Source organism: Phragmites australis, chromosome 11, assembly GCF_958298935.1.
Source record: "Phragmites australis chromosome 11, lpPhrAust1.1, whole genome shotgun sequence".
NCBI lineage: Eukaryota > Viridiplantae > Streptophyta > Magnoliopsida > Poales > Poaceae > Phragmites > Phragmites australis.
Window position 1 is genome coordinate 26,479,587 of NC_084931.1, and position 144,179 is coordinate 26,623,765.

Genomic DNA, 144,179 nt, shown 5'->3' on the forward strand with positions numbered 1-144,179 from the left:
GCAAAGTCTGTATCCGAATAACCAACAACTTCAAGGTTATCAGTTTTTCTAAATATGAGCATGTAGTTCTTAGTGCCTTACAGATAATGAAGGACTTTCTTAACGACTTTCTAGTGATCTGATCCTACATTTGGCTGATATCTGTCAAGCATCCCGGTCATGAAAGCTAAGTCAGGGCGCGTGCATACTTTAGCATACGTAATACTTCTGACAGCTGAAACATGAGGAACCGACTTCATTTGATCAATTTCAAATTGATTCCTCGGATATTGAAATGTCCCAAACTTATCGCCCTTAACAATAGGAGCAGACATAGTAGAGTACTTATACATATTGTATTTCTTCAGCACTCTGTCAATGTATGCCTTTTGAGACAAACCTAATACTCATTTGGACCGATATCGGTGAATTTCAATGCCAATAACATAAGAGGCTTCACCAAGATCCTTCATATCAAAATTAGATGAAAGAAAGCTCTTGGTCTCAAACATATTATTATCGCTGCTGGCCAATAAGATATCATCTTCATAAAGAACTAAGATGGTTAATTTCCCCACTTTAAACTTTACATAAATGCAGTTATCAGCTTTATTTTCTTTAGCCAAAATTTCTAATGACTCTATCAAACTTGAGATACCACTACCTAGACGCTTGCTTTAGACCATAAATTGATTTCTTAAGGCAACATCCCAAATGTTCCTTACCTTCCATGACATAACCTTCTGACTGAGCCATGTAAACACTTTCTTTCAAGTCACCATTAAGGAATGCCGTCTTTACATCCATCTGATGTAGCTCTAAATCATAATGCGCTGTAAGCGCCATAATTATTCTGAATAAATCTTTACTTAATACTGGAGAGAAAGTTTCATTATAATCCATTCATTCTCTATACGAGAAGCCTTTAGCTACGAGCCTTGCTTTAAACCTTTCGATGTTCCCCTTAGAGTCATGCTTGGTTTTGTAGACCCATTTACAACCTACTGTTTTGGCTCTATCAAAGATTTCTACCAGATCCCATACATCATTATCGTTAATAGATTTTAATCCGTCCTTCATGGCATTAAGCCACTCAGGCGAATACTCACTCATCATAACCTTTTTATATGAGTAGTGATCTTCTGCCTTCCATATGTCATTAACATCATCATTCATATAGGCAACGTAATCGTTCGAGATTGCATGTCTTCTATCACACTGTGATCTTCTGATCGTTTCGTTAGGTACTGCAGGACCAGGACTGGGTACTGCAGGGGACTGCTGAGACTCATCTTTATGTGCATCGTTGGGAATTTCAGAGACCTCAACAGGAGGTGCACTGATGTTAGTTTCTACTAAAGGTGCAACCACCTAGGGCACATAGATGTAAGGCTCTTGGATCAGCGGTGTAGGAACATAAACCCGCTTTTTCTCAAGATCAACCTCCCTAGGCTCCAGATCTCCGTTATCAAGAAATACAACGTGTCTTGTTTCAACAAACTTAGTGATCCTATCTAGACAGTAAAAACGATACCCCTTCGATCTCTCGGGATACCCGATAAAGTGACAACTTATTGTCTTAGGATCTAATTTCTCAATATGTAGATTAAATACTTTAGCTTCAGCTGCACAGCCCCACACGCGTAAATACTTTAAAGAGGGTTTTCTCCTAACTGATAATTCGTAAGGTGTTTTTGGAACTGATTTACTGGGAACCCAATTAAAAATGTGCGTGACTATCTTAAGTGTCTCCATCCACAGTCTAACTGGTAAACTAGAATAGCTGAGCATATTTCGCACCATGTTTATAAGCGTGCGGTTGTGTCGCTTAGATACCCCGTTCTGTTGAGGTTCACCAAGTGTAAAATATTGGGCTATTATGCCAACTTTGTGTGTCGACATATACATATTTTTATAAATATCGGATTTTAGCTATTATTTTTATAATTTTTAATAAAATAATATTATTTAAAAAAGCTCAAAAATCAAATGCTGAGCACTCGAGAAACACTAAATGACCAGTAGATAGACCCTTGATAAAAGCTTCCACTGGTGTGCTTGCTACGCTGAAAATTTGTACTGAAAAGTTGTAGTGAGGGCTCGGCTCACTCTATTGCACAAAAATCAGTGTTTCTGCTAGGGTCCCATAGCAGCCTAAATCGATATAAAAAAAATTTGCAGGTCCATTTAATTCTTAGACTAGGACGGTTTTGAGAAGATTCTATCCTAGCGGTAAAGCTCTTCACTTCCTTCATAAAAGTTATGTGCTGCTCTACTTTTGCTGTATTGACATATGGATCCTACCATTAAACTGTCCAACACGTAGTGGGCAGGTTCAATTTACCGTTTTTCAAACTCTCGAGCGGTAAATAAAAATGTGCGGTTATCGTGATAATTGCTCAGAATTTGACTGAAATTTGTATAAAATTTATTTGCTAAAATTTGTAATTTAGATAAAAAAATATCAGATTCTTCGTTCGGTAACCGGTCCGATTTTCTCGATTTATCAAGCAGTTTTCTCGAATTTTTTTCATCGTAAGTAACCGCTCGGTTTTGTCGATAACCACTCGGTTTTCTCGATTTTAAGTGAAATTAAAAAAAAACTTAAAAATTGGCTCAATCTTGTAAAATCAATAACTAATTCATATGAGCTTCAAATCAAGTGAAACAAATTTTGTTAGTTTCCTTGTAACATGATCTACATGATAAAAGTATTTATACTCATAAAAAAGTTGAAAATTTTCTGTGAGAAAATATATTTGTTAAACCAAGTTAAATGCATAGTTTACTCTTTGCTAATCCAAAAATCATAAAAATAATTTTCTTAGTCTTCTTACATGATCCTATGTCTTTTAAAAATGCATAAACTCATGAATTAGTTATTGTAGCAGGCAGGATTGTGTAAATGTGTTGCGACTAGATTAATTCATAACTGACCCATCACACCTCCAAAATTAGTGAAACCACTTTTATTAGTTTATTTATACTATTCGTTATGTAGGAAAAATAATGGTAGATATGAAAAGGTTAATTACAGTGATGTTTCTTAACATATTCACTTTATGCTTGTGAACTTTGTAAAAATCATGAAGAAATTAATAAAAACTCTAAATGAAGTGAAATCAATTTTAAGGATACTCTTAAGATACGTTTAAAAAAAGTATGTGTTTACATGTTAAGCTTTTTCTTAACATGAGTTAATAACTGAGCAGCACGCTTCAATTTTTTTTTTCAAACTTCCTCCCTATAGAATATGATGCAAACGACATTATTTTTTAAAAAAAATTGCAGAAGGTCTTAGAATTGTCTCTAGTTGTTTTGGGGATTTTTTTTTGAATTTTTTTAAATTGTTTTAATTTTTTCAAATTTTTTGGATTTAAATTCGGTTACTGTTCGATTTCTGAAATCGAACCAGAGCAGTAAGCTCAGTAACCACGAATTTCGACCGGTTACAGTCGGTAACCGTAACCTTTATAGTCACCAACAGGTAGCACCCCCACCATCAGGCTAACTATGTGCCTATTTGCCACACTATGGATTGTTATTTATTTTATATAGTACTTAAAGATTAATTTTGAAGCTCATTTCAAAGTTTTTATCTGAAAATTGACCAATAGTCGTAGGTAGCCGGACTCACCAGCCTTATCAGCGCTCAGCGGTCCGGTAAAAATTTAAAACCGGTAGTGCTAACCGCCTTAAGGTCTATTTGTTTCAGATTATAAAAGCTGGATTGTGATCAAAATCCAAAAGTTAAAACAAACAGCTAGATTGTAAAAGCTGGATTCTGATCATAATCCAAAAGCTGAAACAAACAGCTGGTTGAAAAAGCTGGATTGTTACAATCCAACACACAGATTGTAACAATCCAGCAATCTGCTTTCCACCAGATTGTAACAATTCACAATCCAGATTTTTACAATCCAGATTTTACAATCCAGCTTCTTACAATCCACAATCTATAAGCTGCTTTTCACAATCTACAGCTGAAACAAACAGGACCTTAGCTGTAGCATGTGGTAGCTTACATAGGTAGACCATGGAACACCGCTCCTAGACCATGGATGTGGTGTGGCCACAAATGCCTTGAATCCCTGTTACTTGAACGTTGATTATGTTCCTGCTAGCCTACTACGGCAAAATCTCCAAAAATGACATCTGCTAAGGGCCTGTTTGTTTCAGCTGGAGATTCTGAAAAGCAGCTTATAGAAGCTGAATTGTGAAAAGCTGGATTGTAAAAAGCTGGATTGTGAAAAGCTTTTAGACTGTAAATTCTAAAAATATTTGGTGGACAGTTTAGTAAAATGGACTTTTACAATCTATCAAAAACTGAGAAAAATCAGCTTCTCAGATTCTCACAATCCAACCAGCAGATTTTAAAAACCTATAAATAAAAGCTATCTATTTATTTCAGCTTCAAATTATAAAAGCTGAAAACCCCAATCCAAAGATGAAACAAACGCATCCTAAGCCGACTACGACATCACGAGGGGACCTGCAGTACAGCATCTCTACATGGTCACCCCAGTAACTGACAAGCACTTGATATCTTTTGGAAGGGCACAAATCCAGTAACTGGTGCTGCGCGGGGCGCGGCAGCATGCCACAATCAGATGCTTCACACTCTGTCACGGTGCAGGGGAGGACACGTACTGCAAGAACTCGTCGTCGCGGAGGAGGCAAGCCATGGTGTCCGGCGCGAGGCACACCTCGACGTCCACGCTGCCGTCGCCAGCCTGGCCGGGGAACGCCGACATCTTGCCGTCGAACTTGTTCGCGCGGCCGCTCCGCACGGCGAGCGGTCGGCCCCACCCGAAGTCGTTCCCGTCGTACATCGGGAACCGGGGCGAGCTCCCCATCGTGAGCGCCGCGCCGTCGGGGTTGCCCAGCGGGAAGCACCGGGGCGCGGCCTCCCACTCCGCCACGGCGCGCCGAATCGCGCCGTCCTCGTACGCCGCCACGGTCGGGTGCAGCCTGGCGGCCGCCCAGCTCAGGTCGTTGGACGCCAGCTCGGCTACAGTCGCCGTCGTCGCCACGATCTGGATGGCGTTACCGAAGTAGAGCGGGGAGATCGCCGGGCGCAGACGGTGCCGGCAGTTCACCGCCATGCGGAACGTCGCCGTCGAGTTGGCAGCCAACAGCCGCCGCGTGCGCGTCACGGCCCTCCAGATGTGCGCGCACAGTGATTGGAATGACGAGACTTCAGCGCGACCTCCCTGAACCTTGGAGTCATGCACGAGCTTGCCGTTAACCTCGGGGTCTTGACCTGTTCTTTTCCAGCGGTTGGCCGTTGCCTTCAGCTCGCGAATTGCGGCCGCACTGAAGTGGAGGATTCGCTCGCGGAGGGGCGCCTCAGCGTCGAACGTCACGGCAGGGCCCACGCCACCGGGGAAGCGGAGGACGGCGGTGGAGTCGCCGAAGTAGTTGCGGCGGAAGTCCGGCTCCCGGACAGGCGCACCGCGGCACAGCTCCGCCCACGTGTTGAAGAAGTGCCAAAAGGAGGTGCCATCCACGACGGCGTGATTAGCGACGAAGCCGACAAACACGGCGCCGTCGCCGAGCACGGTGAGCTGGAAGGACGTGAGCGGCCGGTTGTGTCCGTTATAGCTCACCGTTCGGTCCATGGGGAACAAGCCATTTGTGAGCTTGGACGGCACGTCGGCGTCAGGCACGAGGAAATCGTCGAGGCGCAGAGCAGGCGCGACCGCGTGGTAGAAATCGACGGCCGCATCGTCGCACCGGATCACGATGCTGTTGTCACGGAGCGTGACAAACCGGCCAGCGAGGGCAGGGAAGACGTCGAGCGCGCGGGAGAGCGACGCCGCGAGCGATGACACAAGCGAGGCCATCGGCACGCCGGGAGGCGGGAAGAACAGCCCCTTCTGGATATAGTGGCACGACAGCATCGGCATGTCGGACACCGAGAGCTTGAGGTCTCCAACCGCCGACGCGCCGTCCGGCCGAACGGTCTGCTTTGAAAAGACATAGATGGCCGGCGCTGGCACGTCCGTGCGAACCATTCCGTTTGGTACAATGACAGAGGCAGCGGCGGCCGAGGCAGCCTCGGCATCGGCAAGGATCGGCGGAGCCATCAGCCGAACACCTATCTGGAGCGATAATGGTGTGTGACTGTGTGGTGATGCACCGCCAGAAAAGAATGCGTTGGACATAGCTTGCTGCCGGACACATTTTATAGGCATGGATATGGCTTGGATTCATGCCCCTGCACTTCTGCAGCAGTACATCACTATTTCTGTTCACGTCCTGTTTATTGAAACTTTATATGCCGATGTGGCTCTAAGATATAGGAATGTATCCAGATAACACTGGAGCCGAACCTATCATAATCCAACGACGACGACGGTTGCACGCACGTGCGTGACGCGACCGTCCCTTGTGCGCCCTGTCCCGTGGTCCGCCGCGCCGCCGCAGCGCGCCAAGCCTTCGAAAATTCGTATCCCCGCGGTGGTGCGGCGTTGCTGTCAGCCTGTCACGAGCTGGCCGTGCCGGCCGAATAGCACCGGATAGTAGTTAGACAGCGCGGCCCGGGCGGGGCCAGCGCCGACGCGCGGCTGAGGTTCGCGGTGGCCGCTGCAGGGTTGCAGTGCACATGGCACCCAGCGCCTCGCGCGCGTCGTGGTGCCTCGCCAGCCACAGCTTTGCGGGGAGGGGCGGTGGTGGCTCGTGAACGGTACGCTGTACAAGGCATGGGCGCTGCACGCTGCACTGCCTGCCGCACGGTAGCGACAGAGGAGAAAGGTGCGTCGGCCTCGACCCGCGAGAGCAAACACTGACGTCATGCTAAGGGTTGTTTTTCATAGCTCTGGCTCTAAAACTTAGCAAGATATTTATAGTTTTAAAATTTATAAGTTGGAGCTGAATGCATATTAGAATATTTGAGTGAGCCATTTTATTAACATTTTAGATTAAAATTATATATTTAAATCACTTTATATTCACTTAAAAAATAAGATCTGAGTGAATCTGGAAGTTGTAGCTATCCCAAACAAGGTCTAAATAGGGGCGAACGAAAAACTCGATGCTCGCGAGTTAGCTCTCTCCTTGCTGGCCCAACTCAGCTCAGCTCGGCTCGATGTGTTTTATAGCGAGTTGAGCCAACGCATTAGCTCATTTAGTTAACGAGCCAGCTCGAGATGGCTTATGAGCCGCTCACAAGCCTTACGAGCTAAGGCGCCACAATATCAACCCATCCAGTTGAGCAGTGCATGGTCTATGTTCCCACCGGCCTCTTCTCAGTTGCAACCTATGTTTCTAGTCTCCTAGGTCATAAATCCTACGCACACATGAGGTCCTATTGCCCTGGCCGTTGTCAGCCATCAGTGACCTTGATGTGAAGCTGCCTAACGACTCACTATACCCACTTGCGCCAACAAGGCTCACCGCCTCGGCTACAAGGCCAAGCATGTAGATCTCCCCCCAAATGATAGATAAGTCTTCTTGATATATGTGTGTAGTTTCTTGTGCCAAAAGAATAATTTACCCACGCAAGCAGTTAATAATTAAGTGAGGTTTGAAGCTTTAGATCTAGGCGGTTCGAACAACCCTAATATATTAGGCAAGACCTATTTTTATAATAACATATAAATTGTAAAGAAACGGTGAATTTCTGATGCATCTTCTTTTGAGAAAGAAGCTCCCAGACCCACAATTTCTCTTGGCGGACAAAATTAACTGAGTGGTGTTGAGTAATTTTAAGTCGCATTTGGATAGTAGTTTTTTTCTATTTGTGCTGAAAATTATGCAACAAACTTCTTAGAAATCCTAAAATTTCTTGCAATTCAAAGAAACACATAGCTTCTCTATTAGTAGCATAGTAGAGCTTAACGAATTGAGCCAAACAACTTTCTAGCCCATTAACATACAAAGCTGAGCTGAGCGAGCTATCATAACGAGCTAGAACAAGCCAAGCCGAACCGGCTCGGTATCCATGCCTAGGTCTAAGTCACGGCGGATTAAGGAGTTAGGGGTTTCGCAGAAGGACCTCCCACGACATGTGTCCTCCGATCGACCATGTCCAACCGGGAATATTTTTAAAAAATAATATTAATTTAATGGAAAATTGTAAAAGTAATATATGTTTTCGAAAGGTTACTAAAATAGTACCCTGTGGGCAGGTGAAATGATGATAAGGGACCTGTCAGCAAGGGAGATGTCGATAGACCTCTTATCGGTTAATTTTTAACAGTTTTGAAAAACTTTTTTATTTTTAGGAGAAAACAATTTTGAAACATCAATTTGTTTAGACATAGAGTTTTCAGAAATATATTTTTTAGACAAAGCTCTTTCAGACATATGCCATCGTATTTGTTCGTTGTTCAAAAAGGTTATGATTGTTGTGTGGAACCTGTTGTGCGTGCAAAAAAAAAGAAGAAGAGTAGCGTGCAAATAATATAATATTAGTACATATTACAAGATCTAAACTACAGCGATACAAATATATGCCTAAATACAAGGACATCAATGGGCACCTCCTCTGGCCCTCCTCTAACCCAGCGATGTATCTAGTCTGTTGAATGCGCCAAGTGGTCTGGTGGCTGTCTAGGGCAAGCCGCAGCTGTCGAGGTGGTTATATCCTCCTTATTAGGCTGCAGGGCTTTAGGCATCTAAGAGAAGCCCTGAGTGACGGGAGGTTTCGCAAGCCAGTCATCCGGACTGTGGCCATAGGTACCTAACGAAGGAGAAGTAGCAGGTAAGAAGGTCCCCGACTGCCACTATGAATATGTCATTAGAAACACTATTTTTAAGATCCGAAAACACAAATACAAAGAAAGCAATTTTGTTAAAACAATATAACATACCCGATAAGGATTCCATCCAGCATGGTGTCAACACGAAAGTTAGCCCAACCTATGCCACCTAGGATGATGTCCCCTCCTGCCTGAGCGAGGAGCTCGGTGCAGTATGTGTTGGTGGAGACCTCCTCCTAGATGGCTCAGCCACGCCGTCACGTCTTGCGCGGCAGGAAGCATGACGTATGGCATCGTGACTACGACATAGACTACTGACCACTTAGGCTGGTCCACTCTCGGTGGATCCCAGCTCACCCAGTCTGCGAGGGCAAGGAGGACATCTCCCACCTACTCATAGATGCCCATCTGTAGCCCAGTTAAAATTCAAAGTTATAGAATATTATTCAATTGACGAGTAGATGTTCGGTATACTAACCAACTCGTATATGACAAGAGAACGCATGGCGAACGTGTTGCTGACGCTGGTCTGGTGGGGAAGCCCACTCTGCTGCTCTAGGAAGCATCTCCACTGCGTGACACTATGAAACCAATGGAGGTATGCCGAGTACGTCGAGGGGTCATAAGGCCCTACAAGCTCGTAGATGTCTATGTCATCCTATAGCCAATCATCCACCCACTCTTGCAGCTTCGTGGTGAACATGGCCTCATGCTGCAGACCGAACCCCTTCCTCAATGGCCTAAAAACAAAAATATTGTGTAGCCATATTTAAGTAAAGAAATACTAATCGAACTATAGTGCAAAATGCAATTTACTTGTGAATGGCATATGGAAAACAGTGCATCCTTGGCAAAGGAAACTCTTAGGACACCCTGAACTACCAGAAAACACGGTCCGAGCTATGTGGCTCAACATGGATGTAAAACACAAGATTCCTCCTTATCACCCAAAAGCCACTATCAATGCTACAAAGTGAGCTAAGGCTGAACGAGACACGAGCCCTGACATCGACCATTGTGCATGGTGTCCACTGTATGCGGTCTTCTATCAACTAGTCGATGCACATGACAAAGTTGGGGTAGACGCTACGTGTTGTACCAATAGTCCATGGTGGCTAAAAAACGCATCAGCATAATTATCTAAATAGTAGCATAATATGTTTTTTTAAAAAACATATTTTGAATTACTTACATCACACCGTCACCAAAGCGAACACATTGTGAGTCCATCCATAGGGCCAGGCACGCCGTACTCGGTGAAATTGTAGAACTCTGGTGCATACGCCTCATATGACAATAGGTGTGGTCGATCGATGTCAAACCACTTGAATGACCAAAACATCAGCAGCAGTGGGCACCCCATGATGGAACCCACAGTTGTGGTCCATACACACGCGTCACAGAGGCCAGAGTACAGTGAAGCCGAAACCCGTTATTTGCCTCACATAATGGACCAAGTACCTCCTCCTCCCCTCCTCCTCTCCTTCCCTCTCCTCGTCCTCTCCTCATGTCCTCTCTTCTCTCATGCGTGCACCTCTACTCTGCTCACTAGAAAGCGAAACGATCAAATGGGGGTGACTCCCCCCCTGGCTAGTGACACGCCCATTATACAGAGTACATTTTGGCACCTGAAGTACTGACAACACCTACCTGCATGCCACCTGCTAACAGGTATCATGTCGCGCTGCCAACAACAATAAAAGCAGTGGCCCACCACCAATCGGAGGTCCAAATGATGATACATGCATGTCTGTATATCGCCTGTCGTAAGGTACTATTTAAGCAATTTTTCAAAATGTATATTATTTTTTCAATTTTCTATTAAATTAAGATTATTTAAAAAATCTTGAACGGACTATAATTGATATGACAGACTAGAAGGTTGTAAACATACTAGCCCGGTGTGGAGTACAAGTTTGAACTAAGATGGGTCCAAAATATAAGGCCACAATTTGAAGTGGCTGCACCACATTTTTGAAAAGTAGGCTGGCCTTCTAGCTGATAAACGTTGAAGTAGTCGAGGCTCCAAGCATGATATTTATTACTTTTTTTAATCTAGATATTGCAAATATATGCCCCCATTTTGAAATTTTGTAATTCTATACTCCTGTCACCTGTTAGAAGGCTGGGCGACATGTACATGTCGTCCAATGAAAGGGCGACTAGTACATGTTGTCCTTCCAATGGATGACATCTAGTTGTATTTATTTAATTTTTAAATGAATTTAGGAATGATTACAAAACAGAATTTTTTTATTTTTTTAAATTGTTGTGAATCCATTTCAGATATATTTTTAAAAGTGGATTGATCAAATGGGAAGAATATTAGCATAGTAAAATAAGATGTCAACAATATCTAATAGAAGCAACATAGTCACTAAAGTACTCTAAACCCTAAACTCGCCTCCGCTTTGGCACGATCCCCTATGCTCATATAGTCTCGGTGCCCTGCGGCCCCATGCTATTACATGGTCCACTGAGTAGATGAGCTGGTCTGGCAGGACTACTATCCATGAAGGTTGGCCGCTAGGAGCTGATGTCATGTACTCCTTCTAGGTTTGTTGCGCCTACGGGAGTTGTGTCACCTAAATTGGAGGCCCTGATCTTGTCTTGCGTACGACCTAGGTCGACGAAGGTGTCAAAGTCAGCCGCATAGTACGTGGTACCCTCCCTGATGACTTGCTCCAGGTACTCTATCGTCGTTTGTATGTCATCAAAATCATTGAGCTCTACATGTTGCTTACGGAGCAAAACATGTTAACACTAATTGCGAATTTAAAATTTATGAAGTACATAATGTATTTTTGACAGAGCTCCCTGGCTATCTAGTAGGGACGAGGGATGAGGACTCACTTATATTTGTGTAAGATGGCATAGAGGAGCTACCGTCATAGTGCTCACTGACACCAGTGTAAGAGGGTCTGGAAGAGTTGCTGTCGCAGTGCTTTGTGTATGTCGGACGTAGGGGCGGGTGAGGTCACGTCGTGAATGTCACGGGAGGGGGGGGGAGGCGAGAGGCTGAACGAGAGGCGTCTAAGTCAGCCAAGCAGCAGGGGTCGATGAGCAACGTTCAAAGTGGACCTATAAGTGAACACCTTCATGATCTTTTGCACCTTCTCATAGATCTTGTAGAGCACTCTACGTATCTCAGTAGCAGGGACATATATCATATGGTCTAGCTGCTGGATATTAGTAACGGCCTCCACCTCTATATGTTGCATGAGGTCCCTCTGCTAACAAATGTCACGTAGGTTGACACATGTGTTTTGTAAGTTAAATATAGGGTAAAACTATTGTTGGTGTTGAAGAAACGTACCACCAACGACCGTGTATGGTCCATGTGCATCGGGTATGTGTCCCGCACGTGCGTTGTGTGAGTTGGCACCTCGGATGGTGTGTGCGTGAACCATGTCCACATTCGAGGTAGAAACAAGGCTAGATACTCCACAAATGCCTTGCCAGAGTGCAGCTGGTCCTCGTCAACGACGTCCTCCAGTGCATTATCCTAACGCTATATCCACGGTTGAATATATGGTGCCCACAGGGTAGTTGCCGACACACCCTTCCGTGAGAACTTGCAAAATGAATTATTACTTGAGGTATTATCTGTGAAAGAAGATTGAAAACTATGAATGAATTTTTTTACCTATGGATGTGAGCAAGCATGATCCGGAGAGGGTAGAGGGAATTGCTGGTACCGACCAAATTGGTGCATCACTCAATGTAGCGCGTAATCGATGAAGATGTCGAAGATGACAACCTTTCTCATCAACCATTAGTCCTTGTCCCACATGCGCAACGAAGACAGTCCCAAGGGGGCACATCTGTGTACGTCCTCGTAGGAGTGGCGATAGGTGGGTTGCATCCTATATGGATACTATCGTGGCCTCGTCGTCCAGTCCGAGGCCGCTGGCAGCATTGTTGTCCATTGCAAGGGTGACATGCCGCTGATACGACTTATCGCAACGGACGACGAGGGTATAGAATTAAAAAAATTGGATTTAAAAAATATAGAAATAAAAAAGTCCTCCAAGCACATCGACTAGTATAAGCCAGTATGGGCCGCAGGCTTGATATTCGACTGTTTCTCTACCCACGCCACGAGCCCATTCCACTGGTCCAACCCATGCTAATTTTGAGTCGCTGCCGGCTCCGGCCGAAACTCTCAGTCGATCGGTAGCGCTCATTGTCGAATGTCGCTGCTGCAGCTTTCGAGTAGGAGCAGCATATGCATGGCCTCCGTACCTATGCAATCCACCCAGCTCCTACCACGTTGCAGGAGCGCCCCAGGGGGCCAGGGCGCAGAGGCTGCCCCACCATATGTACCGTACCCGACAAAGCTGCGAAACGACCAGGCCGCCGCCCGGAGCAATGGACCGGCCAAGCACAAGCAACAGCCAGCGAGCAGATACTGAGAACCTGGAAACGGGAAGCCTTTGAACAAATTTTGCCTTTTGAGTGTTACGTACCACTCGATCAGGTCAAGTTCAGCCCTCTTGCTTGTTTCGAAAAATCTTCTGCCCTCTTGCGAAGGCGAAGAAATATCTTCGAGCGTAGGTGCCAGGAAAACCACTCAAACTGCGTACTGCAAGCAGTCAGAAATATCTGCGATCGTCTGAGTCGCTGTCGTTCAGTCACTGTGTCATCGTTCCGTTCTAGAAGACGAGAAAGTCAGAGCTCGATGAGTGGATAACCTCGACGTCGCAGGTGGCTGGTCACGTCTCGTGTACCCTCCAATGGTTGCGTCGTTAATGCTCTGGTTGGGTTGTTCTTCAGTCGACAGGACAAACGCAGGTGTGTACTTTGCCCGATTTGGGGTCATCTCGCAGTCGCAGATCAGCAGATGGTAACAGTTCAACGCGGAAATATTAGTGCTCCAATCAGATATCAAGTAATAAACTTTTTACAGATTCATTCAACAGTACAAATAATTTTGACACGAGGGCATATGCCAACTAACAGGAGAGGGACATTTGTTTGTACGTGAGAATTTGCGGTTTTGCTCCCATATCATGTCAAACTCGTTGTTTGTGTGCATGTCACTGTGATTCTTGTATGTATCATTTTAAGGTGGCACACACACAAATTCCAAGTCTAAGGCAGCAGCGCAGACACAAGTTCGAGTGACATATACATAAATAACGAGTTCGATGAAACACGAATAAAACAACGAACTCCGAATTGCATACAAACAAATTTCTCCTAATTGTAGTATCAGATAGAATAGTACACTAGCTCAACCTTCGCTTCAGCATGGTTAAAATTGTGAATAGCTAGTGCGCCACCTCCGGTACCTTCAGCATTGTCATTTCCCTTTCGTACGTCTCCCAAAGTAGATGTAAAAATACTTTCACATATCATTGTGTTTTTTAATAATTTCTACTGCATAAATCAGAAAAATAATCTCTTGAGTGATTTTTATCAGCCCCGCAAGGACCATTTAAACAAAAAATACCAAGAGGAAGTGACACCGTTTGAGTTGTCGCTCGAAACATGCATGGATAATCACTAGTTCTAACTCTCGAGGAAACACATCTGTGCTTGTTTTGGCAGTCTTACATTACAGGCGTATTAAAACTGAACGTGCACCGTTCAGATACGTTGCCAGGTTCAGTAGTCGACATCAATATTCCCAATATTTATACGACGGCAAGTGGGCATTTTCTTTGCCTGTGCCACCGTCAGTAATGCAGAAAAACAGCGAGAGAAGGGAGAGTGGTCGTTTTTCAAACAACGAAAACGGACGTGACGCTCGACGTACTCAAGATATACAGTGAATCACTTGACTGACCGACCATATCTCGAGCTTGGCCATGCAAAATTTGGATGCCATGATATATGAAAGAGGCCAAAAGAACTCCAAAGGTGATCGATCGAGACCTCTGGGACCCATGAGAGAGAGATGCGTTTATCATATGCCATGATCGAAGAGATAGATCTCTCTTCGAGATCCAGCGAAAGGATAAGGAGATAAAATATTGCATGACGAGAAGAAAACTGTACAGAGGCTGCGGCTGAAACCCTCCATTAATTGTCGTTTTCGTCTTCTTGATGGGGTGCGAAGCTAGTTTACGCGCCACTTGCAGACATGAGTGCTTATGTTAATGCTCGCGAAGTACAAGTAGAGGATGGAGTGATTATCAGCAACCGTGTTGGGTCTGCGCACCGGCGCCCGCGCGCAAGTTGCCACTGGATTTCACTTTGGCCGACAGCTACCCGCGAACTTAGGCCGTGTTTGTTTTTATTCCAACTTGCCACCCATAACCTTAGTTATATATATCCTAGTTTTTAGATAACTATTTAGTTATTTATCATAATTATGACAAGATATCATTTGTTAGCTCATTAGTCTATATGTCATACACCTAGTTTTTAACTAACTTTACTACATATATAGCTAAGAATTTATTAGCTACATTTTTTAGTAAATTACACTTAACTAAGGTTAATTTTTGAAAGGTCGGCAAAAGTATTGCTGGTTTTTTTAATAGAAGAAGAGAATTTAACTAGTTTATAAGAAAAATTAAGTCCGAAAATCTCACAACCCGTGACGATAAAACGACTAGGACTCCACAAATGATGTAAACCCGACAACAGCTCGGACCAACCTAACCTAACTCAACATCGTGGTGTTGTTCTGGGCTCTTCTTGCGCGAGGGACTTAACTAAGGTTAGTTGTAACAATATTATGCATGAACCAAGGATGCCCTAAATTCGCGCTGCAGGTTCATCCACTAGCCAGCTTATCAAATGGTAATTTAGATCTACGATTACAACCCCAAAGTCCCTGGGCCTTAGAAAAGAATTACGCAAATCCTTTCGTCACGGCCGGCACTACCACGCATTCACGCCTCCTACCGAGCGCGGCGCTGGTGTTTGGTTCGGGCGGAGAAGCTGCGCCGCGTGCGGCCCCGCCGTCCAGCGGCGTGCTCGGCGTAGTACGCTGAGAGAGCGACGGCGGCCGGTGCTGTACTGTACGGCGGCTGCGTGACGCCTGCGCGGAGTCCGATGGGGGACAGAAGGGCGTGACCGCCGCGCCGTCCAGGTGCCCCTGTGATGAGTGCAGGTCGGACGGGTAGGGAGATTCTCTCGAGGCCCGACTCCGGCACGCTGCAACTGCCTGATCACTCCATCCTGCGCCTCGCTCGGATGCGTCCGCCAGTTTTCAGCGCCGCCGCAGCATCACCGCTTATCCGGATCCGTGCTACGTCACCACAGCAGGACACCAGGTATATATATGACCGTACGAGCACGAGCCATGTGTGATTCGTGAACTGTGTACGTACTACTTTTTAGAGGCAGTGGCTTGCATTGCATGGCAGGCAAGGAAAAAAAGTGCAAGCAACTGAATTGTGTTTTTTTAGGGGAATTGGTAATTCCATTACTCAATGGCTATAGTGAAGTCGCTTGCCAACAAAGTTTCGATCCAGAGAGGTGCCGTTTCCGCCATGCGAAGCAAGTTCACAATCCACTTTGTTACATGCCCGAGGGCGGTACACAACTTGAAATTCAATAAAATTGCATAAAAGCAAGAACTTAGCCTCCCTAAACAGTACTCTGCTGCAGGAGTTGTCATAATCGTAAGATAATAAAGCTTTGTTGAGGTTGATTGCATCTGTTTCAATCACAATTTGCCCCATGCCTGACTCACTAGCAAAGTGCAAAGCTTGTAAACATGCTTCCACTTCAGTACGTAGTGCATCACTTGCCGATTGAATGCACCCGGCACCTGCCCCCATATCATCCCCATCATGATCACGAATGATGAAACCCCAGCCGCCAGTATTTGATTCATGATGAAATGCCCCGTCAATGTTAATTTTCAGCATGTCAGTATTTGGCTTCCTCCAAATCATTTGCGCGTTGTTACTAATTTCCTTTTCAGAGCTTAGATGTAAAATGAATTCCTGGGCATGCACATGAGCTTTCCTACAGATTTCTTGGAATGCATTCATTGTAGCTCCCTTGTTCACCGAATTCACCACATGCATCAATGTGACAACACGGATCTGCATATCTTTTGGGAGGTTCAAAATTTTACCCAAGAAATCTCTCACTGTACGTTGAGACTGCAGTAATTTCCTAATCTCTTCCCATTGCATAGATTGCCAGCAAGCTCTTGCCATTTTACATTTGAGCAGGAGGTGTCCGCCATCCTCATCAAAACGGTAGCACATCGGGCAACGAGTGTCAAGTTCCACTCCTCTTCTGTTGTGGGCTGTTGTGAGGGAGTTGCCAAGTGAACATTTTAACCTTATGCGGTATTTGCATTTGCCAGATATACTCCCAGTTGAAAGTATCTGCTGTTGTCGGAACAGCTGCAGTACTGCACTGCATATTGTGGCTCTAAGAATGCATTAAGTTGAAAGCAACCCAATACGCTGACTTCACTGAGAAAAGACCTTTCTGATCAAAATGCCAAGCTAAGAATCTTCAAAATTCTCCTTTATAGGAATACAAAGGATGATTGCAGCATCTTCAGGGTCAAATATATCCCGTACAAGTTGGACATCCCATCCATTAGTCACAGGGTCAATTAAATCACTGACTTGTTGCAGTAAGTTTTGGCCTCTATGCACCCTTAGCCTTGTTGTACTTCTTGGGATCCGTGGATCATCCCAAATGTTAATTGTGCTCCCGTCGCCTACCCTGCAAATCATGCCTTCTTTCATGTGAGCGTAAAGGGGGGAAGTGCGGCAAATCGGTGAGCTAATATGTTACAAACATTTAATCAAACACTTTGTGGGTATGAACAATAACAAGACCCTAAGCTTCAAATTTCTTCACCACAAGCTATCAATGAATCAACAAGCATACACTTGCAACTGTTAACTCGCTACAATGTCAATCCCTATAATCCCAACATCAACATGTCAAAAAACACTACCATGTCTCATACGCCAATCAACCATATACCATAAAACTTAAGAGATGGCACCAATAGCAAGTAAGATGATGTACAATCAACACATATGACAAGTGAAATACCAAATCAACAGTTGACACAAGGATTTACGTGGAAAACCCCTTGCGGGAAAAAAAAACACGGGCGACGGCGAGCAAGCAATCCACTATGAAGATGAAGTACACGAGATGAGAGCCAACAAGAGAGGAGAGGCTCCAAATCCCTCACTAATCTCACACTTTTGTGGTTGGATTTGATGGATCTAACTCTCTCCCTCAAGTCTCCTAACCCTAGCTCTCTCTCACAAGAACTCACTCCTTTTTACTAATGAGCACCCACTCAACGGGAGAATACCCCTTCGAGCTTAAGTATGGAGATCACAGGTTCCAGCGGTCAGACTGCCAGAGTCCCGGTCAGACCGCCAAAGGCATTTCACCTTTGCGCTCGAGTGGTCCAACCGCCCAACACACCGACCATACTGCCAGAAGGTTTCGACCATGTCTGAACCATCGATGGCCTCCAGGAGTCTGACCACCACACGCACTTCAGTCTGACCGTTGGCATTTTTTTGCCTGGACCGAAGCAACACGTGAAAGAGGAGCTGGTCACATCACATTTCACAATAGAAACTCCCTTCAGGATGCTTCGCCAAGTGAAAGAGATACCATCTGATGGAGTAGCGTGGAGTATATTACCATTTGGGAAGTACTTTGCTTGTAGGATCCTTGCACATAGTTTTGTAGGAGCCTCCATGCCTGTCGTGCCAACATTGCAAGATTAAAGGCGTGTAGATTTTTATATACCAAACCTCCTTCACTCTTTGGTTTCAGTAACTTACCCTAGGAAACCCAAGGCATTTTGTGTTCATCTTGTTGGTCCAAAAGAACCTACATATCATTGTACTCAGCTGATCACAGAAACTCTGAGTAAGATCAAAACATGACATGACAAATGTCAGAATAGCCCGCGCCACTGCTTTTATAAGAATTTCTTTGTCCTCTTTAGATAGCAATGTTTCCTTCCATCCTTGTATTCTTTTCTATATCTTCTCCTTTTAGATAGGTAAGGTCCATCTTCTTTGATCGCCCAATATACACAGGAAGGCCCAAGTACTTTTCATTTCTTGCTTCCATGCTGAAATTCAGAGATTGCATGCATTTCTTGCTTGGCAATAGCATAAGTGTTCTTGCTAAACACTGCTGATGATTTTTTTCTTTATTTATTACCTGGTCAGAACACTCCTCATACAAATCAAGGATGGCTTGTAGATGATTAGCATTGGCTGCATCAGCTTTCATTAAAATGAGAGAATCATCCGCAAATAACAAATGTGTCAGGCTCGGTGCATTGTTACAAATCTGAATACCAGTGATCGTCTTTGATACTTCCGCATGATGAAGCGAGGAAGAAAATCCTTCTGCACACAAAAGAAACAAATACGGGGACAATAGGTCTCCTTATCGAAGACCTCTTTGTGGCTTAATTTCCTCCATCAGATCACCATTAACTCTTATGCGATATGTCACTAACCGTACACATGGAATAATTAGATGCACCCATTGTTGATTCAACCCAATTTTGCTCGTAATAGCTTCCAAGAAATCCCATTCTACATGATCATAAGCCTTGATCATATCTAATTTAAGCGCCACGTAGACATCTTTCCCAAGTCTTTTATTCTGCAAAAAATGAGTCATCTCATAGGTTAGAAGGACATTATCTGTGATTAATCTTCCCGGCACAAAAGCAGATTGGTTTGGTGATATGATGTCATTAAGAAAAACTTTGAGCTGATTAGTTGGGACCTTTGATACGATCTTGTACAACACATTGCACATGCTGATTGGCCTTAGATCATTTAAGGAGGATGGATTTTTCACTATCAGGATGAGCACTATAGTTGTCACATTCTAGCCTTGTGGCATATCAACACCATTAAGGACATGCAGCACTTCTCGCTTGATATTGCCTCCTATCATTTCCCAAAAACACTTATAAAAGATAGCCGGCATCCCATCTGGACCAGGTGCTTTTAGGTCATCAATCCCATCTAAAGCTTCTTTTATCTCCTCCTCAGTATAAGGGGATAAGAGTGAGGCATTCATATCATCTGTGATCCTGGGCATCACTCTGTCCAGTAGCTTAGCAGTACGTGTACCACCACCTGAGGTGAACAATGCACGATAGTATGATGCAATATGCTCCTTGAGCTATTGATCACCCTGTACCTAGTTGCCATTTTCCTTCTTTAGCCATGTCAACTGATTAGTTCTTCTTCATTCTTTCACACAAGCATGATAGTACCTGGTATTCCTATCATCTTTCTTCAGCCACTCAATATGTGCTCTTTGCTTCCAGCAAGTATGAAGTTGTTCCTCAAGTTTTTGTAGACGATACCGTATTATATGCTCCTCTTGTACTTGGGCATTTGAAAGTGGCCTTCTTAGACATTGTTCAAGGTTTCTCTTCATTATCTTAATTCTTTTTTCCACATTGCCCAAAACATTTGTACTCCAATCAGACAAGTCAGTAGAAACTCTCAGCAACCATTCGCTCATAGTGTTGCATCCCATTTCAAAGGCACTATTCCATGCATTTTGCACGACATCCATGCAATGTTCCTCCAGTAGCCATTTGGCTTCAAATTTAAAAGAGAGCATCTGAACATAGTGTACAATTTGCACTACATCTCCACCCCTGACAACCACGACCGGCTTGTGATCTGAGTGTCGAGGCTCACTATTTATCACCCCGACCTAGTGGGAAGCGCATGCGCCATTGCTCATTGGCCACCGCCTATCAAGTCTCTCCCTTATATAGTTGCGACAATTATGGATATGGTTTCGCTACATGAAAGTATCTCCGAGTATCCCAAATCGGTAAGATGACAGTCTTCAAGTGCCTCTCGAAAGGTCCATACAAGATTGGGGCCGAGCCGCCCCTCGCTTCTCTCATGGCTAAACAAATTTTCATTGAAATCCCCCACACAAAGCCATGACTTATTTGCTTGATTGTTCAATGTAGTAGATCTTGCCATGTAACGTCTTTTTTATCAGATCAGGGTTCACCATAAATCCCTGAAAACCTCCACTGAAATCCATCCTCTTCGGTAATGTCCATATCAATGTATCGATTGGACATAGTCCGAAGACTCAAGAGCAACTAGATTGTATTGACTATGGCAGATTATTGTAAGGTTACTAGAGAAGTAGGATACCAATATATATCTATATTTCTATACAATGCACGAGTTATAGTAGAACCAAACGATCTCCACCATCCATTTGAGTTAATCAAATGGTCACCGTGCAAAGATTCTTACCGTTCCTCCTTCCAAAAACACATTTAATCTCATATTAATTGTCTTCCATATCTTAAACCCAATATTTGCCTTCTATATATTCTAAAAATACATTCAATTTGTCATTATTTGTCTTTCATACCAAACGTCTAATATTTACCTTTCATACATTATTATATCATAGATTAATTTTACACGTATGAAACACGTGTACAATTATTGGTTACCACACAGAGCTAAGATTATTGTGATCTAATGCTCCTACTTTCTTCTATATCAACTCATCATTGGTCTATATATGGTAGGAGTAATCAGGTAGCAACACTTCAATTTGCTATGTCTGGTAAAAACTGAGTGTTTTTTTTACTGCAGAATTGGGACTATACATTAACATTAACAGAAACCGGAACATTAATTCCATTCTCAGCATCCGCATATGCATCATATCACAGTCCTCGCTTAAAACTGATGAGGGTAGAAAGTACCATCTTTTTAGGTAATGGAGGTCACACTTCCCATTTCTGGCGCTAGCCACACGGGACCTTTATGCTAGTTGATGGTTGCCTTCTACGTGCTGGCATTTTTAATGGAAGACGGACTTATGTTCTCCATGTTTAGCTGTGACCTTCCGTTGATGCCTACAAAAGTTGCCCTCCCGTTTGGCCCTTCTTGTCACTTATCGCCAAGAAAATAAGTACTATAAGCTCAGCCAAGTACATGCAGCATCAAGGAAAATCTCGCCGACCCCTCGAACAATAAAAGAGAGAATCCGCTTCTCTAGGTGATTAAAGGTCTATTTATTTTAGTTGAGGATTATAAAAAATTGTTTGTAGATTATAGATTGTAAATAGTTGATGGTTAAAAAGCTGATATCAATTTGACAACTTGATTCTACAGGAGTTGGATTGCTGCTTTTGAATATTAAAAGTTTGTAATGTCCTTAACTGTTTTGATACCCTATTTATCCTTTATGATACGTTTCACATTTGGTTGAATATATAGAATATTTATGAAAAAACAAAAATGCATAAATAAATAGCACGACCTCCATCCTTTCCCCGACGAGCACAACCTTGATTCGCCCCATGAACCACCTACCCTCAGCGTAAGTCTTAAGGTTGGTCCTGGCCACCTTTGCGCCAAGGAACTCCCTGACGAACTCCCTCACCATCACAGCAAGGGACGCGGTGATCACAACCTGGTGCTCGAAGCATCTGTGGAGCACAACCCACATGTTAGCTCGCACACCCGTGACATAGTGCTTGGGGAGCATTCCCCGCACGACAGCCTCAACATCGCGCACCTGGAGCCTTGCGAAGGTGATGAAGATGAGGAGCATGTTGGCGGCGGCCTCAGAGAAGGTCGTGTAGAGCAGCAGTAGCAGTGATGTCGTGAGCAAGAGCGCCAACGTGTAGAGGTTGGAGCCTGCCTCGAGCGCCATGAGGAAGTAGTAGGGGAACGTCGAGGATGACGCCAGCAGCGTGTCGTCCAAGTTCGCCACAACAGTGCACCGCGCTCACCCCGACGCGTTTTAGGCCGACATCAGTGGGAACCTCGCCGCAGCCACGACCATGGTGGTCGCTGCTCTTGTTGTCGACGGCGGCCGGAGGTGAGGGAACGAGTCTAGAGAGAGTGACAGGGGTAGGGGTTGGGTCTTGGGTGGGATCGATGGGCAATGGCAGGGGCGGGTAAGTTTGGGTCAATTTTATGGACAATTCAGTAAAATGAAGTTTCACAATTTATGAAAATTGGAGGAGATCAGTTTATTGGATTGCAACAATCTAAGAATATTGATTGTTATAATCTATGGTAAAAAATTGATTGCTTGTTTCAGCTTGAAATTATAAAAGTAAGAATCATTTATCCCCAGCTGAAATAAATAGGACTAGTTTTATATTATTTCCTCCTGTTATAAATAAATAACGCTTTAGATTACGTGCAGTCAACTATTTTAAACTTTAGCTATAAATTATTTTTTATGTATTTACTTTGGATATTTAAAAAATAACACATGTATATCTGTCATTAAAAGTATTTTTATAATAATATATTTTTATTATATTTTATTAATATATTATAATAAAAAATAGTAGTAAAAATTATATTTTAAAAATCGTATCAATTTTTAAAATAGTATTTATTTATGACCAGAGCGAGTACTAATACTATAGTAATACTATTCCTATTGGCCATCGGAGGGTTATTTATGTTATTTGGCTGCTAATATTTTTGCGCGGCGAGCGGGGGTCTGGACAATCTCACCACGTCAGGGTAAAGAAGGATAAGAAAGGCCATTGGCGTACGGCGAACGAGAAGCATTTTTATATGGACTAATGGCGTACGATGTGTCCAGATGCCCACTAACGAGAGCTGCGGCTCAGATCAGACGCATCCCACCGGTCCCGCTTGTTACGTACCCTCACCCAATCGCCGACCTGCTTTCCCGGCCGCAAGAAAAACTTAAGAAAAGAACGTTGCTAATTTTTTATTGTTGGTGATCCCGTGATATGCTACGTGCACCCCATGGAGCGACGGATGTACCAGGACGAAAATAGATGTACCACTGTATCAGGATCTAGCTTAATAAGGATTTGTTTGGTAGAGTTTTTTTTAATCATAAATTCTTTATGAGGAATGATTGTCTGAATAAAGTGATTGTGTGGCTGAAAGTGATTCTCTAAAATAAAATATATGAAAGAAATAATTCTGTATGGAAAGTGAATCAGAAGAAGCTATTTTCTTCAGCTCTCCAGTTTTTAGTTTGTTTCAGAGAATCACTCACATGGATTCTACTTAGAAAGTTAAAAGCTAAAAAATATTGTTTAGCAGAGCTCCCCTTGATTCTAACCGGAAAGCTGCTCTGAGAGCTCTGCCAAACAGACTATTAGATGCACGGCTTTCTCCTTTAGTTTTGAGGGGTAAAACTATAATAAAATCACTATATATATATAGAGAAGATTGGCTCATAACAATAACTAACATTGTAAACTGATACAACAAATGTGGCTGATCTTAAGTGGTATGGGCTTTGAAGTAGCCTAATGCATGTTACCTAATTACATGCCATTTTAATAGAAAAAAAACAACCTAATCAATTACCATTTAATCAAGAAAAGAATACAACCAAATACTAGATTAGCTTTGTACTCAAAATAAACCAATATAACAATGAACGCCAACTAATAAGCCCCACAAATTCAACTCTATCTTGAAATGATAAAGACATCTAAATAGGTGTCTTGAACTCTTGAAGTGTAGAGTTTAATTTTAGTGCATCATTTGTCAAATATGTTTTTCATATGCATGGATATAATGCATGCAAATAAAGTTGCCAAACTAATAAACTAACATATTGTAATTATTTCTACTATGCGAACACGCTAAATAAAAATACTCTAAATTATAAAATCTAGTTCCCGAAGTATTTATGGTGTTAGCAGATAATTACAAGCAACGTAACACATATTGTAATTAATTATACTATCTGGTGCTGTAAACAAAATAGATCTCTCCCGATTGTAAAAATCTAATTACATTAAATCATGCCATTGTCTAAGATTTTTTTTTGTGTTAGCAGATACTCCGATTACAAGCACTTTTCTCACAAGTGTATGATCCACTTCCTCTCAAGAAAATGTGCCAACTAATCATGCTGTTGCGTACTCAAAATGTACAAGCCATCTTTTATATCTAGTGTACTGATCGCCATTTCTCCAAAAAGTAGTTTGCACTGGACAATGTCCACGCATTGTAATTGTAGCATGCAACATGAGTTGGAAAATAAATACCGCATAAGCAATTTACAGTTGTGTATCCATGTGATAGAGTGTGCATACCCTTATATAATGATGCATCCACTAAAACCAATGACCTCATTAGCTTTTGTTGTGAAATGTTTTTAAGCACCATGTAAATGCATGTTGTGAGATTTGTTTTGTACTATAAAATAAATACCACATAAACAAATTATAGTTTTGTATCCGTATGATAGAGCATACATATCCTAAAATCATGGTGCATCCAGTAAAACCATATTGCAAGATGGTTAGGCTGAAAAATAAATACTATGAAAGAAACTTAGATTATGCATTCATGTCATAGATTATGCATAACCTAAATCATGACATGCTAAATAAAACCACTAACATCACTAAACTTTTTGTTGCTTAATGCTTCTACGAGTGTAAATGCATGTTGCAAGATTTGATCAAACTAGAAAACAAATACTTATATAAGAAATTACAGTTGTTAGAGAATGTACCACACTGTTTTCTACAAGAAAGTGTATCAATCGGACAATTGTACACTACAGATGCGCCAACCACTCCTCTCAAGGAAGCTTACTAATTGCAAATTCTTTAAAAGGTGCTTATACCAGAGTATACAATTCAAGCGTAGAAGGTATTTAGGTGGTGTTTGGTTTAAAAGAATGAAAACTATACCGCAAATGCAAGTGTGTTCATAACACACTTGGAAGTTCAAAGGGAATGAGAAAGAGTTGAAATTATTTGGCCTATGTATGTATGCAACAGTATAGAAATATATTACAATCTTTGGCTTAAATTGCATCTTACATTGAGTCAAGAGCCTAGAAAGTGTGGAGCTAAAGTTCAAAAGTAAATACAATTACATATTGGATAGAAGATTCAAGACTATAAAAGATAAAAAAGAGAAAACTGTTGGAAAGAACATATCAAAATTAAAAGACGTACATATTGGCATGATGAAGTGGTAGATATTGTTGTAGGTGCCTTTGGCGAGGAAGTGGTTCTAGGTGACCACCTTCGGTCCTACCGTACCGAGCCTATGTATGAGTAATAAGGCTTGACATAGTGTGTAGATGTTGCTGTGACGACTTGGTCATTTTCGCTTAAAATGAAGCAACAACAGACAAAATTATATTTTCAACATACATAACTACTAACAACTAAAGTCGCCAAACAGATGACAAGACACCTACGTAACCAACTTGACTATGTAAACACTAGTAAACACAAACAAATCTATCCAAAGTACAAATCAAATTATGTTACATCATGTTGTCTATGAATTTTTGGTGCTTGCAGTTAATTGCAATCGGCTAGAGTTACTAAACTCTAAACTAAAAAATGTATCAGACGGTTCCACTAAGAAAAATGTAACAGCACAATTTCTAAGAAAGGGAGCACTACATGATGATGAACAACTTCAACTAGAGTGTCACATGGTACAACTGTTGTTGCATCCTAGCCCCGGTTCAAATGGAAATTGCTACATATATGATTGGCTTGTATGGCCGAGCTACGATCTAGATTGATCCCTCGTGCAGCTGCTGTGTAAACCTCTAAATTCTTTGGCCTTCCCACTGTATGATACCAGGATCGTAATATGTCCTGCATATATTAGAGGTTCAAATATTACATCATATTTATCACCAATTCACTTACCTCTTCCACCACCACGTAGGGGCACATACATATACATACACTTACACTAGGAGCGCAGATAAGGGGCAACCGACTCCAGCCCGCGACAGGGCCGTGTGTCGTGCGAGTGTGCGCGGAGCAAAATTCCCACCCGGCCGGAGCCGACGTGGCTCGGCTTCCCCAGCTGGATCGCGCAGAAGTAAACGACCCCTCCGAATCCCCACCCCCCTCGTCCTCCTCTCCACTCTCTCCCTTCAATAATTCCCTCCTCTGCTCGCTCCAGCTCCAAGCACCACCACCCCATCGGGGGAGAGAGGGTAGAGGATAGGATCCCCATGTATCCAACCTCGCCGGAGCAGATCCCAGGCGAGACGGCGCGGAGCTGCGGGCGTAAAAGGCCAGCTGGGCTGAGCCTGAGCGCGCCCTGATCCGCCCGCCGCCCGATCGGGATCGATGGGCGGGGAGGCGCCGGAGCCGCAGCGACTCAGCCGCGCGATGAGCTTCTGCGGCGGGATTCCCGAGGAGGCGCTGCACCTGGTGATGGGGTTCGTGGACGACCCGCGCGACCGGGAGGCCGCGTCGCTGGTGTGCCGCCGGTGGCACCACATCGACGCGCTCACGCGGAAGCACGTCACCGTGCCCTTCTGCTACGCTGTATCCCCGGCGCGCCTGCTGACGCGGTTCCCGCGGCTCGAGTCGCTCGCGGTCAAGGGGAAGCCGCGCGCATCCATGTACGGGCTTATCCCCGACGACTGGGGCGCGTACGCGCGGCCGTGGGTCGCCGAGCTCGCCGCGCCGCTCGAGTGCCTCAAGGCGTTCCATCTGCGCCGCATGGTCGTCACAGACGACGACCTAGTCGAGCTCGTCCGCGCCCGAGGCCACATGCTGCAGGAGCTCAAGCTCGACAAGTGCACCGGCTTCTCCACGGACGGCCTCCGCCTTGTCGCTCGCTCCTGCAGGTACGCGTACTCCTCGATTCTCTAGCTCCCCTTACCTCCGATCTGAGAGCGAGAGAAGCAATCTGGACTTCTGGAGTCAGGGTTACGGAGCCAGTGACTGGGCGAATATTCGAGCTGATGTTTAGTTGATGCCTCGAAGTGGTATAATGGATAAGACCGAGCTAAGCACAGTGGCGGAGCTAGGATTTTTGGCGTTGGGTAGGCACTCCAACTTTTCATAAGACTACGAAATCAATATATAAGTAAAAAAATTCTTTAAAACACAATACAAATGTATTAAAAAATATCATAATATTAAGTTCAACAAATAAGTTTAAATTTTGGAAGAATTACAACATAAATTGTTCAAATATGAAATAAGGTCTTACATAAACAAACAGGAGATTACAATACTACTCTAGATTCTTCGATTTGCGCTTTCTTATGATCACGAAAGTCTCAATTATATCATCCTCGCTTGCTTTGAAGAAAATATCCAACTCAATAAATGTAATTAAGCCATATAATGGTTCAAAGTTTGGCACAAACCACACAATTTAATTTTTAAAATTTGCTAATTAAGTATCGTGTGAGTAATCTGAATAATAAACAAAAGTAATAACATTGATATCTGTTAAACAAATATAGAAACAACTAACAAGACCAATCAATCCCAACTAGTACTCTATCGTGCAACGCATCTGCTCCAGCTGCCAGCTAGTGCTACTTTCCTCTCTTTTCACTTTTTCTAGACAAGGATCAAAGCTAGTACTTGATTTTCTAGGCAAGGATAAAGCAATTAGTAACTTACTTGTTAAGCTCTTGCTAAATTTTATTAATGACACCAAGATATATTCTCTTCTATAATAATCATCAACTGTTTGTACCAGATAAATTGAAGCTCACGGCATTGCAATATTAAACCTCAAACATCTGTGCTAGCTGAGTGACTATACTCTGTGCTCACAGTCTCACGTTCCTTGGCCCCTACACATACTTGCACAAAAATGGGCTGTATCCCTGAGTAGTCCTAAGCCCACCTGAACTACCCACTGGGTCCGCCTATGGCTAAGCAGTAGTTTCTGCAAGTAGAAGCTTGTTCTAACTAGGGACGATTTTTGCGAAAAGGTTGCTCGAGATCTGGATGCCCAGAGTTGGGCATACTCTCCTCACATCATTAGAAATTGTACAATCCTAGCATAGAAGACGTGCAAAAGCTTTAGGAGTCCATCTGCATTTCTGCATGGTTACGATTCATGGCTTTACTTGTAGGTTTCTTCATTTTTTATGGGAAACTAAGTTTGATGTAATGGTGTTAATTTTGCGTAATTTGATCATTCTGATGACTTAATATCGGATATGTTTGATATATAATTATTTTTAAGTTACTGAGCAAACAGCTGGAAACAGTGAATCAAATAAGGGAGTTATTGAAGATTTGGTTGTTATTTTGAGCTTCTTAGGTGGATCCATCAGGAAAAGAGTCTTCAAATTACCCCAAATTTAGTAAGCTATAAATGCTCAGTATTGTTTTAGCTGCTATTTTTGTTCAATGCATTTGATTATTCGAAATATTCTATATGATACAACTTGAACCACAGAGCAAACTCTACTGGCTTGTGTTGACTTCTGTGATTATCCTGCTTCACGAACTCCTTACAAAAAGCTTAAGCAACAATGTGGACACTACCATATATCTATTGTTTTATGTATTCTTTACCTTTGTAACCTGATTACCCCTGTGTCATATTGTTTTTGGTGTCAGGCCAGCGAATGTTATTTGTGGAGTGCTACTGCAGCCATTAGTTACATTTGTTTGTCTGTACTGCACCCATTTATTTTATGATTTTCTATTTAACATACTTATAATGCACTGCTAATATTGTGACGAAATCATTGCACTAACTTGTTGCGCTAAATTCAGTAGGTCATTGAGGATTTTATTTCTGGAAGAATGTCAAATTGATGATAAAGGCAGTGAATGGATTCACGATCTTGCGGCCAGCAATTCTGTTCTGGTAACATTGAATTTCCACATGACTGACCTCAGAGTGTCGCCAGCTGACCTAGAGCTTCTTGCAGAGAACTGCAAGTCACTGTTTTCATTGAAGATTAGCGACTGTGATCTTTCAGACTTAATAGGTTTCTTCCGAGTTGCCACAGCTTTGGAAGAATTTGCTGGAGGGACATTGTATGAGCAGGGGGAACTCACCAAGTATGGCAATGTTAAATTTCCATCAAGACTCTGCTCCTTGGGACTTACTTTCATGGGAACAAACGATATGCCTGTTATATTTCCTTTTTCCGTGGTGCTCAAGAAGCTGGATTTACAGTACACTATCCTCACCACCGAAGATCATTGCCAGCTCATTGCAAAATGCCCGAACTTATTAGTTCTTGCAGTAAGGTCTCCTGCCTGTGTAAATTATGAAGATACTCAATTGGTGGTCTTTTTCGTCGTAACTAACCTTGTAAATGTGTTTGATAGGTGAGGAATGTGATTGGAGATAGAGGATTAGGGGTTGTTGCGGATACATGCAAGAAGCTCCAAAGGCTCAGAATTGAGCGAGGAGATGATGATCCAGGTTTGCAAGAAGAGCAGGGAGGTGTTTCTCAAGTAGGCTTGACGGCTATAGCCGTAGGTTGCCGTGAACTGGAATACATAGCTGCCTATGTCTCTGATATAACCAACGGGGCCCTGGAATCTATTGGGACTTTCTGCAAGAAACTTTATGATTTCCGGCTTGTTCTGCTGGATAGAGAAGAGAGGATAACAGAACTGCCACTGGACAATGGCGTCCGAGCTCTGCTGAGGGGCTGCACCAAACTTCGGAGGTTTGCTCTGTACTTGAGACCAGGGGGGCTCTCAGATGCAGGTCTCGGCTACGTTGGACAGTACAGCGGAAATATCCAATACATGCTTCTGGGTAATGTTGGGGAAACAGATGATGGATTGATCCGTTTCGCATTGGGAAGTGTGAACCTGAGAAAGCTTGAACTCAGGAGTTGTTGCTTCAGCGAGCGAGCTCTGGCCCTCGCAATACTACATATGCCTTCCCTGAGGTACGTTTGGGTGCAGGGCTACAAAGCCTCTCAAACTGGCCGTGACCTCATGTTCATGGCGAGACCCTTCTGGAACATTGAATTCACGCCTCCCAGTCCCGAGAACGCAGATCGGTCGACGGAGGATGGGGAGCCTTGTGTAGAGAGTCAAGCTCAGATACTTGCATACTACTCCCTTGCCGGAAAGAGATTGGACTGCCCACAATACGTGGTCCCATTGTATCCTGCGTGACTGTAAATACGCTAGCAATGATGTTGGTAACTTGATATGTGGTTATTGTACGGATCTAGATGGCTAGCTGATATGCACCGTAATAAGCCACTGGTAGCTGAGATGTACCGGAATAAGCTCCCACTATTCTCGCCTGTAGTTCTATCTAATCCTAGGGAGATGTATACTAAGTAACGATGCGAGTCGGTGCTTGCTTCCCTGATTTATTCCTTTGGAGGGTATAAGATCGAATACCTGGTTTTTGGCAGCCTACTTTGAGATGCTCTCTATTGCATGTAACTGCTCCAAAGTGCTGAGACAAACTCAAAACTGGGTTGTATGTTGCATGATATGTACTGAGTATGATGTTATGCCCATGAGTCGCGGAACTCCTTCCTGCTGGAAACATATCTGATCTGTTGTTTTCCTCTCTTTATGATAACGATATTTCGCAATGGAGATGCTACATGCATACGAGGACAGGACGTATGGGAATGTCACAAACGGCATCAGCGCGACAAGGAAAGGATTAAAGGTGACGCTGCGATGCTTGGCATCCTCGCAGGTGTGGCTCCAGCTCTCGGCGTCAAGGGTACTATCGCAGACGTGGATCCAAGAACGCGACGGACGGCGTGTTATCAAGACCAAGAGCCGGGTGAAAGAACCAACCGCACAATGCCATGACGCCACAGCTCGATGATTTGGGGCACTTGTTTGGCTAGCGTACAGAGATGCGTAGGATGGTGTCTGCATCTAGCTTGACAAGTGGGGGAGGCCGACCTGACCGACACAAGGACGTCCGCGTCAGCGATGCAGAAACGCCAAGGGAGAAGCGGCTGATTCTGCGATCCATGCACAGTCGGTGTCTTCGACTCTTCGCGCGCTCAAAACGTTACGAAGATATTTTATTCTGTCCACTGGGAGTCAATAGAAATACCGTTGCAACTGCATCTTGGTCGCTGGCAGCTGGGGCATGCTGCTGATTTTACTCACCGGCGCAAGGCGTGTCGTGGAGCAGGGCGCTGGATCCACTGACTTCCGGGAAGTCAGAGGATAGAATGTGACGCTACATAATTTGACAAACAGTGTATTTGCTGCCGTAACTCGTACGCAGTAGAATTGCTACATTATCTTACTGTAAATTACTGTACTACTCACAAAATGCTATTTCTCTTTGACTTCACCTGTGTGAAGTAAGATGATTTAGATCCTCACGATCAGGGCCCATGTGCAGCATCAGCATCAGTAGTTGATCCGAGGATAAGCGTGATTCGGGAGAGATGGCCAATTTATATTTATACTTCTATAAAATAAATAATAAATAAGTTTACGGTAGATTCGAGCGATCTTCATCGCATATGATCAAACAATTCACAATTAAAATTAATCACGTACGTGATTGCTAGTATCCACAAGTTCATAACTTCACATGGTTGGGACGGGAAAAAATGCTATAAACCATGGCATTTGTTGGTTTGAGTTATGAAGTACATTGATACTCAATCTCCAATATAAAGTTTCTGTCGTTCATATTCACAGATCTCCATTACGGTCATGCTAGGACAGCCAATTACGACTTGTGATATGATATGTGTGGTCTAGAGAGAACCGAGCGCTGTTCCGTTGGTTGAGTATCACTGCATTTCATATGAAACTAGTAGAAAAGTAAAGAAGTATACCATTCTAGCACATGAAACTACAACCTCTTTGATTGAGTTTTGCAGGAATTTTGAAGTATCACAATAATTTGGAAAAATATCTATGTACATTCAGAGTTATTCAGAAGTAGTGTCAACTATGCAACTCTATCTATTAATCCACCATAGTTACAATTTAGTGCTTAGTATAAAAGGAACTCCACGGGCAACGCCTCGAGTAATTGACTAGTGCGGTTTAGCATCTAAATAGACAAATAAAATTCAAAATGCTAATTTTGGTTTGCGAATCTTAAATTTTCAACTGTCTTAAAGATAATTTTTTTTGTGCCAAAAAACATATAACAGAATGTTCACCTTGTGTAATTGCTAGGCTGGTTTAAATCCTATTTGTTTTTATTCTAATTATAAATTCTAGACCAAAAGCAAAAAGAAATGGTCAATCTGAAAGTTGATTTTGACAATTCACATTATAATATGAAATTCTATAATCCATAACCTAATGGAAAGTGGTTTTTACGAATTCTAAAGACTAGACTGAAACAAACAAACCCTTGGTCTATTAGAGGACTCTTGTTTCAGAAAGAAAAACGTATGCTAAATATACTCCTAAAGAAGACAATGAATCCTTTTCTCGAACAATCATTTAGAACAAGAAAAGCTGCAGAAAGATAGTCCATGTCGTGAACAGTTTTCACCTTTTTTCACAAAGAAATTTTATCGAGGCTAATCATATTAAGAAGATATGCCATAAGGATTTTTATTATGTTCCAAACATTAAATCAAGTTTTCACCATAATATAGTATTTCTACTTTTTTCATCCCTGTATCTTTTTCGTGAGTGGTGCCTGGACGTCTGATGTGCCAGGAGCCTAAAGTTTTTACAAATAATATAATTGATTAGGTGGAACTAATACAAAATAACGCGACACATCCTTGCAACTTGTCCATACATATTAAGATAACAAAAAATTAGCAATATTAGTGACAAATAAAATTCATAAGGACATGTCAAATTGTCAAAGATTTGTTTACGACAATATGTTCGTAATTGACTGAGGTACCATTGAGATCAGAAATTGAATACGAATCGAGATACGTGATGTAGACAGGTTCGAGCATTCGGAAGGAGTAATCCTCTAGTTCTGTTTGGATGTTATTATAGTATTGATCAACTCAAATACAAACAATGTGACCAGACCTATTACAGAGAGTAGATCAGACCTATTACAGGGACTAGTCCTATGCTAGGGTCTTGGTGCTTGCGTTGAGATGTATATGTCTTGATGTGCCTTGAGTTTTTTCTCTCGGGGGTTTGGGTTCCCGCTTTATATAAGACTGATATGCCGCGTCCTATCCAAACATAGTCAATATGAAGTCCTTCATCTTGTCCACCATAACAAAGCAGATGAATCCAACTTGGATACTAGTCGTTCTAGAGTTTGGGCAACCAATCGAGATATTTTTAGTATCCAAGTCAAATTCATCTGCTTTGTCATGGTGGACAAAATGGACTCCATATCGACTATTACTAGTTGTTCTAGAGTTGGGCATCCAATCGAGACATTCCTAGTATATGTCTTCTAGATTTCTGGATGTATCAAATACCGTAGATTCGGTTCCGTAGTATCTAAAGTTATTATAAATGTTCAGGGTATACCCTGTCTATATATAGTGTATTCTTTATACGTATATACCTCATAGTTAGATATTCGATAGTAGCCCTCTAACTTTGCTCAGGAGGAAAAGTTTATACAAGTGCCCACTCGAGTACTACCAAGTCTAAGTCTAGTCGAGTAAGGTGGAGCAGGCTTGCAGTCAAAAGAATCTAGCAGAAAACGGATCATGTTCCGAGTATCGAGTGGAAACGCACTTGAGTCGAGCACCCTAGTGTTAACCGCACTTGAGATTCAAAAGGAGGACTAAAACCTCGATGATCGACACTAGACTCCGAGTAGAGTTAAAAAAAACCTTCGAAATTTGAACCGTTGGGTACAGGAGCATTTAATGCACGCAAACGGGTGTGCGGAGACTCACAATGCCATCATCTTGTCTTTCACACCGATCAAAGCACCATAGAGACATGAGTGGTTACCAAAAAGGCGATAAATTTTGGGTTATTTATCTGTACAAATCTGAACTATAGCAATTCTTTCTCACTCTTGCCCTCAACCTTCTCGCACAAGCTTTCATATTTCTCTACCCAAACACGCACCGCTGTCGAAAGACTTGGACTCGTGGATTCCGGCTCCCCTGCGAAGACCTCGCTCCTTCTTCACTGGAGAAACAGCCCGACATGAAGACCGACGGTGCCTCCCTTGAGCAGATAGACGAGATGAAGCACCTGACTGAAGTTGGTGTGATTTCATTGATGCAAGAATCAAGGGTAAAGGAGCTTCAAGTTGAAGGGATAGTACCTCATCACGATCTGGTCGACTAGAGGCTTGCATCTGGTGAGGAATTCCCATCTTGCCGATTTGATTATGAGATCATGGTTTTTGAATCCTTCTTCCGATGTGGATTCAACGTTCCCCCTTCTAAGTTTCTTCTCAATGTACTTGACTGGTACCAAATCGAGCTCCACCACTTAAATCCAAACTCCATCACTATGCTTAGTGTCTTTGTTCATCTTTGCGAAGCCTTCCTCGACATCGAGTCGAGTCTGAATCTGTTCCAATATTTTTATCATCTAAAGAGGAACAAGGAGAACAAATGTGTTAGAGGTTGTGGTTTCTAGCTGCGATCTGGAATGAAAAACTCCTATATCCCAGTTACTTTAATCTCCTCTTGGCAAAAGGATTGGAAAAAACATTAGTTTTATGTTTTCAACTCCGACCCAGTCCACTCCTCCTTAGTCTATAGAGGCATTTTTCCCTTACAAAATCCATCCTGGACGAAGAAGCGCCGCAAATTCAAACACACCGCCTACTGCGTCATGACGATTGGTGAACTTAGGCAAAATAGCTTAACCGGGTGGCACATAGCCAAAGACTTGATTAGTCGAATGCTTAAGCCCCTTGAAAGCGATAACTCCAAGGACGGGATCCCTCGCTTGGGAATATGCTGGAGACAACGATAACTCCAAGGACGGGATCAGAGGTAAGATTTATATAGCAATATGCTGCTTCTGTTATCACAATCAAGCTCTTTCGAGTGGCCTTTTCTTTTTATAGATATGTCTCCTTCATATATTGTTGTTCGATTGAGCAAACTCTTCTCTAAAGAAGCATAAGAATGCTCCGTGCAGCCCTACTCCCTCGCGAATCCTCGACAGAGATGGGGATTTCTCAAGTAAGAGAGCAGTGCTAATTACTACTTATTCAACCTGATTCGACTTTTTGATTTAAGGCCCTAGTCTTTCATCAAAAGCACATCCTCACAACTGAGATCATTAACCTTGATGACACTTCCTCTTATGAAACTAGCGATAAGGGGAAAACACCAGTTGATCGAGGGGCTGTAGGGTCTTTTCGATCCGAGAGATTGTCTCCGCTATATGATCTAGTGCCCCTCAAGCACTCGCAGAAAACAAACCAACCGGTACTATCATCAAGTTGTCAGATGATTATTTAGTCACTACTCTGGCAATCGAGCACTTACATACTAAGGCTTGTTTGTATGGGTGGCCTTTCTACACGAGATAGCCAAAGCCACTCCTCAATCGCCTCCTTGAGTAACTGACGTCTGATGACTCGGTAAGAAAGGTGAACTTTATCGAGTTACCCCCCTCATATTGGTCATTTTTCTAAGCATTGGCTCGGTGAATCTAGAATAATGATGAATCATTGTAGACTGGCTTCTTGCAGGCAATGATAGCTTTGGCTTCATCTGTCCCCCAGGTGGCCCCTCGAATACAACCGATACCAGCTGCCGGTATGATGAAGAAGAAATTTACCATCAAAAGGCAAAAGTTGAGTATTTTTGCGCGCATCCTAGTCGCCACAAGGTTAGATCTGACTATTTGTTTTGGTTTATGGTCTTCCTTCCTATTTTTTAGCTAGTTGATGGCAAGTTGCCAGGCCCAGAGATATCAAAGGAAAAGGAAATAAGTGATCCAGCTAGCCAGCCAGTTTCAACTTCTTGTGATGCGCCACTTCCACCTCTTCAAGTAGAGCAAACTTCAGCATATGCTCCTGAACCAAGCTTGAGACTCGATGCACTCGAGGCTCCTGCAAGCCCACCGCTAATTGATCCATGGGTGGCAATGAAATCTTAGCTCGGGGCTATTTGCACCCAAGCAGAAGCTGTCAAGGCCCACTTCTGGCGATAGACCCCACGAGCTATCAAAAAACTCTCGAGAAGAAGGATGGTGAGCTAGCCGTTCAACAAAAGAGGATTGAAGGTTAGTTTTACCTGCAGATCACTAGTATGTGATTCGAACAACGAGCAACTAATGATAATTACCCTTGCTTGCCTTCTCAAATCTGTATTCTTCCTTAGAAAACAAGGTAACCCTTCTTGATGATGTGATGAAAACCATCAATGGAAAGGATAAATATCTTGCAAGACTCAAAGAAACTTCAAAGAAAGCAAAAGCTGATTGAAAAACTATGGCTGAGGCTTTGAAGAAAGCAAAACCTAAGCAGGGTGCAAAGGCTGATGCTCTGAAGAAAGCAAAAAGTGATCAGGATGCCATGGCTGCTGAGTAGGACACTACGGTTTCAACGCTTCAAAAACTGAGAGAACAGACCCTCGATCGCATGAACCAGTTGGCCTCCATAAGCGCCGAGACAATGCTTGGTCTCCTCAAGAGCTACAACCCCGACCTCGACACATCAGTAGTGACGGAGGGATTCGGGTGTTCAACAGAGGAAGCAACAGACATTATTTAGAGTCTCAAATCCCCACCTTCGCGGAGTCTTTAGCACTTAGCTTGCCAGACAACAAGAACAAGGGTAGCCCTTCTAATTGACTTGACTCAAAACATTTGAAACTTGTCCTGTGACTTGAGAATGTCTGTAAATATTACTGATATTTTGCCTGTCTATTACGCTACTGTCTGCTATTTCCTTATCGATTAAATAGAGTTAGCACAAGTAGATGCAAATACTGATTAGTAAATGTTGTAACCATCATCGCGCTTAGTTGACTGATTATCCGTTAACACCTAAAAACTCAACTATATAAATGACTAGATGTGTTGGCCTTTGAGTAACAACTCAAAGCAACCATAATAACGAGAAAAAACTAGTATAAAACTAGAAAAAGGGATAGCACGATAATCTTTTGTAAATTTTCACCAGCTAGCGCTTTGACTAAGGCACGAACATGAACTCGATAGAGATACACATAGATTGACTAGAACTTCAGAACCTTGTTAGTCGTTAGGTGCGAGATGACTGACAATCTCTTCTGCTGTTATGTCTTATTAGGTATAGTTGTCTGTCATCAATCCAACACATGCCTCTGTTGGTTCTATCCAACACAATCGACGCAAAGCCAGATAAACTTTTGCAAAAGTATATCCTTACTGAATACATATGGTATTACTGTGTAGCCCTTGACTCTCTGGTCGAGGAGAAAAACATACTTGATCGGAGAGTAAGAAAGAACATACTTATACTATCAAAAATATATGATGTAGCCCTCGACTCTCTGCTCGATGATTGGATCAAGTGAACAGTAAAGTTGTAGCATCGAAAGGATGTGATGTAGCCCCCATCTCTCTGTTTGATGTGATAATCAAAATAGAGAGTAGAGCTATAACATCATAAGATATCTGACATTAAATAATGTAATGCATGGCTCTCTGGTTAACACGATAGTTAAATAGAGAGTGAAGTATAAGGATAAAAAAATACATGATGTAGCCCCTGACTCTCTACTTGATGACCGGATCGAGCAGAGAGTAGAGCATAAGCATCGACTCATTCTTCTTGACCACATGATCGAGGGTATAAGCCCCCAGGCGTACATCAACAATTACATTATGGTCATCGAGTATAAATCGAACAGTCGGGTAGGTGAGCATTAAAAACCCACTCCCGCTCATGCTCGTTTTCACCGCAACCTTTGATTTAACATGTCACAATGACACCACCCGTCTTTGCAGAGATTAGACAAGTTATAATGCCCCAGTAGTGCCTCGACTTCCGCTCAACGCACTGCGTGGTCGAGGCGCCCTCATCATCACGCATGGTTCTATCGGATCTTGCTGGCACCATTTCCGCAGCATGACCCATTTCCATGGCTATAAATAGGTACATCCAGGGCTACCAATTTTCACCTCGTCTCCCTCCTTTCTCCCTACCCATTGCCTAGTAGAAACACATAGACCTTGAAACTATGGCTTCCACTCCATCATCATCTCCTGAGCCATGTCCAGAAATAGGAGTAGGACCTATGTCCCCAAAGCCTCTCGCTATGGTTCCACTTGGTGTCATCGTCATTTCCTCCGACGAGGAGGAATGGATCGAAAGGCATAAGAGGAAAAGGAACAGAATATCCATCAGAGGTTATCGACCCTTCACCCGCCACCTCCGGTGTTTCCTTGACGCCGATGCTGCAGAACGAGCGGCACAGGAGTCTGCGACACGAGTCATGCGGGAGGGAAATAAAGTAGTGGTGACCTTGATAAGATCATTAACTAGGTTACCAACGAGGCCTTCAGCGATGAAGCCCCCGAGCCTCCGGTGGTGTGTGGTTGTCTTCTCCGTCGACAACAACCATATCACCTCCGCATCCTGCGGAGGGCCACTCGGCATCGTCGATGCTGGCCAGTAGCTCCAGCAGGGTCTTCGCCTCGACCACCTTCCCTGACCCTTATGCTGGTTGACAGTCGATCCCCGAGACAATAAATTGCTGCTCCATGGAGGAACGAAAGAGATTCCTTGACTCGTTTGAGGGCAAGTAGGGATCCACATACTTCTGAACTCTTGGAGGTGATGGATCTTCACTATTTGCATGAGCTAGGTGAATCCTTTCAGTTAAGGATATGTAATAGGATAGTCAGTCTGATCAAAATATAGTCAACTTAGCTTTGACTTACCTTATCTATGAATAGAACTGTCGGAGTTAGTCGATGTGCCACAAGTTTTTGAGTATCTTACTGTTTGGAGTAGATAGCCGTACTAATCCAGGTCGAGTTACTTCGACTACTATATAGAGCCCTTCCCACTTAGGTGATAAGTTATGGCGATGAGCCTGTTTATGCACCTTCGTAAAACCAGGTCCCCAGTAGCGAGTGTTCTGGGTTGAACTTTTTGACTATGATATCTACGCAATGCTTGTTGATACTTAACCATTCGAATGGATGCTCGATCACGATACTCCTCAAATGACCGCTTATGATTACTCTTGCCCTTCTCCTGAGTAACTTTCCACTCGAGGAGATCCATACTTCAACTCGGTTGGGAGCACTACTTCTGCTTTGTAGACAAAGAAGAAAGGAGTTTCACTGGTAGCCCTAGTAGTCGAAGTACGAACGGTCCATAACACCGGGGGAAGCTCTTTCACCCATCGTTTCGAGTAAGCCTTTAGCCTGTCGAAAATCTAATGATACCCTGTAAGATTATACCATTGATGCGCTTGACTTGACCGTTAGGTTGAGGGTGAGCTACTAAAGCGAAATAAGTTTTGATGCTAAATTCTTTACAGAACGCAGTAAAGATCCCGCTCTTGAACTGGCTACCATTATCTGTAATTATCTGATGCGAAGTGCCGAATTGACTAATTATACTCCTCATGAACTTTTGGCCACTTCTATGATTATCTTACCCACGGGTTCTGTCGGTGTGTCAGGAATCGGGGGTCCCTGAGTCCCGAGGCCAGGCCAGCCGTCCGCCACGTGTCACCATCCTGCGAGGTCCCTCCTACGGGATGAGGAAAATCTAAGTTCCGAGAGAAGGTGCTCGGGGCCACAGCCTCTGGTCCCCGAGCACCCCAGTTCCCTGATGACCCGCAGAATCTAAGTACCGGGAAGAAAGTGCTCGGGGAGGTGCCCGCTCGCCCCCGAGTACCCTAGTCCCCCGATGGTCAGAAGAGCTAAGTACCGGGAGAGAGCGCTCGGGGGGCTACGTACGGCATCCCCCGAGCGCCCGGTTCCCCGAGGGTCAGTACAAAAATGCTCGGGAGAGAGTGCTCGGGGCTGCACATGGCAGCCCCCGAGCACTCGGTTCCCCGAAGGTTCGTGCAGAGGTGCTCGGGAGAGGGTGCTCGGGGTTGCACGTGGCAGCCCCCGAGCACTCGGTTCCCCGAAGGTTCGAGCAAAGGTGCTCGGGAGAGGGTGCTCGAGGTTGCACGTGGCAGCCCCCGAGCACTCGGTTCCCCGAAGGTTCGTGCGAGAGCACCCGGTGCCCCGACGACCCAGAAGGGCCCCCGAGGGGCCCGCCGACGAGGTGTCAGCCATTCAGAGGTCCAAGGCCATATTTAATGGGCATACGCGGCCTTACATCCTGACATCCCAACTGCTCCCACCGCAGTGTCAGTCCCTGCCATGCTTTGGCAGAGAGGCGTGGGGCCATTAATTGCACGGGTTCCGTCCCGTACCATCCGGTGTATCTCGGGATAACGTTGCCAGGATCAAGGCGTTCCGCCTGCCACCCTGCCCTGGCAGAGGAACAAGACAGGGTGGGCGCACCGGGCGCCTCTGTGGCTGCTCGGTGGGCCCTCTCAATGGCGCCCGGCACCAGGGCGTCCACAGTGACAGGTGGTCGGACGCGCGCCGCGTTTTTCCACCGCCCCTGTCACTTCGCCCAGAGGAAATGATGACGCCTTTCTCAGTCGTGGCGTCTTGGAACTCGTGCCCCTTCTTTCCCGTTTGAGGTATGTCGTGGCCGGCGAGTGCATAAAAGGATGGGCGTACAGAAAGAAGAAGAGAGGCGGACGAAGACACCGGATGACTCGAAGCATCGTAGAAAAGAACAAGCCCAAGTAATCGACCGTGCCACACTTAGACGAAGAACACTACAAGCAAGCCTGAGCAGAGCTAGAACAAGGGAGCCTCAAGCTCTTAGTTAGACAATATAGTCTTGTAACCAGACATATCCCTGGGGGATCCCCCTCAGGGAAGGATATTGCATCCACACAGGAGTAGGGTATTACGCTCCCGTGCGGTCCGAATCTGTCTAAACTCCGATGCATTTACTTCCCTTGCACTAGGTCGATCATCCCCCACCACCGGCCGCTGCATTTATTTCCACTTCCATTTATTTCTCCGACGAACTCATTCAGGATCATCCCCCCGGCCGAATCTCTAAAAAGGGGTCTCTCGGGATCCCTGCGACAGGAGTTCACCCTCTGACAGGTTCGGCCTCGATGCACTCAATAAACGTATCGATAGCCACGAATAGGAATTTGAAATCACCTTGGTCCTTTGGGAACGGTCCTAGGATATCCAAGCCCCAGATGGGAAAGACCAAGAAAGAGGAATTATTTGCAAAGCTTAGGCTAGTCGAGTGGTCTACCTTCTAAAAAGTTGGCAGCTTTCGCACTTTTTGATCAGCTCGAAAGCATCCTGAAGGATAGACAGCCAATAGAATCCTTGGCGGAAAGCTTTTCCGACCAAGGTGTGGTAAGACGCATGATTACAACACATACCTCTATAGATATCAAGCAATATTTTACTGCCCTATTCCTGAGTGATGCACTTTATCAAGATTATGTTATTCCCCTTTTAGTAGAGCTTGCCATCTACCAAAGCGTATAGCTTGGACTTATGAGCAATTTTCTCTGTAGATGCATCACCCTTAGGGACATCTCAACCTTCGAGATAGGTTTGGAATGGGGTCATCCAAATCGGCTTGCTTTCGAGTAGCGCAGCTACCGTGTCTGCAAGTTTTGCCTCGTTGACCTTACCAGACTGCTGGTAAAGTTAGGTAGCTTCCGTTCACCGAACTATCAGGATAGATGGTTTGAGGAGTTTCTCAGCAAAGACTCCCTTAGTCACTGGTGTTCGAGAAGAAGCGAGTCTAGCAAGTTCATCCGCTTTAGAGTTATCACTTCTTCTAATGTGTTAGTTCTAGCCCTTCAAATTTTTCCTCGAGCTTTCGCACCTCGTTCAGATAAGCAGCCATGTTTATGTCTGAGCACTGGTACTTCTTTTGCACCTAGTTTATGACTACTTGTGAGTCCCCTTTCACGAGAAATCGCCTGATTTCAAGTGATCTTTCACGAGAAGTCGTCTGATTCCAAGTGATGAAGCTATGCAAAGCCTGTTTCCCAGTCATTCGTATTCTACAACATTGTTGGAAGATTTAAATTAATGGAACAATGTACCTGAGTTCGTCGTCCGTTAGGTACAATGTCAGCCCCCAAGCCCTGAAGTGTGAGCGATCTATTGAAGAAGAGCGTCCAGTGGTCATCAACCACACTTGACTTTGTTTCTTCCACGCTTGTCCATTCAGCGATGAATTCTGCTAGTACCCCCAACTTAACGCTCGTTCGCGGTCTGTAGTGTACATCGAACTCATTGAGCTCGACTACCCATTACGTGATTTGTCTAGTAGCCTCTCTGTTGTGTATGGCAACCTTCAGCGACCTTGTGCGCCTGAAAATAGTATCATAGCTTTCGGGAAGATATCAAGACTGCATATAGCAACTTCTCCACTTGCGAGTACAATAGCTTAACATTGTGTAGGACTTTGCTCATGTAGTAAACAGGTTTTTGGACCTTGATCTTTTTTTTCGGGACATTCCCGCTTGACCAGCAAGACCGTGCTTACAACGGTTACTGCAATGTACAAAAATAGCTCATATTTTTCATTAGGCGGTGTTATTACGGAGATGATAAATACCTTTTTAAATCCTGAAAGACGTTCTCTGCTTCTTCTGTCCACTTGAACCGGTCGTGTTTCTTTAGCAGCTTGAAGTAACGCATCCCTCGCTCATCCATCCTTGAGATGAATCGACTAAAGGCTGTTATGCATCATGTCAATTTTTGAACTTCTTTTAGTGTTGAAGGCGACCACATTTGGTTAAGCGTCTCGATTTTACGTGGATTGACCTCAATGCCCCAACTTGACACCAGGAAGCCGAGAAGCTTACTAGATGGAACGCCGAACGAGCAATTCTCGAAATTAAGCATCATACGATACTTCCTGAGGTTGTCGAATGTCTCCTTATGTCGTTAATCAATGTGCATTCGGTTTTAAACTTGACTACAATATCATCTTCATAAGCTTCAACATTGCGACCGATCTGGGGTTGTAAGCAGTTTTGAATACACTGATGATAAGTAGCACTAGCATTCTTTAAACCGGAAGACATCTTTACATAACAAAATATATCAAAGGGAGTAACAAAAGAAGTTTTCTCCCCATCTCTACCCCATGCTAATTTGATGATACCCCGAATAGGCATCTAGGAAACACAGCAAGACACCCCGCCGTAGAGTCGACGATCTGGTCGATGTGAGAAAAAGAAAATGGTCCTTAGGACAGGCTTTGTTAAGGTCGACAAAGTTGACACACATTGTACGCCTACCATTTGGTTTCTTCACAAGGACGGGATTTGCGAGCCATGTAGGATGACAAACCTCTCGAATAAAGCCCGCCTTTACGAGTTTGCCGACCTCCTCCGGGATAGCTTGCTTCCTATCCTTTGCGAACCTCAATCATCTCCCTAGGGACCCCGGACATATCGGACGGTTGCCATGGAAACATATCTTGGTTCGTCCAAAGGAAAATGATGATCTCAAGTTCCTATTTAGGATTAAGGTCAACCCCTACTTAATCGTCTTGGTTGATTCAGATGAATCGAGGGGTATTGCCTTGACACCACCATCAATCTTATTGTCCTTGGCACCGTCGTTGTAATCTCCTTTAGCGGCCTCATTGGACTTAGAAGTGCTAGCAAGACTTACGAACTTGGAATCCTTAACCCTAACAATGGCTTGATGCTTCTGACGCTTAGACTCCGCACCTTTTGAAGCAGTTGTCGTCCGGTAGAAGTGCTCGACCATATCCAAACTTTGCTTATCACATTTGACCATTGCACGTTGATCCCCTTTGACAATTATGACTCTTTGGGGCATGGGATCTTAAGTGTTTTATACGTGTAGTGCACCATGGCCATGAACTTGCCCAGCATTGAGCGGCCTAAAATCACATTGTAAGCCGTCTCAGAGTTTAGCACATCAAACGTTAACTTCTTTGTACGAAAGTTGTCAAGCTCTCTGAACATGACTGGCAGCTCGACCTGGCTAAGGGGTATATTGGATGGATTTAGGGTTATACCATGAAGAGGCTCAGCTCCTGCATTGAGCTTCGACCTTGAAATTCCCATCTTGTCTAACGTCTTGGCAAAGAAGAGATTAAGCGAACAACCCCCATCAACCAATATTCGATGTATCTTAATGTTAAGGATAGTAGGATAGACCACAACCTAGTATCAACCAAGGTGTCGAATCGCACTAGGTGGTCAACTTAGTTGAAGGTGATCGGGACCTCTAACCACTTCTGACCACTTGAGGTATTGAGTAGGCCCTGTCAGAGCCAGGTTGGCCTCTCTCTCGACCGCTTTGTACTGTCTCTTGGATTCGTACGCGGCTTGGCTTGTTTGCTGTGATGCTCAGTAACAGCTCATCGATCTTCTTTTTAATGATGTGACATTCGTCGAAGTCATGTTGGTTGGTCTGATGGACGGGACACCACTTTCCACCACCTCAGCTTAGGTGTTGCGCGACTTGCTCCTACCAACTATGGCTACAGTAGTGTCTGGACCTTTATGCTTGCCAGTTGGTTTATTCTTCTTGCCCCCGTTCTTCGAGGTCTCAAGATTGTCCTTGCCAGGCTGAGGGTTTTTGGCATGTGCCTGAGCTTCAACATGCTTTGCAGACGTGTCAGCCAACTCGAAGAGCACTTTGACCATTTGGATCCTTCTAGTTGCTAACTTGCCAACCAGATGTGTCCTTGACGCCTCGCTTAAAGGCGATGATGATTGATTCATGGAAGATGTTTGGGATCATGTTGCGCCTATCATTGAACCTCCGAATGAAGTCTCAAAGAGATTCATCTTTTCCTTGGTTCAACTGATGAAGATCGTTCTCCATTCCTAGGTGCTCGAAAGTACCCTGAAAGTTTACGACGATTTGAGCCTTCAACGTGGCCCAAAATCGAATTGAGTTGGGAGGCAAGTTCAACAACCAGGACCGTCCTGGCCCATCCAGCGTGGTCAATAGATAGTTGGCCATTACCTTGTTGTCACCGTCCGTCACTCGAATAACAATGGTATAGATCTGCAACCACTCATTGGAATTGAGCTTTCCATTTTATTTTTGGATCGAACCCACTTTGAACTTCTCAGGCCACTGTATCAATCGGAGCTTAGGCGCGAAGGCTTCGTAACCCCATCAAACTCTTTAGGAGGGGGAGAAGGAGGATTGTCATGCATGTTCCTTCGAATAGAGACTCACGTCGATCGTCCCATCCTGGAGATCTGCGCTCATTATAGCGTTGGTCGTCCTCATAGTGTTCCTCACGACAGTTGTCCATCACTCTCCGTTGATCGTACAGATTGTGAGGGATGCGGTTTCTCAAGTCTTCCTGGTTCATGCGCCTATGAATACAGTAGTTACAGCCTGGCCCGCAAGACTGCGCTCCACCATGATCACTTGAGCTTCCCATCTGCAATTCCTCGACTCGGGGATGTCCGTGTCCGTGTCTCCTCTAACTGGCGCCTTGCCGACTAGTGTGCCTAGAGCTGCTAAGGTTGTTTACTCAAGGAGCCTAGATCTAAGACGTATCGAGTAAAATCTTCACTTGATTGAGCATCGGGGTTAAAGGATTCACCAAATCCAACTCAGGGAAGGATCTTAGAATGAGATGAGAGCCCTGGACGTTAGCCTTTGGAGTACTAAAGACACCACTACCGAGGCTTTGCTACGACTGAGTGGATGAAGCCTTGTGATAGTTGTCCAAAGAGTATTCGTTCCTCGATCTCAGGACCGGTGCTGGTGGAGGGGTACCCACCAGAAGTTGTCGTTAAAAATCAAAGGACACCTGACCTCCTACGATCCGTTGATGATCAGTAGTATTAGGAGCTAACTAGGCACCAGCCATAGATGTTCCTGGTGGTATATCTCCATCAACGCCGATACCATGGGTGGCGGATGCTGCTGCTGGGTTCGCGAGAATCTCGACACCATTATTCTCTATAGCGTTTTGATCTACCACCATAGGGTCGTCGGGTGGGGTTTCGACTCCTCGAGCCATGCACATGAATCGATCCGTTCAACTGCTCTAGCTGTCAACCGAGTTGTCGTTGCCACTATCCTAATCCTTGTCCTCGCTGTCGGTGTCTATGCACTGGAGAAAGTTAGGCTCTTTGGGATCACAATCGAGAGTCCCACCTCATGGTATGCATCCAATACTCCTTCAGATCCAACTCGGGGACTCAAGAATACCGGTGTGGATCAGTCCACCTTTATTGTCCTAGCGAAAAACCACATCTCTAAAGAGAATCTCAGATCTGGCATGAGGCAATGAGTAGATGGTTTCTGCTGACTCGAAGTGGTGGTAGAAACCGTTGTTAGAGAAACCAACGCGGATTTGAACTCGAGACATGATCAATCCTGAAAAGCAGAAGAAGGCCCCTACCCAGCGCACAAACTATTAAAGATTTGTTATCGACAATATGTTCATAATTGACTGGAGTACCTTAGAGATCAGGGATTAAGCACGAACTAAGACACGCAATGTAGATAGGTTCGGGCATCCGAAAGGAGTAATACTCTACTTCCTGTTTGGATGTTGTTGTAGTATATTGATCAACTCAAATGCAAGCAATGTGGCTAGACCTGTTACAGGGAGTGGATCGGATTTAGGCTAATCTAGGGTTGAAGTCGCCGAGTATCTCCTATGCTAGGGTCTTGGTGCTTGCGTTGAGATGTGTATATCTTGATCTGGCTTGAGTTTTTTTGTCCCGGGGGTCTGGGTCCCTACTTTATACAGGGTTGATATACCACCTCCTATCTAGCTATAGCCGATAGGGTACTTCATCTTGTCCACTACGACAAAACAGATGAATCCGACTTGGATACCAGTCGTTCTCGAGTTAGGCAACTAATCGAGACATTCCTAGTATACACATTTTCTAGATTTCTGGATGTAGCACATACCGCATATTTGATTCCACAATATCCGTAGTTGTTATACATATATATGATATACCCTATTCATATACAATGTACTCATTATGCTTATATACCCCATAATTAGATATTCGACACAAATGACAACACGAGCAAAAATCAATTATTAGTCTAGCTAGCAGAAACTGCGATGCAGAACTTCTGAAAATGATTACAAATCAAACTCAGATATTAATAAGAAGCGGTTATTAAGCATTATATAATATCTACTTCCTACCTTGTTGATTATGAAAGGCAATTGTTACGTCAGTGCTTAAAATAGGTAGTTCAGTAGATCAGTAGATAAATCTTATGTAACATCCTTTTTTGAAAGAGACACAAAAATTTCAAATGTGATATAAGGCATATGAAGCAAAACTCAGGTAAATATTTAATTGCAGAGCCCCTCTGAGAACACCAGAAGTCATCATCTATAAGCATGCCATCAGAAATAGCATGGACCATTGATCAGTTATAAGTAAAGCACAATACTATGAGTTGATCTGTTATAAGTAAATCACAATACCATGTGTTGATCAGTCATCACCAAAGAAACTCTTCAATTATAAACTTATAATACAGGAATGATCAAATATAGTATAAAAAGAAAAGGGAAATCAATAGTGCCCAGAACGTCAAAGCAATGCATCCATCAGAACACATCATTACAAAAACCAAGCAATATAATAAATATTGGCTACCGCTTTTTCCATTTGTTAAGTAATACCTAGCAGTGAGAAGACCATCCTAGTCTGTCGGAGGGTGAACTCCTCAAGCGGGGATCCGGAGGGACCCCTTTGAGATTCGACCGGGGGATGATTCTGAGTCCGCCTTGTACGTGAAATAAATGAGAGTAAATGAGATGCAGGTGGAATGGATGATCGGATGCCCGAGAAAATAAATGCTCTGGGGATTTTAGACAGGTTCAGGCCGCATGGAGCGTAATACCCTACTCCTGTGTGTATGCTATAAATGCTCTAAGAATGTCTCTCTGAGGATCTACTGTGTTACAAGAGTGTTTGTCTAAATCTAGGGCTTCGTGCTTCATCCGTCGTCATTCAGAGTTCGTCGGATGTGCTCTGAAAACTCCTCTCTGTGTTCCTCGTCTTCTCCGGGGAGCCCGCCTCTCTTTTATACCCGGTTGGGGCGAGTGGCGTGCCCAGAAAGGATTGGCGCAAGTTCCAAGGCGCCATAAATGGAAAGCAACCATCATGGGCTGCAGCTTGAGGTGACGGGGAGAGTTGAAAACGCGCCCCCGTCTGGTCTTCGTCGTCATCATTCCGCTTTTCAGCGAGTGCAGCGGGGAGGGCCCGCCGAGCAACCACCGAGTAGCCCCGCGTGCCCGCCCGGTCAGAGCGAGCCTGACACAGTAGGGCGGCAGGCGTTGCACCTCGAGCCCTGCGACGTTATCCCGAGACGAGCCGGATGACGCGCGATGGGACCCGCGCTGAGGGGAGTGGTTGGAAGTGACAGGCCACGCGCCCTCTTAAATGCAGCATCGGGCCTCTCACCAGTTGACACCTCACCGCCGAGCCCTTGTGGGGACCACCGGCGAAGGACTTCTCAGGCCCTCGGGGAACCATAAGTGCTCGGGGACTACTGTTCACAGCCCCGAGCACTCTCTCCCGGATATGCCCTCTCTTGTTCCTCAGGGAACTCGGGTGCTCGGGGACCACTGTTCACAGCCCCGAGCACTCTCTCCCGGGTATGCCCTCTCTTGGTCCTCGGGGAACTCAGATGCTCGGGGACCACTGTTCACGGCTCCAAGCACCCTCTCTCGGAACTTGACTGCTCGGGTCATCGGGGAACTCGGGTGCTCGGAGACCACTGTTCATGGCCCCGAGCACCCTCTCCCGGGTCTTTGTCTTCTCGGACCTCGAGGAGATAATCCCCGAGGGAGGGCGCCACGTGGCACTCTGCTGTCCTGATCTCAGGACTCGGGGACCCCCGGTTCCCATGTCACCGACATAGCCCAATTGATCAAGCAAAATATAATTTTTTTTCAAAACCCTATTGACATGAGGACGACTCAAAGTCAAACACGGGTCAAGAACCCGCAATGAAATAATTTGAGTGTCTCCCACTTATTGTATTTATTTATTATAAATAGGTAAATGCCCGCATGTTGCAATGGAAACAAAACAATTCACAAGTTAATATAATTTATTGGAAATTTAGCTCAGTTTGACATGTTATGCTAAGCTACGAGAATAGATAGCTAATGATAAAAGAAATTTTCTCAAAATTTATATGCAGTAAAATTGATAAAAGTTGATAAATTATCGAACAACTATGGTTACTATTGGTCAAAATCAGCATGCCTTTGCAAAAAAAGAAAAAAGTAATTAGACACCTATAACTCAATCCTAAGCCACAATTGTTTGTTCAGTGGCAGCAATTTGGTGTGATAGTGCACCAGAATGGGGGAACTACGAACAAAAACAGACCAGGAATAAACTACTCCATAACCAGCTGTCAACATGTTTTATCAATCTCGCAGAAGCAATCAACCATCAAACTTCTGCCTCCTGCCCATATGTAATTCTGAAAGCTATCGCCATACAAAGATGAAAAGCAACAAAGGATGCAATTTTACATTTTAGTAAACAGAAGTCAGATTGTTTTTTCCTCATTCAAAGGTTTTTCAGAAATCAAATATTTTGAGCACAGATATATCAACAGAAAGCCAAATCGCGGTGTGGATTGTTCTCTGCTTCATTTGTTCATATAAATTCAGACTAATTAACACACGCACATTAACACGGTATACTTTTAGCACGCATGCACCAAATCCCATTTCAAACTTCAGGCATGAAGCAAGCGCTGAAGCAATTTTAACCCTATCATCATTAACACACGCACAGCTGTGGTCACACGTGAATAAAAAGAAAAGAGAGAACTGATGTAATCACAATTATGGATTGGGATCACTGGTGTATACCTAGGTGAACTAGCACATAAAGGGGGGAGAATGAGACTGTAGCTGTCGCTGAGGGCCCCAAATTCATCACCACAGTTGTCGCGTGGTCTTAGACCCGGTGACCCGTAGCACGGTGGCACATCTTCGCATTGTTGAAGGTGCCACATCCAATTGCCCGTATGTCCCTCCCTGAGACCCGATCTAGGAAGGACCACTGGATTTGGACCTCCGGGAATGGCCACCTTCACGCTTGGAAATGGACGCCGTCACCGGATTCCACCACCGCGCGCTTGATAAGGGTTGTCGTCACATGATCCCGCCGCCGTGTGCTTGGAAGGGCCGCCGCCATGGCTTTGGCTGCAACGAGCTTGGGGAGGGCCATTGCCACTGGATCCAGCTGCTGTGAGCCCACGAACTTGGGGAGGGCTACCACTGCCGCCGGCTACCACAAGCTCGGGGAGGGTCGCACACTTGGGGAGGGCCACCATGTCCTCCAGATCCGACGCATACTGGTAGTGACGACCTCGGGAGGGGCGTGAATAAGAGGAGGTGCAGGACGTGGATGAGATGGCATCCGCGAGGTTACAGCATTGGCGTGGATTTGGAGGAGCCCCCAGCGGAGGAGGAGCACGATGCAGTGCGGGTGCAAGAGGCGCGACTGGGCAATACCGTGGTGGAGGGGGTCGATGAATGTAGCCATGCGTGGTTGCGCTTGCGGGCACCTGAGGACAGAGAGAGTGGGATCGGGGAGGAGTGGGGGGATTGGTGAATAGAAATTTCGGAAGTGATTCATGGAGGCAAACGTGAGGGAGGGTGTGGTACAGACGATGCGTGCGGGGCGGACGAAGGGCGGGCGAGCGGACAAAGGGGCAGAACAAAGCTGCCCGTCGATCCGTGCACCAAAGAGCACCTCATTGCTGGTGTAGGAAGTTACTATCCGTTTAACGTACAATACAAAGCTCCAGCCTTTTCTATTCACCCTTAATTCAGTTATCTCAGGACAAACTTGTCAAGCTTTTCCTTAAGTTATCTGATTGGTTGGCTCAACTCCAAGAAGGATATTTTAATAGTACTGAGCAGGTAACATTTTTGGTTTAGATAAGCTGTCCTTGCGTCTTGCTTGAAGTAATTTGATAACATGGTCACATTTGTTAGGTGGACTGTAAGTTATGAGAGAGAGAGAGAGAGAGAGAGAGAGAGAGAGAGAGAGAGAGACTAACCTATAGGTTTTTGTATTTTTGGTGATATCCCCTTCTCCTTTTCAAACTTCAAATTATTTTGATTTGTCTTTGTCTGCAGTACAGAATGAATGTATTCAGAGTTTCTTGCATAAGACCATCCGTGTTAGCAAGCATGGCCTGACCTTAAGTGAAATAAACTGCCGCATGTGTTGCATAATTGAAAGGACTGAATTAAAAGTATATAGGAAACATAATGTTACTGTCACAAAGAAAAGGTTCATGGTTTACATAGCAGCTATTCCTATGCAACAAAATAACAACCCTGAAACATGTCACTGTTATCCTTTTGTACACAACTAATTTCCATAGGTAGTAGCTGGTAAGAATAGGAACAACAATGTAGGTTTAGTGAGAATCAGTCAGATGCATACCTTGAGATGGCTAATATTGTCAACAACACTTGATCAACAAAATGAATATGTAGCAGAAGCGTAGCTGCAGCAAATAGGAAGGGATAAGAGGAATGAGTACACGCGCTACAACACTACAATGATCAGAAGATGGGATACTGGACATGATCTGGCAGAGAAATGACATGGTACCTACAATACTTTCTCTGCGATTTTATTAGTTACATCCAGGAATTAGTCATAAGGATGCATTGGGAACCCGATAGGAGGGGCCCTAAAGATGCTTTGAATTCATGCCATGACAGAGAGTTTTTAATAAAAATGTATCTTATCAGCAAATACTTGTTTCTTATTGAATATACTTGTTCCTCCTGTGAATATACTTGTTTCTTATTGATCAATATAGTAAGACTTCTCTATTGTGGCTAAAATGTTTCTATACCTTTTGGCACCATATTTTCAGTCAAAATTTAATTTTGGCTAATTAAACTCTTGCACTGAATATGACAGGATCTTCAAAAAGGAATAGATCTTGATATGGTTTCTACTGAGATATTACAGAAATTTTTTGACTTTGAGAAATACACTGTTATGGCTGAATTGATTCATCGATTCCAAGTAAGAAATTTATTCCATTATTTTACTAAGCCACTCTATTAGCGCAGTATGAAAGACGGAAAGGAAGATTTTTTGAAGAAATTGACTATGTCCTTACCGATACAATTAGAGGATCTGTAGTTGATTTCTTTACAGTGTGGCTTACTTCTCCTACTATTTCGGAGTTCGTCAAAGGCCTTTTAGGATCATTGCCAGAGAACGCGTTCCAAAATAATACCTGGGGTCAGGATTGGAATATGAACCAAAGAGTTGCTCCTGCGAACTCTCAATTTCTTTTTGTACTTAAAAACTTGATGCTAATCAAACAACCAAGCTTTTGCTAATCAACTCACCTCGTATCTGCGGAATCGCGCAGCGGCGGATCGATCCCAAAAGGTTGGAGCGAGGGTTTCAGAGGATCGATCAAAGTTGATGGGGCTGGGCTTCTCCCTGTACTCACCTCGTCGATCGATCTTGACTGGCCTTCTCCCCGGCTTGACCTGGTGATGGCGCCGGCGCTGGCTGGAGGGCGGGGGACCGTGGTCCGATCAGACGCCTTGGGAGGGCGGGGTACCACAGGGGAGGGCGCCGGTGCTGGCTGGAGCGAGGACGATCCGCGGCATTGGCGCTGGGTGGAGCGAGGACAGGACTATCTGGGGCGCTGGCTGGATCGAGGATAGCACTGCGCGGAGCAGGAGGGCACGTGGGAGGGTGCTCGGGGAAGGAAATTCTACCGGACCTCGTTTCATAAAATTTTTTGTTCTCCTTCTAACTCTCAGCTGCACGATCAGAAAAATACAGCATAGAATAAGATCTTATAGAGATTTTTTAGTGAAGATTTTTATAGAATTTTCTTCCAGTGTCAGGGAGAGGGTAAAGGGAGGGCACGACGCAAACCTCGAGCCCAGCTATCAGAGGAAAAGAGATATAGGGATATTTAATTTTTGGACATGACTAAATACTGGCCGTGTATGTTATAAGCGGATAGCATACACACCCTTAATTAGAAAAATACTTAATTAATTGTTTTCCTAATTAGGTAAATTGGCATTCACACGCAGAGCGCGCCTGCGACAACACCTGGGAAAAAGCGAATTTCTATGTCCATAGACAAAAATCCTATGCATTGAAAAAAGCATTTTATATACTATGGAAAAGCATTTCATATACTTTGAAAAAGCATTTCATCTGACCATCTTTTCCATTTTTAGTAATCCTAACAAAGACTAGCAGGACAATGCAGCAAAGAAGAGAGGCGCACCCAAACAGTCCATAAAATCCAAAAAGCAAATTGTTTCAATTTGCAAAACTCAAATCCGTGTAAACTCATAAAAAACATATTGGTTCCAAATTACAAGCAATTCATATGAACCTAGAAAAGCATATTATGTAAATTTGAAAAGCAAAATTAGCATAATTTGGTACAGATTTGAGAAACACATTTCGACGAATAAGCAATTTTTTAAAGTCATGAGCAAGTTTTCAAAAAATTGTAAGCAAATTATAATACACACAGAAGCACTTTTTTATATGAAGTTGATGTTAAAAAAAATATCATCAAAATATACTGAACTGGGGTCTAGTTTTGAAGCTCTTATCGCACGAAACACAATGGTGCAATCGGATTTTAATTTAGATGCTCGGTTTGGAAAATATGGTTTTTTAAAGTTTTGAAATGGAGTTGCATGTGAATAACGCCACCAATTTTGTCATTTTTCTCTTCTCCATATATGCAACAGCACACGAGCCAATAACATCTGATGCTCAATGAACGGCTTATGCGAGCGTGCATGCCGCACGACAAGAACATGCACTCTCGGAATTTAGTCTTTAGGTTAATTTTTTATCACTTGCCATCTGGTAGAGTAATAACTTTATTACTAGACCAATTGTCATAGATTCAGTAGGATATATTTGTCATCATCAGTAAGAAATTACCATTATGATAAAATGGTAAAAAATTAAATATTTCAAGACGTAATGGTGGTATAATTTCCTGCTTAGGTGTGAAAACACTACTATTTTTAAAATAGTAAAGAAATTAAACAAGATACTATTTATATATTTTTTATTGGTAATATTGTAATATAATATTAGATATCTATCTGTTTTGTGTGATTTGTGTGGATGCGATACCTTTTGCATATGGGGTGTATTCGGGAGCACGGGTTGCCCTAGTCCTCTTTGACCATTCTGAAAAGTACCCGACCAATGTTATTCAGGATTTACAAGGGCCGGTGCAACTTTCTTTTGCTGATGGACTTGTCGGTGACATGGGAACCGAGGGTCCCCGAGTCCCAAGATCAGGACAGCAGAGTGCCACGTGGCGCCCTCTCTCGGGGATTATCTCCCCGAAGTCCGAGAAGACCAAGTTCCGGGAGAGGGTACTCGGGGCCATGAACAATGGTCCCTGAGTACCCGAGCAGACACAGTTCCGGGAGAAAGCGCTCGGGGCCATGAACAGTGGTCCCCGAGTACCCGAGTTCCCCGAGGACCGAGAAAAAGCATATCCAGGAGAGAGTGCTCGGGGCTATGAACAGTAGTCCTCGAGCACCTAGAGTTCCCCGAGGAGTTGAGAAGCCCCTTGCCAGTGGACCCCACAAGGGCTCAGCGGTGAGGTGTCAATTGGTGAAAGGCCCGATGCTGCATTTAAGAGGGAGCGTGACCTGTCACTTCCAACCACTCCCCCCACGCCTACTGTCAGTCCCTGCCACTGCCCGGCAGGGAGGCGTGGGGACATTTAATGCGGCGGGTCCCATCGCGCGTCATCCGGCGTACCTCGGGATATCGTCGCAGGGCTCGAGGCATATCGCCTGCCGCCCTGCTGTGTCAGGCTTGCTCTGACCGGACAGGCACGCGGGGTTGCTCGGTGGCTGCCCGGTGGGCCCTCCCTACTGCATCCACTGAAAAGCGGAATGATGATAACAGGATCGGACGGGGGTGCATTTTCAACCCCCGTAACGTCAAGCTACAGCCCATGATGGTTGTTTTCCATTTATGGTGCCTTGGGACTTATGCCCTCTTTTTTGGGCACTCCAAGCCCCCCCCCCCCGACGATATAAAAGGAGGGGGTGCGTCCCGACGAGGGAAAAAAGGTTCTGAAGTCGACCAAGTCTCACGAGTTGAAGAATACGGAGACAAGCTAACGAAGAACAAGACATACGAAGCTCTAGACTTAGACAGAAATCCTTGTAACACAAGAGATCCTCAGAGAGGTATTTTCATAGCATTTATAGCATACACACAGAAGTAGGGTATTACGCTCCTTGCGGTCCGAATCTGTCTAAAATCCCCTGAGCATTTATTTCCACTAGCATCCGATCATCCATCCCATCTGCATCCTATTTACTCTCATTAATTCACATACGAGGTAGATTCAGAATCATCCTCTGGCCGAATCTCAAAGGAGGTCCCTCCGGATCCCCGCTTGTGGAGTTCATCCTCCGATAGGGCTTCACGATGTCTTTTTAGTATTTCATTTTTTCTACGCATATCTCTCTATATCCCTTTGCATCTTACGTTCTCTGGTATCTGCGAGTAGTGGTTGTACACTGGATGTCATGGATTCACCAACATTGCTAATGTTGACGATATCTATAAAATAACATGTATTTAGCAGCAGAGTATCAAGCAAAACCTTTAGATAGTAGTTGTTTAACATTACTTGTATTGCTTGTGTTGGTTAGGTCTTGGAATGGAGTGTGACCTGCGTCTCGTTTCAAAGATGTCGTCTCCGAGGTAAACAACAATGTTGTAAATTCCCAGTCTGCTTTGCACTATAAACATTATTTGGGGAAAGACAACTTTTGTATGATAAGAAAAACTGTAAAAATCACGAGTTGAAACTAAATTCATGAGTTTCGGTATGGAATAGAGGACACACCGAGATCAAAAAACAAATCATGTATATAGCTTTTACTCGATAATATTGAAAAACATGTCAATTAGATTAAAAGCACACGTATCAAGATTCATTTTATTAGTTAGAGATAGCATTTCTATAAGCCTTCTACAACTATCCAATTATTAGATGACTTGATAATCAACTGACATGGTAAATAATTATCAATCTTAAGAAAGACCAATCGAAGCAGTACACTGGAAGCATGTTTAACTGAAATTTGATTGGCCTAATCAAGGGTTTAGGATATAATTAGGAAAAAATAAAATCATTTATTATCTATAAAGTTTTTCAGGCTTTGAGACTCTAAAAGGAAGAGTAGCATCTCCTAATCCACATTATTGACACAGCCTTTGTTATCACTCATGATTGCATAATGAATATGGCATCGAACTCTAAACACCAAAGAGGTAGATGGCACATTTAGAACACAATTGCATCATTAGTGATTTAATTGACTGCTTCATTTTCGAGTTTTGTATGCCAGCAATTAAGAAAAAAAGGCTCGCCAATGCAGAAAATTGCATACCGACGTTGTACTGGCTAGATAGATGAGAAATTTCAAGCAAACGGAACAGAAAAGCTAGCTGTGAGCCCTTAAAAATTACAGGAGGAAGAACTTTAGTGTCAGAATTTTCAGTTGGAAATGATAAAACATGAGAACTGTAGGTTTTCCAAATACTAATATACAAGTTAATTGTAATACTAAGCACTTCCTGGAAATGTCCAAAGCACAACATGTGGTTAAGCAGAGAAATTAAGCATGAAAACCAATTAATATAACTACCCAGCAACCCTGACAAGGGCTTTAGAAGTATGTCTCTAAACTTTGTTTAGCAATATAAATGCATGAGCCAAGTGCCAGCTATCGTTACCTATAAGTGAATCTACCTTGATGAGCAGTTTTTACCAAGAACTAAGAAGAGATAGCGGTCTTTGTATAGGTAACACAAAGTCTTCACAAAGTCTGCAAGATCGATAACAAGATGAACTTGCCAATTATAATGACACACTATTTATGTGAAAACCTTTCAATTCCATTATACAAGAAATATGAAAATTTAGCATGAAAGTTTCAATATTAAGAAGCACAAAAAAATAATCCCTCTAAGTAAGGCTGAAAGATATAACATCACGATCTATACTAAAGCAAAAGCAAGATTAGCTCAAGCGCAGATATAATCATCACACAACCCCATCTCTCCCTCCCTCCCAAGACGAAACACTGATTTTTTATTAGGAATAAATGAAACTTCGATCTTGAATAGCTTAACAACATCATCACTGCAATGTTTAAAATACGTACGAGCAAGAACTTCCTATGGTACCAAAGCCTCTCATAGTTTTGTATACCTTATCATGTTTCATTTATCCAGCCCTCTCATAGAATATGAATGAAACAAGAAAAAAAAATACACAAATAGACTCAATCAAAACATCTATATCATTGAAGCGAATTGATAGGGCTCACATTAATGATAGCTATAGTTGTGCAGTTTCTTATGTCAAGTTGCATCTCAATATATTGATTACATGACTTATTAACATCTATACCAACAATAACAGGTTCAAGTAAACAGGAGAAAAGGAAACATCTAGTGAAACATAATCCAAACTGTTTCATTAATGTACAGTAGCGTACAAAAGTTGTCTAATTTTGCAGATTACGATGGTGAGTACAAATACAATAGCTTGGAGAAAATCTTGGTGAAAGACTACCTCATTGGTGAGGGATATATAGTGAGTTAGTGATAGATGAGACCAACCAATTTTGGCAAAATCATGTCAAGCAATCAAACATGTACAGTGCCAGCACAAAACAAAAGAAGCAACTTGTCGCAATCAGATATGAAATGACAGCAGCAGCAGTTAGGAACATGAGATTCTATTAAACAACAAAACAAATCAACCATCACTAATTTTTTAGAGAGCCTATTAATCTTATGATTACAAGAGTAGATCACTCAATCAATTTGAATAAAAATAGGGTAAGAGCTAATTTAATTTGACCATCAGACAAGATGTAGCTAATTTTAAGGGTACTGAGATTTCTTTCCCAATATATTAAGGGGAACAAATCAAATTATATTCCATAATTGTGATTGTTATATTGTTAGTAACAAAAGAAGCTATATTTCTGTAATTTTTAGCTCTTCCTTTTGCTGTCATGAGACCCTATAAACCATCCATTTAAAAAAGCAAGGAGGGACATGTGAATAATTATTCTTTGATAATCACATTGTCTATCCTAAACAAAACATTCCAATAATGTACCATAGATTGAACAATGCAACACTAATCAAGCAAAAAAACAGAGAACATGAAAATAAAGCTATTCAACCTGCATAAAAAAGTATTTGTCAAGCATGGAACAACAACACATTATAGCACACATGGATATTTCGATTCAGCAGGACATTCCCACTAAACAAGAAATACAGAAGGTCTATGTGGAAATTGTCTGGATTTTATCATAAAAATTAGGAGCTTGTTAACAGGACAACTTTCACTAACCAATTGCATTGGTAATACTTTGCACGCTAGGAGAGTTGGGCATGCTAATCTTGGAAGCTAAGCTAATTTCATTTTTAGGAAGCCAAGGTCAACTATTGACCAGCAGACACTTCAGGAAAACATGACCAATTTTAGCATAAACAACCAACTTTAGCACAACTCGTACCTACCAAATCCATATGTAGTAGCGAACTAATTGGTGGAAGCAAGCAGCGTGAGAAACACCTACCAAATCTATGCGTAGTAGCGAAGCAATCCATCTGAACAACCCAAACTTATCCACACATTCGAGAGTGCTTCGGGGATGGAACTTTGAACCAACTCAAATTGATCAATATGGAAGCTACTAACGACGTTTCGAACCAACTAAAAGGTATGATCTACCATCTCAAAGATCCATCAAAAACTACTTGTCTTGGTCGATATCCAGCTCTTAAAGGGGATATCGTACAGAGCTAGAAATTTTACCTTGCGTGTGGTGATGGTTTGTAGTGTCGAGGTCCTTTGCTGCGTGGAGCAGCTCGAGGTTGTCAAAGGGCTGGGTGTTGGGGCTAATACATAGGCACCGGTTTGATCTGAAATGATGGCGCCATTGAGGTCCTCTACTGCGTGGGGCAGTGATCCAATCTGAAATGATGGTGATGTTGACGACGGCGATGACACACGATTGTCGGTTCGATAAGAAACGCCACGGGGGATGACATGGAGGATAGTTGTGGGCGTTGTTCCGACCAGACATGGCAGGGGAGGATGTGGGTGGTGAGGGGGTGCGGAGGAGGACGGAGAGGGGGGCTAGCAGCGTGGTTAGGGCGGGCGGGCGGGCTGGGGAGCAGATGTGTGGGCAGAAGGTGTAAAAATTAGAAGCATCTGTGCGTGATTAGGGTCGCGGGTAGGCTGCACCCATGAGCGAGGATGAGCGGGGTGCATGGGAGATCGCATATCAGCGGCAACTATGCACAATGGGGGTTGCGGCTGGGCGACATCCACGAGTGAGGATGAGCGGGGTGTTGTGAGAAGAATGGAGGCGATGATCGAAAGAGGAGCAGCAGGGATCGAAAGGCATGCGGGGTTGGCGTGCATGCGGAAGGGGAGCAGAACAAGGGATGTAAGCAAAACGATGCGTGAAGATACGATGCAATACATACTTTTTAAGTAGCAGAGAGACAAATTCCGATCTCGCTATTCTCCGCTCCTCCCACTCATCTGCATGGCGGCGGCACAAGGTGATGCGGCACCGCTATAACAAGGACATGTCGGCGCCAGTGGAGGCGTGGATGTGCGACCTACTGGGCCAGATGACGCTGCGTGAGAAGGCGACGCAGATGGCCCAGATTGAGCGCACCGTCGTCCTCGCTGAGCTCGCCGCCAGCAGCGTCCTCAACGTCGGAGGTAGCACGCCCAGCGAGCGCGCCTCCCACGCCGACTGGGCTAGCATGGTCAATGGCATGCAGTGCCTCGCGCTCTCCTCCTGCCTCAGCATCCCCACCATTTACGGCACCAATGCCACCCATGGCCACAACAGCGTCTACAGCGCCACCATCTTCCCCCACAACATCGGCCTCGGCGCCTCCAGGTATCGAATTGTGTCTGTGTCTATTGATGCTACACCGGTTGGGTCATCTCACGGTACTGGCCCTTGTGTTGTTTTGCTCAGTTCTAGCAATTGTATACGTTTTTTGACAACAGGGGACCCATTTTCCATTACTTGATAACGGAACAGTTTAGTTCTACTACCACTGAGACATAGTCCGAGGAATAGACATTACTACAGAACATGTCATAAGTAGCACTCTATCAGTGTCGGTTGTGCAAAAACCACTAGTGAAGACGTATCAGTGCTAGTTGTTAAACTCTCGCGCGCGAACAATGGCTGAGGCACTAAGAACCAGCACTGATAATGAAGGGACTATCAGTGCCGGTTCATGTCACGAACCGGCACTGATAGTTAATGACGATCGATTTTTTGAAATTCATAACTTTTTCATACGGTGTCGGATGGAGACAAACTTTATGTGAAAATTATAGCTTTTGATGGGATCTATAATTTTGTAGTTGACAACTTTTCATTTGAACTAATTTAGATGCCGAAATAATCATGACAAACTTTCAGCAGGAGGGGTCAAAAGGAAAATATCTTGTAGTGCTATCAGCAATGAGAGATGATTTCATTTATTGCTACTCCTTGCTACTAAATATTGTCTATCTAAGCTCCACCTTCTCTCGATCAAAACAATTCTCCCTTTTGCAATCGTCTCACTCATACCCGATAAGGTATTATGAACTAGCCACTGGTTATACTACCTGTTGTAATTGGTAAGAACACTTGCAAGAGTGTGGTAAGACGTTTGAGAGTGTGTGTTCCCACGTCAATCTCCACCACCTAGTAGTCGATAGGGATTATAAATATTTGTTGTCTTTTGTTTACTACTAACCATAATAGTTGAAGCATCGGATGCAAAATAGTGTGTTTTGAGGGAAGAACTCACAATGTTGTTGGGTGATCATCGACAAGCTATTAATGACGACATCGACAAGAAGGTTGTGGAGACAAATACTATGTTGCAATGGCTCAATGGTAGTATTGCAATGCTCAATGCATGCTTTGATCAGTTGGTCAATCAAATACCGGTCAATGGACACATGGACCCTCATGTTGCAGCCCATGAACATGATGAGTCTGTCACCGATGATGAAATTTGTGATAAGAACAAGACGCCTTTGATGCACGACAACATGATCGGTTAAACTTCAACTGTTAAGGTATGAAAGGTAATAATTTTCAGCAACATAACCTACATGTTAATGATGATCTATTTGCTAAGGTTAAGTTTACTATACCATTTTTTATGGGTGCTTATGATACTAAAAAGTATTTAGATTGGGAGATGACGGTCGAATAGAAGTTTAATACTCATGTAATTCTTAAGTGCATAGAGTTAGGCAAGCCACTAGTGAATTTAAAGAATTTGTAATTATCTGGTGGAATAGAGTATGCATCGATGTGTTAGCGCCTACTACATAGAATGCTTTAAAGGTTGCTATACGTAACAGATTTGTTCCACCCTCTTGTAAACATGACTTGCATAAGAAATGCAGCACTTAAACCACAATAATAGATCTGTAGAAGAATATTGTCAGGAGAATAAAGACAGCAAAACCATTGTTGTGAACAGAAGTAAAGAAGTGCTTGATATTTGTTCAAAGTCGAGAACGGCTTTGCTTCAAGGGGAAGAATGATATGACCATCAAGTCATCATTTACTTATGTTTGCCCATCTAAAAATCAGCAAGGTTGCATTATCCTTGCTACTAAATCTGATCTTACTGAAATTTATTATAATGAGCTTCCATGTTATGCTTTGAAATGCAAAAAAATATTTGTTTCAACTAAGGATATATCTAGCTCTTTGCCTCCTACTATTGCTAATATTTTGTAGGACAAGAAAATCAGCCAAGCAATGGATGAAGAGAAGAAAAAGTTGTTTGAGAGCCACACCACCATTGCTACATCTCCTCTCACATGCCGTAATACCCTCTTATCCCTTCCGTCTTATGATGGATTTGGTGTCGATGAATATATTGATTGGGAAACAACAATAGATAAATTTTTTGCACAATGTCAATTTTGTGAAAATAAGAAGATTAGAAATGTCATTAGTGTTTTAACTAATTATGCATCAATTTGGTGGAAGACTTTGTGTGCATCTAATGAGGTTCCCCGAACTTGGAAAGAAATGAAAATTCTTATGAGAGAAAGACTTATTTCTCAATCTCATACATCTATTTGTAAAGGAGTGCATCTTTCGGAGGAGCAACCCCTTGCTGCACCTCTACCTATGCCTAACATGTTGCCGGAAAATGCGAACGAACAAGACAAGAAAATAAAAATGAGAAGAAAATTAAGGAGAATGAGGAGACATCTGCTGCACCATGTATGTTAGAAAAATGTACGATTGCTAAAGTAACTATATCATTTGAGGAAGAGAACAAAGGAAATAAAAAGGCTAACACAATTACTCAAGGTGAGAATTATTTTGATATCCAGGACTTGTCCACCAATGATTCTAATGTAGAACAAATATTAGTGGTATCAATTCTTGATTATCTTTGTCAAAAGATGATATGCTTGTTGTTCCTTGTGACAACAAAAGGTTGTCTGATAAAACATCACTTATATCATAACCACAACTTGTGAAGGAACGTATTAATTCTGTTTTACAAATGAATACTTGTTTTGAAATTAAACATGTTTAATGCATTATTAGTGAGCAAGAAGAGATGAAATTGCTATCTTCTATAAATACTTTAGTTTATATTAAATTTGATGTTCTTTGTGATCTGGATAGTTTAGAGGAGAAATTAAAAGTTAATTCTGATTTTCCATGCTTTTCACATAATACTTTTTATGTTATTGACAAATGTAATGATAAATTAGAGTATATGGTCCATCGAGTTTATATTTGTTCAGATATGGAACCTTATATTTTTGTACACAAAGTGATCATTTAGAGGACTGCAGTAGCAATATTAATGTCATATCAAGCTTTTCTAGTTCTATTTGCAACTCACCAAATAGTTCACAAGAATGAGAGCGTTGTTGGCTGCTAGCATACACCACAACCATCGTTTCAACTTTCTTTGTATAGAAGATATAAATTGATACCAGTTTATGATGCAATATCACTTCTTTTAAAGAAGGAGAGCAAGAAGTGACATGTGCATACATTGTACTAATGTTGTCTTATGGCCAATTATGATCAGGAACCATCGTTCCAAAGAAAATTATAATTGTTTCATAAAGAGCTTATGATATTACATAACGAGAGTTTCTTACGTATTTTGCTTTGTGTAGAAGTTTATGGACAAGATAATGCTATACGCAAAACAAGAACGGTTTGTTGTAAAGAAGGGAAGGATGATAAGGGCATGACTCCCTCGGATACACGCAAGGTGAATTCATTCTTTATTGTTCATACTTTCTTCATAAAGAATATAATACTATTAAGTTTTTGTATTGTTTTGTTGCTTAGTTACCTAGAAGAAACACCAAAGCCTCACCTGGATATTATCACTCAAAGTCCAAGTCTACTCAGAGTCAAAATCGAGTTCTAGTCAAACTCCAAAGTTCGTTTGGAGTCTCGGGACATCACATCAGTAAAATAGGCATAGCTCTCGCATACGGAATCCAATTGAGGCGATCTTGGACTTTCTTAAAAGCTTATGACTAGCCCTTTCCAATGGATCTGGACTCGACCAAATATTCATCATAGTTTAGTCAGAGTAAAAGGAATAAGGTATTACGTCACCGTTTTGGACCTTGTCAAGTCAGGTAATCGTGTCAAGGTTGGAATCTAGTTTGTGTACGCCTCTCTCCACGGCTCCACAACCCTATGTCAAATTTCGCATGTCCCTATATATACATAATAGTTGAAGTAGTTTAGGCTTGCGTTTTGCTTAGATTATTTTGTTTTAGACTGTTTCCTCATATATCAGTTTGCAGAACCCCAAACTCGAGCACTTCATTGGTAATCAGTAATATTCATATTGCATCTACCTGTTCTTGCTTGTGTTCTTAATTTGCTTACAAGAAAAACCTTCTTAGCGAGATCAACCGCGTCTTGGTACAGTTGATAACCACGGAGTAGTGATGTAGTGGTTGCGAGGGTTCTCGATCTGTTCAGATTAGAGCCTTTGGATCATCAATCTCGAAGATCCACAAAATCGATTTATCATATTACCTTTTGGAAGATCGAGCAACTCCACATCATTCTACCTCTGAGGGCTTCTTTTTGTCCTAAAAGAAGTATATTCAGAATCTTCTTCATCGTGCTTCTTACACTGATGAGCGCATTGTTGAGACTCCAATGGAGCTTAATCTTAACATTTGGTCCACTGATCGTGAGCCTCTTGCGGACCTCACTCGCTACCGTCATCTAGTTGGGAGTCTTGTTTATCTTGGTATTACTCGTCCTGACGTTTCTCGTACAGTGCACATCCTCAATCAGTTTATTTCCGCTCCTACTCAGCTCCACTATGGTCATCTTCTGTGGGTTTTGCACTATCTTCGTGGGACTTTCTCTTGTCGTCTCTTCTTTCCATGCTCAAACTCTTTACAACTTCGTGTTTATTTTGATGCTATTTGGGCTAGCGATTCTTCTGATCGTCGGTCTATTTCTACCCACTATATTTTCTTTGGTGGTTTTCTAATTGTATGAAAGACTAAAAAGCAGACCGTCGTTTCTAGTCCTAGTGCAGAGGCTGAGTTACGGGCCATGGTAGTGTTGACAGCGGAGCTCAGTTGGTTACGCTGATTACTTGAGGATTTTGGTATTTCTTCTCCTGCACCTACTTATCTTTACTTAGATAGTACATGTGCTATCAGTATTGCTCTGATCCGGTAAAGCATGAGCTCACTAAGTATATTGGTGTTGATACTTCTTACAGACGGACACAGGTACAGGATGAGGTGATTGCTCTTCAATATGTTCTTACCGAACTTCAGTTGGCTGATTTCTTTACAAAAGCACAGAGTACAGCTTAGTATGGATTCTATCTCTCCAAACTTAGTGTGGTCGATATATATATTACATTGTGTAATATCCACCGTCTATAAAGAGTTTCTTGCATATTATCACATATATATATGTATATATACTGACCTAGGGCCTTCAAGAGAATACAGATTACTATTACTGACCTAGGGCCTTCAAGAGAATACAGATTACTATTCCTAACATAAAGCATCCATACTTCTATATACCCTTTTCAAAATCCTGTAAGAAATGTAATGAAAACTATATGGAATAGAGCTTCGTTAATCTTTCCTGTATTGTTCATGTCGTGAATCTAATGGCAGTGAGACTGTAATTGAGCTTCTTATGACAGGTTTTCCACAGGTTTGCATGGGCTATGTAATTTTTCACGCCTTCTACTGATTAACTTGGCTGAAACATGCCCTAATTCTAACAGAACTGATGGTGATGTGGAATAGATACTGCCGTTAAGTTATGGTTTCATCTGTAAAAATAGTGAAGTTCAGTTACTGTTAAGTTGGATTTACTGGCGATGGTTGCTATTTGTTTTCCAAAAAATAGGAAGTGCACACTTTCTGTTTAGAGACTGGAAGTTCATGAGACTTATAGAACTATAATGCATGCCAAGAGATAAGGGCAAAATGCGAAGAAAAGGAAGCAATAGCCATATGGAATAGGAAGGAAGAAAGGTGAGAATGAAAACGAATTCCACTTACATTAGGATCTTTGGATGCGGAATATCTGGTAGATCCAAACGAACGAACATGACTTCCTTTTACATTCAAGTGAAAGTTCAGACTTGGGACGTGGCACCATGATCTGATCTGTGGTCTAGTCATGATTTTCCTTTAGATCCTTGCATGAAGTGAACCTTCCATGGCATGTCCATCAATTAAAGGGGCCACTAACCACTGGAGTTGATAAGCTTCATGATCTATTTAGTGACTGCCAACCAACAGAAAACACCTTTCACTTCACCAGTTCACCTCATAGAAACAAAGCTGCTAGATGTTCTTATCTTGCTACAGTGGTTTATTTCCTTGAAATTGGAGCATTTTTTTTTTAAAGAAATCACTTTTTAGGCTGGCAGCCACTGATAACAATGTCGATGACATCTTACCAAGGATTTGTACCCTTGTATAAATTATTCCTCTATTATCCATCTTTCTTTTTCTTAGACACCTGAGCTGTTTCACACGGAGGAAAATCGTTATGTCAACTCTGTTCCTGCAAAAAATTGTCAAGAGAAGCCAAAAAATATGGTAGTCTAACTGGTAGATGCTTAAGCTAGCCAATATTGCTGCGCCTATCACAGTCAATTGTTTTTTTTTTCATGTTCCCCATTCAGTCTCGTGGCATGTGTCCATTAAACTATTTCTAATGGAGTTTTATTTTAGTGTCGTTTATTTGGGTTTCTATTTGGGTTTTCTTAAAAATTGTATTTTTGTTTATCTGAAAACTTTTTAGAAATAGTTTGTTGGTTTCTACAATAAATTTTTTACTTATCAGTATATAGTTTCTCAAAAAAAACGTCTCTCAACGAGCTTCTCAGCTTTAGTTTATTTTCCTCCACTTCTTCAGAACTCCGGTTATTCTGGCTTCTAACTTCTAGCAGCAGCAAAAGCATAATAGAAGTAGAAAATAAACAGACTCTCATTTAATGAGGTGTCATATCAGCATTTTTATGATATGACAAGCTAATTAAGAAGAGAAATCAAAGTAATTTCATCTAAGATGAAACCATCTGGATATGAAGTCTAACACCTAACGAGTCTTGCATTAAGAGCATATGAAACAACAAAATGAAACTACGCATTAAGGAAGGGTGTTTTAGCCATCAATTTATTATTATCTTGTTAATATGATACTCTTATAAACAACATTATGAAACTCCCTATTAGGAGTAGTCTTATTGAGCCATGCATCTTCACTCTTCTTTCATGCATGTGCAGCATCCTCGGTTTGAACTTGTGCATAGAATAATTTGATGGTCCCTCTTACATTTCCCTTTGCACAAACAATCAATATATATATGACACATTCAAGATTTACAATTTACAGGCTCTATCTATTGGCTAGAAAGAAGTATTAATTTACGAATTTATAAGAGCAGAGAACATGTACACATCTTGTTAGATTCGAAACACAGGTACGTATTGTAATGGTTGCAGTTGGGGAGATCGGTCCCCCTAGCTACGGTGATGGCTGCCTGCTGCTAGGTAGCGTTTGGTTATTGAATGAAGTTGAATCGGGTGGGACGATGCTGGATAAGGTAATATAAGTATTTTATTTAGTTAGATATATAGAATAGTATGAGAATATGTTTAGTTGATTGTATGGAATGAGATGATTTGGTATACAATTATATTTGATTGACTGAATAGGTCGATACTGCATGAGCTGTATAGTAAGATAAAAATATATATAAATAAAATATTGCAAATGAACACACTTTTTCACCATATAACCTAGGACTAAAAATAATTTTAGAATGGATTCATCACATAAGAAGAATATTACTGAATTTTTCTAGATTTTTGAGAATTTATTTAAGGACCTAACAATTGTTAAAAGTTATAAAAGTATTTTTTAGAATTTTAGTTCCAATTCTATACGGTTTTTTAATCCAATTAAAAGTAATTGCATATAGGTTATAGAATACTTATAAAAAAATTAGAATTTTTAAGCAACAGAAAATCATCATTTTAATTTTTAAGCATCAAACAACACTAAAAAAACGAGTATTGTTCACATACGACTCCGTCCAACTCCATTCGGCCGATTTGAGCGTACCTCTTGATGCAACATCTAACGAGAATATACTGAGAATCTATATGGACTCGTCCGGGACGATCTGATCCAGTTCAAGAAACCAAATGGGCACATACTTCGAAGATGCACTAGCCGATCCAGGACGGGCTCCGGTACCAGTAACGACCCTGCTGATTGGAACGGCCTTGGACGCAGCGTTGGAGTCGCAACTAGCACCGGAGAAGCAACACACAGATGCTCCCGTTTGTTGCAGGACTGGCCGGTCCGCTGCTGGATGACATAGGAACCCCCGGCACGGCATCTCGTCTCGTCTCACCCATGACGTCGTTGCGGTGGTCGGTTCAGTTGGTGCTCGGTTGCCATCTGACTACCAGGGAGATGCTGAGGCGGCTGATCCTGACCCGTTGCTACTTCGCTCCCCTATTGGCATTGCAGCTTGCAACTTTGCAATTTGCATCACTGAGCAACAGCGATAATTGGGCACAACAACTTGGCGTTTCACATAAGGTATGTCAAGCCCTGCCATCCTTGCATGTTTTTGGAGAATGTGTTTTTGTATTAATAGCTGCTGTTGTCTACGGGTCGAGCAAGAGAAAGAAAGGGACCAGTGTTGCTTGGCACGGGCACACACAGAGGAGCTGAGTATCCTGATCGTGTTGGGAGTAAACTACCCACGGCCTCCTGCCGGGAAACTACACCTTCCCGGGCCAATAATTCTGCTGCTAATAATCTACACTGGTCGGTTATGAAGCCTATTTGTTTACTGCATGCGCGTCGATCAGCTAGTGGCAGCGGGCATGTAAGTGCCAACTACGCCAACAACGTGAGCTTTTTCGCTGAGTGCGGGGTTAGCTATACCTACTTAGGCTGATCTAAGATCTTTTTACCAAATCTAGCCATAAATACCTCTGCGTTCCATTCATTTTGGAAAAAAGAGGCGAAGTGGCCCCCCTTTTCATAGGGGCGTACTGAGATGAATTAGAGGGGAAAACCGGAAAGAACCTATGTTGTGCACTAGGATCCTATTTGATTGATAGCAGCATCTTGTCATATTTTGCAACATCTCAAGTCACGCTTGATAAATACTTCCTTCGATTGCAAATATAGGTTGTTTTAAACTTATACACAAGAATTAAGAAAGTAGATCAAATAACCTTGTTGCTTTTTATTTATTCTGCATTGAAAAAAATAACTCATTCATTTGTAAAAATGATAGTATTTATTAAACAAAGGTAAGAAAGAAACAAAAGAGAAAAAAGTATATAGAAATTTAAGACTAACTTATATTTAGAGAATAGTTAAGGAGGCTAGAACGACATACATTTGCAGTCAGAGGGAGTATATGACAAGATTCTCCTGAGCTAGCCAAAGTGTGCCAAAGAATTTAGTCCAGTAACGCTATCAGATGGACAAGCGTTGACAAACAATAGCTGCTAACCGCGTTAGCTTCCAAATGGTTAACTTCTATTTCAATTTTAGCACTGCACAATGCATAGGAAGAAGGAACCTCTGGTCAAATCTGATAACACGGACATAATTGGTCGGAACAAGCGTATGTTCTATTGGGATGGGGGTTGGCATCCGAATCCGTAGGATGTAGTTAAAATTCGAACTACGCCTAAAAGTTTTCACTTCCTTGTCCAAACGCCCGTGCTGATATTTTAGAGGCTTAGACCACCATGGTGGTGCTTAGTGCATGCTTACACAGCATCTTCATGTTTTACTACCTCCATTTGCCATGAGGATCTTTTTATCTCTTTCCATTATGATATGCTCTGCCTGCATTGGGAGCAGCAAATCTTGGTGGTCCGACGCGAGAAAGCCAGAAAGGAAGGGGCCGGGATTGGAATCTGGAATCTCTGCGCTGAGCCCCTCTCCGCCTCTAGTCCCGGCTCAATTATACGCCCATTTGCAGAGAGCCTCAGGAATCCGTGTGCTACTTCGTGCTAATGCTTTTACGGACGCCGACGCATGGTGCCCAAAAGCGCCGTGGTGTCGATGCGACCTCGCCCCACCCGCCCAATGGCGGCTCGGCAACGCCGAGAGCACTCGGCTCCACGGGCACGAGTGACTAGCAGCACCCTGCACCGTCGCTGCACCCGGATCCTTCGCGGTGCTAGTGTTACTCCACGTTTACGCAACCAAGAACCCTACACTGTGGTGATTGAAGTCCAATACCCAGTTTGTTAAGAGTTCGGTAGGACTAGACACGCATGTTGCCGCGGAAATCTTTTAATATTTTTTTGTTTAGTTAGTTTATTATCATAGGTGGCAGCTGATATGTCCTTAGTGGAGCAGTTAGGCGATCAGCAACATGATACTGTGATATCCAATGTCGAGTGCAAATTTTGATTCAAACCTCTAGCGACATCGCTACATTAACCATATATAACGAAAGAGTTCAGAATTTTTCTAGATTCTTCTGCCCCTCCAACTTATTGAGCTATATTTTCTTTAACGGGACGTATACGTCAGTTACTCATTTTCTTGTCAATTATTGTCATATTTGCAGTGAGTGTTTTATTCACCACACAAAATATTAGCGTGACATGCTTTGCCTCAAGAAACCGTGGCAAACTACCAGAGCCAACCCAACCCACCCTAACAAGAGTCTCACGTGATCTTTTGCAAGAAATAGTGATAATTTCCGTAGGAATTTTGCGTTCCAACCAACAGTTGAGATACCACAGTTCACTCAACTATGTCCAAGTCCATTCACCTCCCTCAAATAAAGTTGCAAGAGGCACGACCCAAAGTTTTAGTACTATACTACTATTCTGTATGCAAGCGGTCACAGATGCCATTTCCTAGCGAGAGGAAAAGGAACCAAAAGAGAGTGAGGAGAGCAAAAGAAAGCAAAGGCAAGAAGAAAGGCACGCAGCAGCGCCCACTTCGCTTGCGCTGGATTGCATGCATCTTTCGCGACTGCCCACTTGGGGGGTCCACATGCAGCCCCACAGCTGCAAGTTGCAATTGTGGTTTCTTGGCCTTGAGCCTTCAGAAATGTAGGCATATAGCCATATAGAATGGACCCAATAATACTAATAATAGTAAACAAATAATAATAGTAGATGCTACTAGTAGCATAATGCCATATGCCACAGCGAGAGACAGACAGAGGCACAGTGCAGGGCGAGGAGATTAAAATATGATCAGAGGGTTCGCAATGAAGGGGACATCAACCAACCAGCGCGTAAGATTCAGAGGCTGGTGATCATTGTGACGAAGACAGGCCGTAACACCGAATCCCAAGCGTGCAATTCGGGCACTTCATTTGCCACTGCCCTGACCGGTCGAAATACCCAGTTAAAACTCGCCTATCGATCGGCCGCGATAGTAGGTAGTATAAATTTAATCCGACGATCCATGTAATTGAATATTTTAGTAATTATAGTAATTTTGTTAAAATTACCCACCATACTTTTGCTAATAGAAAGATCGACGTCGCAAACGTCGGATCGCTAACCCTAGCCGATGGGTAGCAAATGAACTCTCATGCCGAATGCAGATTAAAATGTTAAAATAGCAATAAAATATTACTCTATTTGGAGACATATAACTGCAATTAATTACTTTCATGCCACATATTTTTTCCTCAAAATAACCCTAATACTACCATACTACTCACATATACTACATATACTACTGGTGAGAAATGAGTAGTATCCTGATTAATCTGGACCGTTAGACTCTAAAAATAGATGGCTCATATTAATTTTGGATCACCGTAAAATTTCTCTAAAATAAATCCAGTGCATGGAGATTACGGGGAAGGATGGAGGAACTAATTCTTGACGCGACAGGGGTGAAATATATTTTTGCTGGAGCAGAGTCAAGTGCCACAACATCAAACAGTGAGACCAGCATCCTCGTGTTGTGTTATAGTTGAGTTCTTTCTGTTAACATCCCCATCACCAATGGACATGTCACTATTTGTGTGAGGTCCTTCCAGATTCTTCTTTTCTTTGGAGTGCTGCATCTCTTTTTCCTATTTTTGTACGGGACATAAACTAGTTTCTATAAAATTTTCGTAAAACCTCGTGAAATTCTTACATTCCTAACATGCCTAAGCAGTCAATATTTATGTAAACTAGCATTCCAACAAACCGATAAATACAAATAAACCAGAATACACTACACAACATACAGAAAGAAGCAAGAAAGCGGACCGACCTTGATGGCAAGAGAGTTGCTGAGGAAGTAGGCGAGGCCCATGACAGCGGCAAACATGGCGCACTCCACGAGCTACCATGTCCTCACGAGCGCCTTGCCTAAGTTCTCCTCCCTATCATCATCGCTCGCGAGCCCCCATTGCTGCTGTTCTCCACTCACTACACGGCTAAAGCCGGCCTGACCTAGAAGGTCTAGCGTTTCGCACCCCACTCGCGCTAGCCGCTTGGCACCGGTGAGGACGAAGTCGTCCTCCTCCTTTTCAACACCGGTTGAAGGGGGAGGTCGGGACGCCACCTAGGACCACGATTGCTCGTGACACTGGCTGCCGGCGAGGAATTAGTCATTGTCGTCTTCGTCGATGCCGAGAGAGAACGGCAGCAGGTCAGGTGTTGCATATCCTCGCGGCTGCTCGCGCCAGTCGCTCATGACGACGGGGAAGGAGGGGGATCGTCATCTTCCAAATCTAATCCCAGGGAGAAAGACGAGGAGGAGGATGTTGACATAGTTGTGCAGGACTCGACGACGTGTGGGCGAGGGCGACGTGGTGGAGGGCAAGGGCGGCAAGGTGGACAGCAAGGGCAATGCAATGGAGGGCGAGGGCGTGCGATGGAGAGCAAGAGCGTAGAGGCAGCAGCGTGTGGGAGTGGGGCGGTGACGCGACACATGGATCGGTCGCCACAGAACAAATAGGTCGGACCATGGAATGGATACAAGCCGTCCGATGGTGCAAGGATTCAGTAGTGGATGTGAGATTCAAGATGAACGTAGGATTTATGGGACTCAAGTTGAACCTAGGACTCATTAATTTTTTTAAATAGTAGAGATTAGAGATGCTCTTGTAAAGAAAACCTAAATAGAACGTTGAGAACCTTTGACCCATCTTTCTGGACGGCCTAAAAGATTCTTACGGTTGTCCAAGGCAGAGGAGATACCGCAGCCACCACCGGAGGCCGAGAGTTATCCCAAGATTTTGCGTCTTCCCTGAACAAATCAACCTTTCCCCCCTTGCAGAACCGAGGGAAAAGTTGGTTTCCCATATCAAATCAGGGCCCCTTTCTTTCGCTTTCCTGGGAAGCATTTCGGTTCTCACCCACGCACACGGCCAAGCAGCCGGTCACTGAAACTGTCCGATTTCTCACGCCTGATGTTGAGCCATCGAAAAAAAAACCCAGCTTTCCGAGTGGATCTGCAGGGAGGGAATGTGTGTGTGCGCGCAAGTTGGGGGCGAAATGAATCCGGCAACGGGCGCAGACTGCGACCGTGTGTGTGCGCGCGCTCAACCGCTCTGTGCCGCTGTTTCTTTCGCTGGTGTGGTGTGGGCTCTGTGCTGTGCCCTAGGCAGGGGAGGAGGAGCCGAGAGCCGAGCATCTCTACTTTAGACGGGAAAGAAGAGGACAGAGAGGAGGACAGCGGCTAGGGGCATGTGAGGCCAATCAATTCATTCCCTGCTAGTGTTGCCTGTGTGCCAGCCATGCCTCCATCGACGTCAAGGAAGGTACTTGCAAGGTACAGCCTCCATTTCAGCTAAACCCTAAACTAATCAGGTTCTCCATTGCTCTGTTCTGTTCCCATTGGTCAAGAGGAACGATATGAAGCTGAGTATTAGTAGTATATTATAGAGTAGCCCTGATAGCCGAGAATTGGAGTCATAAATAAACGGTGATCTCTGACATATTAGGTCAAAAAATAAGCTGTCGTTTGGCTAGCAAAGTACAGTCTTGAAACTTAGTAAGACCAAATTTTCAGCGAAAGAGAAGTCAATGAGAAGCTTAGCTCGGTTTAGATTCTACTGCACAACGGAGGGGCTGATCAATCTAATCTCTATAGTCTAGTGTCCCACACAAGCACACCCGTCTGCATCTGATTTTATCACCCCAAAAGTGACAGGAAACAGTTGATGAAAACTACAACCATTTCATAACCATCATGATTAACAAAGCGAAGCACGGGCCAATGAGAGGGTGACCGATGCCGATACACCCAGTTGAAGATAAAAACCCTAACAAGAAACACCAAACAGTATGCTTGCTGCTGCTGCTGCTACGTGCTACCCAAATGCATGACATTAACTGATCAATACACCATCAACATAAAGAAAAGCTAGCGTAATCACAGCATCTAGTAGTACACTTTCCTGTGCCTCACATAACACAGGAAACTAATCGCAATAGGAAATTATTTCACCGGGGGCGTAGGCTTATGTACAAGGAGGCGAAACTCAGAAATGTCATGTCGATCTCCTTCTATGTTCTCGTTCTTTTGTCCCTCTCATCTCTGGAACACAAGGCAGGGAGTTCAGCTCTGCAGCAGAACATAAGAGCTCGGCTGTGAATTGTAACAAGAACGCGTTGAATTCATATGCTGTTTGCTTGTTTAGAATCAAGACCCACAACAGGGCGATTCCCTCCTCGTGCATGGCCAGAGATGAGACCTTTTTTTTCCTGCCATAGGCTAAGTTGTTGTTCCAAGAACCGTGGTCAATCGAGAGGCTGCAGCTGGCTGCATTGCATCTGCATCAGAACAGAGTCGTCCAGGAAGCCGCCGTGATGGGAATTATTGGGCTCGAGTTTCACGTTGTCGTAGGGGTGCGGCATGAAGTGGTGCTGGTGCCCGAGCGGTGGCGGGGGCTTGCTGTCGACGAGGACGCCGAACTGCTCGGACATGACCGGGCCACCGGTGGAGGGGGTGGAGGTGGCGGTGAGCACGGAGGGCGGCGAGGATGAGGGGTTGCCGCTGTCGTCATCGGGGAGGTTGACGGTGGTGATGTCGTGGATGCTGGAGCGGCGCTTGTCCTTGCCGCCGGAGTTGAGGCGGATGAAGTACTTCTGCGCGTGGCTGGCCACCTGCGTCGGCGTTCGGCTCGTCACGAAGTTGCGCGAGATGTTCCTCCAGTCCCCTCGCCCGTACTTCTTCAGCCCCATCAAGAACAGCCTGCAGCAAGCAAGTGGATTAGCCATGGAAATTTCACCAATTCACCTCACGCAAGATCCATCAATTGGTTCAGCTCCATTTGTTTGAGTGTGAGGTTTAATTGGGGCTTACTTGTGCTCCTCCTCCGTCCAGGGGACGCCTTTCTTGCGCTCCTGGTCCGGGCCGCGCCCGCGTTTGCCTCCGACCACGTAGCAGGAGCGCTTGAAACCCAGGCCGCCGGCGTCATCGCCGCCGTCCCACTCGAAGGTGTACCCAGCAGACTGCGAGCCGCCGCCGCCGTAGTGGGGGAAGGGCACGAGGCCGGCTTCGATGAAGCAGACATCGTTCTCGAGGTCGTCGTAGTGGGCCACGACGTCGGCCACCGTCTTCCCGGGCAGCATCGCGGCCACCCGCTCCCACCGGTCCGGCGCGTCCCAGTCCACCCGCGCCAGCGCCCTCTCGAACATCTTGTTCTCCTCCAGCGTCCAAGCGCCGGGGCCGGCCCGCCGGTCCTGCAAGAACCACCCGCCCGCCTGCCCTGCGAAGTACGGCGGCGGCGGCGGCGGCGGCAGCACCTCCATCCACGACTCCTTCATCATCTCGCTCCACTAGAAAACCAACCAGCCAAGAAACGACCTGCCGATCAGCGGACCGACCAAGATTTCGCCTTTCCTGTCGTAGGAAACGGAAGGCGAGTCCTTGGGAAGCCAGGAGGGGAGAGGAGGGGGGAGGTGGGAGCTGGCGGGGAGGCGGTATTTATGCAGCGGGCGGTGGTGGCATCGAATTCCGGCAGATGCCAAAGTGGCCAGAGGTGATTCGGCCTCCACCCCGGGAGCGCTTAAAGAAAGCAGAGCCCCTCGGCGATTGGCCCGTGGTGGAGTTTGTGGCCTCTCAACCAAAGAAAAGCCTCTCTCTCTCTCTCTCCTACTGCCGCCACTGCTCTTGCTCGCTGTGTTTGTCCCTCTCTGCGACTGCGAGCACGGAGCAGGAGGCAACGGGAGCAGCGGAGAGCTCAGCGTCCGCCCGTGTGCGAGCGTGTTCGCCCAGTCCAGGCTGGAGGAGACTTTCCGTGTGGTTGCAGACGACGTTGTGATGGTCCCTTTTGTTTATTGGCCGTTGCTTGCCGCTTTTCCGGGACTCGGGTGCTACCACTTTACTTTAGAGAATTCCTTATTTGACGCCGCTTATAAGTTAATTCTTTATTTATTATAAAATAAAATAAACTTTCTTATTTATTACTATTTCTAATTTTTATTTATTTTGTTACTACTACTATCTATTTGACATATAAAATAATTATTTGTCTTCAGGGAGAAGGAAACCATACTTATGTATAAAAACCGTACTGAATATATCATATTTTCTAGTTAAAAATTATTGTGAATATTAAACTAAATTGTACTTAAAAAACAGCTGACATCAATACATCTATTACAGTACAGTTACCTTGTTATTTTCATATCTATTTTTCTACAACAGAAAATACAAAAAATATGCACATTAAAATTATCTACACAAAAGTTTCTACAACTTCGATATTCACACAAAAATTAAATTTATATTTTGTTATGCCTAATCATAGTCACAATATAACAATACAACTCTCCTAATTGTCTCCAAACAACACGACTTCAGAAATTCATATTGCTTGACCTATTTATCAGATTTCAGCATAACCCTATAAAAACATAAAGAAATTGTTACTACTCTATAGTACATCATAGTCTAAGATTCGATTTTAAAAACCCTAAACTTTAATTATCTACCGACGGTCGCACCCAAGGCAGATATCCTTTTTGTAAATGTGTCTTTTCTATAGATCAAATGGATGGCAATGGCGATAATAGAATAAAAATTAGAAGTAGTGGCAAATTAGAAAGTTCATTTGGTGTGATGGCAAATAAAAAATTACTTTATCTTCTAATAGTAAATAAGAAATTTTCTGTTTACTTTATGTGCATTCATGGATTGCTACGCTGCGCAGTTCTTACTTCTCTGGCTAGTTTGCCTTTCTTATTTGATCCACCTCATGGCCGTCACGGTCCAGAATAGCTGCGAAGTTCACGGGAACCTCTTAAGCCCAAAACTAGAGCAAGAGATCAGTCTAGCATGGATGACATGGGGAAAGAGCGTTACTACATAACACCACATATGTGTCGATCTATTAATACCGGTTCAACAGTAATTAATACTACGTATCAGTACCGATTCTTAAACTTTCACACGAAATAAGATCTACAGACGAAAATTCATTTCATACCTCCCCAAGGATTGGTAATCCACGAAATGCTACTCCTAAGGCTGGTCTCCATAAAATGCCACTCCAATGGAGTCTTTGCTTCATACTATGTCATTATCCTCTCTCTTTCTCTATTTCCTTTTTTTTTCAACCTAAAATGCTTTGTGCATCGACTCTTTTGCCCCTTGCTTTAAGGATCTGATGCTATTGGCTCTGTATTTTTATTATTAAACTAAGAACCTGATATTGTTGGATAAAATTCAAAATTAGACAACATATATGAGCGTATTTACCAAAATAGATAACATGTAGTTGTGTTTATTAATTTAGCATTCGTATTCGGCAAATTTTCGGTACACCGTGTACTGAAAAAGCCATTTTTGACATACGGTGTGCTGAATACGACACTATTGCTCGTATTTGGCACATCATGTGCCAAAAATGGACTGTATTCAGCACACGGTGTGCCAAATACGGGCAACAGTGCCGTATTCGTGCCGAATACGGGCAACAGTGCCGTATTCGACACACTGTGTGCTGAAAATGACTTTTTTTACACGGTATACCAAAAATGAATTTTCGGTACACCGTGTATTGAATACTAATGCTAAATTAATAAATAAGACTACATGTTATCTATTTCGGCAAATACGCTCATATATATTATCTAATTTTGAATTTAATATTGTCGAACTATGAACTCTATACGTTTAGGACATATTGATGGTTGACATATATGGTTGCATGGATGTCGGTTAAATTTGTATGAACGTTGTGTTTCTGTCATGTATGTTTTATTAAATTTTTGTGTGTCATTAATGATTAATGGTTGATGGCTATGTTTGTGTAAATGGGTATGTTAAATTTAATCATGCTTCAGCCAAACATGTGCAAAAAGGTCATGTTGATTTTTTTTTAAAAAGTCTATCATTATATCAAAGAGTAAATTTTATAAACCTACAACTATTTGTATATTTATAACACAAAACTATAACTTTTGAGAACTATTTCACAAAACTATAACTACTTGTGCCTTTAGTAATGCAAAACTATAACTTTTTTTGTATGGTCTCACCCGTCAACCATACATTACTCGTTTTCCCTATTATGCTGAAAATGTGTGGCTAACGGATGGTATTATGCCAAAAAATTGTAATTTTTTGTTACTAAGAGTATAAGTAGTTATAATTGTATAAAATAGGTTTTAGAAATTGTAGCTTTATGTTACAAAGATACAAATAGTTATAGATTTATAAAATTTATTTTATATCAAAGGACTGACTTGTTCGGCCCTGATTGATTCCCCTTCTACCGCGGGTTCGTTCGGAGGGGAGGGGTGAATATTGGAGAGACAAGTGATCAGGCATATTAAAACATCAATGGTGAGCAATAGCATATCTAGGTTAACCTTGAAGCTTGGATGAACCTATTTATGTGGCCAGATAACCATCTGCAATACTGACTTTGTACTAGCTCTAGCCAACCCCTCATGTAGCAGCCCAATTAGCCAAGTGGCAAATTTGCCTATAACTTGGTTGGCTGGCTGCACAACTACAACATGTTTGGGGGGCGCCATTTGAAGGCACTAAGGTTTTTTGCAAGAAGCAGCACGCGGTGCAGGTACATAGAACCAAACTTCTGTTTGCCAACAATTATTTCAATTTGTTCTCCTTCAATGCGTTCCTTCACCGACACTCTAGTAAGTAGATGTCATGATCATATATAGACATTCCTTGTCGTGTTCTTTTTCCTTGATAAATTTAATGTGCTCGTTTAGTGAATATTATCATATTGGTCCAAGTTAGCACATTTTCGGCCTATCAGGCAAACCATTTCATAGATCAAGTTGAAGACCTAGTAAGTATGGTCGAGCCTAATCACATGTATTTGGTTGTTGTACGCCAAAACAATGTGCGATTGGTGAAGAACTTAGTGGCTATAACCGGTTTCTTTAGAAAAACACAATAAATAGGAAAAAGGAAAAGTAGTAAGGTGGACAAACCCTAAAACGGGTGGCGTTCCTTGCTACATTTTGTCATCAACTTTGATCATGATCTACACTTCGACAATTAACAACTATTAACCTAGGAAATGATGGAAATAAAAGTAGCATATCAAGCGCTGACGACCTATGTCAATGTGTTAATCGTGTTATGTGCACATGGATCTTTGTCAACATGGTGAACTGAATTGTCAAATCTACATGTTTGTTTCCCGTATTGTGACCATGTATCAACTAGTTCGCTAAATATTGTTAGTTCTTACGAGCTTCGCAAACTAACACTTCAATTGCAGGTTCGAGGTGTAGAGAAAACAAACGCAACATATTGGGGCATCATTGATTCGTTTGTTTACCCCTTTTAAATAAAAGTTCATCCTTTGCAGGCTCTTGGACCACCTACCTATGAGCTAGGACTAATTTGTTAATCAGCATGACTCTTACAACAACGACAACCCCCTAGGGTTTCCCCAATGCTGCCACTTCGGTCCCCCTCCTCCATCCCCTCCAGCGACCTCGCCGGTGGCAAGGAAGAGCAGGGACCCGCCCTCTTCCTAAATCTAGCACTAGATTGTAGGTTTAGCTTCTAAATACAAAAACAATAGATTTGTTTAACCAGATCGAGGGGAAGGGAGGGCCACTCCTCTCCGGGAGAACTTTCTTGCTCTCCTTTCCGGTATATCTGTACTTTCCTCTACGCTTGCAGATATGCCTTTAGTGGTTGTCGGGGTAGTTCCTCATCCTAAAGGATTCGTAAACGACCCCTACCCTTGAAAACTTGTTTTCTTTTGAGGGACGGAATTTACTTAAATTCAAGAGGGACTTAAAGGATTTCTAACTTAACTGTCCTTCAGTAGCTTAGTGGTAGAGCGGTCGGCTGTTAACTGACTGGTCGTAGGTTCGAATCCTACTTGGGGAGATTTGATTCATTCAGAATTTGGATTGATAGTTATAGCTTTTCCGAGACTAGCGACCCCTGTCCTTCTCGTTTTTCTTTTCTAAAGATGCAACAGAATCGTCAAACGGGACATCAAAAGTGGGAAGTTGATTGTAGGATTTCTATTCCTCACTCTTGTATTGGTGAACTTGGTTCGGAATTACACTGCACGCTCCTGTCAAAACATTGAACTAGCAAGACATCAAAAGAAAGATTTTATCACCCATTAAAAACACTAAAATACCAAAATGAACAGGTCCGGTTAAATTTCACTAAGGTGAAAAAAACAGCGGCCCAATCGCGATGGAAAAATTGTCATTTTTTTAGCAATTTCAGCCAGGAAATTGGTCACAATCATAAAAGACCAAAACCGGAGGTGCTTAAGGTAAAGTAGAAGGAACATACTTTAATTGATGAGAGATTTTGGATAAGAGTTCATTAAAGGAGCTAGCCAGTTTCAATGTCAGGAAGGGAAAGAAAAGAGCTGGGTTTCTAACAAACACCCGTCCTATCTAGAAAGAAAATTAACGAATCCTAATGCAAAGGGGCGAGAAACTCAGAGTTCCCCTTGTGTGTATTTAGCCTCTAGTAATGGTTCCCCTTCCATGTTCTCCGCCAGGGCGTCCTCGCTATGTCGCCCGACGCCCCTTCGTCCGTCATCATTCAACATCCTCCTCTGCCTCTTCATGACGCTCTATGTAGGACTCGCGGCCAGGCGAGAGGTGTGTAGCACGACGTACATGCCACCGCCGTGCACCACGCTACCAACGGCATCTACGGTGGAGACTGAACTAGGGTGCCTTGCGACCTCTGGGAGATCCGCCCCTGATGGATCCGTCCTCCCCACCAAGCTGCAAGATACATTGATGATGAAAACATGTTGAGGTCCTTCACGATCTCAGGGAGCAATGTCCCTGTCAAATCCATCACCTCGGGAGCTTGTTGATGGCTACTTTATCGATGCGTGGTTTCAAGTTCCATGTGCCTGATCTGAATCTAGCTACTGCCACCAACAACGCCAACGTCCATCATGCCCTCCTTTAGTCCATCAGTAGCAACCTCTTTGGTGTGCGTTTTGGAGCCTCCAAAGCCAAATACGAAGCTGGGGTGGATGCTCTCCGATGTGCATACATGATGGGTGATGAGCCACAGCTTCAGAAGCAGAAGAAGCCACATGGGGGACCCTATTGACCTTGCCAAAGCTAGGGTTCTCATTTTTAGATAAAGGAATTAATTTCGGTCTTTTGCATCAACCGATATACAGTCTCTTGTTTATTATTATATAGTTCATGCTGGACCATTTACGAATTAGAAGGAAAGAAAACGAAAGTCATTTCGCATCGTACGTCGCACCATGTCTCTTGTTCATTATTACATAGGCTCGTCATGTAAGATGTAAAGGATCAGAAGGAAAACAAATAAAAGGTAGCCATAAGGATTAGCCACATATTCTATAATTAAGCCTCTACCTATTTTTGGTGAACATATCTATGGCCAACACCTCCAAAGCATGGCAAGCCTTCAATAAGTCTTCCCTTTAATCCTCCTTCTGAAACAGCCTCTAGAACCGCAACCAATAGCTCCCTTAAAAATTCCTTGCAATATGGTTATATTAGGAGTATGTTTGAATATTATATATTCGACAGAGCTAAAAAAGATGACTGCTACCTCCACTAGCATCTTGTTCTTAATTCTCGCTCCCTTTTCTCTTAGCAAACTGCCCATAATATGACTCATATTGCTAGGTTTTTTAATACATAAGGTAATAAATATTATTTGCCAACAGGTTCTAGCAAAATGGCATGACAAAAAAAGATGATTAATGGTTTTATTATGATTGTAAAACAACACTTTTGGTTTCTATTACAGTTTTTTTTGAACAAATTATCCTTGATTAAAAGAATCTTTAGTGGGATCTTGAGTTTTCACAGACATTTGGCAGTGATAATGGTAAGTCATGATATCATTTGGTTATATATGGATTGAACTGAGAATAGTATATGTGCTTGTAAATCCCACCTAAAAATATCTTGTTCATTACATAATTGAATAGAAGCTATTTGTGACATCATATGATATCACGACCAAGCAATTAATTTATCTCCTACAATCGGTCTTTAGAAGGAGAGGTTTAGCGACAAAGATTGCATTACCTCTGCCACCGTGGCTTGTTTCCTTCGGACCATATTATACAATATCGGATATTACACATTGAGAGAAGTACTATCCAACCATCTATCATTCTATAACATAGTCTGGCAGCCATTTTAAATATGGAAGGAACCCCATTTGAGAAAGTCATTTTTAACTTTCACGAGCCTTGACCAGAAATGAGAATCACCTGGTTTCCCGTCCACTGGGTAATAGTTTTACCATAAAGATATTTGTTTCTAAGCATTCTTTGTCAAACCCCATCCTCATTAAGTAGGTGATAAGGCCACTTGCTAAGAAGGTAAATATTCTTAACAGAGAAATCGACAATACCAAGTCCTCTATGTTGTTTTGGTTGGCAAAGAATGTTCTATCTAGTAAGTCTATATATTTTTTTATTATGGTTATCCCCTTGCTAAAAGAATTTCTATCAAATATAGTCTAATCTTTTAAGTATTCCCGGGAACCTTAAAGAATGATATCATAAAAATAGAGAGACAACTTAAGACTGAGTTAACGAGCACTAATCCGCCACCTGTAGACATAAGTTTCCTCTTTCAATTACTTAATTTCTTCTCGAACCTCTCTTTAACCCCTCTCCAATCCTTATATTTTTTAGTTTCCTATGTATCATTGGAATACCAAGATATCGTAAGAGTAACTGTCCAATATCACAAGTAAATAATTATGCGAATTAGTCCTCACGTTTTTTAGCATCACCATAACAGAAGAGCTCACTCTTATAAAAGTTTATTAGAAGCCCGAGAGTTGCTCAAACACACGAAGTATGAGCTTTATATTTTTAACCTTTTCAATATCATAATCCATAAAGATAATAATATCATTTACATATTATAGAATTAATAAATCAACTTTCACTAAATACGGAACAACTTCATTGATCTGTCCATCCTCCTTGGCTCAAGAATCAAACATGCACCGAGTTTGCGGCAACGTTGGTAAATCATGTTCTGCGTGGAGTCTCTACTACCTGAGATGTACAGGTCCTTCCAGAAGTGTCCATGCCTTTGCTTTCGATCGGGTCAATCATGGGTCCCGTTTCGGGTCGCCGTCATTGGTGCCCTAGATTTATCGAAGGTAGGCACAATTGTTTGAGCCCGATGAACCTCGTCACAAATCTACAGGTCAACAAACTTCAACCTCATGTGCATGTCCAAGTAGACAGTCGGGAAGGCCGCCGTCAGATCAATCAACAAGCACGGATGAGGCCCCAAGATGTCAACATCGCGGTACGTTTGGCGCCTTACCGTTATAGATGACCTCTAGCTGGTCCCATCGAAGACATCGTCCACTGATGAAGGTACCGCCTCAGGGATTGCCCTGTTGCAGTATCTAATGCTATCAAGGATCAAAGAGGCGATCGGACGTAACCCGCGCAAGCTTTCATAATCAGAGTGTTAGTACCACTTCTGTAATCAAGCGTGGCACAAAAACCATCTCGGTTACATATAGGTTAGTTAAACAGGCTAGACAGGCAAATCTTTCGCCTTGTTCCTGTGAGGCTTTAGCTCATAACACACTGTGTTCAGTGCGCTTGGCACGTGCAAACTCTCAATAGGACACCACAGTATAGCCTTGTAATGTTTTTTACGATTTTAATGAAATTCTTTATTTAAAAAAAGTTCATCCTTTCCTTTTCGTATGTGGATTGCTGTTGCCCCTCCAAACGGCATCTGACGTCAAATATCCCACTCACACGCAAATCCTGTTACGAGCGTGCATGTGAACTTTCTCCCACTCACACGTAAATCCTAATACGAGCGTGCGCGTGACTTATAGCGAACTTGTTTGTGTCCAATTTAGAGGTGGGCGAGCGGCCAGCGAGATGTGAGGAGGGGGGCGCGGCCTGTGGGCCGAGACCAAGAGGGAGCGGGGAGGTTCAGTGGATTTTATTGTGAGGTCAATGTGAATTTATGTTGAGAATTTTGTTTAAAAATTTGTGTTGAAAACTTTTTGTTGAAAAAAAATTTGTATTAAATTTTTTTCTCGATAACTTATGTCGATAACTTTTACTTAATTTTTTTTAAAAAAAACTTTTCAAAAAAAGTTATAGATGGAGAGAACTTTCAAAAAAAAATTGCTAGTTGACTTCCAGCGTCCGGTGAATTAGGCACGTCCCCACTCACACGGAGCCTGCCTTTTACACCCCATCGAGCTTCTGGCGCATGCATGCACGCTCCTGTGCAGCCAGTGCATAGTACAGCGCGTAGGAACAGTAGCGCACGCACGCATAGCAGAAACCGAAAAAAAAATGCTAGAGAAAGCACAGACGCCGAAACGGGGCTACAGTAACGCTGTAGTGTACGGTACTCATACGATGCGTAGAGAGCACGCATGCCAAGTATAAATACGTATTTGTGTGCTGACTAGCTACCTATACTGGATCGCACTCGCTCTGAACCACCCGGGCACGGGCCATAGAAGCTTGGTAGCTTAGCAATCCATTTACATGGTGTAGCCCATGGTTTTCTATGGTGTTCCGATGGTAAGGAGAAAGCCCCCGTGGGGGGGGGGGGTGATTGTTAGCAATGCTAGCATCCTGCCAAGTTTAGTTTATCAAGAGTCCACGTATAACTACGATATAACCAGTAGCAACGTCAAGCCAATCCACTGTCCAGGCCGAAAGTCCGGTTCCAGTTTTCAGTTTTCAGCAATGCAATGCGTGAACTCCTCTCCCAAGTGACCAAGTTCAACATCTTTGTCACTTTGTTTTCTTTCGAGCAATTCTACTAGGCTTTCACATCACTTGACCCCGTCACAAGGTGCTCGATGCTCGATCGTGCGCCATTTTTCTTTCACCGACTGACCGACCCTTGCTATGTCCGTTGCGAAATTCTCCTCTTCCGTTCCTCCACCTAACCTGGCCGGGCAGTAAAGTATGTAAAATTTGATTTTAAAAAAAATGCGTATACTATTTTGAACGTAGGGAGTAATGTTCTGCGTGTGATTGACCTAAATGATCAGGACTTTAAATTATCTTTAACAAATACTTAAAAATCTATCTCCTATAACACTATTACAACATCTTTTATTTTTTTCATCTTCAACACCTATCTTATTTTCTATCTTTCTTTATTCTGCTCCTCATCTCGAGCCCACAGGCATAATCAGAGAACAGTGTTGAAGATCGCTACAGTATTCAGCAAATTTGCTTCTTCTGTTTTCTTGTGCTGGTCCGACCGTATCCCTGTTGAGATCGATGCTGTTTCGGTTGAAGATGAGAACATATGCTACAGTAATCCATAAATTGCTGTAGCATTAGGTTTCTAGATTTTACAGTTTTCATTAAGGATGCCTTAATCAAAACGGCAAAGCGAGGAAGAGATCTAAGGGCGGCTCGTTACGTGCGTACTTGGATGGACTTGATGGATGCGATCGCGACGTGGACGTACCGGCGGGCGAGGATTTGGAGTTTCTCGCGGGGGTCTTGCGGTTTTCATCACGATCCCCCTGCCGACGGGTGGATGGGTGGGTGGGTGGGCGATGGATGGAAACGGGGAATTGGATCCCTCGCTGTCAAGCCCCACGCCGCGGCCCCGTCCCGTTCGACGTTACCAACTGCCACCCAGTCCCCACCCTTACGCATACACAACTACACCCGTGCCTAGCGGATTGGTTCGACGTGCCACGAGCTGTGCAGCCAGATTGATTCGAAGTAATAGATCGGTTCAACAGTGGAAAACTACCCCAGCTGTGTGCACAAGTGATACAGAAACTGAGATAATTTTTATTCCTATAAAAAAAACTAGTACATCTTCGTCGGGTCCTACTTGGAACGCAAATATGTGTTTTCCCAAGCACCGAGAAAACTGAGCTGTCTCTTGCGAAACTCCTACCTTTCAAGCATACATAAGAGTTCCAATGATTACAGAATTATCAGACGTGTCGATCTTGGTGATTTGATTTAGCTCTTGGTTTTTTCAAGCTCTTTGATGGCAGAAGGTCCACGATAACTTAACAGGCATTGATTCCCAGTTTCCCACTACTGCTAGATCGATGTGAAGTGCGTTTGAGGATTGGGATGAAGCTTGCACCGGGAGAATTTACCTTGGACTCTTGGAGGAGGACTAGACTGGACGTCCCGCTGCGGCTGGCACCTGTATGAGCGCCGGCGCGCGTGGATGTGCAGGAATCCTGGTTCTTTCGTCAGGAGTGGTGTGCGGTGTCGAGTGGCGATTGATCGCTAATGCGCGGCCACTTCCGACAGAATAATTAAAGCGGGCGACTCGGAAGAAGAACTCGTGTACCTTTCAGATCGATTGCTACCCCAAACCTGTCCGGATTCGCTGTGGCCGAAGAGTTTGGGTGTTCTGATCTCTGAGTGATGATATAGCCCTTAGCATATACAATAAGATGTTTAGAGGATATGAAAATAGAGGTTTTTTTCTCAACTGCAGTAGTATAGGTATTTAGATAGGGAACAAAGTATTTACTTAAATATCACTGTTTATATTAGTGTTAATAAGATAATTAATTATATTTAGATATCTGTATTTTTATTTATATTAAAAATTATATTTGTATGCATATATTTAACACTTTTTTTTAAACACATAGCTATAAGCACGTAGCATTATTCGTGCATAAAAAGAACTGCAAGCTACGAGCGCCGCCGTTGAAGATCCAGGCTTCAAACGATGGTCCCTTTCGGAATAACTTTAGCTGGTACGGCTCGCGTCGCGATGTACTTGTGTTGCCAGCCAATGACAAGGGCCCTGTGCGCAACTCACAGTCCAAGGGACCAATGTTAACGACAGATCGCGCGATGATTAACAAATCTACGTTAGGCTTGAGCGCTGCCGAATCAACAGAGGCCACGTAACGGGGTTACGGGGTAGCATTTATCAACAGTCAGACAGCTTAGGGCTCATCCGGTTAGGCTGAAGTTTTTTAAAAAACTATTTTTAAAAGTTGTTATTGAAAATTTATTTATAAAAAATAATTGATTTTAATACAGATGAAATATATAATATATATATATATAATATATTTTAAAATATCATCTCTCAGAAGCTATATAAGTTTCTCTAAACCAACTTCTATTTTTAGTAATAGTAACAGTTTTTATTTCTTAGAAGTTATTTTCAAAACAGATTCTTTAGATAAACACTTTGTTTCTAAATAACAAAATCCAACCGAAGCTGAACCAAATATAGCCCTTAAAAAGCCATCGGTCGTCCAATCCAAGCCTCCTATGGTGCTTGTACAATTTTCCACTCCGGCTCAATAGGTTGCCACACGCTCATGCCCTTGCGATTTCCTACTCCGTTCTGCTTGCCTCCTCCGTCGGCTCACAATTCTCTGCGTGCGTTCATTGAATTTGAACACGGCCCAGTCCCTGGAGAAAAAGGCTGCTTCACAGTCCCCCCCCCCCCCCCACTATTTCTCCCACTAGAGCCCCATTGTCTGCTTGTCCCTATAGCCATAAACAACTCATTTCTGATTTTTCGATTTTTGTAAGTACTCCATGATCTGTCGAGCGGCGAAAAAAAAGTACATACATACAATTATTCGATCTGTATTTTTGTGTTTTCTATTGACCAGTGACAGATTGATTAGGTTCTCTCGCATGTCTGTGTGATGTGCACTGTGCAGGGCCAAATGGCCAATGACCTCCCAGTTCCAAATTCCATATATAGAGCTCTGGAACGTTTTCCTAGTATCCTCCTTCGGGCATAGATCCAAGAGCAAGGAGATTGCTCTTTGGGGTAATGAAGGGATGCCACGAAATAAACTAATCCCATCTTTTTTTCACAAACTTCTGATGGCACCATCACATGATCTCACAAAGAACCAAATGAACGTTTTGAATGCATGTAAATCTCCATTGCCAGGAAGAAAGTACACGGGATGCTGACAAAGAGCAGAGCCAGCGAGGGAAGAAAAGATTCCCAGCATACTAGTATTTGTTTGGTCGAAAAGGTACCCTTTTTCTCTGGTTTTTCTATGACAAAAGTGACTGGTTTTCTCGTTTCTTTCTGGGAGAAGAAACAAAGGTTAGGGAATCTTGTGCGCGGTGGTGTTTCATCAGCATCCATCGGTGACAGTTGATGCAGTTGAAGCGTTGAATGTTGCTGGCGTTCAAACTTCAAAGTGTGGTGTATGATTTCCTCGTTCAGAAAAAGATGAGGTCATGGCCAGGGCAAAGCTACCGTAGCGGTAGCGTAGTCGAGTGCACTGGTACTTAAAAAAATAAAATGTTAGTTATTATTAATTTAATTTTTATCTCGTGTACATCATATAATTAAAAAATATACATCATCTAGATTTATATATATTAAAATGTACAGTCAAATCTTTAAAGCTCAGCTTTGCTCCTGTTATGGGCCAAGCAAGCATCTGATGCTGGCTATGGCGAAAATGCATTCGACTTGTGTGTGGACGTGATAGGTTCTTGATTCTTCCACTGGAGTAGTTGAGCCTCGAAGATGTTCACAGCGTTTCTTTGAGCTAACAGGTTTACTGAAATTGGAGTAGTAACTTTTGACTGGACGATGGAGGGGGCGAGGGGGACTCAAACTCTCAAAGCTTACACCTACGTGGGCAAAATAATGTAAGTAACACGCTAACGGGGAGACTCACAATATGGACACAGATATCATCTGAAAAGAACAATATTACTGAGATATTGTGGCGATTATATTTGTTTCGGTGCTTGATGCCTTTTTTTAAGACGAGTGCTTGATGCCTTGATGGCAAGTGAAAAGTGGACGGGTTTTGGTTCGTTTATGCTAATGTAGATCCAGATCTATAAAATATGGAAGCTTTTCATCTTCTTCCTTCTCATCCTCATTTTCTTTATTTTCCTTCTCCTACTCTTATTATCTTTTATCTTACATGTCTAAAAATTAAAAGGAGCTTAGTGCTTCTAAGGTCATGTTTGTATGTTTGTTTACTACTTCTGGTTCTGCTTCTGCTGCTGTCAGAATTCAGAAATCAGAACAAATGGCGTTCTGGAGAAGTGACTTTTGGAGAAGTCAGAACCCTGCTTCTCAGGAAAATAAACTAAAGCTGAAAAGTTCGCTGAGAGACGCTTTTCTGAGAAGCTATATGCTGAGAAGCCAAAAATTTGTTGTAGAAGCCAACAGTCTATTTCTAAAAGCAGCTTTTCAGAAAAACTTAAAAGCAGAAGCTCAAACAAATAGGTCCTAAGTGCTACCAGCCCGGTGGATTCGTCGCTAGCCTCGGTAGGTCATGTTTGAAGATTAATAACGATGAAAATGAAATAGTGCCATGTCGAATCAACATCTAGCCCACTTAGAAAGTTAACAGGCCCTTTAGGTCATTTCCAACTATTTTTCCTTTATTTCTTTTATTTTTTCTCATCTCTAACAGATTCTATTTGTAAAGTTTCGTGAAGAGAAATGAGAGAAAATCACAAGATAAAAGGAATGATATTGGAAATTCCTTCGTGAAGAGAATCGTGAACAGAAACTATTGAAACGCTAAAAAGAACGAGGTCTGCCCACTTCACTTCATTCCTTCCCACCTGATTGTTCAACTTTTGGATGGAGAAGCCTCAGGCCGTGCACCTCCTGCTTGCCCAGCTTCCTCTAGTATCCTCAGGGCCTAAGGATGTAGGTTGGACTAGGCCAACCCAACGACCCACTACCCAGAACATAGATCATGGTGTAATTACCCTATAGGGCTGACCCACTAAAATTTTGGGCCAAAGGTCGGTCCAACACTGATGTTGTTGGGTAACCCAATTCGTGAGTTCATCTCGAGATCCCACTTGACCGCCACTGCACCGTCACCGCCACTTCCTCCACGACCACCAGTGCTGCGTCGCCGCCGCTTCCTCCATGACCACCAGCGTTGTAGCTGTGAGACCCTTAAACCCAGGATCTCCTATGCCTCATGTATTAGTTCCTAGATCAAGTAGCTAATACACACAGTATAATAGTTGTAGTATCACAATAAAAATTTGTACATAAATACTAAGGTTTAGAGTACAAAAGGCTTACAAACCATACATGAATAATACAGTACTGGCCGAATGGCCAATAAAACACAACGGAAAGCAAAGACCCAAAGTCACAAGCAGTTAGGGTACGAACACGACTTCTAAGACTACTCTTTATCCTCGCCTTCACCTCTGGCGAAGTTGGCATCGGCTTTCTCATCTGAATGACACCAAGAGTTAATACGGAAGGTACTCAACAAGCTCTATACTACTTCAAGGTGTAGATAGATGCATAAAAGGGTAATTCAAGGATGAGGCTTCACGGTTTAGTTTTAAACGTATAGCAGTTTATGCATGTATTCAATTGTATCATCTATGATTGACTTTAAAACAGTTTAAATAGCTCAAAACCATGTAACAAGATATATATGGGGGTTTTTCGATCATGGGAGGGGCTTCACCTCACTTCGCAGTCTCTATCATCACCTCTGGTGTACCTCTAGTACCACACAACTTCTAACAGATTGAGCTAACAACCTAATCATATGAACATCTAGTCCACACACTCACTCATCAAGACACACTCACCCAGAGTCTATTCAAGTGTGACCATGTCTTCTATGTCCATAACCGTAGACACGACTATTCGAATAGATTTACACTTTGCAGAGGTTGTATACTGTACCCACGTGATATGCTCAACCTCCAACCGTTGGAAGCAGAGGAGCGAATCATATCGAAACACTCCAAACACCTTTCCTGTCAGGCTTTTCTATAAGATTTATCCCCAAGTACTAGTGGCCTTGTACTGAATGCCAGGTTCCCTTTCTAAGCATTTGTCGGTCTTTGCACGCTCAAACAGAGGGCTATATAGTCACTTGACTGCTCGCTGCTCTTAGCCTTCTAGTATGATGCCTAACTCAGTCCAGTGAAAGAGAAGTCAAGTCCTGCCCATTCATGATGCATGGTTGCACGGGGGTGGCTAAGCATGACGGTGCAATGACTCGGTTCTTAAACGGCAAAGGGCAGATATCTTCTGACAATAAATACCATGGAAGTAACTCAAGCCCTAAGGAGCATCCTCATCCAGAGTACCACTACCCCGTTAAAACAGTTTTCACCTATTTTTACACACCACCCTCCACATCTCATATGACATCAAGGATTTCACAATGATCACAAAATTCACAACCATCAATGATTCATGGTATATGAGTTACCATTGATAACAGTAAATATTATCTCTGAGGAGAGGTGTTTTACAAGCGATATCTCCAAAGAGACGTATTCAATCCTAAGCATGCTAGATGTCAAGGCGCCATCTGTCATTAATATAGATAACAACAGGTAATCCTAGGGTAATATGTATTTTGGATGAGACATTTAAGGCATAGTATGTGTTTAAAAGGATTAACTACCTTAAATAGTTTATAAAAGCGCAATATATAACACATGCGATAATAAGTCAAGTTTTAGTTGATCACGTAGATTATTTGAAAGCATGGGTTCAATATGATCAAGGAAATAGGACTTGCCTTCTTCGAGGTTTTCTTCAAAGTCTTGATTGTAGTCAGGATCTTCCTCGCTCCTGACGCTTCTGGTGCAGCATTCGCAGAATTCTAGCGGTTCTACAATTGTGACTACAATCATTAACAGGCTATACTAGAGAAGAATCAAATAACACCAAATAAAAAGCTAAATAACCCCTAATGGATATCAAACTTTGATAGATAGGTAGATCTCAAATTTAGATGAATTTCGGCGAAAGAATCACCGAAATCAGAGCCAGAACGGAGAAATTATGACTCCCTGAAGATTTGACCTAAAATTACATTGAGAAAATAATAAATTGCACTATTCCTAAGTGGGGCCCATGTGAATAGTAGCCCTGGTGGGACCCACATGAATAGTACTCTGGTGGGTCGAGTTGGACCTAGATGGGTCGGGTGCTTAGGCTACACAGTACTAGGCTGTACAGTACTGGCCCGCTCCGATTTGGGCTGGCCAGTTCGCACGCTGCAAAGCTGGGTTGACCTACTAGGGCGAGGCCTGTGGCGGTTTGGACTGTCCTGGTAGGCCAATGGCGTGCAGGTTGAGCTGTGACCCACTCGGCCAGGTCGAGCCATGGCCTGTGGCTGGTCCAACCTCACGCGCAGGCGCGCAAGCCAAGCGGAGTGGCGACGGCAGGGGGGAATCATGCCGGTGGCGAGCGATTCATGGAGCCGCACCGGCGAACTCGACGGGAACACAGGCGCTCCCACTGGAGTTCCATGACAGGAAGCTAACGTCGGACATCTAGGTGCGATGGGGAACTTGACTAGGGACACATCGATGGCGGGCCGGGACCGAAGCGATACTAGACAGAGGTCGAAGTGGATAGCGACAGTGCAAAAAAGTTGGGTAGCGCATCCCCTAGTCTACACGCATTCTTCCTACAAGAAAAAGGAGCTGAGGGCTCCCTTGCTATTCGGTACGATGGCCAGACCACATATAGAGGCACAATCACACCGACGATGAGGAACATCACATGGATGAAGCTAAACAGTATGATTGCACGCGGCTACGCATGAGAAGAAAACAAGGGAACGACGATACGCTACTTAGGAGGGTTCGTGAGGGGATGAATGCTCATCGAGAGCAAGAACGACGAGGAGTTGGATGGCGGTCGGCAAAGCGTTGAAGAGGGAGTGGCGGAGTGGCTCGATGTCCGGCACAGGCGGCCTCCCGTCGGGCTTCTGGTCGATGGACAGCGGCACAAGGACATTGGCGTCTTCCTAGGGCTCCTCGACAGCACGTGGGCGACGGATCGGTGGTAGCGAGCTACGGTGGCGAGCAATGGCGACGGTGGCGGCGTGGCGGTGGTGGCGAGGTGGGGAAATAGAGAGAGAGAGAGAGAGAGAGAGAGAGAGAGAGAGAGAGAGAGAGAGAGAGAGAGAGGTCAGACCGCTCTATTTATAGAGCAAGGTGAAGTGGCAGTATGGCGGCGGGCGCATCGTGTTGGCCATGAGGAACAGGACAACGGTCGACAGCGATATTTCCCCGCAGCATGGGCACACTGCGCCGTCCACGCACGCGCGCGGGCGCGAAAGTTGCATGGCGGTAGTGGCATGGGCGGCGTGAGCATGGGAAGAGAGAGAAGAGAGCGAGCGAGAGCGTGGAGGGTGTCGCGGCTACATTTCCCTGTGGCAAGGGACAGCGCGATGTTGTGTCGCACTGGAGGAGGGAGGAAGGTGACGCGGGCGAGCGGATTGACGCACGGGGAGGATGGGCGAGTGGGCCGAGCGCAGGGGGGAGGAACGGGGGAAAGGAGAGAGGCCGGGCTAGAAGCGTGTGGGCGGAAACAAGAGAGAAAGGAGAGGAAAAATCAGCCCGGGAGAAAGAAAAGGGAAAAAGAAAAGTAAAAGAGAAATGTTTTTTGGATGTATTCAAAAGAGTTTTTTTTTTAATTTGGTCTTGGCATAAATTCAAATGGGGATATTTGAATTGTGATTTGGATTTGGATCTTGAGACTTGAAAGATGATTTGAGCCAAAGATTTGAATTCAATTTGGAATTGAGATGAATATAAACTAAGAATATATTTGAATTGAGAGACATTTAATTTCAAATATCCACCTAAAGAACCATAAAAACCATAAACCAATGCACATGAATCAATTTAACGCATGGATTATTTTGGAAATAATTCTAGTGCCTTTTGGAACACCTAGTCAACTCAATATATACTTGAATATGTATTATATTTTCCTTGATTCTAGTTGACTTAATCAATCAGTAAAAGTTTTAATTTGGAGTGAAATTTGCAATTCGTTAATATGTTAAAACTCAGGATGTTACAAACCTACCACACTTAAACGGAATCTTGACCTTGAGATTTGGAAAGTTCGTTGAAGAGGTGGGGAACTCTTTCATCGGATCCTCTTCATGCTCCCACGTAGCTTGTGATTACTCCACTGAACTCGGTAGATCCTGACTGCTGTTCTTCTGGTTTGACGAGTTGCCACGTCCAAAATCTGGATGGGTCTCTCTTTATACTGAAGGTTTCTGTAGGAAGTGCCAACTTATACGCCACTACTCCAATCTTGTCAAGTATTTCATATGGTCCAACATATCTTGATGCCAGCTTTGCATGAACTTGGAATCTCTGAGTGCCGCTTATTGGGGACATCTTGAGGTATACGTAGTCTCCTACTTCAAAGGTCAAGTTTCTTCTTCGGTTATCGGCATAATCTTTCTGTCTACTCCGAGCTGCTCTTAGATTCTCTCTGATCTTGGTAACTTATTCTTCCGTGTCCTTGATCAATCCAGGTCCGAAGAGCGTACGCTCTCCTACCTCTGACCACAATAGATGTGTTCTACATTTCCTTTCATACAATGCCTCAAAAGATGATTCAAGCTAGCTTGGAAGCTGTTGTTGTAAGAGAACTCTGCAAATGATAGATTCTTCTTCTTCTCTTTTTCGTAGGTTATCACACAAGCTCTTAGAATATCTTCCAAGATCTGTTTTACTCTTTCAGTTTGACCATCTCTGTGGGTGGTAAGCAGAACTAAAGTCCAATTTAGTTCTTAGGGCAGTATGCAAACTCTTCCAGAACCTTAATGTGAACTGGGGTACTCGATCGGAGACAATCCTGCTTGGGACCCCGTGTAGCCTTAGAATATTGTCAATATACAAGTATGTGAGTTTGTCCCCTCTATAGGTTTTCTTGATCGGTACGAAGTGAGTCACTTTGGTTAGACGATCCACTATGACCCATATGGAGTCGTAACCCTTCTAAGTCCTGGGCAACCCAACTATGAAATCCATGTCAATTTTATCCCACTTCCATGTTGGGATCTGTGATGGCTGCAACAATCCTGCTGGTCTTTGATGCTCTGCCTTGACCCTTTGACAGGTGTCACACCTAGCGACGAACCCTGCTATGTCAACCTTCATTCCTGTCCACCAGTATTTGGTCCTCAGATTCATGAACATTTTGGTACATCCAGGATGAATGGAGTATGGAGAGTTGTGGGCTTCATCCATTATTAACTCCCTAAAATTTTCCCGATCTGGTATGCATAACCAATCCTTGTACCATACAGTTTCTTGTTGATCCACTATAAACCCTGGTGCTTTATCTAAACCGAGATTCTTTTTGATTTCCAGAACCTCTTCATCTTCTGACTGGGCTTCACGAATTTTATCTTATAGTGTTGGATGTAACACTAGGGTGTGAACTTGCCCTTGTGTTATGTGCAAATTCAAATGTTGTATTTCTGAGAGGAGTTCTGGTCTTAACTCTGGTACTTGAAGACTATGACAATAAACTTTCATGCTCAGGGCATCAGCCACCACATTAGCTTTGCCCGGGTGATATTGGATACTTAGATTGTAATACTTTATCAACTTTAACCATATCCGTTGTTGCAGGTTCAACTCTGACTAAGTGAAAATATACTTCAGCTTCTTTTGATCTGTATAGATATTGCATTTATTTTCAAGAAGATAGTGTCTCCATATCTTAAATGTATGCACAACTACTGCTAACTCCATGTCATAGTTGGGTAATTTTTTTCATGCGGCTTCAATTGCCTGGATGCATAAGCTACAATCTTGCCTTCTTGCATCAATACAAAACCTAAACCTTAGCGTGAGGCATCACAATAGACCATAAAGTCTTTTTGGATATCTGGTAACTTTAGCACTAAGACAGTAGTCAGCCTCTTCTTGAGTTCTTAAAAACACTCTTCACAAGCTTCATCCCATTCAAACTTAGCGTCTTTCTGGAGAAGCTTGGTCATTGGCTTAGCTAACTTTGAAAATCCCTCAATAAACTTACGGTAATAACCCGCCAATCCAAGGAAGCTTCTAATTTCTGAGACATTGATTGGTTAAATCTAGTCAACTACTGCATCAACCTTCGAAGGGTCCACTGCTACTCCTTATGCTGTTAAAACATGTCTAATAAATGCCACTTCTTGAAGCCAAAACTCACGCTTGCTGAATTTGGTGTACAGCTAGTGTGCTCTTAGCTTTTCTATAACCAATCTCAGATGTTGTACGCCTTGAGTAGATGAGAATATCATCAATAAACACTATCACAAATTGGTCTAGTTCTTCCATGAACACCTTGTTCATCAGATTTATATAGTATGTCGGGGTATTTGTCAATCCAAATTACATGATTGTAAACTCATGCAATCCATACCTTGTTACAAAGACAATCTTGTAGATGTCACTTTTTTCTGATCTTTAATTGGTAGTATCCAGATCTCAAATCTAATTAGAGAAGTACTTGACTCCTCATAGCTGTTCGAACAAATCATCTATCCTTGGTAGTGGAGATGGTCATCTCATTTAAGCAACGGTAATCAACATACATCCTTTAACTTCCATCTTTCTTTTATACAAATAGGACTAATGATCCCTAAGGTGAAGAACTAGGTTTGATGAAAGCACTTGCTTGCAATTCTCTAATCTGGTCCTTCAATAACTCTAGTTCATTGATTGCTATTCTATATAATCTCTTGGTAACTGGGGCTGTTTCGGGTAAGAGATCTATAACGAACTCTATGTCACGGTCCGGTGGCATACTAGGTAATTTCTAGGGGAATACATCTAGGTATTCACATATCATTGGCACATCCTTTATTGACTGGGTAGGTAAGTTGCATGCCAATAGGTCAGACATGGGTCCTTTAGGCTCAAACTCCACTTTGATTCCTTTATGATTGGCCAGAGTAACTCTTCTACTAGCACAAGTTATATTGCCTTTGTGCTTGATTAACCAATCCATTCTCAAGATGACATCTATTCCATTTGAATTCATAACATTTAGATTTTCTAGGAATTCTACCCCACTTAAATGGAGTTTAACTCGGTGGCATCCTAGACGACACAAGATATTTCCAACAAGGGATCAAACTATCTTAGGATTCTTAAGAACCACAGTTATTAACTTATAAAGTGCAGCAAACTTTGAAGAAACAAATGAATGCAAAGCTCCAGAATCAAATAAGACTGTTGCAAGGGTTAAGTTGACGAGGAACTCACCGAGTATGAATTTTGGTGCTTCCTGAGCCTCCTGCACGTCAATGTGGTGCACGCGGCCTTGTCCATAGTTCTGTGATTGTCCAGCTGACTGATTCCCTCCTCATCCTGCTCCTGCTGCTAGAGCTATATGGTTTGAATGGGCTAGAGCATTGTTCCTATTGGCATTGGGGCTATCCTTCATGTAGTGACATGGTAGATGGTAGATGTAGCATGTCATGTGCGTAGCTATTGGAGTTTAGGTGCTGCTCTGTTGGGATTGCCCTGCATTGGAATTGCAGGGAGCTGACGCTGCTGTGTGGGATGTGGATCCCAGAGTCTGGTACTGTATAGTCTATTGTTGCCGGTATTGGGATTTCTGTCACTGGCTCTGGCTATTCCCTTGGGTTCTACTGCCCTACTACCTTTGGTCAGAGAACTTTCTCTTCCTTACTGCCTCTATGGGTGCACGATCCTCTTCTAGAAGGATGATCCTGTTCATTAGAGTGTTAAAGTCCAGGTAGATGACAGGCACAAGCTAGACATATAAGTTGCGTTATAGTCCTTTCTTGAAATGATCCTACTTCTTCTTGTCTATCGACATGTCTTTCGAGGCATAGCGGGAAAGACAGATGAACTTCCGGATGTACTGGTTTATTGTCAATGATCCTTGCTTTAGGCTACGGAATTCGATGCCGTCATTTCCATGGTCCCTTCAGGAACATGGCACTTCCGAAACTCTTCACGTAATTCCTCCCAAGTGATGGCATCGATATCTACTGATGCCTCACAGTAGTTATCCCACCATTCTCATGCTGATCCAGTAAGTTGATGGGCTGCTAGATTGACCCTTTCTTGACCCTCACAATTGATGACTTTGAGCTTTCTGGAAATGGCCTTAAGCCAGTCATCAGCCTCTAAGGGGTCTTCGATACTGCCGAAAGTTGGAGGTTTGATCCTCATGAACTCTGACATTTTGTTCTGAGGTCCATAACCTCAGTTGTTATTTTCTGCTTGTGCTATGGAATCTAGTAGGTGGGTTTTGTTAGCCATCATATCCACTAGGTCATTTTCTGGTGGTGGGGGCTGTGGGGTTCCTTGACTACTGCGGCGATTTTACTGGACTTCCTACTTCATTGGTTCCCAACTGACTTGGGAGTTGGCAACCCTGCCTCTGCCTCTACCTTGGCCATAGTGGCTCTCCCTCTGGATCCTATCACACTTCTAGTTTCAGGTCCACCCTCAAGGGATACAATGACAAGAGCCCCCGGTGTTGTTGCTGAAGGCGAGACGACTGCCTGGATGAATCCATCTATTCTCTATAGATAAGAGAGGAAGCAAGAGTTGAGATATAACTATGAGGGGCAAACAAGATAGAAGCAATGACAATACTTGCCAATCATGCAATTAAGAGTCAACAAGAAGTAATACCACACATAAGCACAAGCAACATGTATTAAACAAACCTAAGATCATTTCTCTAGGTCACTAGTACAAAAATTCTTGGTCTACAAATGACAAAAGCATGCTCACAAAGCATTAGACTACATGGTTATCTACACAAAAAATACTAAATAACATACTCCTACCACTAACTCACCATGACGTGTCATCCTTAAGTGTCATCTATAGATCTGCCAGTGGCGTTGTCAGCAGCTGACTCAACCAGTGAGAGGGTCCCGACTGGTGTCAGGGTAGAAGTGGAGTCAGAGATCCTATCAACGACATTATCGCCGTCGTGGTCACTAATAAGCCCACACTCACTAGGGTCCTCTTCCTCCGAGTTATGTGGGTGTCACCATATCTCCCTCCTGGATCGACTTGGTGGCAGTAAACCTCCTTTGGCTGCTAGAATTGGTGAGAGGCCAATCTCGCCATCCGCTATGGCTACTGCAATATGCGCTAGTAGGAGAGGAACACCTGCCAGGATGACGTGGTGGTTTTGACTCGCGGGTAGCCTGAAAGTACTTTTCCTCACAATCCGCCTAATTCGAGAGCCATTCATGCCATTCTGTTGGTTGAGATCCCTGATATGCGCCTGTACTACTCTTTGCCATCCTACCGGTTCCTTACGATGGTGTCTTCAGCAGCTGCGGTCTGGACTCTGGTATGATCCAGTATCACACGGAGGGCTCTCTCCCGTGTCTCTGACTCATCTGCCCTCTGGTGACTCTCCAGAAATAGTTGGTAGCTCTCATTATGCATGTGCTCTAAGGTCTGGAGGTACTGCATTGTGACTGCTACGGTGGTATCGTTCTCCTCTTCCTCTTGTTCTACATCCTCCATGGTAGTTAAGCGTGCACACCAAGCGGCTCGCTGGCCCGCGACAGCTAAAAAATGCCTCATGGGAGTGTGTGCTACCTCTCTGACAAGCCTCCCGCACAGGCGCTAAAGTGCCTCGTAGGCCACCAACTGGTACGTGTCAGGGTATCGAACTCTGGTGGTGTTTACGTGCCATGGCCGCCAATTAAGGTGCCTCAGGCAGTCAAAGATCTGTAGAAGAACCTAACACTTCTGGGATCTATTCTCATCGTATTCACGCCCGATGCACTCGGGATGCCGGTTGTACCCCATGTGGCAACAAGCTTCCCTCAGCAACTTGGGAAAGCCCTTCACTCATAGAGAACATACGGTGTTCCAGTCCTCGTCTTCCATCTGCTGGAGAAAAGGGGATAGCTTAGAACCAACATAAAAGAGGTTTCAAAAGCAAGAAGATAGAAGGTATGTACAGAAGCAATTTTGATAACATAATTTTTGGAGAATAAACAGACACAAGCAAGTCCGAGCCTGGATAGGCTGGGCCAGGCTTGGGCTGCATAGTACTGGGTTATACAGTATTGGCCTGCTCGGGTTTGGACTGGCCAATTCATAGGCTATAGAGCTAGGATGGCCCACTGGGGCGAGGCTCGTGGTGGTTTGGGCTAGCCTGGCAAGCGAGAGAGAGAGAGAGAGAGAGAGAGAGAGAGAGAGAGAGAGAGAGAGAGAGAGAGAGAGCCCCTGTATTTATAGAGTGAGGCGAAGTGGCAGTAAGGCAGCGAGCATTGTGCTGGTCATGAGGAACATGACAACGACCATCGATGATATTTCCTTGCAGCATGGGTGCATTGCGCCATCCATGCACGCACGCGGGCGCAAAAGTCGCACGGCGGCAACGGCATGTGCGATGTGAGTATGGGCAGAGAGAGAGAGAGAGAGAGAGAGCGAGAGCACGGAGGGTGGCACGATGATATTTCCTGAGGGGGAGATGACCGGCGCGGTGGCAAGGGATAGCGTGACGCTATGTCGCGCTAAAGGAGGGAGGAAGGTGATGCGGGCGAGTGGGCTAATGCGCAGGGAGGCTAGGCCGACAGTGCGCGAGTGGGCCAAGCGTGGGGGGGGGGGGGAGGGAGGAACGGGGGAAAGGAGAGAGGCTGGGCTGGGAGCACGTGGGCCGGAACAAGAGAGAAAGGAGAGCGAAAACCGGCCTAGGGATAAAGAAAAGGAAAAGAAGAAATGGTTTTGGGATGGACTCAAAAGAGAGTTTTTATTTGAATTTGGTCTTCGCATAAATTCAAATTAGGACATTCGAATTGTGATTTGGATTTGGATCTTGAGGCTTCGAAGATGATTTGAGCCAAAGATCTGAATCCAATTTGGAATTGAGCTGAATAGAAACTTATAATAGATTTTAATTGAGAGACATTCAATTTCAAATCTCCACATAAAGAACCATAAAAACCATAAACCAATGCACATGAATCAATGTAACGCATGGATTATTTTGAAAATAATTCTAGTGCATTTTGGAATACCTAGTCAACTCAATATATACTTGAATATGTATTATATTTTCCTTGATTCTAGTTGACGTAATTAATCACTGAAAATTTTAATTTGGAGCGAAATTTACAATTAGTTAACATGTTAAAAATTAGGATGTTACAACAGCGCAGCGTTCCTGCCGCTTCCTCCTCGAATGCCAGCGTCGCGCCGTCGCCGCACCCTGCATTGGCACATCGCCGCTCCTCTCTCGATCTAGTGTAGCCAAGATCCATTGGACGTGGATTGTTCCATCTTTTATTGGTAAGTTCTTCATCGTAGCTTGATTTGATGATTTGTTTATGTTGTCGAAGCCCTACTTTGTCTGGATATCTGATTCTTCCTGGAATATGAAATTATCTTCTTTAGATACATGATTTTATGTGGGTACTCTCTAGTGCTTAGAGCTAGGCTAGATGGAGCTCAAAGATCTGTCAACAAATGATGGATCGGTCATTTGTTTTGGTCGTACTATCCCTTTCATGTCGCATGTCTGGTAAAGGCAGCTTTTAGTGGGCTTGATTAGCATATTCATGTGAATTCTCCGCTACTACTACTAGTACACAAGTCCTTGGTAGGATTAAGTATGGGGATGCGTTTGTTTCTTGACGGATCAGTTCAATTTGGGCTCTAATCTCTCGCTACAATGTGATATTAGTTGTTATTGCTGGTGAAGTGGACGCTTATGCGGAGAGTTCTTATCAGTTGTTTCTTCTAAAGGACAAGGAAGCAGATCTAGGTCATAGTGCAATTTGCCTCAGAACCCTATGATTACGTGAAATCGATGATTCTGTTTCATCACAATACTAAACATTAAAAACTATTCAAATGCAAGTAATTTTTCATGGGAAAATTTATTATTGTAGTAAAAATGGTAGCTTGACTCAGCTTCTTTGAACTGTCAGTCAGATGATGATCAGAATAACAGAACATGCGGCAAACAGAACTTCTGTTTTGTCTAACTCATTCAGTTCAATATTGTGCAGGAACACTTAATAAACCAAATAGGCTTCTCTTTACTTTTTTGGTGTTAGGTTGGGTAGTGTTGTTTTATGCTCACTTCTCTCTTCACAACCTATTATGCATCAGCCTACTCAGTAATGCAATTGCATAATGAAGTGAAAAGGTATTACCTTTTATTGCACCTTGTAATAGAATAAACTAATTTAGTTATTTGGAATCTTAAAATTGTAAATTAGAATCACTTATTTATTGAGGCTTATATGAATTTGTGCAACTTGTAGGATGCACACACCTTCTATGATTGTGATAGAGAGTTCTCCTATAGCTACTCCTACAGAAAATGAGGACAATCTTTATGGAGTTGATGAATTCCCTAGTGGTTCTCCTTCAGTGAAAACTCCGATAGTGAAAGTAGTGATGCTCATGCTCATCAGTCCTAGAACAACAAAGCGGACCAGTGTTTTTACTTCAAATGCAACAAGAATTGATGGGGGGAAATGAGCAAGGTGTATGGTGGGTTCTCTAGCAACAAGGTTTATCAATCAAATGGCAATGTCTTCATCTGCAATGTTGAGGTCTCCTAGAGGCACCACAACCCAAAAATCATATAGTAAGATAACAATTTCTATTGCCTTTTGTATCTCCCATAATAGATTGGTGCATTTATCACATGTAGCAACTATTAGTTCTTATCCAAATTCCAATTGTTATTACTAAGAGTATTTTTATTTTCGATTATGTAGCTTTGTAGCTAAAACTGAAATTGCATAATTCAATTGCCCGGTTGTTTGACCTGACATGTTCATTTCGATTCAAAATTTTAATCCTACATGTATGTCTCTGCTATGTTAAATAGAGATCCAGACCGATCTATTCATGTTTCAGACATGGCTACTTTGATTTGATCTGCAACGCGAGTTGAATGCAGCAGCAATTAAACAAGTTAGGCTTCGTGGTGCATGTTGTTGTAGTCCCTACGTGAGGGCAGGCCGCAGCCGGTGTGACGCACGGCGAGCTAGCGCGATCTAATTTTGGATCAACCCAGGGGTTGTTTGGGTCAGCTCAGGTCATGGGTCAAGCCAACCCATTACCTAAACTTATCTTGATGGGTAGCATGGGTAGTACATTGGGTCGACCCAAAGCAACCCACCTGCATCCTGATCAAGGCCTGAACGCGTTGCCCAACGAACACCGGCCTGTGCCGCCAGCGGTGGCAAACTGACAGCCCGCGACTTACTAGCACAGCAGGCTTGTGCCAGCCCAGGTTGTCCTCGCTCCTCCGGTCCGCATTATGCACCCAACTCGGGGGCTTTTCCCGGACACGCCACTGCTGGGCCGTCTCGCACCCGCCGGGGCCCCGGAAACGAACACCGGCCTGTGCCACCAGCGGCGGCAAACTGGCAGACGGAACGGAACTCGGCAATCGTCCTCAACTTGCCCCGGCCATATGCCGCCATGCCCAGCGCCTCCCACGACCACGACAATGATAGCGACTTTTGCGCACCCGCCGTCCCTTCCGCTCCAGGTCGCGGAACGCGAGGACGAGCGAGCGGCAGTGCCTTGACGCCGATCCGCTGCCATTCGTTCTGCCATTCTTTCCTGCACACCGGTGCTTGGTTCCTCTTGTATGTTGGGGTACTCATTGGCAGCAAGGGATTCCTGACTGCTCCATGTGATCATCATGGGTCTGGTTCCTGAGGACATACGTATCTGATCCCTCGAGGGGGAGGGGCCCTTTCACCTATGCCAAGTCCATTTCAGGCGCGCTTTTCTTTAACGGTGATGAATCATTTGTGTTGTTTGCCTCGAGGTAAATTCAACCGCTGTAACTGTAACCTGAAGCCGAATCATCTCCCAATCGTGGCGATTTTGCCGTCTATAGGAAGATTTTTGTGATCATAAGCGAAGAAATGAGGGAACTTTAGCTTGAAGAAACCTGTCATGCGTGCATGGAAGTAACTCTTTCCATTCGCTACTAGCATTTGCGATCATTCACTGTTCTTGCATTGTGCTCCACAATGTGTTCAGTGCAGAAGAAGCGTTCGGCATCCTTTCGTGGATCATGATAGCTTTCAAGGGAAAGGCCAGGTATGGACGGTCACATTGCACCGGACATGCCCGTCTTGGCATCTCGTGGCCTCAAAACAAGCATGCTCCAACGCTCTCGAAGCCGCACTTCGCACGCCCACACGAACAAACAATGCCTCTCCCTGCCCTCATGTTCACCACCGATTATCGTTCCCCGTGACTATACACTCCCCGCTCTGAAACCTCCGTAGAAGAAGACCACGCATAACAGCCGAACCAGCGACGACAGCGCCCCCGAAATCCAAGCTCGCGGCAATGATCAAGCAAAGAAAACCCACCCGGAAAGGGCTCTTTGTGCCTGTGCATGATTCGGTGAGTAAAAGAGATCACGATCGTGGTAAACCGCCATCATGAAAGGTAATATTAGGGCGCATCGAGATGCGCGCCGGAGATGCCCTCCATCATGCTGCTTTCTGTGCCGGAGATGAGACGAGCTGATCTGGCTGAACCTTTGCCATCGTGCTCTGCTACCTCCCTTGCAAGCTACGTACTGTCTCTGTACTTGTACACTGCTCTGCAAGACTGCACCTATCGTGCAGGCTACATCAGGCTAGTACCAGGCTACTACTACGAGTACTAATCTACTGTCATGTATACAGTGCACGAACGGGTTGTGCCGTGGCTGGAAAAGAGGGGTGATTAAAGCTGGTGCGCTCTTTGTTTGTTTGCTTTCTACCCCACTTTGGTGAGTCGATCGCCTTTGAATTGAACCCCAGAGGCATGCTGCAGCAGCTGATGATTCCCATGCAAATGGAAAACAAATCTCCCTTTGTGACAATGGCCTAGTTCGTGAGCTCCAACTCCATGGCGTGCTGCGCTGAGCTATTATTTTCAGCCCGAGAAAACTGTGTCCCTGCCAGCTTCTAATCTCATGCTTTGATTCTGTCGCTGTTGTCAGTTCTTATATTAAGATAGTACTTTTGAAAAAAAAACGGTAAGATCCTTTGAGTGTCAGAAACCACTGTGTGGATTGTTTTGGAATTATGGTATGAAAATTCAAGCATTCAGCGCTGATTTGCCCAAATCATTCATCATGTTTATCCTCGAAACTTCACGCGGCAATCATGTGTCAGTTCATGCCTTGATGGACCTGGATTCCAGATTACTCTGAAAACTCTAAAACCCCGAGGGCTGACACAAAAACTTGTACTGTTGCAGTGGCGACAGACTCCAGCAATTTCCTTTTGCAGGCCCAAGATTGAAACACTTCAAAATTACTGAGGGTGCTCAGGCCTAGGTAAGGAGATGTCTCTTTACTCCTGCAGTCCTGCTGCTGCTGGTCCTGGTCCTGGCACAGCACAGCACTGCACTGCACTGCGCAGCTTGTCTTTCTATCTTGATCTCTAACTAGTTACGCGCCAAGCGAGCACACACCCTACCGGTGCAAGTTGGCAATACACATTCTGTTCTTCGGGATCCGTGTAGCAAAGAAACAGCAAACGAACTCAACGCTACGGCGAGCTTTTACAGTTGCAGGGCTGCAGCTAGCACGACGCGACCCTGAGTCCTCTCGCCGACCGAGCGCGCTCTCGTTTCGGTGAAGACTCTCCCCTCCGGGCAAGAACCAAGAACAACTGAGACCGCGCCGCGTAGATTTCTTCCTCTCTCGTCATCTCCTCGTTTTGCAGTCGATGCGACGGCGAATTTACAGCGGGAGCGGGAGGCGTCCGGAAGGCCCCGATCGAATCCGTCCACATGTCGAGGCAATCATGAGACGCTTCTTTCGCCCATTCCCATACATTTTCCATGTCACCATGTGCAGTTCTTCCTTTCTCCCCACTCACTTCTTTTGTGCGTGCGTGCCGTGCGTCCTTTTGATGCCGCCGAGAGCTTGCGAGCTCCTCCGCTCCTCTTTTCTGGCAGCGGAAATGGCGAGGGGGAAAGGCGAATGGCGTCCGGAAAATGCCACGGCGAGCTGCTTGTGTACACCCGCGTGATGTGATCGATCCCGATGTGGGTTCCGATCAAAGGGGTGCGCTGTCCATGCGCAGGTCCTCCTTTCACTTTGTGCTTGCGTAGAGTCTGAAATGACGCGATTAGGCCAATCATAACCCTACCGATCTGTTTGTCCATCCATGCCTTCTGCCGTCTAAACTTACATCAAGCATCATGTATTCATGTTCAGGTGTTTTTTTAATAAGGGAATTAAATTTGATCTAGACAATAAAAAAATCCAGGTAACCGTACCTTATTAGAAAATTCAGCGCACAAATATCACACAAACCTTGATGTGGATAAAACATGGTTAACTGAAGATCAACATACCCTACTCGAATGGAAGAAATTATTAGAAGTAAATTCTATTGCTAAATCTCTATCCGTGGTGGGTAAAAATTTGCATAACCGTTACTTTTAGAGATCGGCATGCAAAACGCACCATCTCTTTATCCGCCTCACACCTATGTAGTAATGCTCATAATCTAAGCTAGTACACCCTTTTACGGAGTACCTGCATATAAGATTTCAGCAGTGTTTTATCAAAAACTATATCATTTCTGCGAAGCCATAATGCCTAGCATAGAGCAGCTGCTCCCACCATCAAATACCCCTTTATTTTTTTCCTACCTCTGTAAGCCAGTCACCAAACACATGATCAATGCTATTAGGTGGTTTTAGATTAAAGGTAACATGAAATGTTCTCCAAAGAAACTTAGCAAAATAACAATAAAAAAAGATGTTAGATAGTTTTATTACTGTTACAAAACAACATTTTATACTACCATTCTAATTCCTTCTAGCTAAGTTATCTTTGGTTAGGATAACCCCTTCTTTAGATACCACATGAATATTTTGATCTTTAGTGGCAGCTTCAATTTCCAAAACACCCTGTTCGCATTAATATTTTCATTGTTTATTAACATTTGATACATAGATTTAACCAAATTTTCCCATTCTAGTGTAAACTCCATCTAAAAATATCACGACTATTGTTGAGTTGCGCATTTGACACTCTTTTGACCAAATGATGCCCTTCCAATAGATTATTCCCTAATACTGCTCTACGAAAAGAGACATTCAAATGAATATTGCTCATAACGGTTTGCCAGAGATGTATTTTTCCGATGTACAATATTATACAGTGATGGGTATTGATCTCTAAAAGTTGAGTTGCCAAGCCACTTATCTTCCAAAAATGAATTGGTTACCATTATTGGCTATAAATTTACCCGACTTAGGAATTGATCTTTAACCTTCAAAAGGCCAGACCAAAATTGTGAATCTTCTTTGTACTCAACTTGAGAAATTGTTTGGTTCTTTAAATATTTATTTCTTAATAAATCCTACCACACTCCTTCTTCATTAATCAACTTAAACAACCATTTACTTAGCAAACATTTATTTTGTAAATCTATACTTTGAATTCCCAACCCTCCTCGGTCCTTTGGTTGACATAGAATACTCTATTTTGCCAATCTATATTTTTTCTTATGACCATCACTTTATCAAAAAAAATCTCGATCTGTAATACTCTAATTTGGATACCTCTAGGGACTAAAAAAAAGACCATGAACGTAGCTTGGCTAGTCAACGTCGAATTGATTAGGACCAATCTTCCACCAACAAAAATATGTTTACCCTTCCAATTTAACTTCTTTTCAAACCTTTCCTATACTATTTTTCAATCTTTGTTACTTAGCTTCCTGTGATGCATAGGTATGCCTAAGTACCTAAAGGATCCTTACCCATTCCACACCTAAATAACAGAGAGTATTGATGGTCACATTCCTTAACCTAACCGTAACAAAACAACTCACTCTTATAAAAATTAATTTTAAGCCCAGATAATTGCTTAAAACCACATAACAAGATCTTCATATTTTTTGTCTGTTCAAAATCATGGTCTATAAAAATGATTGTGTCATCTGCGTATTATAATATGGATAAACCCCATCCACAAGATGCGGTACAACCCCCTTAATCTGTCCATTATCTTTCACTCGTGCTATGAGTATTGCTAAAATGTCCACAACAATGCTAAATAAAATAGGTGACAATGGATCTCCTTGCCTCAAACCTTTCCTCGTCTGAAAATTGGGACCTACTTGATCATTGATCTTTATTCCCACAGTCCCCGTTTGGATAATTGTCACGTCCCAAATCCATAATCACGTAATTAAGCATAATCATGCTTCTTAAGTATTATACTTAATTTTGTGTAATTTCATTTTTGAACGCTGGAGCACATCGTTTTGAGTCAAATGGATAAGAGAAAAAAAAATCAGGAGAGAAAATAATAGAATTCACAGTTAAAATGGACTTCTTTCTTTAGCATATGGACCCCACCGCAGTGGGCCAACCACTCTCTCCTTCTCTCCACTTGGGCAGTAGCCCACTCCCTCTCTCTCCCTCCCTCCCTCACCCGTGCTCCTCCCTCTCCAACCAGCCAAGGCAAGTAGCAACTCCCCTCTCCCTCTCTTAAGCACTCTTTCCTTCTCCCCAAAAATATCACTTCAAGAGAAGGAATCGAGGTATGCATGTAGTACTCACGCGTTCCCTAGCTCATAAGCTTCTCATCCTTCCAATTCATTTTTATTTTTCCCGAAGGATTCAAGCCGTTCTTGACTCGTTTTGGTGTTCTTGATGAAGCACAAGGAGCATCGGTGTTCTTCCTCTTCCTAAGCTTTTCCACCTTTCCCCGACGGCTCATATGGTATATATGCATGTTTTGGTTGGATGAATCTCAAATTTAGAGCTAAGGTTGTGAAGTTGGTGTGTCCTTGAGTGTTAGAGTGAATTAGAGGGATTTTGGTGAGATTTGAGTTAGAAATCGATTTGCTAGGTTGATGAGTGAGTTCTAAACTCTATAAACTATCTCAAACATATTTTCCTTTGGTTTGGAGAGGCTCGCTGTCGGTGTATCAGGAACCGGGGGTCCCTGAGTCCCGAGGCCAGGCCAGCCGTCCGCCACGCGTCACCATCCCGCGAGGTCCCTCCTGCGGGATGAGGAAAATCTAAGTTCCGGGAGAAGGTGCTCGGGGCCACAGCCTCTGGTCCCCGAGCACCCCAGTTCCCCGATGACCCGCAGAGTCTAAGTTCCGGGAGAAGGTGCTCGGGGCCACAGCCTCTGGTCTCCGAGCACCCTAGTTCCCCGATGACCCGCAGAGTCCAAGTACCGGGAAGAAAGTGCTCGAGGAGGTGCCCGGTCGCCCCCGAGCACCCTAGACCCCCGATGATCAAAAGAGCTAGGTTCCGGGAGAGAGTGTTCGGGGTGGCACGTGGCAGCCCCCGAGCACTCGATTCCCCGAGGGGTCAATGCAAAAGTGCTCAGGAGAGAATGCTCGGGGTTGCACGTGGCGGCCCCCGAGCACTCGGTTCCCCAAAGGTTCGTGCGAGAGTGCTCGGGAGAGAGTGCTCGGGGAGGTGAACAGTACCCCCGAGCACTCGGTGCCCCGACGACCCACAAGGGCCCCCGAGAGGCCCGCCGATGGGGTGTCAACCAGTCAGAGGTCCGAGGTCGCATTTAATGGGCGTGTGCGGCCTGACATCCCCAACTGCTCCCGCCGCAGTGTCAGTCCCTGCCATGCTTTGGCAGAGAGGCGTGGGGCTATTAATTGCACGGGTCCCGTCCCGTATCATCCGGTGTATCTCGGGATAACGTTGCTAGGATCAAGGCGTTCCGCCTGCCGCCCTGCCGTGGCAGAGGAACAAGACAGGGCGGGCACGCCGGGTGCCTCTGTGGCTGCCCGGTGGGCCCTCTCAACGGTGCCCATCGCCAGGGCGTCCACAGTGACGAGTGACCTGACGCGCGCCGCGTTTTTCCACCGCCCCTGTCACTTCGCCCAGAGGAAATGATGACGCCTTTCTCAGTCGTGGCGTCTTGGAACTTGTGCCCCTTCCTTCCCGTTCGGGGTATGTCGCGGCCGGCGAGTGCATAAAAGGATCGGCATACAGAGAGATTGAGACATTAAAACATTGGAGGAGAGAACAATTGAAAAAAAGACAAGCCCAAGCAGTCGATCGTGCCACACTCAGACGAAAACATTGCAAGCAAGCCTGAGCAGAGCTAGAACAAGGAGCCTCAAGCTCTTAGTTAGACAATATATCTTTGTAACCAGATATATCCCTGAGGGATCCCCCTCAGAGTAAGTTATTGCATCCATACAGGAGTAGGGTATTACGCCTCCGTGCGGCCCGAACCTGTCTAAACTCCGGTGCATTTACTTTCCTTTGCACTAGGTCGATCATCCCCCACCACCGGCCGTTGCATTTACTTCCACTTCCATTTATTTCTCCGACGAACTTATTTAGGATCATCCCCCCGGCCGAATCTTTAAAAAAGGGGTCTCTCGGGATCCCTGCGACAGGAGTTAATCCTCCGACACTCACTGAGTTGTTGTCTACAAAAATCCGGATACTCTAGATAAAAGTTCGACTTCCCAGGGAAAAACCCCTTTATTTTGTATTCAGAAATCATTAGAGTTTAGGGTGCAATTTGAGTATAGAACTCTTTGTATAGTGTATATGCATGTTTATGTAGCATAGATTCAACATGCAAGTCGCATCGATCGACGAAACGACATAAACACGTCTCTGTAGCAATTCGGAGAGTCCGGAGACTCTGGAACAACACATTCTCTACAGAACCCCAGAGAGTCTGGAAAATTATCCAGAGACTTCGCAATTCAGAGTGTCCGGATAATTATCCGGAGACTCCGCAACCCGAAGAGTCCAGAGAATTGCTCGGAGTCTCCGACCTCTCGTACTTTTCTGGTGTTGTTCGATCGTGAAGTTTGTTAATTCTTCGCATGTCTTACACTTTAAGTATGTTGTTATGCATATTGTAGCATACATTGTTGCGCTTCATTCATGCTCATCATTGCACGCGTTCTTCTTTGGTGAGTGAAGAACCGACGCGTGACGCGGGCGCAGTTGAAGACGACGTCAATCTCCCCGATTTCTATAAGTGTTGTGCGGGTAGCATTAGGCGGTCACCTGAGTAGCAAGGCAAGCATCTAAACATACTTCTTCCATTCATTTGGATCATATGTGTCTAATGTGATAAATATGCTTTATATACATTATGCACGCGTTCGAGTCGATGTCGATTTATGATGGGTACAACCTATGTTGATGCACTAATTCTCCTATCATGAATAATTGTTGATTCGTATCCTTATAATCTGGGTTTATATGATGTTGTCTAACTTAAAATGTTATTTGTGATGCTTAGCAAGTGCTTAGGTCCTCAGTAGAAGTCAAGCGGTGAAATGTTTCGTCGTTCGCGAGCATAGGCTTTAATTACTTGCACAATGATGGGTTGATGTTATTGGTTGAATGAGTGGTGAGGATGAGACGAGATGTGAGCGGTGTTAGGGGTGTTTCTGCTGCCCGGATTTGGAGTTCCCCTGGGTAGATCGGGATAGGAACCCGAACACCATAGATCGCTTGTGTCGCTTAAGCACTGATCATTGTTGCAATTGGCTCTAGCACTTATCGTACTTATCACATGTTGATCTAATGGTAAAACAAACCGAATACCTCTATAGCTGTGATCATTTATGCTTGAACATCGATGGTGTGAGCGGACGAGTTTGTAGAGACACTTGTGGTTGCTCTGGGAGTTAACCAAAGAGGACTCCGCACCAAGCGATGCCCGATTCAAATGATTAGGGCTTGTTGGGAAAAGTTAACATGAGTATCCCCTTGTATGGACCTGTGTGGTCATGCAAACCGTATTGTACTCAAGTCTTATAGGTAAAGTTGTATCCCCCTGCAGGGTGTAAAAACATTTTGAAATGTCATGCTCTCGGTCATGAGCATGTTTTATCCATTTACAGCAGTCGTAGAGTTACGAGCGTGGATTGATGGTTTGAGATGTGCTTTACAGATTTTAGTCCTATTGTTCCTTTTATATTATGTTCAGTTGATGTTTACGGGCTAATATATTACCTTGGTCAAGTATAGATGCTCACATATGTGTATGTCAAATTTGCTTTCAGATATAAAATTTACTTAACCATGTGGTTGCATCCTTACTAACATCCAAATGCATAATCCTTGGAGTCAGGCTATTTATAAGTACCTATTATGGATTATGTCTTGGGAGTACCTTCGTACTTACGCTGCTATTTTAGGTGCTACCGGCGAGGAGGAGTTAGTCTTTAGCTACTTCATGTCTGCCGAGGGTGGCGGCGGGGATGAGTTGGCACCTACTCGGAGGTCGTGCTTTTGTGATGGAGTTTAAGGGCGTATGGCTCCATCATTCTTTTGTTGTATAGTTTTTAGTCTTCCACTGCGTAGTTTCTTTTGTTGGTTAGGAGTTGAGTCGGTTTTATCTCCTCCTAGCTCTCTTTCACAGTAAATTATAATAACTTAGTAAATGCTTAAGAACTTGTAATTTAATATTAATTACCCGCTCTTTAGTAAGTTGTGTTATGATGTTAAACGTTGAAAAAGTATGTGTTCTGATCTTGAGCATAAAACACGTGTAGGAACTACTGGGATGGTATTTCAATTAGTCATGAGAGTCGTGATTAAGTAAATGATCGACTTAATAACTAATTGGAATATTGTTTGGACGGTCCTCACAATAATGGTGTCAATCCAATTACACCATTTAGGTGAGAAACCTTTCATACTCAAGGTTTGATGAATAAAAGGCCATTTGATCTTGTCATAAGCCTTTTTAAAATCAAGTTTCAGAATTACCCCATTTTGTTTCTTCTTCTTCATCTCATGCACTATTTCATGAAGTATTACTACCCCTTCCATAATATTTCTTCCTAGCAGGAAAGTTGTTTGTGTTAGACGTATTACTTTTTGAGCCACTCCAAAATTTTTGTTCATGACTACTTTAGTAAATACTTTGAAGCACATATTTAATAATCAGATAGGTCTATGCTGTTTGATTTTTGTGGCTTCCCTACTTTTGCATAGTAAAATGATTGTCCCAAAATTTAGGTTGTGAATGGCACCAGAACCCTCCTAAGCAGACTAACCTACAGCCAACTGACCCGCAGCTGCCACCAGTGAAGGGCTACCAGCCGGCGTGCCTGCTGGCTATGCACCAGGAACCATCACCAATTCCTTCTTTTGCAGGCCAGCTACAACCCTGCCATGTGTTAGGTTCACACCATCGTCACCATTGAAACCTCCACGCCCTCCTCCCCGGTTACCAAAGCATCCGCGCGGGTGCTACGTATACCGCCCACCGCCACGGTCACCGGAGTATCCATTGTTTTTGAAGCTGCCACGACCACTAGAGTAGCCATTGTTGTTGTAGCCACCACCATAACCGTGATAGAAACCACAGCCATGTTACTGGAAGCCACCTCATCCAAGGAAATCGGCCTGGCCTCCACCTCTTCCTCTCGCCATGCCCTTCCACTGTTGTTTGCAGCAAATCGTTGACCTCTCTAGTTTGTGCCTCTGCCATCCATGCTCACATGCACGGGGAAGAACTATCACGCCAAGATGAAAACCAAGAAGGTGTACTAGGGTTTCTGCACATCACCCTTCCGATTCTGACAAATAGGTCAACAAGCCATGTCATAGGCCTATACATGATTTTGGTCGTGAGCCACAAAACCGAAGCTTGTTCCTTCATATTACACGAATTCAAATTCAGAATTGAAAATTGATTAGCCTTGAAAACGAATCCCCCTGAAAAAGTCACCAACAAATTCAACTGAGCTGCCGCCGGAGGAAGTCGAGCTAGTAAAGTCCATGACCTAGCCATTGAAGAAGCAGCTTGTTGTTGTTTGGAGATGACGATCTTCGCTGATACCAAAGCGTCACCCAATGTCCTCGACGGCGACAGCTGCAGCTGTGGCAATGGTCGCCTCCATGGTTGACCTTGGAGTTTTCTCTGGACGATGGTGTCCACAATGCGTCTAGCTGGTGACTTATCCTTCTTCTTCCATGCAGAAACCGAATCGTTGCTTACCTCAAACGATGGTGGTGTGCGTAGAGAGGCCTCCGCAGCATGAAGATCCGCCACTGAGAAAACATCATCCTGCGCACGAAGAACTAGCTCCGGCGTCAAGATGGACTCATCCACACTCTCTTCCTTATTGTTGTCTCCTCCCCCTGCTGCCTAGAAACGAGAATCATAAAAACTCCCATCTGGTTCTCCACGGCCACCCACTCCTGCACATCATTGTACAATCACTGTGCATTGTTCTATCTATTCCTTCCTTTCTTTCTAGAAGTTTGCAACAGTGTCCATTTCATACTCTGGCCTCACCAAGGCCTGAAAGTCCCCTAAAACAACGTACACTTGGATCCGTTCAGGCGCATCGATCACACATGTGAGAATACTGTTGCCGATCAAAAGGAGGCAAAGACTAGCGAGAGTGAGGCGCAATGATTAACTATCATTCCTAAGCTCGAGAAGGGGACAGCTTTGGCCTGCTCTCATGTGCCTGCCCACCACAGCTCACCTATTCTTTATCAAACTAACTAATCTCTAGTCCTACGAGCTGAGTTGTTTGATCAGATGCCTTCTTTTATCTCAAATTGGGCTTGGTTTATGCCTACGTAAGTAGGACGGATCTGGAGGAGAGGGACAATGATGTCCTACTGCCCTTTTGTTCTCTTGTTGCTGCACTTGCTAGGCTTCGGCGAAATGACCAAACTAGGCCTGCGCTTTTGGGCCACGAGCAAGTGGGAAAGAGGGAGAGGTGGGGATAAAAAGGGAAAGGTCACACCTGTTGTCAAGAAAAGCGTGTGGTGAGCCGATACTTTCAGATCGTTTTGACTAAGTACAACTGTTAGATATATCAGCTTAATCTATTATAATTCTTTAAATATCTTAAAAGTTCAACCATATAAAAGGAGTGTGCAACTCTTTAATCACATATTATTTGTATAGGCGGAGAGATACTAATTTAAATAAAATCATGTCCTGTAACCCATGAGGTGAAGAATAGAAAAAACACAGGTGCTTGCCTTGTTGGGCAGAGCGAGGCGAAGGACGTGCAGCAACTATGTGAATAGTTCACTAAAATCCGGCCAAATGCCTTGCACAAGCATGGTTTTCTTTTGCATTTTTTTTTTGCAACGTAGAACGGTCCACACAATTATGAGATATAAAAATCATGTCTGTTGAGAGTTTGATCATAGCATGTCTCGACCATGTGAGTTTTCTCTATATATATCTAGCGGTCACCACCACAATGACTATGCGAATTAGGGTGTTTGCCTCTTCTTCTCTGTTGCGTTGTCGCAGGTAGACTACACTATCCTGTGTGTTGGCATGCATTGACATCCTACATTGTGAGATGACGAATGAAGTTTTTGGGAAGCTCTAGGCATAATTGTGCGCTTGCAATCTGTATCATCTATGTCATCTTCAGCATCAACATCACGGTGTCCTCTATATCTTCTCTAAAGGGACTTCAATCTCCTCTTTCTGTTGCTTCCTCTGCAGAAAATTAGTACGCTCACTGTAATCACATATATTATTTTCTCATGTCTATCATGATCTACTTTCTGCTGTTATCGTTATTGAGTATATTACAGTTATAGAATATGATCATGCTATACGATCAAACTTGAAGCGTTGATTATTCCAATAATTACAACCTACCTAGGTACAAATGCCTTCACCAGTTACCCCTTCCGTTTCTAATAACCAACCTGTTGATTTCGAGCATCAATGTTTGACTATTAATTTTTCAAAAGTGTACTTACGAATCATTCTAAGTATACAATATTCTCAAATTAATTCTGATGAAAAATCTAATAATACTATTTTCATCTTAATTGCCTAGATATTTTAAAGATTAATAGTGATCCAAGTTGAAACAGTACAATCAATAGTGCGGTTATTCAAAAACGGATTTAGTACATTTTTTAAGCACACTCTCAAGGCGCCGGCATTAGATTCCACTGACGAGATTCCCTCGAGTGTGTCCAAGTCTTGGAGTGGTTCTTTTCATGAAAATCCATATGCCAGGAAGCTGATAGCTGGATGACACCGGCTGTTTTTTCTTTCTAATGAAATGGATGTGCATAAAAGTAAAAACCTAAAGATCGTTTGATAGTAGTACTGTAGTATTTGCATCACAGTCGGGGGAGGGTGAGATGGAGAAGTGAACAAGGACAGTTTTTCCCATCACTCATCAGTGATGAACGAGTTAACTGCTCCAGAGATTTCACGTGGTTCGGGCTACAGAAGCTGCCGGCCCGGACACCTCGGCTGTCAGAGCACCCGACACTTTTGCTGAGTCTCGCGTATGTTTCCGGGCATTTTATTACTGAGGCGGGGGCCGTCTTGACTCGACAAACTTCGTGGAAGGTGAGACGCATGATACCCTGGTTTCGAAAAAAAGACGCATGATACCCAACAAGACACCAAGCAGTTCAGTTAGAATAAGGATTATATAGTGCCAGCAACTGGGTTAAAAAAAACAAATACATATAGTAACATATACTAATACATAAGAGCTATCATATATGTACTGGTTGGTTACAGAATAAAGGGACATGTCATCTCTCTCCTCTCACTCATTTTTCACACCATCTCTCCTCCCTCTCACCTCCTTTTATGGTCTCGCTGACCTCTCTATGGTGCTGTGGAGCGATGCAAGATGAGGCACGTTGGGGCTAAGGTACACCGTACATGGTAGCAGAGGTCGGGAGGCTGCCCTTGGCCATGCACGATGGCGGAGACCGAGAGGTCGCCCCCGACCATGCCACAACAGCGCAACGTAGCGGGCGGACGGCGATGGCACTGTGCCTCGCTGGTGCAAGCTGCCAGATCCACCGCTCCCCTCGCGATGTGCCTCGTCGGATCCGTATCATCCCCTCACCGGATCTGTGCGGGAAGGCCTTACGAGGGACAGATCCACTCCTCCCATTGCCGAATCTGCACCTCCACTCATCGGATCCGTGCGGGACGACATCATGAGGGAGGGATCAACTGCCTCCTCGCTGGATCCATGCGGGGCAGGAGATCCACAGAGATATTCTCCACCACAACGACTTCCCCCACGGCGAGCTCCTCCACAATGACGACCTACTCCACCGTGGCAATCGGATCTATGGTGACTGGTTCCACTTCGATTAGATCCATGGTGGTGGCATGCAGCACGGCAAGCTACTCCACCATGGCTGCCTCCGTTTGCTGGTAGGGACCTAGGAGCCCCGTAAGAGGGGAACAAAAGTGAAACTTTGGTTCTTTCCTTTGCGCTGCTAGCTTCTCCTTGCTTGGGCCTGGTGAGCTCCATCCCTCAGGGTGAGGTCCCTTGCTAGTTCAGAGATGGGCATCGATGGTAGGAATGACGGTGTGAGGTGGTACATCAAATCCAAGGAGCCCAGGATAAAGTGGACCGCTGAGTTCCACCACAGCTTCCTGCAAGCCATAGATTTGGATTAGGTGTACCTTGTTAGTGCTCGATTTAGGTTAGGTGTACCTTGTTCCTAATGGTACCTAGGAAATATAAGCCCCCGATATTCACTGATTTAATAAGTTTTTGTATTTTTTATAAGTATTAATAGAGGGGTATCTAGGTGGAACTGGTACATAGCTGGTATATGACCCATTTCTTTAAATATCAATAGGTAGTACATATCTCATTTCTTCAAATTTCAATAATGCAAGACATATTAGTATTATGTATTTTGAGTCTTCATGCGCCATGTACCGTGTACATGTGAAACCAAGACTTTATGTATCATGTACCAAAACGACTTAAATTTAAAACTCATATGACAAAAAAAGATCAATAATGGGTTATGTGTTAATGGAAATAACGAGGATTTTAGTTTTCTAGTGTCACACCCGGTTTTTCAAAAGAATAACCAAGTGCATTCCACATGTATGTCAGGATCAGTTTCATCATACATACGGTGATATTATCAGTGGTATACAGTTCTATATCAAACAAAAATAACTTTATTGAAATAAATACCAGAGTTTACAAGACAGCAGCGGAAGAACACAAGAGGACTCTTAAGGATCTTCTGGGCTCACCACAGGTAATTGACTAGGGGCAACACGACCCGGAACGCTCCATCTTCATATAGCCTTCAGCTTCCTTGATCATGACGAGGTCTTCTCTAACTGAGCAACATTTATTATTGGAAATAGCAAGTGTGAGTACATCTCGTACTCCGCAAGTGTGGGAAAACATGACATGAGGGCTTATGACAAGAAAAGGTCAGACACCGATTTACTGCGCTAAGCAACCTTAACCTATAACCCCAAGAAACAGGCATCCTATTTACTAAGTGTGAAGACACAACTTAAACAAGAGAAACAACTCATCGAATCCCATCCAACTACCAAGCTCACCAGATATCCCATATTCGACTACCAAATAAATGGTAGTAGGCGAAATAAATAGGAGTGAATGAGATGCAGGTGGAATGGAAGGATCGGATACAGGAAGGAGTAAATGCTTAGGGAATTTTTAGACAGGTTCGGGCCGCACTGAGCGTAACATCCTACTCCGTTGTGTATGTTATAAATGCTCTGAGAATGTCTCTTCTGAGTATCTGCTGGGTTACAAGAATACTTGTCTAGTCTAGAGCTTCGTTCTCCTTGTTCTTCGATGATCTACACTTCTCTCTGCGATCCTCTCTCTACTCAATCTCCAACTTCTACAACCTTTCTTTTTCCGGGGAGCCCGCCCAGCTTATATACCCGCCGGGGCGGTGGCGTGCCCAAAAAGGATGGCACAAGTTCCAAGGCACCATAAATGGAAAGCAACCATCATGGGCTACTGCGCGAGGTGACGGGGAGGGTTGAAAATGCGCCCCCGTCCGGTCTTGTTCGTCATCATGCTATTTTTCAACGGGCGCCGCAGGGAGGGCTCACCGGGCAGCCACCGAGCAGCCCGGCGTGCCCGCCCTGTCAGAGCAAGCCTGACACGGCAGGGCGACAGGCGGGGCGCCTTGGGCCTCGCGATGTTATCCAGAGGCACGCCGGATGTCCCGCGATGGGACCCGTGCATTAAATGTCTCCACGCCTCCCTGCCAGATCGTGGCAGGGACTGGCAGCGAGTGTGAGGGGAGCAGTTGGAGGTGACAGGCCTCGCACCCTCTTAAATGCAGCATCGGACCTCTCACCAGTTGACATCTCACCGCTAGGCCTTTGTGGGGACCACCGGCGAAGGACTTCTCGGGCCCTCGGGGAACCGAGTGCTCGGGGGCCACTGTTCACAGCCCCGAGCACTCTCTCCCGGATACGCCCTTTCTTGGTCCTCAGGGAACTGAGTGCTCGGGGACCACTGTTTACGGCCCCGAGCACTCTCTCCCGAAACTGGCTATTCAGGTCCTCGGGGAACCGAGTGCTCGGGGGTCACAGCCCCGAGCACTCTCTCTTGGAACTGACTTCCCTTGGGTCCTCGGGGAACTCGGGTGCCCGGGGGCCACTGTTCGCAGCCCCGAGCACCCTCTCCCCGGTACTTGGCTTTCCTTGTCGTCGGGGGACTTGAGTGCCCGGGGGCCATTGTTCGCAGCCCTAAGCACTCTCTTCCCAGAACTTGGTCTTCTCGGATCATCGGGGAACTCGGGCACTCGGGGACCACTGTTCATGGCCCCGAGCACCCTCTCCTGGGACTTAGTCTTCTCGGACCTCGTGGAGGTAACCCCCGAGGGAGGGTGCCATGTGGCACTCTGCTGTTCTGACCTCAGGACTCGAGGATCCCTGGTTCCTGTGTCACCGACAGCAGCACCCGGGCCCATTGGTAGGCGATGGCCCAGAGACTGCGAATGGGGCCCTCGTCTTCATCGAGGTCGATCCCAGCACCGATGCCACGTGGCCTATTCTCAGATTTTGGTCTCTCTGGCCCAGGCCCTTGGTACGGCCCAACGGGGAGTCGAACGGACGTGCGCCCTTCCGACTTCCAAGGAGAGTGATAACGAGGCGGGCGGCGCGCGTGGCAACCGCGCAGATCGAGGGAAGTGCACCTGGCAACCACACCGATCGAGGGAGATTCGCTTGACGCCCGCGCAGAATGAGGAAATGCGCCTCGCCGAATGCGCCGCGGACAGCGCCATTTGAAATTCCCAGGGTATAAAAAAGGAGAGGGGAGCGAACCGTTGCCCCTTTACGCCATCCTTACGATCAACACTCATGCCCTCTTCTTCCTTGCGCTCGAGAGCTCTAACTATTCCACCGGCCCGCAGCGCATTTTCTTCTCCACTTTCTCCAGCACTCTCCCCACCCCGAAAAAATGCCGAGGGCAGGAAGTAGCCGCCGTGACAAGGGGCCCGACAGCGTGCTGCCGGAGTCGAGGATTGTCAACGAGGAGGGGGCGGAGAAGGTCCGCAAACTGATGGTGCCCGAAGGCCAGTGGGAGGCATCGGTGTTGACGCCGGCGAGCTTCCCGCCCATCACGTACCGGCAGGAGCACATCGTCATCTTTGTCTCCTTCGTCGCCGCCGAGCTGGTGCCACTGTTCTCCACGTTCTTCCTCCAAGTACTGGACACATTCGGCATCCAGCTGGCGCACCTGAGTCCGAACTCAGTGGTCATCCTGGCCATCTTCGCGCACTTCTGCAAAATGTTCGTGGGAGTGCCGCCGTCGGTGGCCCTGTTCCGCCACTTCTTCGTCCTGCGACCGACCGGGAAGAAGAGAGGATCCTCCACCGGGGACGTCGCCGGTGCTACAACTTCCGGCTGCGGGACGGGCTGGCCAAGCTGTACATTTTGCAAGTGCTGCAGAGCAAGTGGGAGGACTGGGGCCGCGACTGGGTCTACGTCGACGTCAGCCCCCACGACCGCCTCGCACTGCCGGAGATGGTGGCGGAGCCCCACAGGCCGGCCTGGGAGGTGGCCCCGGTGGAGGACGAGAGGATGCGACCGGTACTGAACTGCATCGATGACCTGCGCCGGCGGGGCTAACGTCGGTGATGGTGGTGGCGGATTATCTGCGCCGCCTCCTGGCGCCCCTGCGGGAACAGGCCCGCCCTTGCTGGATGTACACGGGCCCCAACGATATCACCAGGACCCAGATCGATGAGGACAGGGACCTGGATGAGGGAGCGTTGGCGGCCTTGCTACGGGTGGTGACCGGCGTTGAAGTCCTCACTCGGGCGGTCCTACCCCGAGAGCAGCTGGCACTCTACGCGGACCCGGGCCGGTTGGCGCTGCAAGCGATGCTGCCGGAGTTCGACGCCCAGGGTCTGGTGGACCGTCCGGGGCGCCGGAACCCCGGGACTATCCAGATTCCCGGGGTGGATGAAGTGGCGGGCGGCGCGCAGCGGACCGGCGGAAGGGACGCTGCAGGCGGCAGGCCGCAGGCTGGCCGAGGGGCTACTGCAGGTAGCAGCCATCAGGGCGGCGGCGGAGGAGCCGCCGGTAGCAGAGCGGCGGCCCCGGGGGACAAAGGAAAGCGCCCCCGGTTATTTGTGCCCCAGCCGTCGTCCTCGTCGTCACCATTGCCTAAACGGCAGCGGCCGGCGGCGGGTGGCGCGAAGGAGGGAGGCCGGGGCAGCCAGTCATCGAGCGCGAAATTCGCGACAGAGGCCAGGTCCAAGGCGCGGAAACTCGAAGACCAAGGCCTGCCCGGCGGCGCAACAATGGGCGCCTGAGCTGACCCGCCGCCGGGGGCAGGCTCCACGGCGGCCCCCAACGGCCCGGGGGCCAGAGCCCCCCGCCGAAGAGGAGGAAGGCGGACCCTGGACCGAGGCCGCAGGGCCTGGACTTCAAGATCCCAGAGTCCCGATGGCAATACCGCGGACCGAAGCCCATGTAAGTTCCTATCCGGAACGTGTTTCCCCGGGTATTAGTCTAGGGTACTGACCATTTTTGTTTTTAGGCCGCCTAAGGACCCCGCCGGAGACCAGAGGCAGCTGGAGGCGCCAAGGCTGGCTCCCGCTCCCGAGCCGAGCGCTCCCGCGCCTGAGCCGAGCGCGCAGACGGAACTGGAACCACAGGCGCCGCCCTGCCCTGAGCCGAGGGCAGCGGCCGCACCGGAGCATCCGGCGCCGTCCGAGCCTTCCGCCAGCACTTCGAGGGTGGAGCAGGTGGCCGCGGTGGAAGTGGTCACGGTAAGGGTGGCCGCGCCGGCGTGGCAGTCATCGGGGACCCCGAGTGCCTCTGCAGAGAGGGCTTGCAGGGAACCCAGCGCCCGGCCATCGTCCATCCATGCCCCGGAACCCCTCCTGGACGTGCTTGGAAGCGCCTGGGAGATGATAGAGCGGCTGGAGGCGGCCGTGGCGGCGGAGCGAGCAGAGCTCAAAAGGGACCGTGCTGCCCTCGTTGAAGAGAGGGGGTGGCTAGAAGAGGTCAGCCGCCTCCTGGAGGCCCGCATCGCCTCGGCCCGCGCAACCCATGAGACGGCAATGCGCGCGGTGGCCGAGGAGCAAGAGGCGCTGGAGGAGGTGCAGGAGAGAGCTGTTGCCACGCAGGAGGAGGCTAGCCGCTTGGAGCAGGCATCGCGGCGGTGGGCCGCGGAGCTGCTTGCTCGAGAGTGGCTGGTCCGGGCTCGGGAAGAGGTAATAGGCCAACGCGAGAAGTCTGTGGAGACCGCCCGGGCAGCCTTAGCCGGCCAGAGCGATGAGCTCGAGCGTGGTCGTGCCGAAGTCCACTGTCGGGAGGAGGAGGTCGCGATCCGCGAGACTGACGTCGAGATCACGGCGACGGCTCAGGACGCCCGGGAGGAGCAGATTTCAAGGTGCCAAGCGTAGGCTGCCTCGGCGTCGGCAGCCCTTACTGCTCGGGAGGAGCAGGCCGCCAAATGGAAGGCCGAGCTGGCCGCCCGGGAGCGGGCCCTTGCTGACTTAGCTGAGCAAGTGAAGCGGGGACAAGCCAAGGCCTAGGCCACCAGTGGCGTCCCGACCAGCGCAGCCGAGGGGATCACCCTTGAGGAGCGGCTGCAGATCGCGAGGGACGAGCTCGAGACTGCCGTGGCCGAGCGGACCAACGTGAAGCTAATGATGTGGGACATCCTTCGGCAGGCACGGAGGTCCGTGAGGGTCATCGGGCTCGGGTGCGTCAACGTGGGCGAGAAGGGGATGGACCAAGAGACCATCGGCCACCTCGCCTTCAGCTTCGAAGAGATCAGCCGGCGCCTCAAGACCCTCCTGAGGGCTGTGCAGGAGTTGGCGTCCTGGGAGGGCCGCGCTCTGGCCCAAGCAGTGGCCGAGCACATCCTTGCCTGCTACCGAAGCCGAGACCCTTCCTTCTCGCTGGACCCTGTCCGGCAGGGAGTGGTCGAGGCCGAGGAAGCGGCCGCCCGGGAGGCTGTCCGGGGCGCCGCCACCGAGGTGGCGGCGTGCTTCATGCGGGAGCCACTGCCAGAACCGAGCAGCAGCAGCACCAGCGAAGACTCCTCGCCACCTTCAAAGCCCGCCGACTTAGATTAGATTTTTGTTTTTTTACTTGTTGTAAATATGGGAGTGATCCCCTCCGAATGGTTCTTTTTTAATATAATAGAAGCCTTTCTTCGGGATCGAAACTCCAATGCTTGTCTTGATGATGCTTTTTTGCTTTTCGCTTGATGCCCCGAGAAGTACTTAGCCGGACCGAGCCCGACCTTCCTTCCCAGAGAGCGAAGTCGCCCCGTCCACTCATCGTCCGAGTAGTGAGACTAATCCGCGCGTTCAGCCCCTGAGCCCTCACGAGTCCGCAGCTACTAAGTCAAGAGACAAAGGCACAAACTTCCTTGCTTGGGAGATAGGTCGATCCAGCACGGAGCACGCCACGACCAGTGAACACTTTTCCACTTTGCGACCTCTCAAACAAGCAGACCGGAGACACGTGCGGGCGGAAATGCAACCAAGAGTCCCCACGGTTTGGTGGTGTCTGGGCTAGTACTGACCAGGCTGAGCACCGATAGCCCGCCCCCAGGGTCTAGGCGGTCCCGACCGCTCTTTGCTCAAGCGGTAGGATTACCCGAGAACCCCAGGAACTCGGTAGTGCCCGGGGTACTGCGAAGCCGGCCGAACACCATGACCACCATGAAGGACTTCGGTCAAACATCACCGTTCGTATGGTACACCTGACCACTGTCTGTTTCTGTCGTTCCGGGAAAAGCGAACACGTGGGCAGGATTTTGTGCGCGAGGAAACCATCTCGCCGAACAGATTAGAATGCGACGGTCCCAAGGATAACTCGGGAGCAATAGTTTACAGAGTAAGGAAGAATGTAAATTCGTATGACCTTAGTTACTCACCGGACAGCTGTCAGCCTTTCGGCCGATCGATCCAGGAGGAGTGCGCGCTCCGAGCTCGGGGTACCCGAGAACCTGGTTCCCTCGTACGGAGCGCCCGAGCACTGGAAAGCATGAGAGGGAGCCAGGGGCTAGGCGGCCCCGACCACTCATGCCCGAGTGGTAGGATTACACGAGGACCCAATAGGCTCGAGCAGCGCCCTGGGCACTGAGACCCTTGTGGTCGGGCTGCTTTATTCTTGGTTGTTGATCTGTAAGCTTGAGGAAATAGGAAAATATTCTTTGTTTGGTGCGCTCTGTTAGTGCGGTACTCATTATAGACTACTCTCATTTTTGACCGGAGACCTCTCGAATACCCAGGCCGGCGTAGTGTACAGACAGAGGCATAACCCAGAGTACTCTGTTTCCTAAGCAGAAGGCCGTAGGTTCGACCTCTACCAAGCACGCCAGCTGTCGGAGGGTGAACTCCTCAAGCGGGGATCCGGAGGGACCCCCTTTGAGATTCGGCCGGGGGGATGATTCTGAATCTGTTGTGCGAGCAAAATAAATGGGAGTGAATGAGATGCAGGTGGAATGGAAGGATCGGATGCGGAAAGCAGTAAATGCTCAGGGGATTTTTAGACAGGTTTGGGCCGCATTGAGTGTAACACCCTACTCCTGTGTTTATGCTATAAATGCTCTGAGAATGTCTCTTCTGAGTATCTGCTGGGTTACAAGAATACTTGTCTAGTCTAGAGCTTCGTGCACCTTGTTCTTTGATGATCTACGCTTCTCTTGGCTGCGGTCCTCTCTCTACTCAATCTCCAACTTCTGCAACCTTTCTTTTTCCGGGGAGCCCGCCCAGCTTATATACCCGCCGGGGCGGTGGCGTGCCTAGAAAGGATGGCGCGAGTTCCAAGGTGCCATAAATGGAAAGCAACCATCATGGGCTACTGCGCGAGGTGATGGGGAGGGTTGAAAATGCGCCCTCGTCCGATCTTGTTTGTCATCATGCCGTTCTTCAACGGGCACCGCAGGGAGGGCCCATGGGCAGCCACCGAGCAGCCCAGCGTGCCCGCCCGGTCAGAGCAAGCCTGACACAGCAGGGCGGCAGGCGGGGCGCCTTGGGCCTCGCGATGTTATCCTGAGGCACGCCGGATGTCCCGCGATGGGACTCGTGCATTAAATATCCCCACGGCTCCCTGCCAGACCCTGGCAGGGACTGGCAGCGAGCGTGAGGGGAGCAGTTGGAGGTGACAGGCCACGCGCCCTCTTAAATGCAGCATCGGGCCTCTCACCAGTTGGCACCTCACCGCTGGGCCTTTGTGGGGACCACTGGCGAAGGACTTCTCGGGCCCTCGAGGAACCGAGTGCTCGGGGGCCACTGTTCACAGCCCCGAGCACTCTCTCCCGGATACGCCCTTTCTTGGTCCTTGGGGAACCGAGTGCTCAGGGTCCACTGTTCACGGCCCCGAGCACTCTCTCCCGGAACTGGTTGTTCGGGTCCTCAGGGAACCGAGTGCTCGGGGGCCACCGTTCACAGCCCCGAGCACTCTCTCCTGGAACTAACTTCCCTTGGGTCCTCGGGGAACTCGGGTGCCCGGGGGCCACTGTTCGCAGCCCCGAGCACTCTCTCCCCGGTACTTGGCTTTCCTTATCGTCGGGGGACTTGAGTGCTCGGGGACCATTGTTCGCAGCCCCGAGCACTCTCTTCCCGAAACTTAGTCTTCTCGGCTCATCGGGGAACTCAGGCACTTGGGGACCATTGTTCATGGCTCCGAGCACCCTCTCCCGGGACTTGGTCTTCTCGGACCTCGAGGAGGTAACCCCCGAGGGAGGGTGCCACGTGGCACTCTGTTGTTCTGGCCTCGGGAGTCGAGGACCCCTGATTCCTATGTCACCGACAGCAGTGGGCACAGCGATCGTGATCCCGGCGGCCTTGGGTCTCTAATTGCCAAAGGGGTTGGTGAGGGTGTGTGAGACATCTAGGTGCATGTTCTATTCAAAGGGCGCGGTGATCCAACCTCAAATCGGCCGGGGAATGCCGATGCCAATTGGCGGCCACACGGCAGTCCGCAACGGCGACGGTCGTGGCGGCGCAGCGAGGGCTTTGGCTAAGCTCGGGGTTCGGTTAGGGATCACAGATGGCATACATACATGGGAAAGGAGGAGGGGAAGGGGCTGGTCCAGGTCCTCACCTTGCTGCGACAATCGGTGAAGAAGAATTCGCGGAGACGACGATAGCACCGGCGACACAACGGCGCTGTCCAGCGAGTAGGGGTATGGAGAGGATCCTCGGTGGTGTTGAAGACATGCTGTAGCGCAGAGACATCATCGACGGTGGTGGGGCGACGGGGCAGCTCCTTCATGGGTGACGACTCGTCGGAACGGTGGCGGCGGCGATGCACAAGCAGGGCCGCAGCTGTGGATATGATTTGGGAGGAATCGGAAGGGGAAAGGGAGGGTGTGGAGCTCCTCTTGATAGCCTGGGTGATGCTGGACAAGAAGGGGAAGAGGAAGAGGCTGGAGGTGGAAGACGAAATGAATGGCTCAGGAAGATGAAATGAAAGGCTCTGGTGCAAGGACAATAACTTCTCCGTTACGACTCCAAATTGGACGTTTTCAGACTCTATCGTGTATTACTCGAAAAGATCTACAACTTTGGTGTCCATTTGAACTTCTGAAAACACCATCTTGATTTCCAAAACTGCGCCACAATAAAAATTGTTTGAATTTAGCCTTAACTACGGAGCTCTGATCTCAGGAGTAATAACTCTTAGATCCATTATCCAAATGGGGACTTCCATAAGTGAAAGTCTAAACTCTCGATGAGACCTACAACTTTGGTATTGTCAAGATTTGCATTTGTGGTTGTCTTGAACTCCGAAACTTCGTGAGAAGACGAGGTTGGCGACGAGGAGTAATTGGCAGCCGGCTTCAATTGCCATTATGGCCATTAAAGTGGCGGTTTTGATCATGAATTGAGGAAAATAAAGGGGGAATTGATGAGGAGATTGAATGAGGATAACAACATGTTCAATATTGGCATTTAAACAGTACGGGTGCACATTGAATTCATCAATTTTGGGAGCTCCAATGTGCAGCCATGGAGTCGGGAAGGCGAATGGCTTTGTTCGTGTCCTCCTCTCGATCTGGAGATGGAAGAAGGGACATGGCAACTTGAGCCATCTTTGGTATAGGAAAGAATTAGGGAGAAATAAAGATAAGGAACTTCGGAGCTTTGGAGAAATGGTGACAAGATATAAAATGGAAGAAATTAATATAGGGATCTTGGATAATATTGGGAAAAAGGAGCAAGGATTTATCCAACCTTGAAATTTCTTAACCTATTCTAATATTTTATAAATTCATTTTTTTATGTCACCAAACAAATCCTTTTTAAACTCTAAAATTTATTTGAAAAGCTTTCAAATTTCAGGAAAAATGTTATTTTATTGTTTTAAAATGCTCACACCCCAAAATCGGAATTTTAGGGTGTGACATCTAGTGGTACAGATGATGTTTGTTCCACTTTTGAGCATTCAAGTTCAGATAACTTTGTTACATGTATAATCTTGTTTGTTATGGTCGTGATCAATACATGTTCGTCTCATTTTAATTTAAGCTTGGACATGTTCAATGACACGATTCTATACCTGAACATAAGCTTGAACATTTTCAATGGCACGATTATGTACCTGAACACAAGCTTGGACATGTTCAATGGCACAATTTTGTACCACAAAAATAGCTTTCTCCAGTGGCAAGGATTCAAAATTCAAAAGATTATATAATCTGCATGATAAAAATACATCAGATATGGCATTATATCATATGTTAGATAGTACTAGTGGAGCAAAAATGTCAATAATAACATGAGTGACAGGACTTGTCATGGATGTGGTTCAAAATACAAAAGTGGACTGCCTAATACCTTGATCCGGTTTAGACACGTGAAAGCACCATGCCACATCTTTCATCTCTTCGTTCCCTGTGTTAGGACATGGTTGCGATTCAAAATTCAAAAATGCATTGAATGTCCTGGCAAGAATCTCCTTGCTCTGTTGGTCTCCATCTACTCCCTCATTTGCTCACCTCCTTTATGTCCTATCGTATCTGCCATGATACAGTTAAAGAAAAAATACAATACAACAGAAATACAAAGAACAAGACCCAACTAGAACTAATCTTAATGCGGCTTAGACGGACAGCGTACTGGGCACACGAGTTACAAGGAACATAATTGAATTTTCGAGTTCCATTTGCTTGTGTCATCGTGCAAACAAAACATTTTTTTCCAGAGCGGAGTAACCCGAATTTCATTACCAAAGCAACAAAATTAAACATTCCAACTGAACGAAAAGAGAGGAAAACATGTCTACTTGAGGCTACCTCCGATAGTTCTGTAGACAGTTAGTGCACTTAACATTCTTTTTTGAAACAGCAACATGATAACTACTGGATATCTAGAGAGGAAGAAATTGCACCAAAGACACAAAACACTTCCACCCCAAACAAAGGCCTTCCAACATGCGAGCAAATAGACTTCCCCTATCCGCCTGTGTTCCTGATAATCATCCACTTCACCATCCTTTTCCTTTCATGGTCATCTTGTTGATCAAACCACCATTACTCTCGGCCTTGTTGCTCGATCTTCCAATGCTTGTGCTCGCTCCACTTGAGGATGGTAGCTTAGATCTGCCGGCTTGTAGGGCATGTTTGGTTACTGCCCTCATTGACTTTGCATGGCCTGAGTGGATGACTAAGAGCTCTCTGGTAGCATTTGGTTGGTGCCCTGAGGTCCACGCCTGCTTAGGCACCAAGCTCAGGCTCAGGTGTCTGAAATCGAGCGCCTGAGCTCGTGTGTCTCACTCACGCTCGCACCTGAGTCGTTGTCCTCTCTCCCACCATCCTCAGCCCCTCCCCGTCGAAGCATTAGACACAGAAGATTCGTCCGGAGGTCTTAGTTCCATTCCCGGCCTCAGCTCCCTCTTCCCTTCCACGGTGACCGAGATCGAGCACCATCTTCCTCAAGTCCGGCCGCCGACCGAGCTCCCTTCCAACGTTGATATTTCCCGAATCCATGTGTCTCTGGCAAATCCCTTCGGCACACACCTTCTAAGCTTCCTTGTGCACCCTTTTGATGCTTTCCCAGCTCATCTCCCCTATGGAAAGAGCTGTGGTTAACGAATTCCCTACCACTGAGCTCCACAACCCGCCATGGAGCACCTCAACATTACTGGCCCACTCCAGCACTTCCCTGCCCAAGCCAAGATCGTGAGGAGCTCCCTCACGTCCCACTGAAGCTAGGGCATGCCTCCATTTCGCTTTGGCCCATCACTGGCCGGGACCTCCACTGGAGCAGTGCGTCGCCAAGCCGCCATTCCTTGCCTCTGTCCGGGTTTCGGTCGGGTCCATCGGCCGAGGAGCCCATGATATGAGTTCTCCGTCATGTGCTGAAGGTGGTTTTGCCCTCCCTGAGCCCGTCCACGCCGCCTCTGAGGATCCTTCATTCTCTCTCCCGTGCTCTCCTCCATTGTCGTCGACGAGCACTCGTTACTCAGGCATTTGTTCCAACCAAACACCCCTTCCACACCCTGCCTAATCAGGCAAGTCCCTCATGCCTATGCAAGCATGATTTTTGCTCAGGCATGATGGCGAGGGGAGCAATCAAACAGGCCCATAGGAGACCGCACAAGTTTTCCTTCAAAACAAGCTCTATTGCGCAATTTTCAGAGAGGCCAACAAATTGCAGCCAAACCAAAAACAAGGAACTTTTTTCCCATTTGGTATATAAAAGTTTGTCCAGGTAAAGTACTGCTCAAACAACTCCGTTTTATAGTTTGCACCTATCACCGACCCAACCAGGCAAAGGCAAAAGCAAAACACGAAATCATGGGCTGAGAGCTTGAAAACTACTGACATGTCAGTAGCCACAGACCGGGGGCACAAAAACCTGACACGTGATAGGTTTTCGCGTCTTGGGAGCACGAAAACTGTTGGCCCTATCCCAACCGCGCGGCCCCTCCTCCCCTTTGTGCCATTCGCATTTCAACCAAGCGATCGGTTCAGGAGAGCGAGAGAAAAAAAAATGAGGAAGAAGAAGGATAGGGGGAAGGAGAAGGAGAGGAAAAAGGAAGGAGGAGGGAAAGTAAAGAAGAGGAGGAATAAGGTAAAAAAAATGTATTTTTATTAGTATTATTTTTTGTTACAATTAGATATTTGGTTGTAGATATTGGTAAAAATAATTAATTAGTACGGAATAAATTATAGATTTAATAACATTTTTGTAGATGTAGAATTTAATTTAAAGTATATGGTAGCTGTAGATGTCCGTAGAAATAATTAATATTAGGTTATAATTATTGGATGGATGCAATATTTACTATAGGATAAATAAGTCTGGAAATAAAATATAGATTTTGTAATGTTTTCATAGGTGTACAATTTAATTTGAGGTATTTGGTAGTTGTAGATGTCCATAGAAATAATAAAAATTAGGTTGTAATTATTATACATATGCAATATTTACTTTAGGATATACGAGTTGGGAAATTAATTATAGATTTAGTAATAGTATCATAGATGTGCAATTTAATTTGAGGTATTTATTGTATGTTTTACGTATTAGAGAGATGTAGCATATAATTTTATTTGAGACATTTGCTCTAAGTTTAGTTATAGTTTATACAGTTTTTGAATATACAGTAAATTATATAATTTTATAATATTTGTACTACTATAATCCTAGATGACATAAATTTTATTTAGGCTGAGAATAATTATATTTTGCTGAAAATTATGCTATGTCACAGATATGTCTTGAGTACTATAGGTCTTAGAGCAAAGTATATATTTTGTAGGTATTTTTTGTCTTTGTAATAATGTTTTAAATTTACGTAATTTTAGGAAATTGTTGTTATAGATCTATGTAAGTTTAATTAGAGATGTATAATGAATTATTTACATTTTAGGGTACATGTAGGTTTCATAAAATTTGATATTGAGTGTTAGATTAAGCAATTTAGAGAAATATAGTTAATTTTAGTTACATTTGAAGTTAGTCACATGAAATTAACTTGATAAAATTTGTATATTTATTTTAGGTCGTAGATATGTGAAACACTATAAATCTTAGAGTTTTCTATGGAAATGGTCAAATCCGTAACGGCCCATCAGATGTTTATTTGAGCAATTTCCTGTTTACTATCATTGAGCACCCAAACCCAGAGGATACAAGGATGAAGGAGATGAGAATGTGGTTCACCCAATATTTTCAGTTGGATCCTAACATTTATTCTGTTATGGTGAATTTCATGTGGACTCATACGTTAGATCCAGCTTGTTGGGAGTTGAAACCGATGTATCGTACATACAAGTGGTTGAAATGGTTAGAGTGGTGTAGGCGTCATGGGGCTGAGATTAATATACTAGTGTAAGCTTGTCAAAGAGAAGTTTGTGACGGTAGCATTGCAGCGACACCTGCAGAAGAAGAGGATAGACGGGGGCATGCAATGTCAAGGGAAGAAGTTGCGCAACGGCATACAACAGAGGCAGAGGTTGTTGTGCATAGGCAGGCAGCAGAGGTTGAGGGTCTGGCTGATACAAGGGAGAAAATTGACGGAATTGTTGTTGATCTTGATAATGTGGATCGTAACGTACACGAGGAAGAATCTTTATTGCATTCTGCAAATGTGGAGGATGATGATGACGACGATGGCGATGATGATGATGATGAATCCTCTAAAACCGCCATCCCAGATCAATGGAACTTGCATGAGAAAGCGAAGATGCAAGTTATGGAAAACCATGATTCCCCTTGGGAGTATGTATCAAGAGTGGTTCACCAAAATCAGATCTTCCCAAATCGGTCGGAAATGAAATATGCAGTGGCACAGTGGGTAGTGACATCACATAGGGAGGTATGGGTTGTTGTGTCGACCCCAGAAAAGTATAGTGTGAAGTGCAGAACTTCTGGATATAACTTTTATGTTCATGCATACAAGCTAAAGTATTCGACCCATTAGGTATCCTCTAGAGTGGTTGAACACAATTGTAAGCTGGAAAACGTAGGTCGTAAACACAGCAACCTCACTGTTGCACTAGTTATAAATGAATTGTTGATTGAGATTATTCAGAAGTGGAATATGGAATGCTCATTCATCCAACGATCAATTTTACGACAGTTTAAATATGAGATTACTTATAAAAAAAACTTGGCATGCGAAGCAGAAAGCCTTGGGGAACTATTAGAGTACTTATGAGGCTTCTTATTGCAACCTTTCTCGTGCCATTGAAATTCTGAAGGAAAGGAGCCCTGGCACATAAACCGTTTTCAAGGAGACTAAAATTGATGAAAACTAGCCTAGAATTTTTTGACGTGCTTTCTTTTCTTTGGGTTAATGTATTTAGTCCTTCCAGCATTATCGTCCTTTGCTTTGTGTGGATGGCACATTCTTGACTGGAAAGTACAAAGGCCAGATTCTCATTGCAATTGGTGTTGATACGAATAGCTAGATACTTCCTTTAGCATTTGCTTTTATGGAGGGTGAGAGCAGGTTGAGCTGGCTCTGGTTTTTTAGGCATCTTAAGGCTGGGATTATCCATGATCGACCTAATGTTTGCATTATACACAACCGACATGTTGGGATCTTATCTGCTATAAAGACACTACAGGGGGATTCAAGTGAGCCGTTTTCATGGCTTGGCCTGCAGAGTCGGTGGTATATGCGTCACATGGGAGCAAATTTCTACAAGAAATTTAAGAACAAGGCACTGATGGACATGTTTAAGAGGTTGTATAGTTAGAACCAAAGTTGCAAGTTTGATGCTTTGTGGAACGAATTGGATAAGTGCACAAGGACGCACGTCCAGGAGAGGAATAAGAATCCACCTACAGATGATGACACTGTACCAGAGGAACTTCCGCCTCTTGGAGCAAGCATTGGCCCTCAAAATGTGAGAAGAAGGTCGGCAAGAAACATCAAATGTTTCTCACAGTGGATTGAGGTAGAACAAGAGGAGAAGTGGTCCTTACTCTATGACATTGAAGGAATTAGGTACGTGTTCATAAGTTATTTTGATGTGTAGTACTAACTAGTATGTTCAAAAATCGATGAATAATTGCTTTGATGCATTTAAGTAGGTATGGCGTCATGACTACCAACATAGCAAATGTTTACAATTAGGTCATTAGAGGACTACGTGGACTCCCTCTTGTTACAATCGTTGAGGGCATGTTGCACGACATTATCGAATACTACCAAACGAGGCATGCTGTTGCTATTACTCACTGTACAACAATGCATATACCGTATGCCAGCCGAATGATGGAACACTTGGAAAAAACGAGAAGGTAGTGGAACACATGGTTCGTAGTATGGGTGTGAATGAGCCCCGTTTCGAGATAACCCTGAGATTAAAAGGAGGGGTGGGGAGCGATACTATAATTGTTACTCATGAGGTGAACCTAGGACAAGTTTTTAAGTGATGGTGCGAATGCACCTGCAACAAACCGAAGTTTTTCCATATCCTATGTTCTCACATGTTGGCTGCATTATCACAAGTAGGTGTGGGAACCTCACTATATGTGTCACAATTTTACATGAAGGAAAATATGGTATATACATGGACTGGGGAGTTTCGTGGATTCATTGCATTTGGTGACTTCATAGTTTATGACAGAGATATACCGATATGTCTGCTCCATATGATGCTGCTTCGACATTTGCATAGAAAAGGTGGTCGGCCGCAGACTAGGCGTATTCACAATGACATGGATGCAACTGAGGTTGGTGGGCCTATGAGGAGGTGTACTGAGTGTGATGAGTTTGATCACAAGACAAAGGATTGCCCACGGTTCAACCGTGGTGATGTTGGACCAGGGCCATCTACCGGTGCTCGACGTGGGAGAGGTGTCCGTGGAGGGCAAGTAATGCATGGACCCGGGGTGAACCACGAGGGATATGCTATATAAGAATTAAGTGTACTATTGATGAGGTTGTGGGTCCTCATTAGGCGATAGAGGGTGATGATGACAATGGCCACGAGGAGTTTTCACCGTGGTTCCCATTTGACCGTTCCCTTCTTTTGGCTTTGGTGGACCGATGGTGGCCGGAGACACACACGTTCCACATGCCATTTGGGGAGATGACAATAATGTTGCAGGACGTCTCCATGCTCACTGGGTTACCAATTTCCAATGAAGCGATCGGCCCCTCGATCACTCAACTTGGCTGGCAGAGAGGTTCCAAGGAGTTCTATCTGAACCATTGGAAGGGGACGTGTTACCCATTGCAACGAATAAGAAGCATGGGCCGAAGAAGCTGTGGGTGGAGCAGTTTATGGTTAGTAATAATTTTTAGTTGCTTCTTTAATTTCATATTGCAAAAGGTTTATCCATTTATTGTCGGTACTAACAATCTATGCCATTATGTAGGTGGTGGAAATGGCCGAGGACCCCACAAACCATAGGTTGCTTGACACCTGGAGGCTTACCTGCTATGGTTGTTCAGTTGGGTGATGTTCACATCCACCCATGGAAACACCGTGGATGCACGCTGGATAGCCTATGGTCGGGCTATTGCTGACACAAATATCAACGACGATCCTCTGGTGTCCTGGGAACAACAGTTCTTGGTGCCACGTACCATGGCTTGTGTCTAGCGTGCGTGAAGACACGCCCAGGGTCTCTTCTGATAGGTATGCTTCTACTAGTTCAGTTGTGGTCATTTGAGTGATTTCATGTTGGACAACCCCTTGTGCTGCCTATGCACTACACCTTAGACATGTACGATGGTGACGACATCGACAAGAAAACAATGGGATCACTTTGGATACACCGATGGGTACGCCCTTCAAACTAACAACAAATTTTGTATGTGTAACAGTCATTCCCTAACTTAGAGGAACTGTAATTTTGCGACTGCGATGGGCGGGAGTGCAGGTTCGTTCCGCGTACGAGGCTTTCACAGAGCAATTCGACCACCTGCGGCCTAAGATGGTTATTTGGGAGCCGTACAACTCTAACTTCGTGCTCTGATGATCTGTCAACTGTGGGATCTTCGCCATGTACTACAGGGACTCAACATTTTGGATGACAAGGAAAAAGCTAGTGTTTGACATATTTATCGAGGACTACACTGTTCACCGAGTTATGCGCCAGTTTGGATGGTGCCAGGAGGTCCCCGTTCCGTTGGGAGACCGTGTTCCTACTACAGTACACCTGTAAGTTATAACGTCACCTACCCTGTCATATTTTATGTGTTGCATTTGTCTAATTGAAACTACATTTTATGTTTTCGACAAAGGGGCCACAAAAGAGCTTAGCTGACATGACCAACAGGCTGCAACCTTGGTTGCAGCAGTGGGGCCACGCTCTTGAGGATGTGATCGAGTATGGTACGCCTTACGACAACTATAGTTACCAGCAGTACCTCCAGTGGTACACTTCATGGACTTGCACATGTCTCCTTCGTGTCAAGGACCCGTCATGTTGACCCTCTACTACCACTACTACCCTTTACCTAGGACATGCAGGAGTGGCACTGCACTATACGATACATGAAATGTGCATATTCTCATCAATGTTTATATTCACGTAACTACTAGTGGTAATGATTTCTCATCTATGGCAGTCCAACATCGGGATAGAGATTCACGAGGAGACGATGAGTTCAGCTACTAGACTACGCAAGCATGGCACATATGGTATGGTGGTCAATGATATCATTGAAGCGTTCTCCCATTTGGCCGCCAAGGGATGACGTATCATGGAGTGCACATCGTGCCGGCATCCCAACATCATTCTACATGACTCATCTGCCACACGTTCCATGCAGAGGACCCCACAACCTTTGTCTGCCTTCGTCCACTAGTTTTACACTAGTCCGCAGCCTCTGCGACCTGACCAGCCAGCACGCTTTGGATGGACAGGCCACCAGCTCTACGGTAGTACTCATCCTCCATGCCCTATTCAGGTAGGAGGCTTTGGGTGGATTGGCCATGGCTACGATAGTCCTCAGCCTGTGGGACCTAACTAGCCAGGAGGCTCTGCTTTTGGTGCCCCTGTGTTTATTCTTACACATGGTATGTGCCTACTCTTTATTCCACAATGTTTTATTTATTATGCATTATGTGGAAATACTCACATGTTTCTACACGATATAATGCAGATATGATGCGCATGGAGACGATCACACGTGTTTTTGGGAGTTCACCACACTACAGTGGGAACCCGTTCTTTGACTACAGAGGGTCCTCTAAGGTGATGGGTCCTTCTTAGTTGTACGGTACCCCTCCGCCCGCTCATGCTACGCAGCAAGAGGCAGAAAGACACCTACGGTCTCCACTAGTTGCCCAGATATAAGTGCCACGCGCTTGATTGGTACACACCTTCCGCATACGAGCATCCTCAGGAGGTGGAGGAGATAGACGTTCCAGTGTTAGCATGTAGGCGAAAGCGTGCCAAAGGCAGGGTCTAGGGTAGGGGTGAGGGTAGGGGTCAGGAGTAGTCTGTATTGCTTTTATACTTAATAAAAGTAATTTGTTTAACTTTCCATTTCATTAGCCCCTTGACTGCGCCATTACACTGTACTTGGATATTTTTATGTTCTATTATGTGGTTGCCATGTCATGTAGGATGTTTATGTCGACACTATATTATCATCTATGTTTTTATTACCTGTGTTCTCGTTCCATCCCAAAGCGTAGCATCATGCAATCTTATCCACTTTCGAATGTATCTACGTGTCATCCTATCAGGCAATAAATCGTTCACCTGCAACTTTCCAAATCAAAACCCTTCGCATTATGAACCCTACTACTATTACACATGCAAACAAAATAAAACGTTACATGAGGGGTTATGATTTATTTAATTATAAACAACATGGTACAAGAAAATATTACTTGAAGCTAAGACAATAAATCTGACTACTAGAACACATCCATATTACTTCTAGTTGTTCCTCCGACCTAGCATGCGACCTGGGATATAGCGCCTTCTGACATTGCTGGCTCTCTCTTGGTCTAATTGTTCCTGTAGTTCCTCAATAACGATGAGCAGGTGATGGATGTCTTCTTTAATGTGTGGTTCTACCCATGGGTCAATCAAGTATTGGAACCCACAATCATTCATCTGGAAAAAGTGATATATGAGGTAAGTAAATGGTGTTTAGAAAATAGGAAGGAAAGTGAATATTACTTGTCCGCACTCTAAAATGTGGAGAACGGAAGAATCGATGGCATGCGTCGCCAGAATGCTCATAATCTTGGACTACAACGTCATCTCCATGCCAAAATGGCGGCCAAAATGAGCAAGGAAGAGAATTATGGCTTCTGCAATAATCTCTATCGTAGACATCTAAATGGGGGCATGGAGGCGGTGGTTTGATGGGACCATCGAGCGGATAAGGATACGCCATTATCTCTATTCAATTTGAGGTCACGAGATGTGTGAGTAGAGAATTGATTGAGTTTCGATTATATACAAGAAGTCCTGGCGGTAGTGGATTAATGTGGCAGTACTGAAAAGCCTATTGGCTAGATTGCACCAGCCTATAAGGGGTAGCACTAAAAAGTCTATTCTCTAGACTGCACCAGCCTATTATCGAACTATAGCGACCCATCACCTCATCGCACTGCAGCATTGAATCATGCATAGGTTTTTCCCTGTAATGATGCACGATGATGAGCTTTACAGAGTATCCAATGCCCTTCGTCAATAAAAAAACACCTCCAACTTGACCATCTGAAACCAATTGTGTTATGTAACCACAATCGAATGAATTATCACCGGCCGTTATGCTATAAATCTTTTTCACTTCACAAAATTGGTGACAAAACATGGGCCCTTTATCATTGATCATTATTTGAGACTGTTCCTATATGATATAAAAGGAACCACTCCATGTGCACAACTCTCCCATGCTCCAGCCCCTAGTCATGCCCATGCATTCAGTTCATGCATCAACCCCTAGCCACCATAAATAACTCCACCCTCAACCATCGATAGACCACTACTATCCCAGCTCTCTCAATTGCAATGTCTTTCTCAGCTTCATCAAGCCCACCCAAGAAACATTGGAGGATTTTTATCCCAGATGGGGTCGAACCGCTGATGTGCTTATGTGGTGATCCTTGTGGACTTTGCGAGTCCCAGGATATTTCTTACACCTATGGCAGATGTTTCTTTATGTGTGATAACTACCAGTACGACCCGCTTCGACACAGACCGTATGAGTACCCACCGGTACAGCGACATGGGTCACTTTCTGTGACACTTTTGATACAACTTCATGCACTATCTTACTAATCTTCCATCTTATTTTATTTGTCTAGTCTCCTTCACATATCTGTGACTTCATAAAATGACTAGACATGGAGCAAGATAAGCACCTGAAGTGATGAGTCGATATGAAGATGCGGTGGAGAAGGGAATCTTACGAATATTGGAAGTACGAACAATAGCAGGAGGAACTACTGAAACATCAGAAGAAAGAGCGCATGAGGAAGAGAGCGAAGGGGCGCGTTGCGGCTGAAGCACGTGAAGCAAAGAGGAAAAGGAAGCATGAGAGGGCTAGTCGCGCTAAGGCTGAGGGCATCGATGCCTTGCGAAAGGGTAAATATCATAGGTGCACTTAGTAGAGAGTAAATATTGTAACTCAGTCTATTTTTATTCCTTAAGGCATGTTAAGTTAAGCAGCGACACGCTATTAGGTTAGTCTTTAGGCGTATCGTATATGCTAATGTTTATTGTTGTCATTTTTTTTATGGTTATGGTTCATTCACATTACGACGATAAACCCCATATTCCATATAATGTTCATCAGCAAATGTTACCTTCGTAGCAAGTTCTATAATACTTATGCTTTACAACTACTATTGTTAAAAAAAATTATAACATTTTATGTAATATTTATCAGCTACATCCCATTGTCAGACAAATGATTCTACGATTATTTTCATCTTCCCATTCTGTATAAGAATTGAATCGCAAAATAAAAAAGCAACATAATATTTTCGTGCTAAATATCATTTCTAGCGATATAAATAAAATTTTCACTAAATAGTTTTTCATGCATACAATAAATTTTAAATACATTTACCCATTTTTCGTACAATAAATATTTTAATTCACAAAATGCAAAAACAAAATAATTTTATGATGCTAAAAATATTTTTTGCCATGCAAATAATATTTTCGCATCGTGAGGACTCGAGTTTTCATGTGCTCAGAATAGGACCAAATTTTGTTTGCGCATTCAGGACGCGAAAATTCTATTTTTGCATTCTAAGTACCACGAGAAAGGGTCTTTGTGCCCTTAGGACGCTAAACCCTAAACTCATTTTCGCGTTATGAGGACGTGGAAACCCCTTTCTAGAGATATCATAACGTGAATAGATATTATATTTATAATTTACATATTATTTCTAAAATTTACATATAAAAGAATCATATTTAAAAAATTCCACGACTGCTGGGTTTGGCATGCCAACATTTTTAACACGTTTCGTTTTGGTTGCTAGCTGCCGAGCGTGCCAACACCATAATACTAATAATGTCTACATTACAGTCCGGTTTAGCTAGAAGTTCTTTAGATTATCTTCAATTTATTTCTTATAATATTTCTTAATACTATTATAACATTCATTATATTTTTTTTATTTCTAACAGCTACTCAATTTTTTATTTTTTACTACTCTCATTTTCTCTTCAACTCTACATATCAACCTCTATTAACAGTAATAAATCAACCTCTATTAACAGTAATAAAGAGAATAGAGAGACTACCTCAATAGCTGTTGAAGGGCTTTACCGGCCACTACCATCGACAAAAGGTGCTATAGGGATGATGACGCAGTAATTTAAGAGTCGTGTTGGAGTCGGCCTTAACCAATACTGCAACTAGTACTAGTACATAGTACATAGGTACGACACACAATTCTTGGCCTTAGTTATTGTACACGTGCACAGTAGTACTATAATACTCATCCGGTGCTGAATATTTGTAGTTTTGATGCCGTTTGATCAAACTTTTAAAAAATTTGATTGTTTAGTAACTTTTAAAATATTTAGTTTAAAAATATAAAAATTACACGTTTAGATTTTTCTAAAAATATTTTCATAATATTATATTTTTATTAGATGTTATAATTATATTCTAATAAAAAATTATAGTCAAAATTGCATGTTAAAAATTATAAAAAATTAAAAATAATAAATATTTATGACCAATGGAGTAGTACTCATGTTGTTTGCATCCACCTACACATGTGCCGATTGTTGACACGGCCACCACGGCGGCAGAGACAAATTTTATAGGTCACTGTCTACGCGAAAGAAAATCGCATAGGCTAAAAAAATTGGGCAATGCGTCTAAAATATACCCAAGAGCAATACAAATTCCTTTGGAAGCCAGCTGTTTGCGTTTGAGTTTGACATCTGGCCATTCGGAAAAGAATGGTTTGACATTGCCTGGATCTTTGTTGGTCGTGGTTCAAAATAGCACGACACAAATTGCTTATGTTGAATATGCTTTGAATAATTATATACAATTAGTTATGTATTGTATTTAGAGTTTATTAGTAATAAAATATGAAGTTAGAATAGAGCTCTTGTATTTGGGGTGGAGTTAGCATAGGACTCATGTTACCTGCCTACTCATAAATATGAGAGGAGAGTTGTTGTTATAACCATAATAATATATATTACTGCAAAAACTCTTATCAGTATCGGTTCAAAATTACCATCAGTGTCGGGTTTTAAACCGACATTGATTACTCGACACTGATAGTCACTGATTATCAGTGACAGGTATGAAATCGGCATTGAAAATTACTATCAGTGCATGTCGGTGTATTCAGAACCAGGGGTCCCTAAGTCCCGAGACCAGGCCGGCCATCTACCACATGTCACCACCCTGCAAGGTAAGAAAAAGCTAAGTCCCGGGAGAAGGTGCTCAGGGCCGCCGCCTCTGGTTCCCGAGCACCCTAGTTCCCCGATGATCCGCAGAGCCCAAATACCAAGAAAGAAGTGCTCGGGAGAGAGTGCTCGGGGCTGCACGTGGCAGCCCCCGAGGACTCGGTGCCCCGAAGGTCCCACCGAAGTGCCCGGGAGAGAGTGCTCGGGGCTGCACGTGGCAGCCCCCGAGGACTCGGTTCCCCGAAGGTCTCACTCAAGTGCTCGGGGGAGAGTGCTCGGGGCTGCACGTGGCAGCCCCCGAGGACTCGGTGCCCCGAAGGTCCCACCGAAGTGCTCGGGAGAGAGTGCTCGGGGCTGCACGTGGCAGCCCCCGAGGACTCTGTTCCCCGAAGGTCTCACTCAAGTGCTCGGGGGAGAGTGCTCGGGGCTACACGTGGCAGCCCCCGAGGACTCGGTTCCCCGAAGGTTTGCGCAAGATCATTCGACGACCCGAAGGGTCCCGTCGTCAAGGTGTCATCCAGTCAAAGGCCCAATGCCGCATTTAATAGGCACGCGCGGCCTGACATCCTGACATCCTGACATTCTCAGCTGCCCACGCCCCAGTGTCAGACCCTGCCATGCACTGGCGGGAGGGGGGGGCGTGGGTCCATTAAATGCACGGGTCCCGTCCCGTTTCATCCAGGTGCCTCGGGATAACGTTGCCAAGATCGAAGTGCTCCGTCTGCCACCCTGCCATGGCGGAAGAACAAGACAGGGTGGGCGCCCCGGACACATCTGAGGCTGCCCGATGGGCCCCCTTTATGGCACCCGAGGGCTTCCACAGTGGCAGGTGGTCGGATGCGCGCCGCATTTCTCCACCGCCCCTGTCACTTCGTCGAGATGAAATGATTACGCCTTTCTCCGTGGCACCTTGGCATTCGCATCCCCTCTTTCCCATTCAGGATATGTTGAGGTCGACGCGCCTATAAAAGGAAAGGATGGAGAACACTAAAAAAGAGAGGACCCCCCGACGAACAAGACCAAAGAAACCGAAAGTGTGTGAAGAAGAGGACGCAGACGCTCGAACAAGCTCAAGCCAAGCTAGAACACGAGAGCCTCAAGCTCTTTGTAAACGGCTCTCCCCTTAAAACCAGATACATCCTTGAAGAATTCCCTTCAAGGATAAATATAGCGCTCACACAGGAGTAGGGTGTTACGCCTCCGTGCGGCCCGAACCTGTCTAAACCCCGGTGCACCCATCTTTTCCTCGCATTAGGGCAATCATCTCCCGCCAGCCATCGCATTTGTTTCCGTTCCCGCTTATTTCCCAAACAAGCTTTTCCAGGATCATCCCCCCGGCCGAATCTCTAAAAAGGGGTCTCTCGGGATCCCTGCGACAGGAGTTCACCCTCCGACAGCTGGCGCGCCAGGTAGGGGGGAATATCCCTGGATTGTTTGTTTCACTTTTTTTTTCCAGGAAAAGATGGCCGGCGGGCACCGTCTCCAGCGTTCCGGCTCCACTTCCAGTGACGGAGCGCTGCCCGACGCCCGAGAGAGCCCCATCGCTGCTGCGTACCAGCGGCAGCCGCCATCCACGTGCGCGGTTTTTCCCGCTCAAGGGGATCAAGGCGCTGGGCCCAGCCGGGCCGCCGCCGCCGCTGCCGACGTACCTTCCGACCCCCAGCAGGTGGTCGGATCCCCGGCCGCTAGGTCCGCCTCTGGACCACGTCGGGTGCAGCCTCGGCGCAGGCTCGCTTTCAGCGAGGCCAGCCCAGGGAGCGCGCTGCTTGCAGCACATGCTCTTCTCAGGCACCCGCCCGTTCAGGCCACGCCAAACACTCCGGAAGGCCGGTGGATACAAGATGTCGTCGCTTTGGTCGGCACTGCTCGTCGCCAGGTGCAGGCCGGGAGTCCTCGCGCCACTTCTCAGCATGGTGCCGCCAGAGCCGGCTCCTCAACGGGCAACACCCGCACGGGCCGAGGGGTCTCCAGGCGGAGCGCCGTCCCCCTGGCCGTGTCTGAAGCCCGGGACCTTCGTTTACATCTTGATGAGCGGAGGGGCCACGAGGATGCCCGAGTTACTCTCGAACGTCAGCGGGAGACCCGGCAGGGGGTTGGGGCAGAGGACCAGGCTTCCTCTCTCCCGGCCCGCGGCCACCGGGGATCCCCGGCTCGCCGCTTCTCGCCACCGAGGACCCCCGCTCGCGCTGCGGGGTACGGCACCGGTTGCCGTGCCTTCACCACCGAGCTCCGCCGGGTTAGGTGGCCTTCCAAGTTCCGCCTCGAGCTGCCGGAGAAGTACGATGGGTCCATCGACCCCGTCGAGTTCCTCCAGATCTACACGACGGCCGTCCAAGCGGCCGGAGGCAGCGAAAAGGTGATGGTAAACTATTTTCATGTTGCCTTGAGGGGTTCCGCCCGCTCTTGGCTTATGAACTTACCCCCAGGGTCTATCGGCTCCTGGGATGACCTGTGCCACCAGTTCGTGGCCAACTTTCAGGGCACGTTTACGCGTCCCGGTTTGGAGTGCGACCTCCACGCCGTCCAGCAGCAGGAAGGGGAGACGCTACGGCGATTTATACAGCGTTTCAGCCAGGTTCGCAACACTATTCCGCGAGTGGCCCCCCATGCTGTTATTGTTGCTTTCCGGCAGGGCGTCCGTGATGAGCGGATGCTCGAGAAGTTAGGTACGCACGAGATCGAGACCACAGCGGAACTCTTCGCACTGGCCGATAAGTGCGCCAAGGCTGCGGAGGCCAGGGCGTGGCATGCTCCTCGCCCCGCTCCCGACTAGCCAAGTTCTTCCCGCTCTGATAAGCGGGAAAAGAAAAAGAGAAGGAAGCGCGAGGCCGCTCCCGTCGAGCCAGCTCAAGTCCCCGCTCACAGGGTGCCGCAAGAGCCCGATCACCGGCAAGAGCGTCGGCCGGGTGTCGATCGGCGCCCCGTCAGGGCCCCTGCTCGGGCTCCTCCTCGGGCCTC

The 144,179-nt window shown here is 44.7% G+C and overlaps 4 protein-coding genes, 1 long non-coding RNA gene, 1 other non-coding gene and 2 pseudogenes across 12 annotated transcripts; 5 read left to right on the top strand and 3 right to left on the bottom strand.

Moving 5' to 3' along the window:
* LOC133884099 (glycerol-3-phosphate 2-O-acyltransferase 6-like) overlaps nt 1–1,322 on the top strand; it is a 9,960-nt pseudogene extending 8,638 nt beyond the window's left edge.
* A 3,101-nt stretch (nt 1,323–4,423) lies between these two features.
* Nucleotides 4,424–6,314, bottom strand: LOC133883854 (uncharacterized acetyltransferase At3g50280-like). Its single transcript, XM_062323239.1, has one exon. The coding sequence runs from the start codon at nt 6,174–6,176 to the stop codon at nt 4,605–4,607; it is 1,572 nt and encodes a 523-aa protein (XP_062179223.1). The 5' UTR covers nt 6,177–6,314; the 3' UTR covers nt 4,424–4,604.
* A 19,659-nt stretch (nt 6,315–25,973) lies between these two features.
* LOC133884423 (uncharacterized) lies at nt 25,974–53,157 on the bottom strand. Of its 5 annotated transcripts, none has more exons than XR_009903110.1 (6): nt 52,691–53,157; nt 52,456–52,575; nt 51,762–51,825; nt 51,370–51,442; nt 34,580–34,851; nt 31,846–34,506 (listed from the first exon to the last, which is right to left on the bottom strand). It is a non-coding gene; the product is annotated as an uncharacterized LOC133884423 (long non-coding RNA). The 5 variants fall into 5 exon arrangements; XR_009903108.1 differs by having other exon boundaries at nt 31,846–34,510; XR_009903109.1 differs by lacking the exons at nt 31,846–34,506; nt 34,580–34,851 and adding an exon at nt 25,974–26,262 and having other exon boundaries at nt 52,691–53,153.
* LOC133884422 (coronatine-insensitive protein homolog 1b) lies at nt 26,455–30,775 on the top strand. 3 transcript variants are annotated; one of them, XM_062323822.1, is made up of 3 exons: nt 26,455–27,254; nt 29,158–29,640; nt 29,722–29,858. In XM_062323822.1, the coding sequence occupies exons 1-3, from the start codon at nt 26,749–26,751 to the stop codon at nt 29,723–29,725; spliced, it is 993 nt and encodes a 330-aa protein (XP_062179806.1). In that variant the 5' UTR covers nt 26,455–26,748; the 3' UTR covers nt 29,726–29,858. The 3 variants fall into 3 exon arrangements, with proteins under 3 accessions (XP_062179806.1, XP_062179805.1, XP_062179804.1); XM_062323821.1 differs by having other exon boundaries at nt 26,492–27,254; nt 29,161–29,635; nt 29,722–30,775; XM_062323820.1 differs by having other exon boundaries at nt 26,493–27,254; nt 29,158–29,635; nt 29,722–30,775.
* A 6,802-nt stretch (nt 53,158–59,959) lies between the features above and the next one.
* LOC133884100 (uncharacterized) lies at nt 59,960–61,497 on the top strand (annotated as a pseudogene).
* Nucleotides 61,498–74,123: 12,626 nt separating this feature from the next.
* On the bottom strand, nt 74,124–76,219 carry LOC133885283 (transcription factor DIVARICATA-like). Its single transcript, XM_062324976.1, has 2 exons — nt 75,272–76,219; nt 74,124–75,160 (listed from the first exon to the last, which is right to left on the bottom strand). Exons 1-2 carry the CDS (start codon nt 75,736–75,738, stop codon nt 74,707–74,709), a joined length of 921 nt encoding a protein of 306 aa, XP_062180960.1. The 5' UTR covers nt 75,739–76,219; the 3' UTR covers nt 74,124–74,706.
* Nucleotides 76,220–80,223: 4,004 nt separating this feature from the next.
* TRNAN-GUU (transfer RNA asparagine (anticodon GUU)) lies at nt 80,224–80,296 on the top strand. The gene has a single exon. It is a non-coding gene; the product is annotated as a tRNA-Asn (tRNA).
* A 40,759-nt stretch (nt 80,297–121,055) lies between these two features.
* LOC133884101 (uncharacterized) lies at nt 121,056–122,834 on the top strand. The gene is made up of 3 exons (XM_062323478.1): nt 121,056–121,326; nt 121,390–121,675; nt 121,964–122,834. The coding sequence occupies exons 1-3, from the start codon at nt 121,056–121,058 to the stop codon at nt 122,832–122,834; spliced, it is 1,428 nt and encodes a 475-aa protein (XP_062179462.1).
* Nucleotides 122,835–144,179: the final 21,345 nt, after the last annotated feature.

Excerpts from the sequence above, each read along its gene's own strand:
- LOC133883854 (XM_062323239.1), bottom strand. The coding sequence starts at position 6,176 with ATGCCTATAAAATGTGTCCGGCAGCAAGCTATGTCCAACGCATTCTTT.
- LOC133884422 (XM_062323820.1), top strand. The coding sequence starts at position 26,749 with ATGGGCGGGGAGGCGCCGGAGCCGCAGCGACTCAGCCGCGCGATGAGC. Across the intron at positions 27,255-29,157 it reads CTTGTCGCTCGCTCCTGCAG|TAGGTCATTGAGGATTTTAT; the intron begins GTACGCGTACTC and ends CGCTAAATTCAG. Across the intron at positions 29,636-29,721 it reads CGAACTTATTAGTTCTTGCA|GTGAGGAATGTGATTGGAGA; the intron begins GTAAGGTCTCCT and ends TGTGTTTGATAG.
- LOC133885283 (XM_062324976.1), bottom strand. The coding sequence starts at position 75,738 with ATGATGAAGGAGTCGTGGATGGAGGTGCTGCCGCCGCCGCCGCCGCCG. Across the intron at positions 75,161-75,271 it reads TGGACGGAGGAGGAGCACAA|GCTGTTCTTGATGGGGCTGA; the intron begins GTAAGCCCCAAT and ends TGCTTGCTGCAG.
- LOC133884101 (XM_062323478.1), top strand. The coding sequence starts at position 121,056 with ATGGTGGTGGCGGATTATCTGCGCCGCCTCCTGGCGCCCCTGCGGGAA. Across the intron at positions 121,327-121,389 it reads GCCGGAGTTCGACGCCCAGG|TGGCGGGCGGCGCGCAGCGG; the intron begins GTCTGGTGGACC and ends GGGTGGATGAAG. Across the intron at positions 121,676-121,963 it reads AAATTCGCGACAGAGGCCAG|GCCGCCTAAGGACCCCGCCG; the intron begins GTCCAAGGCGCG and ends TTTTGTTTTTAG.